This window comes from Calonectris borealis, chromosome 1 (assembly GCF_964195595.1).
Source record: "Calonectris borealis chromosome 1, bCalBor7.hap1.2, whole genome shotgun sequence".
Taxonomy (NCBI): domain Eukaryota; kingdom Metazoa; phylum Chordata; class Aves; order Procellariiformes; family Procellariidae; genus Calonectris; species Calonectris borealis.
This window is the reverse complement of record NC_134312.1, coordinates 109,317,206-109,461,384: the sequence shown is the minus strand read 5'-3', so window position 1 is coordinate 109,461,384 and position 144,179 is coordinate 109,317,206. Positions and strand designations below refer to the sequence as shown.

The following is a 144,179-nucleotide window of genomic DNA, read 5'->3' as shown; positions in this document are numbered from 1 at the left end:
ACTCTTGTAAATTGCTTTTGTTTTCAAAAAATTTCAGAAGTTAATTCACTGATCACTGAATCCTTCCACATCTGGAGCAGAGCACTGCTGTTAGACGATTTGTTGAAGGCAAAACACTGGCATGCTTGAAGTTCACGCTTGCATGTGTGAGACATGTTGTTGCTTTACATAGTGTGGCTAGACTATTCCAACATGAAACTGGAAGGAAAAGGAGAAACTAATGACAAGAGGTGGCATCAGGAGAAGCAGTATCCTCCTTTCTGAACATGGAGAATTTTATGTTCTACCTCCTCCTGTGTGAGATTAGTCATTTGGAGAACAGCTGTGCACCATGGACTGGGCAGCGTTCCAGCTGTGTGACATTATTGACATGCCCTGATCATCACCCATTTCTGCCTACACTTTCAGCCTACATGCTTGAAATGTTCGTTTCGTCAGCTTTGGGTCGACAGGAGCTTGGAGCCTGTGTGAGAGCGAGATGAGTGTACCTCTATAACAAACAGGACTTCTCATTTCATGCGTCCTTCTTGCAGTTTTCTTCTTTCAGGGGGATTTCAGTTGAGTTAGCAAAGCCAACGAGTGGCTCCCTCAACCTGGGGATCAAGTTGCAACATGGAGGGTTTTTTTATTTAGCAGTCCTGGGTTAAATAATCTTCAGCAGCTAAAATAAGACCCATATCTTTTTTCAAAAAGGTGGGTTTCTGAGTGCTTGAGTTCTGCTGAGTGACTGAAGGTGAGATTCCACAGATAATCTTAACATTTCTGTGTGGTCTCATGAAATTACATCTGTAACCCCTTCCCCCTCCAAAGGGTCAGTACATCATCACGTCTTAGTCAAAGGGTTTTTGGAAGGGTTACAAAAATAACTCCGTTACACTCACTGAAACGTGACTGACTCAGTTGGAAATAAAACCTATGCTAGGGAACCATCAGAAACAGATGAGTTATGGGTGTCCCAGATTTTGGATGTGCTTTTTGTTCTCTCTTTGCACTTCAAAAGCATTATGTAATTGTCAGAATGAATCAATGAGTTACGCATATATGGAGAAAGCTAAAACAGGAAGGTTAGTTGCTTGAGAGCAAAACCTAAAAAAGCAATAATCCTTTTCTTAGTCCCACAGTAGACGTATTTGACGGTGTTATGGCTTGTTCTCTTCCTTCTTGTTCCAAAGGAGGGGTTGTCTCTTGGTCCCTGGTGCTGCCCTCCCACAGTCTTGAGCTGGGGCTGGCTCTCCTTTGAGCAGGGGTGCTGTGGTCAGATCCTGAATGAGCCCCAGGGACCTTGAACCTGTGGTGCAGGAGGAGCAACTTAGGATCTTGCAGGGAAAAGTGGTGATAAATGTTCCACTCTAAGTTGTGCTTTCAGTGCTCCCTTGAAAAATAAGGATTAATAAAATAGCAGAAGCCTGGCATATTTAGGTTTTGGTTTATCTCGTTTTTAAGTATCTCAGTGGTTCAGTAGCTGCTTCTGAGGGCTCCAATATCACTTGGACAATCAGTGCTGAGAGAGAGGAGCTTTATGTTTCCTTCAGTATTAAAGGACAAGAGCTACCTGCCTAGCTGGTGAATGTGATTAATTGTCGCTTGTCTGTAGTAGAGGAGTTATGGCCTGCTGGCTTTTCAAACTGGCTTGTCTACCCTGCCTCTCCTACAAGGCTATGAAGACGAGAGGAGGGGAGGATATTGTAGAGTTTATCAGTATGATGCTGATATACAGTGAAATGCATGAGTATAAATATACCTCTCCTTTTTAAACTGATCTGCATCCACAAATAAGCAGATTACAATAAAGCATGGGCTAAATCTCTTAATTTTTTCACAGATAAGAGTAGTCATGAAAAGCAGATCAGTTTCCAAAACTACTGCTTTGCCAAATGCAACATTTCTATAAATACACCAGTGTGGATCCAGCACTGACATCCTAACCGCGAAGGAACAAAATCTTTGTCTTTTAAAGCCAGTTTTTATTCTTTGTTCCCTCAATAGCTGCTCAAGACATGAGGCATTCATCAGGTTTTGTTTAGAAGAATTATTTTCTATATTCTGCTGTCACATAGGCTAGGGGAAGAGTTTCTTAAAAACAGTAGAGCTGCCATGTTACTGAAAATCTTTTTTTTTTTTTTGACATTTCGTATAAAACTCATGTAAAATGATTATGTTAAATAAAAAAAGAAACTAGTCAGTTGTTATTATTTATTTGAAAATAAAGACCCTTCAAAAGATTCTTGTCCTCCTCATCATAGGCAATTCTTATTTTTGCTGCTTACTTAAGCACAGAAAATTATACTTGTTAGGTATCTGGATTATGCCCCAAGAAGTCTAGGACATAGTCCTAGCTGTGTTATAAGCCTATGTCCAGATAATGATGATGATGATGATGATCTTCTTATTTGGGGGGAGGGAGGGGAGGGAGATAGGACTGTAGTGAGGCATTTTAACACCAGAGCTGGCATCCCCATCAGGTCTTTCCCACTTCAAACTTTTCTCCCGCTCTTCATTTTTACATTATTATTATTTTCTTCTTCTGTGCGTCCTTCTTAGCCTGCTCTCCTGACAGCCCAGCTGGTACTATTCATAATTGGCAGGCCTTTCAGGGCTTAGGCAAAAATAGCTATAAATTAAAACACGACTGACTGACCACTCTCTCCCCTGCCTTGCACCTTCTGTAGATACTTCCATGTGTGGAAAATGAGTGGGGAATTATATCATTTTGATCTAGTAAGGTTTTATGCATGGTTTGCATGGACATAAAAGAGTACAGAACATATATGGCTGGTATTGTATAGACAGAGTATATACAGAGCCAATAGTTTGCTTTAAGGCTTGTGTGCTAGTTCTTCCTTTGGTTCATGCTTTCCACTTTTGGTATATTTCATTAATTTTAATTATTTATAATATTAATAATACATCAATCATCTTTCTATTCTGTCCCAGAGGGACCCTATCATGGAAGTTAAAAATTAGGTATGTTATTACTGTGTCTGCTAAGCATTAGGAGCCTGATTATTCTAGATAGTGATATCTGGAGAGTATACTGATAATTTTAGATAGTGATTCACCTAGGTAGTGAATTGGAATTGAAAGAGAGGTGGGGGTGTCAAGCTATTACAAGCTCTATAACAGCAGCTCTGGAAACCTCAATGGTGATTTAATAACGAAAAAGACTCTAAAAGCATTAAAAAAAAATAATCCAAAGCTTACAATGGTCCCTACCTGTAACAAGGCTGATTAATAAAATACTTTTGAAATGGTAATTATTAAGATGAAAGACTAATAATTGTTGGTGTAATTATCAACCAACTTTCAGAACTGACCTTACAGCCATTTTCTTGTTTTGGAAAGGATGATGGGCAGAGGCAGAAGGCTGCCATAGCGATCCACCCGTCCTTACTGCACAGGTACATACTGTATCTGTGTAAACCCCACAACTGGTACTGTAACTCAGAGAGAAGGAAAGTCTGACGGGTAAGTGTATTCATATTGAATGAAGAGAAGACATGCTTAGGTTTCACCTGATCTAAATCGTCTCCTCCTCTGAAAAATGGAAAGTTCTGGGAAATTTTTGGCATGATTTTGGCATCCGTTTCATTGACTCTGTGGTGTTTAGATCCCTGTACCTAGCTAAAGGGGTGATTCTTTTTCTAGCAGAAGGTTTACAAAGGATTCCGTGTCCAATGTTCTGGTCTAGCATCTGTAAATGGGGTTGAAGCTCTCCTAAGTCTATGTTTTGATAGTGCTTTTGCACTAATGGCTTTCCTTAGAGCAGGCATCCAACTTCTCTTAAATCCTTTTAGGTACAGTTGACCCAGGAGAAGGAATTCTTTGCAGGAATTTTCCGTTCCTCCTGCATCCAACCGCTGCGCAAACAAAGTGAAGAACTCATCCCCCGTGAGTAAATTACTGTGTTTGGTATAAATGTCTTTAGAGTTCAGCAACTGCAAGATGTGCAGCCAGACTTGTTTTAATTCTCCCCTCCCCTCTCCCAGGAACTGTTACTCAGAAAAGAGTTCCTGGGATGAGTTTTGACTAGCTGTTATCAGAGCTTTCTGTCTTTAAATATACTCCTTTTCATACGTGCTTGCTGGCATATTTGTTACATTCACTGGGTAATTGCTGTTCTGTACTGCACGGAGACCTTGATCTGCCACTGAAGCAACTGCAGTTCCTGTGTTGAAGGTAGAAGCTTCTTTTTGAAGACTGCCATAAAGCTCCTATTCTTGCAGAAGGCAACGGATTTCAAAGCCATAAGGAAAGCTGTCAGTGGGATCAGGCTGGATATTGCCCTAAGGCACATAGATATCTCCTTCTTTTCTTTCTTTCCTTTTTTCTTTTTTAATTAATTAATACAGACTAAAGCTTCTCAAGACTTGGAACGTTAGGAATATCCTCAAAGTGGATTTGCTGGCAAAGGCTGGTGTGAAGGATCAAAGGTGCGTAATAGATTCATTACCGTATGGACCAGCCTCAAAGAACTGAGAGTCATATCACGATGCAGAAGTTAATGACGATTTTTTGATTTGTTGTGTAATCTATTTTGAATGCCTGTCAGAGCTCTGCTGTGACTGGTTTTGTTGAGCAACGCTTAATGCATAGTTGACTAGCTTATTGTAAAGTTGAAGGTATATATTTTATGTTTGGATTATTTTGAATCGAAAGCCCACTTTAGCATGTAGTTAGCTTCACACCCTTTCTTTGTTGCAGAAGAGGATGGAAGTTTGAAAATGTGTGCTTTTTGGATGGAAAAAGAGGGTTCATTTGACATTTGGCATTTGACAAATTCTTTTTACTTGTTTGAAGAGTGTACTGAGTATGATAGTGTTATTGGACTGAAACAAAGGGTGAAGAAGGAATTAGGGTTTTGTGGTGCTCTGTTCTAAATTTGATGACTGGCTTGTTTTGGGACTTTGCTTCCTTTTGCTGTTTCTGATGTTGGGGAAGCAGGCTTAGGTTCTCCCTAGGTTTTGTGTTTGGTGTGCAAGCGTGTGGCAACATGTTGACAGGCAGCTGTAATCCAAGCACTTGGTAGGGTAAACCAGAATGGAGACTGTACAACCTGAAGAGCTGCCACAGAGGAACGGCGGGAGGGATGTGAGAAAATGGATGGGCTAGAGGAATTGGAGGGAAATTACTCGTATATATTCCTCATTACCACACTCTTCTGCCTTTTCTATATTTTTCATGGGTTCCTCTTGGTCCTGGTGGGCCTGCTGTCTTGGCTCCTATGCTTTTGCTTTTTCTGCATGCTAGGATGCTTGCTGAAACAATGTTAAGAGCATGAGAGAGGGGGAAAATATGTTCAGACTGTTCGGTAGTGGGTGAATATCTGAACTGACTCCAGGTGAACCACTTTCTAGACTCACCAGCCTGCTGCCACACCTGAACTAATTAGCCTCACAGAGATCGTTTCATTTACTGGGAGGAAGTCCCCCGAAATTGTACTGTCTGTGTAGGAAAAAGAGTTGAAATCATTCAAGTAACCCCTTTCTCATACCCATTTTCTGTTGGAATTATTGTCACCTTTATTCTCTGTGTAATACTGAGAGCAAACTGATGATTGTAGCTTTTGTAAACTGTTAGTATGATCACTTTTTCTAGGTTAAATGATTTATGAAGTTTTACCACAGTCTTATAAACAGGAAAAGCCAGCCTAAAGACAGAAGGGAGATACTAATTAGAGAATGATAGAAATACAAATTTAAAGCAGCCGCAGTAGGGCAGAGAATTTAAACAAAAGAGCGTCCCTTTTATTACAACCTAAGCCTTAATTATATATCCTAAGTCTTCTATTATATCCTAAGTTTAATTGCAGAAAATAGGGGATGGGAAAACTAAGCCTTCACAGCCGTGTTTGGCAGAAGCTCTGGAATGAGATTGCCATTAGAGGAGAAAGTAGGAAGTGAGCCCTCGTGAGGAATACCTGAGAGAGATCAGGACACTCTAACTTGGCCAAGGGGAGAACGAGGAGAACCTGGAGCTCCTGCCACCAAGGAACGGGACAGAAATGAATTGGTGAGTGCAGGCCAGAGCTGGATGCCCCCTGAAGTAGCTGAGAGAGAAGCTGACTGTTAAGCACGATGTGGTTTGCTGTTTTATCATGTTTTTTAAAATGTTTAACTCTGTGTTGGTGGTGTGTATGTGTAACAGGACGGCTTAACAGGCTCCCAAATTGTCTGTCAGCCACCGAGAACAGCGTTTTCTTGAGTGTATGTTCAAGGAAATGTTTTTTCAGGGGATTGGTAACATTGGATGCTGATCTTACAGAAGGAATGTTTTTAGTAGGTTCTGATAGGGTGCGGAATACAACTCGTCGTTACTTCTCAGCATTCTTAAATAATAGCAAGATTTCCTTACTGTGTGTGGGGACTCTCTCCTGCACTTGGCTTCCCCCTGCAAGCTCTCTTCTGCTGACAGCATCTTTTTGCTTGTTTTGTTTCTTCCCACCCTCCCCAAACTGGCCATTGAGGGACATGTCCTCCCTCAGCTAGTGTTCAGGGCTGTGATCAGTCCTCTTAGCTGGTCTTTCTTCCAGGGAATCTTGGCCTGCATCTGTTGTCCCAGTTTGTTTTTCTTTGTCTCCAAATCCACTGGATTGCCTAGCCAGTCTAAAATGAGTCTGTTCTTGTGAGTGTGTTTATTAAGTCTGAATAATGAAAGCATCCCTTTTCCCTCTCAGCTTAGTACGAACAATAAAAAGAAAAACATAGCCTAGATAACTATGAGGGCTTAAGCCCACAAATTTCATTAACTGAAAGTAGGTTCCTCAAACTTTCAAGAGTTAGTGTGGTTTTTCTGGGTTTGGGTTTTTTGTGTGTGTGGTTTCTGAGACAGAGTTGTGTTTTAATTAAAAAAAGGTGGATTTTTCCTCACAAAGAAAAAGGCACTTATCTAACCATCTTTCATTTCTATTTTGAATTCTTGCTTCAAATAATGGGAATCCTATAGAATTTCTGAATAAAATCATTAAGTATTTTGCATAACAATATTTTCTCATTCCATTCTTTAAAAGCCTTGGCTATTTTACCTGAAGTTAAACACACAAAAAGAAAATGGATGCTAGTGGACACTCTATATTAGATATTTAATGTGTCTCCATAATACCTTAATATTTCAGTGCTTAATATTATCTACCTATATTATCTCTATAGGTAGAAAATTGTCCTCTATTTTCCCTTTTCTACAGAAGAAGTGACACACAGAGACAATTAGACTTATCTCTTCAAACTTCTTTTAAAAAGCATCAGGGCCCAAGGTCATGCAAGAATGATATGGTGGCGTCAGGAGCTAAACTTCACTCTTAGGCTTGGACAGCGGACCACTCTCCTCTTCCCTCAGCTAAAGAGCCTTCAAAGGGGATTTGGAAACTTCACACCACAAGCAAAAAGATTCCTGTGGATGCTTTCCCTCTGCTGCTTCCAATGCAATTTTGGTAGAGGTTGTTTATGGTCTCCTTTAGTAGCTGCTTGTATGAAGAAGTCTGGAAGTTCTCAGGGAGAGAGCAGATAGTGAGAGACTCACAAAAACAGTGCGTGTGGAAATGGGAGAAGGTCTCTCCCTCCATTTTAAGTACTGTGGCTTGTCACGGGCTCCGTTCCCAGCTGACAGAGGCATGAGTCTCCATGCAGCTCCATTCCCAACTGAGCTAATGGGGCCGAAGGCTTGCTATCTTTATTCCCAGCTGCCGATCAAGAAAACAGTTTCTCACCATTGCTGCCATCTATTCAGGGGCATTCAGAGAGTACAGCTGGATTCTTTACCCATACAGCACTAAAGCTAGGACTTTGGTTTATTGTAGGTAAAGAAAATGACAAATTCTTTTGTGTTTATATTATACAATTTTCACATCTGCAGTATAAAATGTATCTGCAGCTGTGGCACTGCAAAACCTGGGCTATTGTCTTGTATTCAAAGGCTTCTGCTTTTTTTTGAATGCATTGTTTTGCCCTCAGAACGGGATCTCTTTGCCAAGAATACCGGGGTGAAGAGCCACCCAGCCCTCACCTTGTGAAAGAGGTTTAGAGCGAGCTGCTGCTATGTCCTCCTGGACTGGGGGACAGAAAGCAAAGGCTGGCTGACACCTTTGAGAAACAAGAGTGTGTTTCCACATCTCTGTCTCCTTTGCATAATCTGTGATATCTGAATTAAGTTTCATGACATATTAACACTTTGAAGCTGAGTTAATATACTGTGTTGTATAATACATTATGTATGACTTTGGCATCAATTGTGCTGGAGCATCAGCAGCCACAGACTTGAAAATGTCTCTTTCAGTGACAGAAATCCTAAATAATACTGAAACCAAATTCCGTTGACATAATTTTATTTTGTATTCCTTGTCCCATTACAACATCTCTTACTTGCAAAACTACTCATGTTCAAGCCACCTAGCTTCCTCTTCTCTCCTCCATGCACTTGTCACAAAGTCCCCATTCCACATCTTTCATATTACAAATATTCCCATGGTGCTGCATGGTAATTTTAGTTTGTAACATCAGAAGTGTTAGGATTATGTTAGCTTTGCTGAGCCTGGGCACTACGATGTGAAAAAGAACAATGATGAGCATTAACATTTATAATAACGATATGCTACAAAGAAAAGTAAGAAACAAAAGGAAAACAAACCCCGCTCTTTTTTCTTCTTGTATATTTATATTTCATGCTTCCAAATACAGCTAAGATATAGCTTGTTTTATCAGAAGTTGTCTTGTAAACTATACGTTGGTCTGACATTGGATACAGTGTATATATATAGGCAAATATGCAGTCAGAGGTTTATTGGTCTTAATCATATAACTCATCTTAAGCCTGATTACTTTGTTTCAAAATTAGACTCTTAGAACGTATTAATTATGGACATATCCCCAGACAACATGGCTGTCCATGGGGGATTTCTGCCTGTAACTCTGATTAGTGTTAATAGGAGCTATCCATGTAAACTCCTAGAGGACCAAAAAGAGAAATAATTTTCTGCTAGCTGTATTTTTGTTTTAGGGTATAGAACAATACTGAAGTGTTCTGGAGAGTGCCTGATAATGGTAGTCTGAAACCTTTCCCCTCTGTGGTGGATTCTGCATCTGATAAAAACACATTAAAATACTATACACAACATTGTATATTTTTATGTTTATATATAAAGTGATACTCCTTTTTGTTTGTTTGGGTTTTTTTGTTGTTGTTTTTGTTTTCTAACCTGAATTAGACATTAGGGAATATCTTCCCTCTCCCCCCCCCCTCCCCCCGCCTGGAAGCACCGGACTGAGGAATGCTAGTATTATATAAATAATGTCTACGTGACCTGGTGTTGCATGCACTAATTATCCACTTGTCATGGTTCTCCCACCTCGGATTACTCAGGAAAAAATCATCTAATTTGGAATTAGCAACAGGAACAATTTTCAGACAGAGGGGGTGGCTTGTGCTAGAAGCTAGATAAACTTAAAGATTATTGGGCCTGTGTTGACTGAGACTTCTGGGCTCTAGTGTGAGCTATGCATACGATAATTAAAATAGTTTCTTAGTGATGGAGAATTTACTGCATCTTTTGACAATTTGTCTCAGTAGCTAATTATACTTAAAACGTGCTTTTTATCTCCAGATTGAACTTGCAAATATTGGATTATGTTGTGTGTCTGCCCACTAATTTAGAGTCTTCTGAAATATCTTCTTCTTGTCTAGTCCCTTAAAGATTATAATCTTCTCTTTGAAGCAAAACACATTTAGTTCAACGTCTTATTGGAAGGAGTCTTTTTTTTTTCCAGACCTAAATCATTCTTGTTGCTCTTCTCTGCACTCTTTCCAAGTTTATTTATTTTTATTTATTTATTTTAATTAAAAATATTGTAGTTTCCCAGAGGCTTGTCTGCTTTCTTCACAGAGACGTTATAGTTTGCTTGGCTTCATTCACGTTCCCATCTGCGGCTGTCCCTAGGTAAGCAAATGGTACAGATCTTTGTGCCTGCCCTCACGGAGAGAGGTCTGACGCCCTTGATGAACTGATGGAAAGAGCAGGCAGGGGTTATCCAGAATCCAACCTAAAGGTTTTATTGTCCAACACCATTCAGAAACTGTACCCAGAAATAAAGTAGGATCTATTCCAAATGATCGTGTCTATTCTTAGCAACAGCTAAATCTCATGATCATCATGGTAGACCCGTGTGGCAGGAGGGCCGTGTTCCAGGGTGAGGTGCATGCCTTATCATGGGGGGGCACCTCAAGGAGGAGAAATCATGGCATTCTTGATATAGAAAGGAAAATAATAAGATGTAACATTCCTGTAGTTGTGCCAGCTGCTTTGCAGCCATTGGAGGGCTAGCAGTACTGCTACCCAGAATAGCAGTAACACAAGAAAAGTAATTCTGTCAAATTCTGTCAGTCTCCTCTCTGCAAAGAATGCAAATCCAACTCTAGGATTAGATGAATGATGGTGCTTTCAAAGCATTGCACTGAAGATGGTGGGTAGGCAAACAGATCTGAGTAAGAAAAGTCATGGGCTTTTCACAAGGCAGCTCAGGAGCTGACCAAGCTCACGTGATTGCTTCTGAGTCCTGCCAGCCCAGCTTCATGCAAGGGAGTGGCCTGAAATCTCTTGACTTTTCTCTCCTGTCTTTCTAGAGTAGTTGAAAATTTCCTTTTTTTATCATTTTGTTCACAAAAAGGAAGGAAAGCTGGGTGGGGTGGGAGGTTCTTCCCCATCATGTGGAAGAGGGGGAAAAAAGGGAACAACCAAATGGAAAGAAATTCATGTTGAAAAGATGGCAGTGATGGAAAATAGGAAAAGTGTAACTGTGATCCCTCTGTGGATAATTTCTTTCAAACAGGCTGCGACAAATACTTGCGGTACCTGGAGACAAAGACAATATACTTCAAGTATTTGTTTTATTCTAGTTGCATTTGAAGAATTGTTCAGGAAGCCTTTACTTTCTTAATCTTCTTTGCACTCCGTCCTCTTATGACAACACAGATACAATATGGATTTTCCAGTACCTTTCTGTTACTAGGATTTGTTACAATAAATGCATAAGTGCATCTTCAGCTTTTACTCTGGGTACAGAAATGATTTAAGCATTTTATCTGGCCCCTCTCTTGAAGTTTTCATTTGGTCCTTGTTTAGGTAGGTTTCTGTTCCTGATCAAAGTTTTATTTTAGTGAGGGCTAAAAAATGGATGGTTCACAAATGGATCTAGGCCATGAATATCTTCTCCACAAATTTGCTGTGCTGTGTGTGTTAGCGTACGTTATGGTGAAATACACAGAAGCCAGGCACTGACACTGCTCCAAAGCAGAAGCAATGGCAAGAAGGTGTACAACTTTAAAACATCCCGTGACGCTTTCTTAAAGTATGGCTTTTTAGTGTGAGTGGGCTGACCCTTTCTTACTATTTTATTTTTTTATCTGATTTGTTAAATAAGGTTGAATGTTGCTGCAGGCTGAATTACTGTATCATCTCAAGAAGTGATCTCTGCAAAGGCAGGCCCCGGAATATTGCCTGATTTCCATAATTAGCTCTGGCTATTACAACTGAGTCTCTCAAAAGAGAGCGCACAACAAATATCCACGGTATTCAGAAGGTGCATAAAGTCCAACTTTTTTTTTTTACTACTTTTTAATAGTTACTGTAATCCTATCAAGTTGGGTTGGTGCGTTCTATTTTTTTGGGGAGGGGGAGGTGGAAAACCCCCCACACCTTGCTTTAAAGCTTCATTAACAAAGAACTTTACTCAAGGAGGAGATGTTAATAAGTAATGGAACAAAGGCTCTGTTATAGAGATTAAATGTGCGTGTGTCTCCGTACAAAGTTCGTGTGCAAAGTGCAGCTGTTTCTCTGCTGGCAACCCTGCGGCAGCCCCAGAGCCCCGGGTTCAAAGTCTGCCCGCTTTCCTGTCGCAGAGCTGACCGGGGCAAGGTCTGGCCGAAGTTCAGAGTTCAGTGTCGGAAGGCTTGCTGGCACTGCCTGCCGTGCTATCTGACGCGCTCGGGATAAGCAATAGTTGGTTTAAGATTATAAGTACAAACAACAAAAACTTCCCGTTCTCTTTCTGATGTGTCAGATTTCATTAAAGAAGGAACGTTTTGGAAGGAGTCCCTGAACTGTTTGAAAATAATGTGCCGTATAATAGAGCGACCTAACCAAACCCCACTGAAGGAACAGACGAGTAAAATGATGCGTGCAGGAAACAGCGCTGGTTTATGTTTTCCTTCCTCATGAGATTTATTTAAATGAGGAAAAATGAAGTAAAAGAACTAATTCTCTATATACAAAGAGATGAAACTGAACTCTTTTTTTTTAAAAAAAAAAAAAAAGCGCTAGTCCATGTGTTTCCTTTGTGCCACAATAACAGTGTTCAACGCTGTGGGGGTGAAGAGAACTTAATACGTCTGGATATCCTGCTTTCAAATCCTCCTTTTTCTTTCCTTCAAAGGCTTTTTACGAAGTTAACCCCAGCTTTCTTATTCAGAAGGGCTGCAAACCCCACCTGTGCAGCTTTTTTTGATTAGCTGTGGTCATATCAAAGGCTGCTCTACCCAAGCATAGACCCTGAGTGAGAATGGAGACTGATGGCTGAGAGTAAAGGCTGGTACAAACACCCTTGGAGGAAATTATATTTCAGGCAATGCTGTAGCTGTCTTACAGACGGAGAAAAGTTTCCTATCTGTTGCCGCATCCTTTCTCAAGGAAAGGATGGTAAACCATGGGTGGTAAACCAAGTCGTCAGTGCTCAGTGCCCACAGCGTGCTGCGGGTCTGAGCAGACGGCTGCCATCTCACTTCACTGAAAGGAACATTGGATGTTCAGAAAACTTTCTCTGACAGCAGACGTCTGCCCCGTTTGTATCACAGCTTCTGTTTCTCTGGGTCCAGTAAATTTAATCATTGAGAGCCACAATCAAAAACAGGACACAAGGAAGCCAAAGACATGAGTTCTGGATCAATAGATTTGTGTGTTTAGATATGATGGATTTTTCCCTTCCTGCAAACATTCATGAGTCCATCAAACACCAGAGGAGCCTTCCTCCGACGAGTCAGTCCTATCCTTTGGTTATTACCCCAGTTCTAACCTTCCACTTCTGAGTAGTGTGCTTGAGAAGGTAACAGAGACCAAACAGGAGCCCACGAAGCTACAGTGAACACTCCAGACCAGGGGTTGTAAGGTTTCAGATAGGCAGGTGAGCTACTTAGTGCTCAAAAAAAAAAAAAAATCAGCCAAGGCCGAAAGATCCAAAATAATGTGTTACAATGGTGAGCCCTTCCTGGAAGGATGTGGGGAGGAGAAATTACAGGAACTGCACTCTGATATTCCATTCCTGTCCTAGACTGTGGAAACTTGGGAGTATTCAGTTTTTTTCCTATTCCTCCCTGCTGATTCCATGCAACCCCTGTAGTGAACAGATCAAGTCACTGAGACTAGTAGTGTATCAACATAATTAGTTAATTTGGTTCGCATTGATGCAAATCCCTGACATAGCAGCAACTGTGAGTAACAATTTCTGTTGCTCCCCCTGCTGAAGTTCCACCCGAGTCTGTTTGTCACGCCTCTGGCATCTCTTTGCTAGACTGATTATACCTGGCCTTGAAATCTTTGTTTCATAAGAAACTCCGACTACTGGCACCACTCTCCCTAGACTGTAGGCTACTGAAAAGATACAAAAAGTGAGGAGAAGATGATGAAATCAACAGATGTAACACACATACATTGCTGACTGCACCGATAGAAGTCCTTCAGATGGTATAGCTCTGCTAGGTGGTAGCTACAGATTTGAGCCTTGGCTTGCCTCATCCAAAAAGATGGCCCTGTCAGGCTATTACCTACTGTGGAGTGGGTTTCTTTCATCTTTTTCTCTTGGCATTGACCTCATTTTATTAATAATGTATTTGTAGGGGAAGGTATAATGGGAGGAAGGAGAAGAGTCCCTACAGCCCTGTAGTTAGTAAGGCTGCATGTGCTAAGGTGGTAGGCTGAAGTTTAGGTACGTAGTCCAAATCAAGCAAAGCAGGAACTCGGACCAGGTTTGCAAGGTAACAACTATTCTGGTTGTTGGCTCCGCTGAAGTAGATGGGTGAATGTTGTTATCTCTCCCTCTCTTGCCTTCCCCTTCCCCCATTTCCATGACAGTTTTCTGTGCCCGTGTCACCTGGCTTCAGTTAGAAATACAAGAACAAACACAAAAATTACTTGCAGCTCAATTGTTTGGGGCTTTTGGGGTTTTTTTAGTTGTTTTTTGTTTGGTTGGGTTTTTTTGTCTGGGTGTATCTGCTTTTGTTTAAAATTACTTATTTACTTTCTCAGTAGATAGATTGAGAATCATCCCACCTGCTGCCTAGCTGAACCAAGAACCAGGCCCTGGAGCAGGACCGTGCTGGTACTAGTTCTGGGATCCTCGTATGGAGAGAGACCTAACGGGTAAGTAAAAGTCAGAGTTTGTTCAAGGGGCTCAGGCCCTTAGAAGGGAGGAGTACTAGTGCTATCTGCCCCTCTCTGAACAAAAATCTCAGGAAAAGAGTGTGTGCATGTAGATATGACTTGCAGGGTTTTTTATCATGAAACGAATCTCTTTCCACTAAGAATCTGTGCCTATGAATCATTTTCTTCTCAGTTTACACACTCCACAGACCCTGTTTTCTTATCCCTACAGGTAAAGCTATCAGAAAAGCCCTCCTTCAGTCTAGCTTCCGTCTTCTTATTCAAATTCAGATGTCTTCAGAAAATACAGAGGAATTTCCTTTGGTAGGAATACTGGAGGAAAACAAACAAGCATAGTGCAAAATAGGATTGGCACAGCTGCCCTTGGGCTGGGGTTTTTTACTTGTTTCTGACTTTTTTCTTTTTGTTTTCCTCTCCACTTCAGAATTTTTCTTTTCTGCATGTCTTCTGCATTCAGTCTTGTCCACACTGGAGTGGCAGAGCAAAAGGGCTTGTCTGCAGCTGAAGTTTTACTGCTTTATTCTGCTGGCGTAGTTAAGGCAAATCCTCCACCACCTCTTGCTGCTTCCTAATGCAGACTGTGTTATATCAGTAAGAAGGTGCATGTACAGATACTTCTTATACTCTGTAAAGCAAATTGACATCTATTATTCGATGCCATATTTATCTAGCAAAACTGCGCACTAAGACTTTTAGTGATATAATTAATTTTAAAAATCATGTTTCAAATAAAACAAATGTATACTAGGTAAATGTTAAGAGCAGAAGAGATCTCTGGGTAGCTCACTGCTTTATAAGTTGGTAATAATGAAACCAATACACCTTCACTTTAAGTGGCGGACACACATTGTTACAAAATTAGGAGAAAAGAGTGAAGTAAAATGGAATTATTTTTGTAGGTATATATACATTTGCTATGTAAGGACTTTGATGAATTTCTTCAAAAGAGTTGTTCAAGCAGTAAGGTTTTTTCCTTCCACCCAGGTTAAATATTTCACTGGCAAGAACCTCAGGTCCTATAGCATGGCCTGCTCTATGTAAAATAATGTTTGAAATGTCTGCTTTTCTAAAAAAAAACCCCAAACCAAACCAAACAAAACCCCCCCGAAGTGAGTAAAATCATCAAATTTGCTTACAACCTGTTAATTATGGCATAATATTGGTGAAAGGTTCAAATCTTTTTTACAAAAGGACCTTGTTCCTTTTGGTCTTTCTGTCTGACATGAGATTTCCTATGAAAACACAGATTTGTATTGCCTCTGTGTTAAGTGGAAGGTTCTGCACGATCTCGTCTGTCTGGGTCTGGGCTCTGGTTTGCCATAGTTAAGGATGGAGCTCTGTGGTTTATTGTGGAGATGCTGGTTTTAAATTCAGAGTTCACATTGTGGTAGAAGCTTTTGGTTTACTGGGTTCTCCATTCTCAAAAAAATCTCAATAAACTGCGACCTAAGGTGGGAGTGATTTAAATATTGAATGATATTTTGATTGGAAGATGAACGGACGTAGAAGGATCTTCAAGAGTTAACACAGAATTTATTTCTCGCCAGTGTTTCTTTTAGCTTATTCTTCCTTTCTGTAAGTCACTCCCGCACTCCAGGATTGATCCTTTGTTCCTGCTTTTGTTCCCCAAAGTGCTCCCTGCTTGACTATCAGTACGGACATGTAGTTTTCATCTGTGGAGAATTTTCTAACTTTTTAGTCATCACTGAAAATTTATGTGCTAAGTTCAACTCAATGAATTACATGACAAATCTGCAGCAATGCAGACGCCATCAGGGAGACAGAGAGACTGGCTGTCTGTCTTGCCAAGTATCTCAGCAATCCTAGGACAGAATAAGCTTTCCAACGCGCGGCGTATGTGACAAGGAGATGTGCTGACTTTTTGATATATACGTGTACAAAGTTCCTATTAAAGCTTTTGCTTCCGAATGAGTGTTTGACACAGCTGGGTATATCCTGTGCTTTCATATCTGTCGGAGACAGGAGAGGGAAGGGAAAACATGAGGGCGTTTTAGTATGTTATCAGCCGTGCTGGTGGGCAGTGTGAAGATCAAAAAGAAGGAGCAAGTGTACTCCTCACAGCTTTTAAGGTGTGTGCCTGCGTGTGTAGGGTAGGTTCCATAATGCAACTCAAATGATCACTAATTAGCTTTTGTTTATTTTCATGAATTGAACTTAGATCTATATACTATTTCGATATATTTATTCATATTTCAAAACTTTCTGCTTTTTTTTTATGCTGAACGTATACCATCACCATGCTTTTATTTCCTGTCTTCACAAGCAAACTTGCTTCCTTGTAAGCAGATTAATTGTCTACTTTTCAGACAAAATAAGAACGTACCCTTTGGAAATAAGTTGTAGCTTGATCTGGTCTGGCTGAGAGACTGGTAGGTACACATTACACAAACAACGGGCGTTCAAATTTATTGCTAGGGCTAAAACATCATTTGCTGAAACATGTATATAAAAATCTCTGCGAATGCATGAAAGATTTAAAAATGTGTCTGGATTTTTCATCCCATTCAGATAGCTCATTTTTAAATAATAGTGAATTTGTTTTGGCTTATTTGGTTTCTGTTATTATTGGCTGAAGAAGTGGAGACAAGATACAATAATGGGTTATCTTCAGTTATGTGTTAAGATGTATTTTTTTCTTTTTCCAGAAAAAGATCCTTGAATTAAATATAAGCCAATTGATTTTTCATGGATTTCATCTGAGCCACAAGCTTTAGGTCAATGAGACTTTGATTACTTTTTCAAAATACCAAATCAATTTATGTGAAGGATAGAGCGTAGGTTTGAATTTTAGCCTCAGTTTTCTATCTTTAATATGTTTTCTGAATGGATTCTTGTAGTCTGAACTATTAGTGACGCAGGGCTTGCTTACTTTGACTAGTACCAGTAGTCAGTCACTGGTTGTGCATGACTGCCGCAGTGAAACGAAACTGGTGGGGGGAGGGCACGCCCGTGGAAGGGAGGAAAACGCTTGGAACAGCAACTTATCAAATTAGCCAGCCATCTTCCTTGTAATAAAATGATGCTGGCAAAAAGGCTTTTATTCCTATGTTCCTTCATGTCTCTATCTTCTGTGGAATTCAGCATGTGCCTCTGGGTACAGTCAGTGGGTCCAGCTTCTGTAATGGGGTGTTGATGTTTTCACAAAACTAAGCAGATACCAACCCCTGAAATGCTACCTGCGTGTAAAAGGATATGTGTATTTAGTTTCATTCCTTCCCTTTGCATGTAATAAAAGTAGTTTTCACAGAGAGGATAAAAACATTGTTGCAGTTTAAGCATCTTGTCTCTAATTGTCATTAGATTTTACTTTTCTGTGTTTATGTACCCCTTTTTTTCCCTTACATTGCCATTGAATTTTGTGGCAAGGAGCTAATGTGAAGAAGGTGGTTCTGAAAAACCCATCCTGTATTTCTTAAGCGTCAGCTCAGTGAATCTTCCTTTGAGCTGCAAAGCTCCAATAGTCAGGATTTTAGCCAAGGCAACAGGGCAAAACTCTTCTCTTGCGCAAAAAAAAAAAAAAAAAAAAAAGCCAAGGGACTTTTAATGATCAAGCAGAGATGATAGGACCTTGGCATATGAAAAACCCTGATGTAGTAAATCAAAGCAGGCTGTCTTGAGTATAGTAATATTTTTATGCTAATAAATTAGTGTCATAAGTGATTTGTCAATAAGATGTAGAATATGCTATGAAGGAAGTCAGACAATATTTTTCTTTCATGGAGAAAAATAGGGTGAGGTCATAGCAAAATCCTCAACAAGATTTTTTTCTAAGAAAGATGTTGGTGGTCTGACCCACTGCACAATATTTGCATATTTAAATTCTTATATGCCTAAGATATCTTATATACCTAAGCTAGATTTAACCATTTCGAAGAGTTTAATGAGAAGTGTTACGGTAAGGAGCCGCACTGCCGTAGTGGACAACACTCCAGTCCAGGGATGTGCAGCACTTCTGAAGCAGTGTCTCCAAAACTTGCTTGAAAACAGCTGCGCATCTGGGTGGGGAGAAGCTCATGGCCCATTCCACCATTCCACCTTTCTTCTCATAGAGGTGTACCTCACAGCTTTCAACACTTTCAACAACAACTGCGTGGCCGAGTAGTAGGGACAGTAACGTCTGTCCGTCACCATTCCCTCACACACGTACCAAACCATGCCTGTGTATCTCATCCACACAAACTCTGCAAACTCTCGTGCTAATGTAGTGCAGACAAGAACTCTTGGCACGCAGCCATGCACAAAACAAATGTGCTGTTTAAAGGGATGTGAGGCACCAGTCCTGAGGAACCAGGGCAGGAAGGAATTTGAACCTGGGCCTATGGTAGTGCACGAAAGGGTTCGGGCCAGTCCTCTATCACTCAACTGCTGGGCTGCTTGCTCCTGGCAGTGAGGGGCTACTGCACCCCTCAGCCCCATCTGTGCACCCAGGCAGGAGTCCTTCATGCTGGTCACTATGCCAGCCCTCAAAAAAGCTATCCTTCAGGCTATACAGTCACCTACACTCCTGCACACCAACCCTCCCAACTCCAGTCGCAGCTGGTTCCTTCTTTGCTTGCCTTAGATTTACTTTTTCATTCGTAGACAGTTCATTGCCATACTTCAACCGTCTGACTCTAGAAAACGCTATGCGCTGCCCGGGAACCGATGAAGCAGCTACTCTTTCCCCTGAGCCTGGTGCAGTCCAACACACCAGAGACCTGTTCTCTTTTCAAACCACTTTTGTATTCCCAATCCATTTTGTTCCACAAAGAATCTGCCGCTTTCCTTGAGAAAACCGCACTCGTGGGGACTCACGGGAGTTACCCTGCCCCTGAGTGTGCAGGGCCTTCATCTCTCCTAGTCCTTGCACAAACTGTGCAAGCTGCCCTCTCTTGTGTGCTAGTAGTCCAGCAGAGCAAAGCCCTCCGAATTGGCAGCATGAAGGTATCAGACCAAGGTAAAGAAAACTTTTTGTTGGGGAAATCCAAGGGGCCAGGATTTATTCTTTGTCTTTTGATCTGTATTTTTCACACCAGGTCCTATTGCATACAACCTTCCTCCACTGCTGCTTCACGCACACAAAATTACAGGTGGGAGTCCAGCCTGACCATTTGGCACCGCTCTCTGCAGTGATACTAAGAAAAAGCCTGAGGAAGGTCAAAGGCTTATCACAACTCTAAAGATTCATACTAGTGCAACATTGATCTGTTTGTTTTAATTCATTCCTGCTTTTAACAGATTCGGAAGTTGCATGTTAGTACCAATTTAAAAGTGGTATGTGGACGTAATGCCTCTGGAACTCGCTGGGTCAGCAGCAGCAGAAACGGTAGCCTTCTGTTAATCTACCTAGCGGGTATGATACTGAGAAAAGAGTTTCCACCTCTCTCAACACCCAGTCAGTTTGGAAGGGTAGAAAGCTGGCTTGTTTGCCGTATTTTTCATGGGAAAATTTTGTGCGGCTGCAATTATCTTGATGCAGCAAGATAGTCTTCAATTGGCACTTGTTTTACTACTCATTTGGATATTCTTGTAGATATGTGTAAGGTATATGTGAATATTAGTCTTTCTCATGCCAAGAGGTTTTTAAGCTTTACCCTCTCACTTTCAGGTCCTCGGTACCTCTTCTCAAAATGACAAGCGTCAAAGAGGAACTCATTTAACCCAGAATCTGTTGTAAGACTAATCGCAATTGTGATGCAGAGATGGAGATTTTTATGTGCACTCGCCCTTGGAAGAGTATGTCCACTATAGCTGGCTGTTGGGTTTGTGAGCAACTAGGGGGAACCCTCTCTGCTAGCTAACTGTGCCTGTCAGCCAGTGCAGACCGTGTACCTGCCAGCACCGGGCTGGTAGATGGCTGTCCCATTTGCACCATGATTAAGGCAAATACATACCGCATGTACCATTCACACAGATATACCGACTGCCTTATCTTCGCTTTATCCTCTGTATTGCTAATCTGGGATAAGACCTTCTTCTGTAGTAGTAAATCGGGTTCTCTGCAGTTTGGACCCGTTCTTAAGGGGTTAGCCGGAGCACGTCAGCCAGTGACTCAGAAGCAGGTCTCCAAGGCAGGACCCCAGCATCCTTTCGCACGCCGTACTGTACATTTTCAGAGCCACCTCTGCATTGTGCCCTGAGATTGTAATTTCTTCTTGTGGGTTTCTGATTTTAGCTTGCGATTCCTGGGCAGATGCTTATTCCTCTATCTGGCTGCTGACCCTTGTTTTGACTTTCTGGTTCCTGATTTTTGGCCATGAACATTCAGCTCCTTTCCCAGTTCTGGACACAGGCCCTAACCTTTGGGCTGAATAGCCCATGCTCTAGTCTGTAATCCTAGAAGGCCACCGGGTCATCTGTAGTAGACTGTACTCTAATTTATTGAATAACAAATGAAATCTAGCAGATTAGTTTTTTGGGTTTTGTTTTTTTGGTTTTTGTTCTTTTTTATGACAACTGCAGCTATTTATTTGTAACCTGGTCTCCTATTAGCATTTTGCTAGATTGCTAAATGTGAACTTCTCTTTTCCGTTAGTTATTATATTGTGCTTAATGGCCATTCTTTCTTTGGGAAGAATTTAATCATACCTCAGCCAGTGGAGTGGGTGAACAGAACTGTTAGCATCTATAAAAATTTCAAATTGGTGGCTGCAAGTTCAATAAATTACACCAGAAAAGGCAATAGTGTCAGATTATTATGAACTTGCATTTCATTTTTATATGAAATATTATAAACATTATTGATATACTGTACACATGGTCTGCTTTTTCTTCTGGGAGTTCATAATGTCATTCCATCACACATGACATAAGAGTGTAAACATACGCTCAAACGTAGTCACTCAGACCTGTTATAGTCTCGTGACTGAGAACTCGATGAAAATATGAGATACAAAGTTGACAAAGTATGAAGGAAAATTTCCAGATGAAAGAGGAAGAACTGAAGCTTATAATGTGTGTTAACGTTCAGGTGGAAAAAGGGTCAGGTTGCTTTGGCAGAAGAATTAATGGAGAATGAATACAAAGCTGAGTTGTAAAATGAACTTAAGTTAATACTTAATCAGCTACAGGAAATACGGAATAGGCAGTAATGTGACAATAAAGCTGCTTTTATATATACTACACGTTACTTTTTTATACACAAAGATTGTGTAACATAGACATTTATATACACATGCTCAACAGTAAATAAAAATCACAAGATCTGGGTGGATTTTATTTAATTTTGCTCATCAGCAATTCAGGGATAAAAAGCTCCATGATGCAATGTTTTTGCAATGTTTTTGCTTTGTAATATTTTGATGGAGTTAGGTATCTAAAATCAAAGTAATATGCATCCACCTGTCCTGCTTCTATGTCAAAATATGTGACAGTTGTCAATCTAGGAAAAGTGTACTTGTTATTTTGCTTTGGCAAATTATAGTCCGCTGTTCATCGCTGTTTCATAGAAATGTGAAGCTTTCTTAATTTTAGAGCTTAAATCAAGACCTATCAATAGGGAGACCCTTATATTACCTTTTTTATTAAATTATACAAACATGCTTTCTAAACCCATCTCCTTCTGCCCTTTGACAAGAGGAACTGCCCTTTACTAGAGCAATTTTCATGGAAATACATATTTATTATGAAGCAGGCTAGCTCAAATTGGGGATAGTGGGATGTTTGTGGAATTCAGCCAACAGTGACCCACTGAAACTCTCCTTCGCTTAGTGTAGGTGAAGAGGATGGTGGAAGAAGCAAGTTTGGTGTATTGCTTTGGTGTCTTTCTTCCAAATCAGTCATGTACATTAATATGATTTTACATACTTTTGTTAAACTACCAGTTCAGAGAAGAAATCTGGTGAAAACAAGTGACTTCTTCAATTGTTCAGTTAAAATTTGTTAGTATAAAAAGCTAGAGTGGAACAGTAGGGCATAGCTTTTATCTAAACTGAGAATTTTTACTTGATGTAAAGCTCTTTAATGGAAATGTCCGTGAACTCGGGTGACATTCACCATGTGTAATGACATCCGTTTTTTTTTTCAAATGAATTAAAAATGGAAAGTACTTCCAGTACTTCTTGGTAAGTGCGAAGAAGTCAGATCCCTTGGTACCACAGAGGTCCTCTCTTCATCAGAGGTAGGTAGTTTCCATTATTCATATTGGGTAGCATTTCATTTAAAGGCCCACCATCTACTTAAAAAGCAAGATATTAATGAGAGATGTTACTGAAGTGCTGTCTTTTAATTTGATATTGTTCGATCCAGCTGTTTTAAAACTTCAAAGAATAAAGCTTCTATTACCTTACATCAGAGAAGATTTTTATAGGCAAGAAGATCTAATTCTTGCCTAGTTTCCCTTGATAGCCAATTGCCTTTCTTAAATCTTCACCATTTACTTCTAGGTTAATCATCTTGCTTCACTTTAAATAATTTCTCTGATTCCCTGATATTCATACATTGCAGTTAGTTATATATAGATATTTTTCATACTACCCCCATCCACTTAGCTGGTGAGTAGCCAAGTAATACACACTTAGCACTTTTAATTTTACCTCATAAATCAATCATTGTAGCTCCAAAATCAGTTACATTTTTTTCTTAAACCATCATTCGATACAAAGAGTCCATTACGCATGTCTGTGAATAATATATTAATAGTGTGGTTTAAATTCATAAACAATGTTACACAATTAACTTCATAAAATTGCTCACTTTGAAAATTGTACAACTACAATTTCTATAATAGTAGCTACAAGATGACAGCATTAAACTGAGCACTGTCGCTTTGAATTGTCACCGGTAAAGCAGAGGCCTCTTAAATGTGCAATTACGATAGCGAGAAAGAGTATTCCTTGTTACAGATTTATTCCTTTAAGTACTTTTTCAAAGGTTTCACCTTGTTTTGCATTGCCATGCACTAATGGTGTAAGGCAAGATTACTTCAGTGAATGCCTTTATTATAAAGAAATACCACTAAAGATGTTTTAAAGCTAGATTTAAAAAAATTTTCTCTTTTTCACTGTGCTGTATTCTCTACCAGGTTGTTCAAAAAAAAAAAAAAATTACTTTCCTACTGATTTTGCTCTTTTGCTCTTGGCAAAAACTGTTCTTTTTCTATTGGGATGGAGATAGGGATGAAATGAATAGCAGGATCTACAAGAAAAGAGAATACAAATCAAAACCAAAAAGAAAAATGTTTATATGTTGATAATTATTTGTTTCAAGTTAGAAGACTAAACTGAGATCCAGATTCCATAGGCTAGCCAGAGTGCTACTGTCTGTAAGGAAGGTATTCTTGCTGTATGACAGTGTGCTTAAATAAGGCAGAGAAAGAGCTGACAAAGACATTACCCTACATTCAGATCTGGGATACCGAGGTTCAGAGAGATGAAGCAATTTGTCCGGTATTACAGAAGTCTGTGGGAGAATCAGGAGTGTAAGCTCCTGCCTCCCAGCTGAAGCTGATCTACAAGACAGTATTTATTCCATAATCTGTTTTTATGCTCTTATCTATTTAATCTTCCCCTCATACCAATTTTTATAAGGATGTCTCCACAGAGAACTCCAGCATAAGAAATGTTTCTGCAGATGAACCCTGAGGTTTTATAGTAACACTGTATAATCATTACGGGGGAGGTTCTCAGAGTTAAAATGGTGCAAATTGCCATTAGAAGTGAATCATTTCAGCACAGGGAAGTAAGGTTAGCTATCAGCTTATTGCCGCCTTTCCATCGTTCACCGTCAACAGCAGCGGCTCCTACAGCATTATGTAACGTTACATATGTTTAGCCAGATTGCCGCTTCTGCTGGGGGTGGGGGGATGCGACAAACACACCCCCTCGCCCCCCTTCTGCTGTGAGCGGGAGGAAAATCCTGAGGAGTCCCGCTTGGGATTTTCCTATATTGCTTTTCAGGCATGGGGAAACTTTGGCCCGGGCTCTGTGCCTCCGTGCGTGTCTGTCTGCGCCCGTGGGCAAAGCCCAGAGAGGGAGGAGATGCTGACACCCATCACCCGCCTCCCCTTCCCGCGGCTGGGCTCCTGCAGCCCCCCGGCACGGGGGAGCCCCTGGCCGTGCTCCCCTTTTTCTCAGTGATGCTGCTAAAGAAAGGCTCCTTCCTTCGCTTGCCTCCTGCCTCTCCTTTCCATTTTTCCCTGTTATTCCTCTCCGAATAAAGGGGATGGGTTAGCACTGCCCTCCTGCCACCTGGCAGGTGGGGACAGCCGCACACCAGTGTCCCACAGCCACCCTCAGCCTTTGCTCCATAAAAATAAACCAGGGGAAGTTATCCCATGGCTTATAGCTGCGGTATGGAAATACACTAAAATGAAAGCCCAGGCGTGGGATTAGTGGATTTGGTAGCCTACTACTCAAAGTAAAACACAGCCACGAACTGCTTTAGCGCAGGGTACCAGTTATTTCACAGGTTATTTGTTTGAACTGAAGATTCCACCTGCCTAACTGTACTGTATACGAAACTCCACGTCTGCTACAGTTCCAGATTTATAAAATAGCATTATATAGAATATAGGCCTATTAATTTTACAGTCTAATTTCTGATTAGATTTTACAGCGCCTCTGACGAACAGCATAGATTTTACCCATTAAAAATGATGACAATTCAGTTCTGTCATTTTAAGTGGAATTAAACCCAGTATTGCCAAGTATGATAATACCCTATGAAAAAATGAACCAACACTTATAAAAAAAAAATAATCCCAGCACCATGTTAATTCTGTATAGGAAAAGTTCCCTTGCCAAGACAGTGGGACTAACCGTTACCTGTTAGTGCAGTCAAGAGCCTGTGGGTCTGACAGCTGAAGTCAACAGAAATTCTCCATTCAGGCTGAGCAGGTTAAGTAAGGCTTTCTCGCACAGCTGTGTAATGTGTCTGCTGGCAACTAAAAGAGCCTGCTCGAGCTGGTTAAGGAAAAGTTTAAAGTAAACTGTTTTCTATCAGAAAATAGTTTCGTTAAAAATTAAAATCTCTAACAATGTCTCTGCCTTGTTTTAGAGGAAATGAAAAAAGTGAGGGTTTTTTTTAGAGAAAAAAATAATCAAACACTGAAACAGCCTGTTTTGACTTTTTTTTTTGAGACGCAAACTTAAGTAAACACCCCCAAAACCAAAAATGGAAATGTTGTAATATGAAAATAAAATTTCCATTTTCTTTACTGTCAGTTTTAAATTTGGGGAAGGGGCTTATTCTGATTTGAAACAAAGCCAGATTCTGAAAACAGACATAAAATGACATTCCCACTTGTGACATGACTTTCCATTTGTAGATGCAAGGTATATTTTTTAGCTCTTATTTGCTACACTAATCATCTTGACTTCACTTGAAAAGAATGGCACGTTTCCCACTAACTTTATTAGTGACAGGATTGGGCCTTGATGCAATACCTCATGTCACAGCAGCAAAACTTGTTGCCAGTAGCCTGTCTCAAGGGAGGAGATTTCCAGTAACTGCTCCCTGAGAACTATTCTAAAAATGCATCTTTTTCTGTCCAGCCATCGGGATAATGATATACTCCATCCCTAAAGAGAGGGGCACCGACTGAGCTGCATTGATGGCACCAGAGGTCCCTGCTGGCTTGTTCACTAAGCAGAACTGGCAACTGACTCTGAAGATAAAAGTTCTTGACGTTTTTCCAAGCTGGTGGAATGGAGCTGAGTGACACTTAGAAATAAATGGAGGAGGGAATAGTATGATCCTGAATGACAGAGGAGCTTTCATCAAAGACTTTCATGGGGGAGATGTGGGAGGTACTGTTCCAGCCTTGAGTCTAGGGGATTTGTTGACAGTTGGATAATGTGCCTGTTTGCTACCGCTAGTATGAAATGTAGAGGAAAACAAAGGGGAAAATTCCAAATGAATTCTTTATTCCCACTTAAACAGTTAAAGCCAAAATACAACGACATATCTTTTTCTTCCCTATAATTGACTCTCTACAAATTGCCAATCTCTTTGGAGATCTGTTAGAAGAACGTTCTCTCTCCTGACAAGGAAATGTACTTCATGCAAAACATGTCATTTGTCTGTTATTATAATTCATGAGCTTATCCTTCATTCTCTCGCTTGTTTAAGCAAACAGTAATAGTACTTTTAACCTGAGACTTCAAAGGTAAAAATATTGCGAAGAGGTCCCCGTTCTTTTTCTTCTCGTCTCTGATCTTAGCCAAAGCCTTTGAACATCAAAGCAGCTCAAAGTTTGGGGCAAGTTCTTAAGGATCAGGTTATTAGAAAGAAATTCACTGAATTTCTATGTTCATATTCACATGGACCAGAACAAATATTCATATTCAAGAATAGTTTAATCACAACAATTAAAACAAGTTGCTGCTTAATCTTTTTGCTCAGTACAATGAAGCTCACTCATTCCATTGTATTGCTGTGAAAAATCCTTGACTTCTGTTAGTCAGAAATTGCTTGAAAAAAATTCTAACCTAGGAACTACAAAGCAATTAGAAATTTAAAATAAATTCCCCAAACAAAGGATGTTGCCATTTTAATTACAGTATCACACTGTCACGTAAGAGGTTAACACTTAAAAAATGAATCTTGTACCCTCAATCTATTACCTCTAAGCAATTCTCATTTTCACATTAATTTTTGTAGGCTGTCATCTAAATTAAATACTTTTCAGCTCTGTCAGTTTATCTCTATGTGTATTCTCATTACAGCAGTCACTAGAGCCAAAGTATTTTAATCTTCAGTATAGTCCCTGTAGGACCATATTCTTAGCTACAATTTTAGGGGTTCTACAACTGGTCTTTTAAACAGCAGCACTCCTCCATACAGCAACTCTTGCCCTTGTAAGGACTTTCTATAAACAAGTAAGTTTTGCAGTCTGTTCTGAAATTACCTTCATTGTCAGTGGCTAGATAGTTATAAATCCTCCCTTTCCCCATTACTCACCTTCTCACTTCCGTGTTCTCGGGAAAGTTTCTAATAACATTATTCTGGTAGGTTTGATTTCTGGTCATTTAAAAACCAAGTCCTGGGGACAAAACTCTTAAAATTTTCATTTTTCTTTTTTAACCGATAGGAAAATACTGAACATAAAACTAAATAATAAAACATTAGTCCTAAAGCTAGATCCCTCCTCCGATCAGCGCAACCATACCCGAGCGCGCAAACCTGAATGACCACAAGAATCAGCAATCAACTCTCCAGCAGAAACGCATGCCATCAGGCAGGCCAGCAAGGTGGGCTAGTGACTCTGCCACGCGACTGCTGCTGACTTAGGTTATGGTATGTTTTGTTATGGAGGATTTTCACTGACTTCAGTAGCACCACCCAAGAAGTAAGGTACTTGTTTGAATAAGGTTGCCTGAAAAAACAGGCTACTGTTGTTTGTTTGCCAGGGCGGGCTTTTGGGGTTTTTCTTTATTTATTTATTAGTTAATAGTAAAGAGTGCTTAATCCAAATTCTTACAAATGACTACAAAGACCAAAATGAAATTAAACAGCTCCTTAATCCGTGGCAGCTGACAGACAAAACGCCTTCACAAGCCAGAACTCCTCAGAAATCAATGCAAACCTCGTGCAGCTTGTGGCATACTCAGACCATCGCCAGGCACAGCAGCCCAGGCTGCCTCTGTCAGTCCTAGTCCTCTGATCAACCTGACGGAAGGGCGATCGCACATGAGGGTTTGCTTCAGAAGAAAATCAGAGTTTGTAAAGAAATAGTGCGTATACCTAGGTTTCACGTCGATGTGTAGGATATAGCCATAGTGCACAAGCACCTGGATTGGGGAGCTGAAAAGTGCTTCTGAATAGGCCGGTTGGGATACACCAATTCTTTCTGAAAAATACACAGGATATGAGCAGAAAGCCGTCATCCAGTGTCCATGCAATAGCTTTAAGAACATGAGTAGAGGCTATGTGTTTTTTTTCTGAAGTCAGTGATAAAGCTTCCATTAACTTAACTTGGTAGGATCAGCCCCCTGACGAATCTCTCTTAGTAATAAGTCAAAGTTCATGAAAAACTTGGTAGGGCAAGAGCAGTAATAGCTTAAATAGATTTTGTGGTGTGTTAGTAGCCACCGTGAGAGAACAGTAAGTATGAAACATGCATTAGTCTGTACAATACATTGCCCTGGAAACAGAACTTGTAGACAAGATGAAATTTGATAATCGGTCTCATTGGCAGATCAACAAGCTGGGCATTGAAATAATCTCGTCTAGGGAACATAAAAGCATGAATGAGCAATAAGCAAAGCACATTTATTTCAACTAATAATAGGAAGCTTTATTCTTTTGACTGCAATACTGAAAGAAGAGCTTGCAATCAAAAATCACATAAGGTTTTTAACCATTGAACCTGGGTTGAATTTTAAAGATGGGTTAGAAGTTCAAGTGGGTTTGGGTTGATGGCAAGAGCCAGCCATGAACAGCTCAGATTTGTCTGATTTTAACCGAAGAAAATTGATGCTCCTAGAGGCTTTTATAGTCACCAGCTTGTCAATATGGTAATAGCATAGTTTGAAATTGCTGGTTTGGTTGACAAATAGATCTGTGTCTTGTCGGCATAGAAATGAAACCCAGCATCATGCCAATGAACAACCCTGCGCACGGGCAGCTTCAGATGGCTGAGTAAGAACGGGGCCAAAATGGAACCCTACAGAGCACGAGAAATAAATGCTCTAGGAGAAGGACACAAATTACCCTTGAAAATATAATGCAGGTAACTGTTGGATAAATATGATTTAAGCCAATTTAGAACTGTGCCAAACAGGAAGATAAAGTCCCTCAGGCATTCAAGAAGAACATTAAGATCTAGCAAAATGAGAGTAGCTGGGGAATGAGAACCTGTCTTTAGGAGAAGGTTACGTCTCATTGCTGTCTTGCTGAAAATTTTAAGTAGTAAAAAACCCACCCAAAATACAGAGTTTGTTTCCATACTCACTGAAGCCAATGGCAAACCTTTTATGTATTTTGGTGATGCTGGATTATGGGGATGTAAAATAAGATAGTAATTCACGGAGGGATTTTATGCTTTGTGTTGTGTATCAACATAGCTCCTTTTTCAATATAACAAACAGAATTTGTGCATAGTGTTGGATCTCTTGCTTTCTTTTGGATTCCAGCAACTAAATAATGCTTATTGTTACTATTTTTCATTTAATCCCAGAAGACAATTAATCATAATAATTGGGTGAAATGTTCTGCAAATCCGATTTTTATCAATTTTTAAGAATTTGAGAAAACATTCAACAGGTTACTTTTTATCTTCTGGTTTACAGATTTTCTTTCTACCAGAAACATTCTAGCAGGATTGGGAAATGTTGATGAAAATGTTCACTGATATTTCAACTCTCAGTGAAGAGGTAGGGGAAAGAAGGAATGAAAACTTTTAAAAGTAAGAGATCAGCTGTGCAATAGGAGGAATGGTTGAATATCCTCCTCCTTTGCATGGTCCAGACCATGCAATTTACTCCACAATTGAAAAAAAAAAAAGAATTTTTTTTTTGGATGTGAAGGTGGGAACTGGACAAAAGCTGATGAGTCATAGAAAACAGAATTACATGTCTTCATGTCATGATTTACACTGTGTTTTACTCATAAATCCAAGTGCAGGTTATTACTGGAATCGCAGTAGATCTCTGATACTGGGAAAGAGAATTTCAGTAGAGAATAGTGACAGTCATAACACAGTAAATTTTTTCTGCCTTTTCTCTTTCTTTATAGAAAGGAAATGAACAATATCTATTTACAATTGAAGGAATAACTCTGGAAAACACATGAAACTATTTGCTTTAAAAAGCCAAGAATTCATCTGAATTGTTGCTTCATTTATTAGCTTTCTTTAAGCATCCATATGAGCAACATCAATCAGATAGCATGAGTAGAAAATCGCAAATAACTAGTACATAAAGTGGCTTAGGAGAGGTGAAGAAATGTTTATGGGTTTAATTAATTTATATTGTGTTGACCTGGCAAATTTAACTGCTTATTAATTATTTGTTAAATAATTGTGAATAATGATCACCTTTTCAAGTGTTTAAATGTTCTAGACAAACCACACAGACACTTTTTTTTTCAAATACATTTTTTCAAGTAACCTTTTTTGTACGTTTCTGCTGGTAGACAATTCTCCCTGCCAGTAAAATATTTAAGAGTTATTAGGGATATAGAATGTAACATATTTTAGCAGATACCTGTATGGAGTTGTGTGAGTCCTTACCCTTCTATTAAGAAAGTTAGCAATAGTGTTAAAGAACTGATGTATCAAGAGCTTCAGTAAAATTGACATAAAGAAGGGATTTTAGGGAACGGAGTCATTTTAAATAGAGTTTCTCAGAAATACATGGATCCGTTTGTATTTTGTATGAGATGAGAGTATTCTGCATAAACAAAATAACAAAACAAAACAAAAAAGTAGGCACAACATCAGGTTAGACAAAATTCAACATGAAAAGATCTGAAATATTTCTTTTTCCTGCTGCTTGACCATCTGATTCCTCAGATGGGGGAGGAAGCAAGAAGCAGGAATCCCTAGGAGTATAAACTTCTCCCTCGGTAAGAGGGGCTTCCAAGTTCAGGCTTCTTGGAGTATTTTATCAAGACAGCAACGTTAAGGTCCTGGCTTCCCGAATGAATTGTACAGGGGGCAATAATTCTAATAATATTGGAGGGCTTAAAATGTTGCTTCTCGGTCCAAATAAATGTGAAACAAAACTTTCAAACTATTCACAAAACGTAATTATTTTTCTCCAGTCAAGCTTTTACTTTAAAAAAGTTGTTTTGGCCATTGCAATGCAGCAAAATGGATGTTGTTCAAATGAAGAACGTAACCCAGAGATTCTCTGTGCTAAGTCATCAAAACTCAGAATGAATTTTCTTCTCCACAGAAAAGACCTTCACATATCTTTTTTATTATATATCAGACTAGAAAAAAGAGCTGCAATTATTTCAAAATCAGAATTATATATAAAGAAACAGATTATAGTATCTGCTGTTTATATATGGAAGTATCCCCAGGTTCTTAGTCCTTGGTTTTCAAAGCAAGAGCAATCTTGGCTAGGCAGTTCTCTAAAATATATGCAAAAAGTGGCAAGAGAAATTTCCCAGCTCTACGAGGGGATGTAACTTATGTGAACATAACGGTTGCTATCTGGTTTATGGTGAGTTGAATCACTCCTATGCCTCTGCCAGCTTCATGTCACATGTAAAATACTGGTATGATGATCAACAGCATCAAAGCTGGATTTGTTATATATCTAACATTTAGCAAAGCTAATGTCTCCTAATAAAACCTAGATATTTGTATGATAATAAAAATATGCAAAGATATATAGTTGGATCAGTTATAAGCACAGCTAATATGATTCTGATAAACTAATCACATAAAATACACTCAAGCAGAAACTTACTTAAGCTTAGATGGCCCAGTGATTTGAATTCCTTAAGTTTTTTGATACACAATTTAAATGGATTTTCCCATTAGGCATCTGTAGGTAAACAGGAGTAATCACTTGTGACTAAATCTGTGATGTTAGGTAGGTAAGCGCCAATTTTTTTGAGAATATTTAATCCTCAGAACTGGGACCGTGTTTTCCAAACAGTCGCCTTTTAGGTACCTAGCCAAAGAAGCCAGATTCTTTCAGAATTTTTTACTTGTTACTTTTCTGAGGGCTTTCATGAGTGATGTTAGGAAATGTTGGGTAGTAGTCCATGTTCTTTCTCCTTCCATTACGTTTTTGTGCATTTGTGAAAATTGTTAAGTGTAGGTTATTCCAAAATAATATTTTTTTCTTTTCATTATAAAACAAGAAAATCATAAAGATCTTGAGTACTTTTGAATTCCAGTAATCTTCTGAGGCCAACCTCTTTCCTTTACCTCTCCGTCCAACTCTCACAATGAAAAAAAGAAAGAAAACAATCAGCAACTTAGAAAAAAACCATTATAGACAAATGGAAAAGATAAGATGCTACTTTGGCATTTAAAACACTGGTACTGTATTATTTCATCAATAAAACATCCGTTCTTCTGAGGTATGAGGTATGAGGACTGAGCTGGCTAAAGTAAGGTACCCTGTGCCATATTAGAAATCTGATATTTACTTTACACTCTGGTGTTACTGACATCAGATAAAATAAATCAGGACTTGCTTGTTTTCCTTTTATTTGTTGTTAAATAAAAGAAGCTATTATTTATTATTTTTCTTACAAAAGGAGAAAAAGAATAAAGACATGAAAACTTTGACTTAATGTAACTCAAGAAAATGTTCCAAGTTAGTGGATGGGTAGAACCATAGCTTAAGTGTATTGAAATAATTTGTATTTTATATTATTGGTTTTCCATCAAAGGTTCTCTTGTTCATAAGCTAATACGTAGGGAGGTAAATATATTTAATAAAAATACACGAGATGATACACAGTTTAGCTTAACACAGCAGTTTCATTTACTTGAGTCAGAGCACTTAAGATCATTTGTACTAAAGAATATTTTTACAATTTTAATATGTAATTAAAGTGTTCATATATTGTAAAACATTTGCCCAGTACCTGTATTATTTTGAAGGGCAAACACAGGACACTTCAGCTTCATTTTTTTAGCTGCTTCCTAATGGTCCTTTCCAGAACTTTATTCATTTGCAGTGTGGTACTGGCTGCCAGATCACCGTATGTATGATTTGTACGTACTGTTCATTTTATTTTAGAACATACTGTTTCAACAACATGGCTTGTGTCATCATGAGAACCATGACAAAGGGTTATCCAGATTTCACGATAGCCAGCCAGAAAAATGGGGCCGTGAAACAATATTGTTAGCGAGAGTAACTTCTAAATGCAGAGTGTGAGAGAGGGCACGATACTTCAGTCCTCACTCAATCTGTTATTGCTGACATGGGGAACATCTTTGTCAAAGAAAAGGGGAAAATACGAAGTCTGAAAGGAACAGGCATGTTCTGAACGGTTTTGGCTACATGCATATAACCTTCTCAAATGTTATCTTTGCATCGTCGTCGACCCACAAGTAGTAACAGTATTTTCATAGTGTTATACCTGCTCTACTGGTACTTTCTGGTGTCAGTTTGGAAGCAGGGACTCCAGGCTGGTTATTTTCTGGACATGCTCATGCTATCAGGAACGTGACTCATCAGAGCAAGGTTCTCAGAAGTATATTTTTCATGCTTGTTTGTGCGAGTAGGATGAAATTGCAGAAAATTCACAAGTACAGGATGTGTTCTTCTGGCTAAACCCACCAGTATTTTATTCTGGTAAAATATTAACAATTAATGTAAAGTAGTCATACCAACTTAGCATATGCCCTTTTAATTCTTCCATGAAAGGTGTCACAGGGGCTGAAAGCAGTGTTTATTTCCTGCCACCAAATATAAGACCCAAAGTGTTAGTTCCTGTGTATGGTCAAAAAATGCACACCCCTCCCCCCCCAAAAAAAACGCATATGGGAAAGCAAGCTTCACCCTAGCTCATGCCTCAGAACAGATACAGTGCGCTAGAGGCATGGCCAAAACTCACCAGATGCTGCAAGCATATGATTCCTCTATGAGAATTTATATGGTACAGCTGTCTTTAAATGTTTTTGTAATTGAAAAGATGCTAGCATCTGGTCCTTTGCTTATTACTCTTAGATGAAATAGTTACGATCTGAAGTCTACTTTTAAATAATGCAGAAAAAAAAAGAACTTGAAGCGCTAAGGGTACATTTCTCTCAGATGACCTGCTTCGAAGTACTTGTAAAAATATAAGTAAACTGTGTATTAAAAAAAAAAGCAGCAGAAAACAACTCCAGTAGGAAATGATATGAGTTACGTATGCGTACAAATACCTTTATCATTTTAGATGTAGGTAGATAAAGTAACAAGTGCTATGTACTCTTGGTATCTTTCAGTTATATGAGAGTATATTACTCTTCCCTTTACACGTTACTGTGTAATTCAACTCCACCTCCAACAGTTGCAGACTTGCTGCTGGCGTGAACAAAACAGGATGTGCGCAATGGTACACCCTGCAGGAACCCTCGCCCTGGACCAGTTCTTCCTCTGATGATAACACTCATTCCCATTGCTTTTGGTTAGTCCTAGATAGTACCCCTGAAGAAGGGCAGGCTTTTCTACCTTACTACTTCAGATTTGTGGATGAACACTGATACGTGATTATCATTTATTTAGGCAAACCTCCTCTGAAGTCAATTATTGAATAAATAAGAATGATAATGATTCTTTTTTTTTTTTAATTTATTTTGTGTGCCTACATAAGTTCTAGAATACTAGGTGATTTAATCCTCTGTGAAGGCACCTTCGAAACAGTGGGTAATCTGACATATTACATGAATTGAACTAGGCTGAGTCAAGGATGGAATTTCATTATTTGTCTGTGTAAGGCTGACAAACTATCTTAGAGGAAGATTTAGTCTGGAAATTAATTTCTGTAAAGCTAGCTACCTTCTTGACCACATCCTAAGCCTTTCATATCATGATTGGATGCCATAAAGCAAGGCCTTAATTATTTTGATTGAAAAAGGTAGTTTCAGAGCTGTTAGTTTTTTTGAGAGGCTGAGATAGCCTTAAAGGAAAATCAAAATAAGAGCAACTGTAGTTCTCCCAAGCTCTTCAAAGCACTGTATGTGATTTAAAAATAGGCTAGCATTAGTTTAAAAATGTTTGGGAATCATGTAATAGCATTTTCATTTTCTTTTTGCAAATAATACGCGTCTTGTTACCACATGGCACAGACCTATGTGTTTTACTTCAGCAAGACAAAGACAAAGTTTGTTACTGGAACTGTAGCTTTGTTCATCATTTTAAAATGCATTGTTGAAATCATCAAAGTGATCAAAGAAAAAGTTGGGGGTACATAAAAAATTTATTTAACCATTTTTGAAACGGTCACACAGATTAATTTTGTACTTCAAGCATGTCAGAATCACAATTATATTTGGATTTTGATAGAATTCCTACTAGGTCAAAACCATACCTTTCTGTCTCGAGATTTATGCTTAGCAATTGTAAAGGGGGGTGTGTGCGTGTGTGGATTATTACTTATTTTTATAAATATAAAAAGAAGTGGTTCACTGATATTACCAAAGTACGGTACCAACAGCTCTCCGCTAAGTGCTTGCAATTCTGCAAATGAGTTCTAATATAACCTCTATAAATGTGTTTTTCTCGTCCAAGACCGATCCAAAGGTAGTTTATGTTTTCCTGTCATAATTGGCCTTCCATTTACAGGCATCTTATAGTGATGAATTCCCCTTGAAGAAAAAAATTGAAGGTATAGACACCACTCACAGATGGTAGGTAGGTAGGTACATCGGTAGATACTCATCTTTTATGCTTGGAGAGTGAGTGTGTGTTTAGGTTTGGTTGAAGACTGCACAGGAAGAACCAACAAATACACGTCAGTACTTTCATACTTCTTGAGAGACTGATTTCACTGTGTGCTGGAGTTTTTCCTTTACTTGTACAGAGTATTTATTTTGTATATTGTTTGAATTCTCATAGTTTAAGCAAATATGAGCAAGTGGCACAATTCAGTGTGATATGAATATTAAGTGTTGGAACTTGCTAAATCCACACATTGTATTATTAATACAGTCTTGGTTGATTGTATCGTATCGAAACTTGTGTCCTCAGGCAACTATATGTTACCTAACAACAATGATTTTAACAAATATTCCTCATGCACATTTTTTCTGTTGCTTATCCAAGATTCCTCATTTTGTAGGTCTCTCGTCTACGCAATGCGTTCCCTAAGGTTAAGAATGAAAGAGGTCTCTACTACAGACATTCTTGATTGAAATAGCAGCTAAATTGCTGCAGTAATGAGAAAATTTCCTTTTCCCTAGATAATTCAGCTGCTTAGCATTGAAAATTTTTGCGATAAAGATTCTTCGTGAAATAAAAAAATTAAAGATCATTTCTTCACGATCAGAATTTGCTAATGAGCCTACTATGGAAATGAAGAGCAAAACTCATTGTTTTAATGGAAGTATGATCAGGCTATATTATGAGACTTATGTTCTCAAAAAAAGAGACTGTTGTATAGACACTGTGACATGCAGTAGCTTTAGAAAATACTGCTGCGTTTCTGGAAGAAAGTGGTTAAAAACACATGATGATGAAGTTAACCTAAATCTTTCATTGGCTTAAAAAAATAGGTCAAGTAATACATTACTAGCTCCGCTGTAAGCCTGAACACAAGCCGTACATTCCAAAGTGAAAGAGGTTTTGCTCAACATTCCTACATCTACTTCCATTCGTGGTATCTCTAGGTTAAAATACTTGGCTTTTCACGTGGTTCCCTTTTGCTTTCTTTGAAGTGGAAATTAATATGTTCTTTAATACTGTCTTTTACTAAAAAGATGCTTGAATATACCATTTATAATTATTTCACCTGAGTTTTACAACTAAAATGTTGTCAATGCAGATACTATCACACAATCTATAAGCGACTTGTAAACAAATCTGTTTCTCTTTTCTCAGTCTTTAACTTCTAGAAGAAGTAAACTATCATGAAGTGTTCTGTAAAGCATTTGGCAAACACCATGCAAAGCGTCGAGACATTTGTTAAACCCAGGCACATAGAAGATGTGATGAAGGTCACACACACTTCGTAGCTTCGCCCACACAGCCAGGTTCAGCGTGGAGCTCTGGATACTCTCTTCTTTGATGGCAATAAGAACAACTTGATGTATACTGCAATTTCTGACAGCAGAGGTTGTGGGGATGCCACCTACCAAAATGGAGGGCTGACCCTTCTTGGAAGCTCTGCCCGAGGCTGGTTTTTCTCCCAAATTGTGTTTATTGCCACGTGGGCAAACAGCATGGCTTTGATGAGCCGTCTTGTCCCCGCTTCTCGAACTGCTTCCGCGGGGGGGGACAGTTTGGGAGCCGGGGGTCTCCCCCGCTCCCCGCCCGCCGCACCGGGATCGCCGGGCGCCCTGGCTGAAGCCGGGAGGGATGCTTCCTCCCCTCCCCGCGGCGCGGTGGCCATCCCCGCACCGCCCGGCCCGGGAGGCAGAGGCCGAGGGATAGCGAGGGCAGGGCCGGCCGGGTCGGCAGGGCCGGGACAGGGAGGGACGGAGGCAGGGCCGGCACTCCCGGGAGCCGCCGCAGGTGCCGGGGCGCCCGCTGTCCTCCTCCGGCGGCGGCCGCCGTGCGCTGCCGGGAGCCTCTCGGCTCTTCGTTCGGGGGGAAAAAAAAGTTTCTAGAGCGTCTTTTTTCGGAGAAAGGGCTGAAAATAGAAGCTCTAAACCGACAACAAATGGTAACCGCTGGAAGCGCCCCCCCATTACTCTAAGTGAGCCGAAGAGAAGAAAAAAAAGAGGCGTTATTTTTAAGCCACCGCTGTTTTCATTAAATACGGGTCCTCCGGCGCTATCGCTCCCAAGTTTGTTTCCCGGGGGCTCTGCGCCTTCAGTTAGATTAATTAGAGAGGGCAGGAGGCGACGCGACTTGCCTACGTGCGACGCCTTTAGCGGCAACCGGCTCCGCAGCCGCCTTCCCCAAACAGCGCGGGGCAGGGGGGGGCGGGAGCGTCCCTTTTCTCTTCTCCCTCCCCTTCCCTCCTTGCTCTCCTTCTCTTATCCCTCCCCTCCCCTCCCTGCTCTCCCTCCCCTCCCCGCGCCGGGGGTTAGAAAAGGGTTAAGAAACTTGGCTGGAGAGATGAATGGCGCGGCGCGGGGAGGGGCCGGGCTGCGCCGCGGCGGGCGAGGTGGAAGGCGGGGAGGATCGCGGCTGCGGGTTAGGCTTTGAAAGTCAGCCTCACAGGCATTGCAGCAGAGCCCCGAGCCGCGGAGGGGCGCGGAGAGGAGCGGAGCTCGCCGTGTATGTGCGCGGGGACGGGCGGGGGGGACGGACGGACGGACGGGCGGGCGGACGCGGCGGGGGGGGTGGCGGCAGGAGGCGCGTCCTGCCCTGTCCTCCAGCCGGGGTACTCCGCCGCCCACCTCGGCTTTGGGAGCCGCCGCCGCTCCCCGGACCTCCGCGCCGGCCCTGGCAGCCGGAGCCCTCGCTTGCGCGGGGGCCGCCGCTGGAGCCTCTCCTGGAGGCGAGGCCGGCGGGCGGGCACCAGGCAGCCCGCCCGGGAGGAGCCGCCGCTGCTGCCGCCGCGGCGGTGGGGGGGTGCGCGGGCCCGCTGCGGGGTGAGTGCGGCGCTCTTCCGCCGGCAGCCGTGCTGGCTGGCGGGGGAAATGGCCGAGCGGGGCGGGCCGGGGCTGCGCTGCCGGGCGGCGGGCGGGGAGGTGGCGGCGGCGGGGAACAATGCCGGGGTGAGCCCGGCGCGGGGGCGGCCGCGGCGGCGGGGGGGTGTTTCCGGTGACGGCCGCCCCTCCGGCACCCCCCGGCCCCGGTGCGAGCTGAAAGTTTGCCTGGCCAGGGTGGGCCGGGGGGGGGGCTGGAGGGACCGAAAAGTTACTAGTCTTTACCCCCGAGACCCGCCAGTGCTTTCCTGAGCGCTGGCTGCAAGCCTTGGTCCCCGTTTCGGAGGGGCTCTCTCCTCTCCTCCTCCTCCTCCTCCTCCTCCTCCTTCTCCTGGTGTGTCTGTGAATTATTTAAAGAGCCGCAAGCTCGGTGCGCAGCGGCTGCGGCGGCCGGGGAGGCGCCGGCGGCGGCCCGGGGGTGCGGGGAGACCCGGCCGCGGCCTCGCTCGCCTCCCGCCGCCCGGCTGGTTTCGCAGCAGCTGCGGGCAAGGCCACGCTTCCCTCTTCTCGCCTCCCCCCCGAGTACGCGTTACTGCCCGCTGCACCCCTGTCTGCGGGCGGGCAGCCTGTGCCTTGGGTCCTTCTCCATTGCCTCTTGTTGGTGGCAGACGCTCGGCTCCCTGCCTCCCTCAAAGATGCCTTCTCATCGCTTCGGGCTCCTTGGGGACGTCGCTGTTTCCTTTCTAGACTAAAGGTTACTTTTCCAGACGTGTTTTTGTGTCCCTGAAGCCCTTTAAAGGTGATTCCCCCCCCCCCCGCCCCCTTCCCCCTGCCTTTCTCACTACGGAACGTGTTGTTTGAGGCTGTTCTTTGTAAGTGTCAGTTGGCAATTAAGTTGGAAGGTAGCGAAGCCTAAAGAAACGTAGTGTCGGGGCATAGGCAAAATAAGGGACAGCTTTGTAACGTGCAAACAAGCCTTGTGTCTGTGCTGCATCTCTCTTTTTCTTCTCCTGTATTGTGGATTCTGATGGTTTATTAGGTTTTTAATTTAAAGAAGAATTCAGCTAAACTGCTTGACACGTGTTGAAGATGTTGAAAAAATGGTGGGATTTCTGGCTTTGGGGTTATGTTGATGTTAGGAAAGCTGAAGTGGAAGTTCTCCCCTTCTGCCTCATCTCTCTGGAATCTGGAGAATATGTTATTCCTTGTTTTATTTTGAGGGGACCTGCCTGCAGTGTCTCACAGCTCACAGGCTGATTAGAATTTAACTGAGTCATGGCACTATAAATGTTCAGCGATACTGTAAAGCTTTATTTAACAAAGAGTGCGAATCCAGTCTGTGAAGACCGGTGGGGAGGAAGCAGTCACTTGTGGAAAGGGGGTGGTGTATCCCTGAGCGAGTGGTAGAGAACCTTTTTCTTTAATATTCAAAAGTGATTTACTGTTTCTGGGACTGACTGAACACACTAGAAAGTCACACATTAAGATGCCATACAACAAAAGCTTTCTGAGCTGAGGATATTTTGTGGTTAAAATCTGATTAATGGCATCTGAGTAATTGTTGCTGTATGGGCGGTAAGAATTGCCATCTCGGAGAGCAGAAGTTCTTGTCCAGAACAGTGTTCAGGCAGGTTTGGGGCTTCTGCTGTCAGGGGCAATTGTTTTCCCAAACTTGGGGTTGAGAAGTCTGCCTTGTTATTTTGTCAGCAGTCTCTTGAGATAGAGTTGACGTTGACTCCAAAGCAAGACAGCAAGTTTGTCATGAGTGAGATGCATAGGTAGGGGTGTGTGGTTTTGTTGGGTGGGATGGAAGAGGTAACAAGTAGTGACCGCACGTTGAAGGTAGGGGTGAAATCTGACCTCCTGTTAGGCTGGCCTACAGTTCTGAGTTATCTAATGAGCCAGAGCTGTCAGTGGTTTTCAGATTTTTGTAGACCCTGCATGCACAGAATACAAGATGCTGTCAAATGCCAAACTGTACTGGATGATTTTTTTTTTCTGTTAGTCTTGAGGTAGAAAATTACTAGATGAAAACGTGCTCTTCCTTCTCCTCCCTGTACTTGTTTCTTTTTCTAAAGTGAAAGGTGTGCTAATCAAAATTGGAGGAAAATAAAATAACCGAAGTTTATTATAGTCATAAAAATGGTGTTGATAAGTAAAAGTGAACTAGCGTTTTTATATTGCAAACTTAAATGGATTATTTAGACGCTGGCTGTTATCACCTGCAGTGTTTGGTAGCTGTGTTTTGGGTGAATCTGTTCTGTAAAAGGCATCAAGGAAAATTTTGATTTTTTTTTTTTTTAAGTGATTCAGTAAAGGTTATAGAACTCAAACATGAATTAACTTTATGGTGATCATATTTGCCTGTACGTTTGGTTTAATGTGGGATTGGTTTAAAAGAATTGACAAAGGCTTGCTTGCTTAAAGCTTATTTTTTCTTTTCAGAGCTAACTTTATTTTTCTGGGTTTGAACATTGGCAAAAGGTTTCTGTAATACCAGCTGTATTATTGTTAGCAGTGAGAGCGCTCTTAATTTCACTAGTGACAGTGCGGGACGTTACTATATTAAAAGATAAACTACGTTCTGCGTTGTGCCGAGCACATGTACAAACTTGCCCAAGGCAAAGCTAGGGAGTTGCATTTCCCACAGTCAGCTGTCTCGCTTAAGGGTTGTGCCTGACACCTCCTTGCAGGGCTATCAGAGGAGACAGGAAGACTATAAAATTTTGTTAATTTTAGAATGGCTCTTCAGAACTTGCCTGAACCTCAAAACCCAAATGGCTTGTGGTTTTTTTCCTGCATGTGAAGGTATAGGGAGCGGAGGGGGTCCAGAAGAGAGCCTGGGGAGAGCGTGGGGTTTCCAGCTGGGCGTGGGGGCACGAGTCCCTTTGCGAGTGGGGCTTCGGCGGCCGACCTCCCACGCGCGGGGCCTGCGGGCAGGAGAGGCTGGGCTCAGCCGGGCTGATCTCCCAGCTGCGATGGGCTGGACTACGAGCAATAGGCGGGACAAATAGGATGACTATCCTATGGATTAAAAAAGGATAAATACCCTTTTGGGACAAGAAGTGCAAATTTTGAAGTATAAATCATTACCGCTCAGCAGGGGTTTAATGACAGGCAAGTGGAAAGATAATGTAGGTAGGGAATGAAGACTGAACAGGAGGAAAAGGTGTGAAAGAATATGCGCAAATGTACAAAAAAATATAAAACCCATAAACTTGACAGTCTGTTTAAACAGTCTTAAACTAAAGACAAAAAGGTTAATGGTAACGGAGTTTGTGGTTTGCTCGCTCTTCCTGCCAACAGGCCAAAACGATAAGAACAATAACTATCTGAACTGCGCTGGCCTGCCTATGGCAAATAGGAGGAAAGTATTTAAAAGGCTTGTGGCATGGCTTTTGGATATTATGGTGTTAGGGTTTTGCTAGTTGCATTTGAAAATACCAAATTGGAAACCAGCATGCTATGGTTGGCAGGCAGTACTTCGGGTGGACATCTGTGTAAAAACTTTCTTGCGTTCCCCGATGGGAAGATCTGCCTCAGGAAAAGCAGACAGAGGGATTACTTTGGTAAAGATGAATGCCTGTGTTTCTGGATTATTTATTTCAAATACTTAGAAGTGTTAACGGACCTATTTAGCACTTGAAAGAATTAATTTGGTAATTTATTTGGCTGTCTGTTGCAGGTCACTTGGCTTGGTGGTTGAAGAAGGAGAATAGGAACTAAGACTCATGTAAATAAATATTCATGTGTAGAAAGGGGAGGAAGCAGTTGCGAGCCATCTTAGTTTGGGTCAAACCTCTCCTGGCATAGTCTTCTCATACTTAAATTGTTACTGGAGCTCTTTGCTCCAGTAACAGTAGCAATCCTCAACATTGCTCGAGAGAAACTCTTGAGAGAAACTCTGTTTTCATACCACTTATTTCTAACTACCATTGTCTTCAGCAGAGGAAAACCAATTTTGCTTGTAGACAAAATCAGATTAAAAGCTGAAGCTACAGATCTTCTGTTAGTCACCAGTTTCTAAGAGGTTGAGGTCAGTGTAGAAAAGAAGCTCAGTGTTGGGGAAGACTTCTGGTGGGCTGCTCTTCCTCCTCTCAAGAAAGTTGTGAGGGAGTCATCATGAGAGATGCGGCGCTGGAGGTAAAATGTGTTTCAGTCTTGACTGAAACTATTATTTGAAAACAAATGAGGGAGTATTTAATTTGCCTCAAAAAGCGCTTAATGAATTTCTGTGTTGAAATGTGTCTAAATAGTATGTTTTGCTCGCAGAAGAACAGTATTTGTGTACTTGCTGGTGCTAGGCTGATACTGCTGCTCGGATGCTGATTTTTTTTTCATAGCGAACTTTAAGATTCATGGCTACCGGCTTTCTACTTCTTCTCTGTGCCCCACCCCACTGTGAAAATGGAGTGGGAAAGGAAATTGAAAAGGCTTTTTTAGTGATGTAGAAAGCAGAGCTCACCTCAGAGGTAGAATGAAATGATCATTCTTGCCTCAGGAGATTGTCCTGTTGGCGTTGTTTGTGTCATCACCTATCCCACTTTCAGCGGTTTATAATACGAAACAAATCAACAGGGTGTGCAAAACAAGTGATCCAGATGTGAAGTTTTTGGGAATAAGGTATTCTAGAAGAGCTTTTTTTTTTTGGTGGTTGCTTTTTTTTTTCCCCTTTTTTAAAAAACTTCATTGAAGGAATATGGAATTTTCCCCAGAAATAACAAATTCTTTTGTTCTTTTTTCTCTGAACTCTTACAAACCTTTTGTAGTCGCTTGGAACAATGCAGAAAAGACTGTTTAATGCTGACCTAAAGAAAATCCTGTCTATACATTGAACCTTGATGGCAATACAGTGTGGGGTGTTTGTTGTGGTTTTTTTTTTTCTCCCCCTACTAAACAGAAATCTGTCTTCTCTTGGAAGTAGGAATACTTAAATAAATTCACTTGTCAGACATTTGTCTACATCTATAGTACAGAACAGAAATACTGGAATTAACTATTTTTCTCAAATTAAGGTGACTTGAAAAGGTGAATATATATTTTTTATAAGTGCTGCTTCCTTCTGCTCTTGTCCTGTTTTTCCTTTGGTCACAAAAGATTCCACATCCAGCTTATTTGCCCTTTTAGCGAAATGGGGTTGGGAAGGCTTTGAACTATGGTTAGTATCACCTTTGTCACTGTACCCCTCATTTCTCTCTTTATTTTGACTGCAATGGTAGCTTTATCTCCCCCCCCTCAATTGACTCAAAATGTTGAGGATTGCTACTGTTCTGTGGTGCAAATTGGCTTTTTATTTTGTGATGTATATAGGGGAAGGATTTGAAATAGTGTCTGCATGTAGTGTTTCAGGGTATTTACTTATTTTTCGGCTTAACTGGATCCATTTGCTTTTGTTGGGTCTTGATGCTGGCAGTAGGCCAGCATGTTTCTGTTGTCTTTCACGTACCTGAAAGCTTTGAATAGGTCTTTTTTGGATGCTGACCCATCTATCAACACCTGTATCTTTTTTTCCTGGGTAGCACATTGCAGCAGTCAGGGTTAGATGTTTTCTCTAAGCTGGCTTTAGCCCGAGTGGTTTTGCAGAAGGGGGAATGCTATGAGGTACCCCCAATGCACACGCCTCCCGCTCTGCCTCTCTCCACCCTGCACACCCGTAGCCAGGGTCCTCTGTGCTGGAGAAATTCCGTGTTTAAAAGGTTTTCGTACATGGTTTTTGTGAGAGCAGAAGCTAAAGGTGAGGCAAAGAGGAGAACAACTCTCCCTCTGCCAAGCAAGAGGAGGGGGAAGCTCAGCGAGACAGGGGAGAAAGTCTATTTTTCTTTTTTTGTTATATTTTATTGTGGTTAAATTTGATTCTTTATGCCTAGTAAACTTGCTGCTTGGGTGGTAACTTGGTGACAGAAGATGTAACGTAATCTTTAATAATGAGGCTCGTCATAAGAACAAGGCTGAAATAGTATAAATAACAATGATCTGGGCTAGCTGTAAGTTTGCATCTTTTAGCAAAAGTTCACTTAGCAATAATAGAGAAGCGCTGAGAAGAATTTTTAAGGTGGTGCTTGTGATGGATAACGTGTTCTAACTAGGTATTATATACTATTTAATTCTTAAATATCTCAAAAGCAAATATTAACAGTTCTACTGGTTTTGTTTTTTCTAACTAATGTTTAGCATTACATTCACCAGTTATACTATGCTCTTGTCTTTTCCTTATGTATATATTTAAATTAATAGGGGCTTTTTAAAAAAATATGATTTTGATGTTCATAGGTGCAAGTTTGAAGTGTGAAGCAGTAATCGCTACGTAGGAAGGAGGGTTTTCGTGTCACAGCTGTTTTTTGAAGGAAAGAAAGAAAAAGAGAACCGTGGCTTTGAATCACAGTTGAACGTTGATTTTGTTCTTGCAGAAATACTGCCTAGTTAGTTAAGACAGTACAAGTCTAGACTACGCAAGTTGTTTGTACTTGTTTTACTGATGGTTCCTTTTGTAAAATTTTGATTTCTGAAGTTTGGAGCTATGTTTTTCTCCTGAAATAGAAATGTTATTTGCAGTTCTTACTAACCAAAATAAAGCATTGCTTTCTGTTACACCAACAATAAGAAAGTAGATAGAGGTATGCTGGATAGGAAAAATTGGTATGCAGACTTTCATAGGGTGATTTCTGCTGTTCTTTTCAGATCAAGCATGGAATGTTGAGGAAGAAAATTAATGCATCCTTGGACTCCTGAAGGAAGAGCTTTCCTGATGGGACCACTTTCAAGGTAAATAATTTATTTGGGTTATTTACCTTATCTTTTTGGTTTGGGGTTTCTTCTTTCTTGCCAAATCTGTCATACAACTGTCTGCCACGTGTAAGTCTTTTGAGATTATAATATGTTTTAAAGTGATAAATTTTCAAATTAATAACTCTCTTTTAGTGTAAGACACTCAGTGTGTGCTGGTTAAAGAGAAATAAGCATTTTAGAAGCCTTTGAACTTTTTGTATGGAATTTGCTGGTAAGTCCTGAAGACTTAGCCTACTTGTTTAGGAGGTAGTTGCTAAGTAGGGAGGAACCTGATTTACATGTAATTTCAGAGTGAAAGAGAAGATTAAATAAAACTTACTGTGTTACAATCTTATTTTTTTGAATAAAACAGATCCAAATTGAGCCTCCGTGGCAAGGGACCGCCACAGTAAAATCATTATTAGATATTGCATTGCAATGGCTTGTAGACATTTAGCACCACTGTCATTTTGTTTGGATCTGCTCCCTTGGTTCCCATTTCCTAAATCCTATTTTTCTTTGATACTGGGGAATAATTCCCTGAGTGTTGTCCAGTGATTGCTTATGTATACGCAGTTTGGTTTGTGAGTAATTTTATCCACTTGAGTAGCCCCGCTGTACTCGGTGGGCCTACATGCATGCCTAAGAACTTGAGAATGCTGATGAGCATAAAGAATACAATTTGGGCATGTAATGGTTGACAAGCAGTTGTTGTTTTGTTTCTGGTCTCTCCTAGGACTCATTTGCATTGCCTCCAGTGGCAACTTTTGTGAGCATTAGTAGGGAAGGCCTAGAAGCTGGAGGCAGTCATACCAAATCCCAGCCTGCAAAACTTTTAGCATGTCTGTTGTAATGGCACAGATTGCAGATGCAAGGATACATTTTTCTTAATAAATCCATGTGTTGCTTGACTTCGTTTGAATACAGCATTGGTCTGTGTACTGCAGTTTGAGCATCGTCAGCACAATAGAATATAGCGAAGTGAAATCATTAGAAAAAATCTTTGCTTCTTAAATTGAGGAGATTTGGCTTTATCCAGAATCAGTGTTTTGGAAATAAAGAGAAATCAAGATGAGGGGTCCATTTTTTTCCCATGATGTTTCCTATTTGACTCCTCAAAAAAAGAACTCTAGTGTTGCTGTAGTGCTTCTTAGTTGTCTGAGCAATTGTGTTTACAGGAAAGTTAATTGTGTTACTTGCTGGTCTCAGAATCAGTAAGATAGGCACTTGGAATTAAAACACAATTAATCAATGAGCTATTTAAAACTTGAGAATTGTTGTGATCAGCAGCAGATGGTCACTTATACAGCCTTGACAGAACTTAGTAGACAGTGCCTTTTGTGGCAACAAGCTTTTTGAAATCTTTCACATCTTCAAAAATAGTTAAAGTAATTCAAAACTTTGTTTCAAGATTGTCACCTCTGTTTAAAAGCAATTCTATTTAGTCAGAGTTGCAGAAATGTAAACTGTAAATAAGGGTCTTGAATCAAGCGTTCAGCTCATCGGTCAGGTGGTTAAGCTAAAGATTTGAGAAAATGTGTTTGTCAGTGTGTACATGGCTAGTAATCCTGACAGAGTTTGCATTCTTTTTTTCACTTCTAACCAGCATTATAAAACAGTTATTGTTATATGTGCTGTGTTTCGGGTTGGCTTTGTTTTTTTGGGAAGGAGGGAAGAACAGTTCATTGGCTATAAGCCCTAATTGTAGAATACCTGTCTTGGTATACAAGCTTGTACGCAGTTTTAAATAGCTTTAATGTAGAGTGCAGTAGAGTTGTGTCTTTATCAGAGATTTGTTTCTGTCACTGGAATTGGATTTCTTGTTTTAAGTCAGAGTTCTGGACCATTAGGATGGTCTTTCTCCAGAAGAGTACTGCTTTGCAAATGTAACGGTTGATCTTGTTGATGCTGTGTAACCTTCATGAAGTAAGAGATACAAGAGGGGAAGGTAGTCATGCTGTCTAAACCTGAGCTTACATCAAAGAAAAGTCTGTAGCACTGAGCTAAAATTTATAAATTATGTCCTTATTTTAAGTTTATGCAAGTCTGAGAAACTTCAGAAGATGCAACTCATGAAAAGATACAGATGAGAATTAACGCCTAATAGTAATTGTAACTGTTGTCGAAAGAAGAAGGTGGTGACTCAGTATGAGCAGGGTAGGCAGAGGCAGCCTTTAATTGAGGAGGAATTGGTCACTGGAAACCAATTACATCTTATTTTTAATGATAGGTTTTAGAGAACAGCAAATGAGTGTAGTGTGATCTTGGCTGATAGCATGTGCTTTTCTTGTTGGATAAAAACCCAAAAGCCTGAGGATATGAGGTTGCAAGGAGAAGTTTCACTTTTTTTCCTTTCTCCTCTGAAGAGGAAAAAGTAGGCTATACAAGCGGAAGAAACTCCACTTTTTTGCTGTGCAACTATTAGTGTTTGGATATATTTTGTCTTTGGGAATCAACATAGTGCTTCCATTTTGTCAGCCTAGGAAGTTTGGTAGAGGGATTGGTAACTTGAAGGGTAGAGAAATGTCCCTTGCTCTTTCTGTATCTTGGCATTTAATATTTTGCAGCAAACTTAAGTTTAACATATTTGAACTTGTACTAGATAGGGTTAATAGGCTAGAACAAAAGGTCAAAGCATAAGGCATTAGGCTTAATTAAGGGAGAGCAGGAGTGGCGGGAGTATGTGACAGTTAAATGGGTTTCCCACAGACTAATGTCTGTTACAGTGCAACCATGCCTCAACTTAAGTGGGTTATTTTGTGCAAAGGGCAGCAGTGATTAGCAGTTTGACATGCCAGACGTTTCTGGCCAATCCCATCTGTTTTAGAGGTTAAAAAAGCACACCTTTATGAGCTGATAGATTGATTTGTGTGCCCGTCTGGTAAAGATTAGAAGTCCAAGGCCGGTGCTGTAAATGCCAGTTATAGAATATTGTACTTTCTTAGTTGCTCTTTGTTTAAACTGTCAACTGTGTTGTAATGGGGCTAACAGCTATAAAAGTGACCGTGCAATACGAAGACCGCGGCAGGGCTGCTGCGGCAAGTGTTTTGAACCAGAAGGGTCCGGGAGGAACATTTCCTCCTTCATCAGGTTTGTTTTGAATGTGGGCCTGTAGGCTTTGGTCGTCTTGCAATGCTTTGCTTGGAAGGGGAATTGAGCTTCACGCGCTCCTACGTAAGGCTCACACCTTTTCTTTGTAGCAGTCGCTGTTCAGGTGCTTGTCCGGAGGTTACCAGGACACAGCACGAGCAGTTTTCCAGCTCCGAGCGGGGTCAGCTGGAAGAGAATTTCAGTACTTAGAAGGTTTCAGTGTTTATCTTAACTTCATTATGCTCTCTGTACCCTTCCCATTCCATTGCTTAACTGGGATACGTGCATATTTTGTTGGGTTTCTTTCCTTTGTAGCTCTCTGGTTAGTTTTTCTGATTGTATCATGAGGTTGCCTTGTAAGCCTAAAATAAAACAGGTAGCATAATAAGTCTTGACTGTTTCTTGTCATCTTTATGACTTTGTAAAGTCAAAGTTACATTACTAGTAATATAAGACTATTAATAAATCGTTGATGCAATGAAACTGTTTTTGATAGTGTTCAAGGTTCATACATAGTTGAAGGTGATTATCCTATTTTAAAATCAGGCAGAGGTCAGACTGTATTGTAAGATAACTGACTGTGGCCCAAATGGTATGTGATAGCTTCAAGACCGATGACAGTTTTCCTCACTTTAAATACATACGTGGTTTTAAATTAAATCGTTAACTATAAATGTATTTTGTGGCAATATACTGATTAACTTCCTTTGTGTTTTGTGAAAAGCAGTGAGATATATGTGCTTACTTAAAATTAATACTTAAAGCTCTCATTTTTAAAAGACATTGTTTAAGTTTTCCCTATTCTCTCTCTCTTCTCCATTCAAGCAGTGACACTTGTGGCTAAATAGAACTGAGAAATAAAAGTGCATGAAATTAACATTTGGCACTTTGCATTTAACGTTCCTACTTTAACTTTAAAATTAGTCACCTGTCTAAGATTTCTTGTTTTCCTCCTTGCAGGTATGATTTTCTTTCCCTTGCTCCATTTAAAAAAAAAAAAAAAAAAAAGATAGTAATGACTTGATATTCATACTTCATATTCATATAAAGACTGCTCCACATACCTGAGCTGTAACAGCTGTGGCCTGTTCCTGAAGAGATTTACTAATTTGTGATTTATGAGCAACTTGTCTTCACCTTACCTAGCTTTGTAAGAGCTGCCTTAGTTTTTCTTTTGTTCTTGTGAAAGTCTCTTCCTCTTACTTCTGTTTGAAATACCTAGAAATATTTTCAGTGTCCTTTAGGATGAGCCAGGCAACATCATTATCTTGCAGTTTATTTAGTAACATGGAGCTGAAATGGGCATATGCAGCATCATGTTCTCTATGGAATAATATCTATTTAAATGATTTGGATCTAATACATATTTACATGAAAAAACGTCTTGCCCTTCTCTGTGGGGAGAGAAGGTGAACAAGCATAAATTTTATAATACTCATTGCTTCTCTTGCACTAAATCATACTTAAATTGCAGAAGGTTGTTGGCTTGAGAGTTGTGTAAAAAGTGCTTGGCTAGTAAAGTGAGGGTGCAGGGAGATTTATCTAATTTAATACTAAGAAAATGTTGTCAGCTGCAGTGCATTGATATGGGATTGCCTAAATCCAAAAGCTGTACTTTAGGTTTTTATATATGCATATTTGTAATATTTTCGTGGTTATAATACACAAACTATAATCCTGAAACAATCCATTAGTGCAGTGTGCACGTATGCTATATTTTGGCTAATTTGATTGCTATTGATCGTACCTGAGCCATTATCTAATATCTTGGGAATGGGATGGACGCTGTGTCTGCTTTTCTGCTGTTTCAGGGCAGAACACACTTTATCAAGTTTCTTGCAGAAGTCGTTGTTAAAATATTTATAATTGCTGCTTAAGTGTAATTAGCATTTCCTGCTCTAAGTGTAGCACAGATTGAATAATAAAGGTTTTCAGGCAGCATGATAAAGATTGTATTCAGGACTAAACACAGAATATTTTCTCCCCATATCTTAAGGATATAGTCTAGCTTTGTTCATGGAAAGTGGAAGTCTAGGCAGTGATTTTTATTAGGCTTGGGCTCTTCTCCGAGTCTGCATAGTTCATGGAATCAGTATGGTGGCTTCTCTTCTACTGTTCCACTTCTGTCATTGGATAAATCTCAGCAAAACTATTCAGTGTAGCATTACTGAATGTAACAGGGCACTATACCAAATATTCTGTTACAGTTAGTGATTCTGCTGTATTTTTTTTTTAATATCTCTTCTTTTGTATTGTGCCTTTCAATTAGACTATTATAAAATATTTGCATAAGACATTCATATGGCTTGATTGGCCATTAGGTGTTAAAAACAATTCTGAACTGTCCATTGTTTTCAACTTTGAACAGTCTTCAAAAAAAGAAAGGATGCACTCAGTCTTTGGTGTTTCAGAGGATTTGCTTTTTTCATGTAGTTGATGAAAAGGCGAGCACTTGGTTGGTGTCCCTGGCTCTTTACAAACTGGGTAGAAAGGATGCTGCACCATGCTTGTGTGAACTGGCCGACTATGGATTTCTCCTTATTTTAGATTTCCATACTCTTTGACCTTGTAGTCGTTGACTTTGGTCTGGAACGATTTCAAAGTCATGTAAATGAATGTAATTAAGGTATTGCTTATCATCTTGGAGAGTTCAGAGAGATGCTTATTGGCTAGAAAGGTTTGTTTACTTAATATGGAAGGTTAATATAAGGTTAAATTTTACTGTGTAGAATGGCTTCATAATGTTTTTATTTAGCAGCCGAAGAAAATAGTGTTTGAAAAGGCAAATAATAGTTTTACTTGACCTCCATGTGTTTCCTGTAGCTTGCATTATTGGGAAAATTTATCTTCATTGCATAGTCTTATTACAGTTTTCCTTTCTCCTCGTTCTGCAAAGGGAACCTCTTAGAACTATTCGTAGGCCTTTGTGTAGGAAAGGAGCTACATTAAGGAAGGAAGTGCAAAAATATTTGACAATAATTGCTATAAGTAGTCCATCCACTTCCACGTATGTCTCTTGTTCCCCCTCGCTCTTTTTGCCAGAATGGGATTCATGCTTTGTTCCTTAGTGCTTCTTCTGTTTTTATTCCCACTGCTGCCAAAATGAGGTGAAAAAGCAGTGTAAAACAGCAGGGAAGAACATCAAGGTACTGGTTTCTGCCGTCACTTCTCAGGCAGTAGAAAGAACAGGACCTAGGCCTTCATTTTCTTGTCTGTAGCCTTCAGCTTTGTTTCGATATAGTTGTTTTGCTTATCGTTTATGGAAAAAATTGCTTGCCTAAGTGTTGTTTTCTCTCCACTTGCTTTGGATTTTTTTGGAGTTATCAAAAAGGTGAGTACATAAGAAGCGTCATGTAAAAAAACAAAAAACAAAAAAAAAAAAAAAAACAAAAAAAAAAAAAGAAGGAAAACCTCTCTTCCCACATCTTCTTCATCTCCTGCTCATGGCCATTTTTCTAGAAACGCAGCTCCCGGCTGCAGAAGCGGACATCCCGGTGGTGTCCAGGCAAGCTGTGTTCTGCCAGTCCTGTACTGGGCCGAGTTTGATGGGGAAGGACAAAGCTACGTCAAACTTGGAAACAGCTTTTTCTGCACAGCTCTTTCTGGAACCATTTGGGCAATAAGGGCCAGCCATGTTGGCCTTATTTTGCAGAGTACTTGCTTTTGTCATTTCTTTCTCGTGTGACAAGAGTAGTACATGGACTCCTCGCTGTTGAGGTAGCTAACTTTCTTCTGCTTACTAGAACTTCATGTGCTAAATTAATTACGCTACAATGAGAATATGCTTCAAAGCTGATTAATTCAATGAATAGTCTTATCCGACTATTTCTAGCTTGTGGAGATACCCTATAACTCATACCCAAGAGCATCCTCCCCCTTCCATTTTTGTAAGAGCTTCTAGTCCGTGCTTCCTAAACGTGCGGCTAGGACAATAGCCTGATTTTTCTTGAATTCATAATAATAATCATAACTTGAAGTGATCTAAAGGTGCTTTCAGAAGAGAGATAAGCAAAATCTCTCTTGGGTGAGATGTGAGAAGGAGGAGAAGCAGCTGAAGTTCAAAACCAGAATATAATGATCTAAAAGGGGTGTGGGGTGGGGAGGAGGAACACCACAGATGAGTGTGAAATCCTTCGCCTTTGAAATTGGAAGGAATGGTGCTGTTGACTTCAGTAAGGGCACAGTTTCACCTGAATTCCAAGATCATATGTTAAAGTCCAAGAACTCCCTGAATAATGGAGAAGAGGTGTATGATTATGGGTGGAAAGGCAAAAGCAGCTGAAAAGTGTCCTTTATCTGTTACTTCAGGCCCTATTTATGGGAAATAAGGGAAGAATCTATGCATCTTTGCCATTCACTTTTGCTTAGCTAACATACTAAGTGCAAATCTGCTCTGAACGGCTCAACAGTGGCCAGGTAAGAGTGCAAAATTTTTTGAATAAATATTTTGCCTTGCTGCTGGAGGTCAAGATTTCTCAAGAATCAGTCCTGATCCTCTCAACTTACTGGTGTTTAATTCTCTGCTACCTTAAGTTTTATCCTGCTACAAAATAAATGCAAAAGGAACATTTAATAAACTGTGCTGATAGCATTTTCTGACCTCTTTGCACTCCTTCACATAGGTTTAACTGTCGAGATGAAAAGATAACAAGGTTGTGCAGGCTCACATTTACTGTTTACTGAACTCTGGTTTGTCTTTGGATTGCAATATCAAACGTGGAAGTTTGATAGCATCTTTTGCATATAGCTCTTCAACACAGCTGTCTTTGTGAGTCCTTGCTCACAAACTTTATTTTTGTGTGGGTTTTTTTTTTTAAGCTGGTTTGTCACGTGCCCAAGGCTATCTCAGCACGCATGTGACCGAACTGGTTTTTGATCTGAAATGCATAGAAGGTCACTTTCCCAAACTTTATCTTCTGGACCTCAAGTTTTATCATTAGTCATTTTCTACTGTGAATTCCCTTAATGGAAAAAGGGTCTGTTCAATGTGCTCTTCAGGCTTTCCAGGCGATTTCACTTTTGCATTATCCTGCTCTGGTTTTATTTTCAAAGTATTCTAATGTGCAGTAAGGAGAGATGAACAGTATTTGGACACTACTTTTTGGGTAATATTGGGTATTTTGGGTTACAATGCTGTATGGTTCCTTTAGCTCTGATGTCTTCAGAGTCTTGTCTAGGCAAATAGTAGCTGTATTTTGTCTTGACATAACTGAACTTAAGCATTAAAGCAGGTCTTAAAATATTCTCTTTGTGCTGATGATCACACTATTTCTGTGGCTCCTACCTATGACTCTTGTTATTTTTTGAGGAAAACTCTGCATGCTTCACAAGATACCAGGAGCACAGAAACAATCAAATTTCCTCTGTGCGGCCTTTTGGGGATGTTGTAGGCCATTGCTGTTCTGCTACTTAAGTAGATTTAGAGCTTCAGATATCAGTTACTCTTTGGATAATGGATTGTATGAATTTAACATATAAGCATGCTCGTCTCCTTTTCCTGTCCTCCCTAAAGGTCATTGTACAGGAGGGAAAGTTGAGTCATGGGCTATAAACACTTGTAGATCTGCTATCTGATCTAATTCTTGTTAGCTTATTGCTTGGTGCTGTGGCAGGTGGACTTTGTCAGGTTTATCCGTGGTGGTGCTACTGATCCTAGTGACCTGTTCCATTCCTCTGCAGAAGGTCCCGTCCCTGTAGCGGGATGGCCAAAGTCAGGGTGCGTTGTCTCCTCATCTGCTGCCCTTCCTCGCGGAGCAAAGAGTCGCTTGCGAGTGCAGCTGCTCCATGCGGAGCATACAGCTTATTTCTGTGGAAAACTTACTTTTTTTTTTTTAAAAAAAAAAAAAACTTGCCCATGATCATCTGCAGGATTCAGAGAACTCTAACAAGATGCCATGGATTGTAGAAGTAGCAGGTAGTTGTTTGAATAATTCAGAGAAGTAATGTAAAGTAACGAAATATTCCTGAATATTGCAGTTATTGTGCTTCAGTATCAAAACTGTAGGCAGGAGAAGGTCTATTGGAAGGGCACGTGACAAATGTGGTTTTGTGAGGGTTTTTTTTGTTGTTGATTGTTTTTTAATCGGAATTTAGATTCCATACTTAAAACCTCTTTTTAAGTGACCTCACACCTTCTCATTAGGAAGAATTAGGGCAGAGGGCCACCTTATGACATGTTTGAAATTGTAGTGATGAAGTTTACTTGTAGAAATTTTTGGAAAAAAACCCAAAAACCCACAAAAATGTAGTGATAGAAGTTCTGGGGGGATAAGTTGTGATTATTTTGTATGCTTTCATATCTTTCTGATGAGTGAGAGCCTTACTCTTTCTAGGTAAAACAGGTTTCACTCGGATGAAATGTGAAATTTCCAAATGTGTCACTTCTAAAAACTGTTTCTGCAAAAATGATGTTCGGAGGCTTCTTGTGATTTGAAGAGTACAAATAATGTAATATTCTTCAGATGTAATAAATAAAATGAGTTGGAGAAACAAACACGTGGTTACCTTTCAGCCTGCATAAATAGCCTTCCTAATTAAGGTGGGGCAGATATCCCTATGATTTTCTCTTTTGATTTAATCACTAGACTATATAAACAGATGTGTAAATATAAACATATTCATAAACTGACTTTTCTGAATTCTGACTCCCCATACACACACTAATGGTGTGTTCCAACACTGTATTCTTGTATTTGTTGTTTACAAGTGAGTCACTTAAGATATGTAGAAATAACTGGTAATTACTAAAATGAGATCACAGAGGAGAAGAAAAAGGTATAATATCTGCTGTATATTTTTATTAGCTCTCTTTGGTTACCTTGTGTGTGCTATTTAGTCTTTGCAGATTGCTTATGTGTAATGTGTGCATAAAACATTTTGTTCTGGAAATGCATAAGTGGTTTATGTTGGGTTGTTCAGTGACCATGGTACAACCAGGAGGTTTGTCTGCCATTGGATTTGACCAGCACTGAATCTTGTGATACTTTTTTGTGGTCTGTGGGCATTGCTTCCTCTCAGTTTACAAGTACTGTTTGCCACTCCTTGGGATTACATGCGTAAGTAATATAAGTCTGAACTATTCTCAGCTACGTTTTTGGAGTTACTTAAAGACCTCAGTTTAAGGTGAACATCTATTATTTAAGTACTTTTGTATTAGAGGCTCTAAATATACTGGAAAGCATTTTTTATTTAAAAAAGAAAAAATGTCTTTTTGTGCCTGAGTGATAATACCCACTAACATGCACGCCCCCCTCTCCCCCGCCCCATATGTATGAGATAAATGTGGTAATTTGTATTTTAATGTATTCCCTGGCAATCATTTGCAGGCATCATCTGTAGGCATACAGGTGGAGCAAACTGATTAGAAGCCAAGCTGTGAAGAGAAATTTGGCCTGCCTTAAGAGTATGTAGAGGAGAAAATACCTGAGCTGTCCTAGTCCAAAGGCAGAACCCAGTATTTTTCTCTGTGCCCTCTGAATGTAAAGGAGGGTGTGGATGGATAAGGGGGAGAATGAATGAGTTGGGTCTACCAGTTGGCATTCTTTGGAGATGTGTTTTAAAAAAAAAAAAAAGGAAGAAAAAAAAAAGCATCTTTAATTTCTGGGAAAGCCTCCTAATGTGGTACACATAGGAATGCGATAGAGGTGTTAAGACTTACTGGACCTAAGTAGTTGGAACTTGGAAGACATTGATACTTGTGTCACTGGAACTAGCGCTTGTTGGAGAGTTAAGGTGATTGCCACAATTTGGCACCTTAACTTCTATGTGACTTGCTTGATTCTCCGTCTCTGTGGGTGGGGGGGAAAAGTCTTCATGAAATAAATGTTAGTTAGCAGTGTGCGGATGATGGGAATTTTGAACAATCCGTTTGGGCTAGCTTGAGCATCCTCTAATTTTACAACTTGTTAAACACTTTAGAGGAAAGAGCAATGACATGGAGGGGAAGAGCAATAGCAGAGGGGAAGGTGCTGTGTGAAGCACGCTTTAGCAACAGGACCGTATGCAAGGCTGCCGGAGCAGCCGGAGGTTGTCTCGCGAGGAAGAAGAGGAGCTGGCAGGAGCACTGTGTGGCTTATGAACCCTGTCAGTGCCCTTCTGAACGAGGGGTTTGCTCTCGCTCCCGAGACTACAGACTGCTAGAGACCAGTGGGAGAACGTGCTGCTCTGTGGGCCTGAGAGTGCCACTGGGAGAAAGCTGTTTAAATCTGGTGTATGGTAAAAGGTAAAAAACTGGATGTTTTAGCTTGTTGTATGTGCTACCTTCATCACATAGGACTTGCAGAGTCTGTTCTGGACACACAAAAGCCATGCACCCCCTTTTTTTGTCCTTTTTTTAATATGATCATTGCATTAATAGCTTTAAAGCTTGTTTTTATAAAATACGTTATAAATATATATTGTGCTGGAACTGCTCTGAGCCTGGTAGCCACTCTAGGGCGTGAACTCTCACAAGTGGGAAACCAGCAAAATGTGATGTGTGTAACCGGAAATACGTAGTAGCTCTAGGCAGCAAAATGAAGGAACAAATCCATGCCCCGCCTCCCAGCTCTGCGGGGGAGCTTTAACAATCCATCAGTGGCTGCTTGAGTTTTGGTCCGCAGGTATTGCTTCTTGGTTAACTGATGTAAAATAGCTGGTTAAATTCCTTCCCCCACCCCCTTTTAAATCACCATTACAGTTTTTTTTTTTTTTCCCCGGCTGTTTGCAAGTGGAATGGAAAGAGCTGGCTTAGTCTAAAGCACTTTACTTCTTCCTTAAATAGTTCACACTGTCACCACTGGTTGTCTGAAGTCTTTCTTTCCTTTCAAAAGGTGTATGTTGTATGCAGGCTTTCAGGCATAAGACCCTTCTAAATAAAAGTATATAAACAGACTTTGGTTAAAACTGTCGCATTTGTGAGCTGTGTCAGGCATAGCTAAAGATATAGAAGTCGAATTATATCAAGTAAAGAGAGACTGCCAGAAGGTTTAGTTATGTATTTATACTGTAGTCTGTGGTGGGTTTAGTCTGTTACAGAGATACTGTCAAACCTAAGGCTGGGCGGCTACCTGTCGAATGAAGGCAGGTATGCTTACATATTCTGTTTTCTGTGAAGTTTGGGAAACAGTGCTGTGGTTTTCTTTTTTTTTTTCCTTCTTTTAAGCTTTGCAGCATTTAATTAGATGGCTTTATGTTAGCTGCTGTGACAGAAAGTACATATAAAAGCATGCATGCTGTAGGAAGTTATAGGTCTTGCCTCTAAGTGCTGTGCCCTGTTCCTGTATACAAGGGTGACTCTTTCCCCATTTTTGTTTGTTTGCTCTTAGTGGGAAGGGGTGGGATGCAAACCTGTGGCAGGCTGACTTCCATGTCCTTGCCTGTAGTGGAACAGTAGTGGAACAGACAGGCTCAACAGGGATATCTGGGCAGAGGGAGGGTAAAAAGTATCCAGACTCAAGTTTAAAAATTAATCTAGGAAGGACATTCTAAAAATAGATTAGAGCATGTGAACATATACCTGTGAGAAAGAGAATGTAAAAAATTTTGGTCCTAAAAGAGGCTTTTTAAAGGGATAGCTGTACGCATCTCTTTCAACATGCCAAACTGCACATTTTTGATGCTTAAAAATATTTATTCCTGTTATAAGGGAAACTTGTCTTTGTTTGCTTTCACTGCTTCCCACTCTTCTTGTAAGCTTCAATACTGAGTGTGAGAGAACATGAGACTAAAGTGGAATGCACCCAAATTTAGGGGAAATAGCTCTACTGCCTGCAGAAAGTGAGCTCTTTTGTAGAGGTAAAGGCTGAGTTTGTGACCAAACAGTTAATACTTCTTTAATATGCTAACTAACGCTTATTTTAGTTGTTCCTTTTAATAGCTATATTGCAGTAAATGTGCCTTTTCTGAGGAGGACGGACATTCCCTTAACCATACCATGCACTGATTCCAGGGAGAGCTCAGCATAAAAACGGGTGAGACTGTAGGGTCTCCTGTGAGTTGGTGGTTTGGTTATTGTAGTTTCCTTTTGCTGGAAGGAGTAGATTATATCCCAGGATTTTTTTCCCCCTCCAAGTCTAACTGTTGTTTTTGTTTCATATGCTAATTATTCTTTTGTAATACAGGAGCACAGAAATTGTAGCTGGAAATAGCACTCCACTGTGTTTTGGAGTGCATGTAAAACCACATGCACACGCTAAACCAGAGTAAGAATGGGACTGTTAAAATTTTACAGGTGTTGGACTAAAACATGGGGACCTAAGTTGGCCTCAGCATCCAGAAGGGAGGTCTGTGGCAAGGGTATACCCCATCCCAGAGCCCCGCAGGCTTATGCTAGCATTCCTGGGTGGATATTGAGTCTAGCACTGACAAAACACCGGGTTCTAGTTGCATGGAGGCATTATTTAACCATAGAATACAGTAGAATATAAGAAAAGATGCTGCCATAAAACTAGCAAGAACGGCAACATCTTCCTAGCGGTGCACTGTATTAGACCAGCCAGTGGATTAGTAAGGGACAAAACTAAGACCAGGTAAGACAACAGGTAGTCCTCTCACCAGACACAGTCTTCATTCAGAAACAAATAGAGTAAATATCCTTATTTTGGTTTTTATCTTTTTCTCTCTTCTTGCTAGACTTAGAGATTAGAAGGCAACAAGAACCTGACGTGTGCTTTAGTTTAGGGAATTGAAGTACTTCTCTTACTTGACCTCTTAATACAGAGGCAAATGCTCCCTTACCTGTGTATGTGGCTGATGCAGTTGGGATTCAAAGTTGTTATCAATGGGGGTTGTCTAACCTCTGCTAATCAATTTTAGTTTTAAACCAGTGTCAAATAATGTGAGATTTTGCTTGCGCAGAAGGGTGACATTGCGTATGTGAGGGAAAGCTTGGGAATATTCAATTAATTAGATATGGAAACAAAAGAGAGTAGCAAGAGTGAATCCTTTGGTCTATAAAGACCAAATACACAGATTGATATTACAGCTTGGTTTCACTGGGCAGGGAAGTCTTATTCCCGGCCCATCAGTCCTGCCACTTCACTGGTACAGGCACAGACAGTGGTATTACCCTGTTGGGAGCAGTTTAAGGAGGTGCAATTAGTTGTCCTATTAAAAATATAAATGTGTCTGCTATTTTCATTACCTGAGCCAGCTTACTGCAGGATCAGGAAAGAGAGTGCTGTTACTGATCAAAGGGTCGGGGGGGGGATGTGGTATCTAGGGAGAGGTTTGCGTGAGGCGTAAGCAGAGGCAAAATGGGCGACTGGAAGTAATGTGGTGTTTTTTGTTTGTTTTTTTTTTTAAATTTTGTTTTATCATTGCGCCCCCACCCCCCCATAGGTTCACCCGAGTCTATGGGCAGATGATCAAGAACAGCAGCAAGAGATAAATAAACAAAACACGAGTTATGTATGTTAGGTGATTCTCTGAACAAGAAGGGTGTTTTCTTCCAAGAGACTGTATCAGTGTTGGAAGCTTTCTGGTTTTCTTTCCCTCTTTATTTTGTCCTCCTTTTCAATTTTATTTATTTATTTTTAGCACTTCTCCAAAATAAAGTAAAAACACAATCATGTATTTAAGTGGAGGATGTTTTTGAGTCAGGGTTGTTAGATACTCTACTCTAGTTTTGCTAAAGGAAATTTTATTAAATGAGAAGTCTGACTCATACGTGTTGCATTCTTTCATTGCAAAATGCAATTCTGTACTATGGTTAGTAAGTGACTATTCTAGCCTAGTATTGTATGAAAAGGCACATTGTACCACAGTAACTTCTGAATGCATTGGATAACCCAAACTAATTTAAACAAAAAGAAAAAAAAACAAAAAAAACCAAACAAAAAATAAATTCAGTTTATGAAGACCACTCATTCCTGTAAGTTTTGTAATAACAGGCCTTAAATTATTTACAAGTTTGCCTACAGGATAAAAAAGTGGAACAAACTGGTGAAATTGCCATTCTAACAAACAAGCTATTCTGTCATCCAAAAGTACGCTACAGGCAGAAATAGTAGGTATACATGAAAATGTTAGTATAATTTGGATAAGAAAGCATCAATCACGAGAAGCAGATCTAATTTCATGAGCTCAGGTTCATGAGACTTTTCCAACTCAGGAACGTGAAAACATTCTTAGTTAATGGCCAAACTGAATTAACAGTAAGTAGACAAAATGGAAATATGCTCTTTAGTTTACCATTTTATAGGCTTTGTGTTTAAAAAAAGAAAGAAAAAGTAACTTTTTTCTAATATTAAAGTATATAAATTTATTTAATAGCTTAGAAAACATATACTGTTTTAACTAAAGTGATATTCTTAGGGAGGTATGGCAAAAGCAAGCCATGTCTGTTTTTCAAGTAAATAGTGTTCTATATAGGAGTTAATTCCATACTTGTTAAATTTGTCTAGAAAAGCTGATAGCACATTCATAGAAAAGTGCTTTGAAAGACTTAGCTTCTCTGCTGCTGTAAAAACAAGCATTTTGGTTTTTAACACCCTAACATATTATTAACAACTCATTGTAATGCTTCTCCTGAATCAAAATGAGACAAATATCCCTTAAACTCTCTCCTGTTTTCTGTGTGCATATGGTGTAGAAGCATCCCTTACAGCAGTAGGAGAGAGGTGGGGGTAGGGGGCTCTAGGAATGAGATTGCACTAAACTGATAAATCTGTGAGCAGAAATAGGCACTTCCAAAGAGGTGTGTCGCAAAGGGAGACGTGGAGTTGTGCATGCTGCCGTCTCAGTATCGCATTGCGTGTTCAGTGCGAATGTGCTGAATTGAAGAAGGCCTTTCTGCCTCTCTCCTTTTTGGCTATCTTAAGGGGCCCTGGATAGTCCTAGTGTTTGGGTTCTCTGCTTGATTGCAGAAAGGCAATTCCAGACTGTGCAAAAGCCAAATTAAACCTTGGCCTGTTCCCCTATAGATTGCTGAGATGTGGCTGGCTGCCGCACGTAAAGGGATTGAGCAAAGGGTATGGAGATCTGCAGTTCTGGGGGCATTTTTCCTTTAACGCGGAAGCTGGACTTGCTGGTTGGTATTCTTGGTTCCTGTCATCAATCTTTCATCTGTGCAGCTGTCTGCACTAGGAATTTGTGTACGTAATACCTGTTCAATATGCAGTGTTCCAGAGCTTTGCTCTGAAGACTACAGGAGACCTATCCTTACATGAATGAAAGAGCAGAAAAGGCATGATTGGGATTTCCAAGTCAAAAAAGCCTCTTGAAAAGTATTCATAGGTTATTAACATTTTGTTGACTGCAAATATGGGTATAGAATCATAGAATATCTCAAGTTGAGGGGGACCCACAAGGCTCATCGAGTCCAACTCCCTGCTCCTCACAGGACTACCTGACACTAACGATACGACTAAGAGCGTCATCCAGATGCTCCTTCAACTCTGACAGGCCTGGTGCTGTGACCACTTCCCTGGGGAGCCTGTGCCAGTGACCGACCACCCTCTCGGTGAAGAACCGTTTCCTAATGTCCAAATGGGTGAGGGAAAGGGCTGCTCTAGTTCGTGATCACTGGGAGATTCACCAGGCTTTCTCCCAGTAATACAGGCACGCTGTGGCGATTCCCGTTGGCTTATGTTGAGAAATGCTGTGTACTTCTTATTACAAGTATTTTTAGGGTTAATTTTGACATATTTGAACAGCATAAAATGTTCCATACTGAGTCTGGAACAGTATGCACCATAGAGAACAGAGAAAAAAAAAAATATTTTAAGGCATTGTTTTAAGTTGGGTTTTTTTGTTTGTTTGTTGTTGGTTTGTTTTGTTGTTTTGGGTTTTTTTTTTTAAATGGCACTGGCTAGATTTTTAGAAGGTGATCCTTGACACAATTTTGCATTTGGCCCAAAATTGTTTGTAAGTTATTCAGAAAATTTGGACAAAGTGTTGGATATCTTTACTGGCTAAAGAGCTTGTATTTTGTGTGCGTGTGTCTTTTTGTGTTGTCAATGGTCCATGGTGCTGCACATGCTGTAGTTGCCAAATAGTTGGCTTGACTGATAAATTACTTCTTCCAAATATTGTTCCTGCTTTGAAAAGTATATTTTGACACCTGTAGTCTTAAACTTTTGAATAAAATAATACAAATGTTGTTGGACTTGCTGTAGACTTTTGGTTTTCCAGCTGTGTTTGGGTCTACATGTAGCTATTGGGTTGTATGCTAAATATTAGCTCAGGGTCTGTTGCTTGAGCTATTGTATTACAGCACTGCAAAGAAGTTTTCTAACAATACAAATGGGCACTTAACCCATATTGGGTTTGCAAGGAACTTCAAAAACTACAGTCAGACTCTAATACAGTTATCTATAATAAAATTACTTTTTCTGGCACTTCGACATTTAAAAAGCATCAAGATTCAGCAGTGCTTAAATGCAAAGGAAAATATTGATTACAATTTGGAAACCTGCTATAAGTTATGAAGTACAACTATATATTTTCATCTTTTACTCTTTAAAAATTTATCTGTTCCTTTTATCTCTGTTGTATAAAAGGCTGTGTTGTTCAAGCTGTGTGGATAAATAAGATGAGCCCCTGCTTGTTTTCTGTTCCAGCTGTGGCTTTGGAAAATACATTAATTGCAAGGGCTTGTGGAGTTGCCTCTTCTTTACATGAACTCATTATATACCTTAAAATTTTCTTCATCTACTGTAAGTAATATTTTGGAAATAAGTGGAAGAATGTCTGGAAGGAGAGACCCTTCAACATGAGCCGTGATTCCAGAATCTGACCTTCTTGGCATTGGCTGTGATGATAACTCTGGCATTGAAAATGTGGATTTGAATTCCTCTTTCTTGTTTGTATCAGTAAGGTGCATTCTCAAAATTACTACTGTTCCTCATCAATCATCTTCCCTTAAAAAAAAAAAAAAAAAAAGAAAAAAAAATCATCTGCGGTCTTTGGTATCAGATTAATGTTTCAGGTTTTTAAATCCTTTGTTCTGGTCTTTGCCTCATCAACAGTGATAGCTTTGACTGCTTTGTTACTATGTGGTGTGTGTCTGTCTATCCCCCACCCCCCAAAAAAAACCCTAGTGTACGTTTCTTTGAGTCTTCTTGCAGTGCTGATGAGTCTTGCTACTGCTTTCTCTTTCTCCAGATTTCATCAGCCCTGTTACCTACTGCCTTCAAAAAAAATCACCCTGCAGTTGTTTTTATTTCATTTAATGGTCCAACAGAATTGTATTTTCTGTTTAAAAAACAGAGAAGTTTAAAAAAAAAAAAGCAATCCTTTTCTTTAGGAGTGTGGTGGGTTTTTTTTATTTTATTTTTTATTCTGTTTTCAGCCAACACACTTGTGCACGGTGTTCTGAAGCACTCGTTGACTTCTCTGGGTAACTGAGAGTCACCCAGTCTTGTGCTCTTGTGAATAAAAAGATGACTTGCTTTTCCAGGTCATCTTTCCTTTCCAATTGGACATTGCACGGGCTTTGCCTTCAGAGTGTGTGGAGAAAACAGTAGCAGCAAACAGACGTAAAACACTAAGGGCAAGTAGTACTAGTTTACTAGAAACCGGAGTGTTTCATCTGTCCTTTCATATAAGCGTTTCGTAATTTGCTGTTTTTCGGAGGTATTTACAGCCAGCAGTCTCCCAGCCTTCTGCATCAGGAGACAGGAAAGTGCACTTAAGGGGCTTCCATGTCACGGTGGCAGTCTCCGACTCTGCGACCCCGGCGTGAGGCTGCAGGCTAGCCTGTTCTTGAGGCTGCGCTTGACCAGCGCTACGAAGCTTCAGTTTGAGAAGTAGGCAGCTGCCTGTCTGCGGAGAGGGCATGGGTGGCAAGAACACGCTTGGGCAGTTCTTCAACAGCCGTGTTGGCTTCCTTTTGGCTTCTGGGTGCAATTCAAAGTTTTGGCCTTGATTGCTTTTCAGCCTAATGTGACTTGTGCTCCGGCTGAGAGGCTGCCTGCTTTTTTGATCCAACGTAGCAATTAATGTCAACCGGGATACTTGACCTAGATCATCCTAGTTTTTAATGTCAAGTAGCCATTGGCAGGAAGTTCTTCGAGAAGGACTTTTGACTGTGGAATGTGCTCCCAACCTGGTCTGGTGGGGTCAGCTTGCTGAGTGGGCTCAGCGCCAGGCCTATCTTATTTCTTTACCTATGGAGATGAGGAATTGTTCAGTGCTTCTGCCCTTAAGAAAGGCAGGTTAATGTGGGTTTATAATCACTACAGTAAGATTTTCCACTTGAGCCATGTGGGAAGACAAGTGAAATATATTTTAAAGAAAAAAATAGCATACATGCCTTTATACATAAAAGGGCTTTTTTCCTGAGAGAATTTAATTGAACGTTTTGCATGAAATGAAAGCAAAAGACGTTTCTTCACACAGACCAGTTTGAAAGTATGGCAAGTTAAATTTAGATAAGTGCTGTTTTCTTTCAGCTTTGTGGAAGACTCTACAGTTCAGTGCCAGGCACAGAAAGCGTCCTTCCTGCTGCGAAAGGAGATTTGTCAAACCTTTAAAACCATTGCCAAGTTCTTTAAGCTGAAAGTACCCTCCCCAAGCCTCACAGCTGAATAGACTATAATAGGGCCGCTTTACCCCACAAGAAGGTGTTTGATGCTTTTTTCCTGGCCGTGCCATTTCTGATGCGGTTGGCCAGTTCAGCGAAGAAAAGTGTTCAGGAGCAAAAGTAGTTTTGAGAAGGAGGGGTCTTTTCTGGAGTGCTGCATGACAACTGCACACCAAAGCTGGAGTCAACTGAGAATATAAATACGGTCATAACTTTGGCTGGAAAAACTGTTCTTTTACGCCTACTGTGAGATGTCTGAACACTTATTGGCAAATGCCCGACAGCCAACCAAGATGACTATGGTTATAGAAGGATACGCGGGAGGAAGAGGGGAGAGAAATTTCATCTAAAGCCCAAAACTTTAGTTCAGGGAGCTGGGACCAATTTCTAACAGTACAGCTACATCGTGCCTCTTTCTGCTCAGGTGAGAGGCTGCCTGGTGCTACAGGCCGGGAGAGTTCAGCTTGCATGTCTGCTTTGGACAGGGTAGAAAAAGTCTAACCACCTGCCTTTCCTGAACACGTTTTAACCCTTTTCCAGTCAGTCTGGCTTCTGGAAAGCTTCAGCAACACTGTTTAGGAGAAGAAAGGAGAGGAATTAAAGAGATTAGAACTAAGGAAAAAAGTTGCTTGTTTCTGGAAAACCTTAGGAAATAAAACAGAAGTAGAACTAGAGAACTTGAGAATATTCATAATTTTAGTTCTTGACTATCCAATAAAAATGAGGACTCTATAAGGAAAAATAAGAGGTAACAGAGATGACAAACCTGATCAGGTGTTTGATTCAAAGTCAACTGAAGATTCACTGGTTTCAGCAGATGTTGGATAATATTTTTCTTTTGTTCTACACTTTTTTTTTAAAAAAAAAGGCTTAAGAAATGGAAAACTTAAAGGAAATAAGGAAAATACATAGGTTACACCTAAAGGGAAAGATCTTTTGGTAAGTCTTTTGAAAACTAGTAACAAAGAGGAAGTTTCTTTGCTAATGAGAAGAGTTACTACCTGGAGTGAGGCAATTCTAGTGACATCTGAGGGGAAAAGTACCAAAGGAATAAGTGCAAGCTGCTGAATATGTTGAAATAAACACGCTAATTGGTGTCATGTAACTAAAAGCAGTTATGTGAAAGACTGGTGTTACCCACTAGCAGGCATCCACTGTACTGAGTGGGAAACTGAGAACTTACATGACTGGTATTTAGCTACTGATTCTTAAATGGTGGGGATTAAGATGGTGCTAGGACATAGCGTGGGATTTCTCACCTGTGTTTTATCATATCCACCTCTTGAGTGGAAGGTGGAGGGAAGACCCTATATATATTCAGCAAAGAGAAACAGGAACCCTGTAGAACTCTTACCAGGCAGGGAACAAATAGGCACTTTTAGGGTGTGATTCATTTGACCTCCTTCAGACCTGTGCTGTAGGATGACTTCAGTAGAAGAGCCTAGTTCTTCCCATGGGCTGCAAAGGGAGACAAACATGACCTGTTCAGATACAGACACCTACACTGTAAACATCTTTATTTGGTTGAGTGAATTCTGGCTTGGCATCCACATCTAAGAATGGTAAGACAAGAGTGCTGTGTTATTATGGCTTGTGGTTAAGTGTCAGATGCCCTCTATCCTAGTTGACTAAAGACTCAACACCTTTTCAAAATGGAAGCTGGCATTCCAGGGCCTCCAGAGATCTGTTCCGAATGGAGCGAGAGAGAGATGCACTTTACTTGTAAGAGAGAAGCAGCAGTATGTTTATTGATGTAAGACAGTGAGTTGGCAAAGTTCAGTGGTAAAAGTGACAGTGGTTCAACAAGATTTGATGGCAAGGTACACTTGATTATTTACCGCATGGAGGACAGGGTTAGACAAAACTATCAGGGAGACCCTCCTGTTGAGTCATGAGGTTCAGAAAGGACCCCCTTGCTCTCTAAACTCCTTCTAGAGGGGAGTCTAGGTGCAGCTGGATCCAATCCTACTCCCAGACTTAGTCAACGGTTTACGTCTAAAGGATTATATATGCGCAGTCAATCCTTTATATCACTTAGCTAAGATTTCCAAGTTTAGCATGCTATTAGTCACTTATCAAAGATCTGTTGCGGCAAGGAATCTCTCAACCTCGAGGAGTAACCCTGAGAGGCATCCCTCCTCAAGGGGAGATCCTGGCGTGCAGCCCGCTGACGTGCAGGAGAGCTCAAAGGGCTCTTGGGCTGCCCACTATTTATGGGGCTAAGATGATTGACTCATAGTTGTATTTACATACCAACTGCAGATATTAGTTTCTTCCAAATTTGGCTTGAGTCAGACATTGACCAGCACTGCGGTTAGGTGGATGCATTGCCTATTGTGTTGTTACCTGTCTCCCCCGAATCCACTTTGAGCTGGATGCATCCATCATGACCAGACACATCCATCACGGTTGCCACAGGTGGTTATCGCCTGAGCAGGGTTATGGGAAAGGTCAGGTCGGGGGCAGGGGGAGCACACCCTCACAAGATCTGCCCAGGCAGGGCTAACAATTTATGCTGAAGTGTTGCAAGGACATCACCTCTCTGCCATGTCTTCGCACCCCCCCACACCCCCGGGAAAGCACAGCAGGGGCAGCAGAAGCAAACCCGTTGTGACTCCTTGCTCCTCTTGTGTCGGTGTACATGGACACCAGCGGTGGATTGAGCTACGAGGCTGGGTCCTGCAGCATCCCTGGCAAGAAGCGAGCGCATGTGTGGTTCACCCAGCTCTGGAGCAGGGAGCGCCTTCAGAGAGCTGGAAGTAGCAGCCCGTTGAATTGCCCCCATCTAGCAGTGATTGATTTACAGGTGAGCGTGCGTCGACGCGACAAGCGGTCAGACGGTGAGCTCCGCAGGGACACTGCTGCTGGAGAGCAGGGCGTACGTTCTGGTGACAGGCTTGGTGCTTACCTGTAAATCACCTAGCACACAGTTGGTGGGCCATGAAAAGTACGTGATTTATTGAAACTGGTTCCTGGGTGAAACCGGAGTGTTGTGCTGTATCATTAAATAGGGCCATATAAAACACAAGAAGTCATGTTCTGTTATTAATAAAAGTCAGTAATTTTAATCTTTTGTTTGGACTATAAGTAATATGCAGATGTTACCATTCTCTCACTTGTTTCTATCATATCCATACAAATCTGCTTTTATTACTTCAGGGCTTTGAGTTTTTTGTTTATGCTGCAGAACTCATAAATAAATAAATACACGTAACTTTATTTTACTTGCAAACTCCATTTAATTTTTTTCCCCTCAATTTTTCCTGCGGTTTATTTGGAATACGAGCATATTAAATGGAGGCTACAGTATCATTTCTCTGGGTATGTAGTATAACAGATGTCTCTGGAACTGATTTTTTTGAAAAACAAAACAAAAAAGCTTTAATATTCTGTTATTGTGAAATGTGTTCAAGTTAAATTTTTCAGGAAGTTTTTGATAGGGGAGTTAATAAAACAACCTGTTTTGATTTTAAGTTGTATTAAAATTCAAGGCACTGGACTAATCCTTTTTTAAGAAAGGAAGGGTGTCAGATTTAGTGTTATGACTACTATGAATTATTTTATTAAAGTACGTTTTAAAAGGTAGTCTTGTTGAGACTGTCTTCATTTTTATTGCAAAAAAACCATAAACAGATCATTCTCATTATTATACCTATTTTCTTAAAGTGCTCATTGTCTCTGTGCAGGCTCATTTTATAATGTATGCATCTGGTAATGAAAATAATAATTAAATTCTTTCACAATGAAACAGTGATTGGGGGGAGGGCGGGGGTGGAGAAAGCTCAAGTAATACTAGCAGCTGGATTCATACCCAGTAAAGCTAGCTAATTGACTAGTAAGGCTGATTCTTCACCTAATGTATTTTAAAGCCTAAAGTTGTATTTTAAAGTGGTGGTTCTCTTTTTCTAATTGGCACTTCATATTTGGAAACACCACTCCCCCCCCCCCCTTATTCTTCCCTTAATTTTTTTTCCTCTGTCTTGCCCCCTCCCCCCATCCTCACGTATGCGTTCTGACCTTCAGCCATTGGATTGCTTTTGTGCTGAGGCTGTGAGTGACCTAGGCACTGACTTGGAAGTGTTTGAAGAAGATGCTGCTGAGGAGGTTGGAGAGGTCTGAGAGAAGGTGGTTCTGTTCATCCAAAAAAAGTGCACAGGGTGACGAGCCATCCTGTATGAGCAAACCCTTGTAAAGTCTCTCAATCCTGGGAAAGACAGGACTGTAATCTAGAGCTGAGTAGCAAAACCAAACTGATGTGGATTAAGATACAGCTATTTGGATGAGTGCGTGCTGATTGAAATGTAGGAAATAATGCAACAGTTGTGTTGCATGGCTGACTAAAAGTTCTGGATTAAATCTGATTTACTTTTTTAGTTCTTAATCTCCCTGCTTTTCATTTTGTTATTGCTTATTTTATTTGGTTTTTTTTTTTTTTTGAATCCTTGCCTTTTCTTTTAAATGTTTCCTTCTTTTTTTTTTTTTTTTTTTCTTTTGCCTCCATTTATACTACTTGGTCCAACAGTATCCCTAAGCACTGTTTACTTTCCTGTGTATCTTCTGCATCTCTTTCAAGGCATATTCAAACAGGTCTACTCTTGAGTTAGGTCTTGAAAATAAGAGGAGCAGCATCAAATGTTTTGAGAGCTTAGGACAAACTTCTGACAGTGCCCAAGCTCAGCATAGCCCCGGAGGTCTGTATTCAGGTCGTCTTGCAGGCACAGATTAAAGCTGAAATAGTCCCACAGCCTTGGACTGCGTAATGATTCCCCTTGTGTAACCCAGGGGAGGAAAATGAGGTGGGAAAGACGTCAGACCTGCCTGGGTATGCGAGTGTCAGCTTGGGGCAGCTGCAGTACCAGAGAGCATCCTTTTTAGGATGCCTTTCGGTTGTATCTAAGGCCTGGGGTGGCCTAAGTCCATATAAAATGTGATTTTTGGGAACGCTGGTTCGATCCATGCATGAGTGCTGCACGTTTGGTATGATGTCAGTTTTTCCTTTTTGAGATTAATCATTGTAATGTTTTAATAAAATGGATGTACAACCTACTTTTTTACTAAAGGCCAATGGTGTACAATATTAAAGACCTAAAAGATGCACTAAAATGATGGCATGTAATATTAAGACTTACTTTGCATGAACAAAAAGCAAAGTGACTTTTTGAAGCTGCTGCTCCATTGTTAGCTTGGAAATGAATTTTGGGCTTTCTTGAAACTCTTTTAAACTTTCTGCTTCAGTCACCACCTGTAGTAGTTTATTCCATTACCCTTAGCATTAAATAATCATAGAATCATAGAATCATTGAGGTTGGAAAAGACCTCTAAGATCATCCAGTCCAACCGTCAACCCAACACCACCATGCCCACTAAACCATGTCCCTAAGCGCCTCATCTACACGTCTTTTAAATACTTCCAGGGATGGTGACTCCACCACTTCCCTGGGCAGCCTGGTCCAAGGCCTGACCACTCTTTCAGTAAAGAAATTTCTCTTAATGTCCAGTCTCTAAACCTCCCTTGGTGCAACTTGAGGCCATTTCCTCTCGTCCTATCGCTAGTTACTTGGGAGAAGAGACCAACCCCCACCTTGCTACAGCCTCCTTTCAGGTAGTTGTAGAGCTCGATAAGGTCTCCCCTCAGCCTTCTCTTCTCCAGGCTAAACAGTCCCAGCTCCCTCAGCCACTCCTCATAAGACTTGTGCTCCAGGCCCTTCACCAGCTTTGTTGCCCTTCTCTGGACACGCTCCAACACCTCCATGTCCTTCTTGTAGTGAGGGGCCCAAAACTGAACACAGGATTCGAGGTGCGGCCTCACCAGTGCCGAGTACAGGGGCACGATCACCTCCCTACTCCTGCTGGCCACACTATTCCTGATACAGGCCAGGATGCCATTGGCCTTCTTGGCCACCTGGGCACACTGCTGGCTCATGTTCAGCCGGCTGTCAGCCAGCACCCCCAGGTCCTTTTCCTCTGGGCAGCTTTCCAGCCACTCTTCCCCAAGCCTGTAGCGTTGCATGGGGTTGTTGTGACCCAAGTGCAGGACCCGGCACTTGGCCTTGTTGAACCTCATACAGTTGGCCTCGGCCCATCGATCCAGCCTGTCCAGGTCCCTCTGCAGAGCCTTCCTACCCTCCAGCAGATCAACGCTCCTGCCCAACTTGGTGTCATCTGCAAACTTACTGAGGGAGCACTCGATCCCCTCGTCCAGATCATTGATAAAGATATTGAACAGGACCGGCCCCAAAACTGAGCCCTGGGGAACACCGCTCGTGACCGGCTGCCAACCGGATTTAACTCTGTTGACCACAACTCTCTGGGCTTGGCCGTCCAGCCGGTTTTTTACCCAGCGAAGAGTGTACCTGTCTTAAGCTGTGAGCCGCCAGCTTCTCTAGGAGAATGCCATGGGAGGCAGTGTCAAAGTGAAGTCCAGGTAGACCACATCCACAGCCTTTCCCTCATCCAGTAAGCGGGTCACCTGGTCATAGAAGGAGATCAGGTTGGTCAAGCAGGACCTGACTTCCATGAACCCGTGCTGGCTGGGCCTGATCCCCTGGTTGTCCCGGACGTGGCTCGTGAGCGCCCTCAAAACGAACTGCAGGACCTATCTCTTCTGCAGGACCTATCTATTTACTTGTAATCTTAATCAGTTGCTTTATGTAACTTTTAAAAACATCTAAGTCATCTCAGGATATCTGCTTTCCAGATGAAAAATCAACCTGGATCCTTTAACCTCTTCATGACAAATGTGTGAGGTGATATATGACTTTTTTTTTGTCTTTTGTTGGCATCTATATCCTTCTTCGGATCGAAAATGAGAACCAAGAATTTTTCTTTTGTTTGCCTGCAACACCTCTATCTTTCAGATTTTTTTAGTGCGGATTATTTAAAACATAGTCCTACTCTTATCTTCCCTCAGAGTATGTTTTTTCCAGAAATGTATAAAAAAAGAAAAATTTGGTGATGAAAACCAAGTTTGGCATGGCAAAATTTGAGTTTCATTGGAGGATTTGCAACTATGTATGCCTGTTGCAAAAGGTTTGTAACGTGAGACAGAACTTGATGGAAAACTGTAACTCTGCAGTTTGGTTTCCGAGTTTCTCTTTGGCTGTTACAAGAGAAGAGTAACCCAGGTGCTCAGCTGTGCTGGTGGCTGCTCTGGAGGGGTGGACCAGCAGAGATCAGGTCTCGCCTCTTACCTGCCAGCTTCCGCGGGAAGCAGCTTCATCGTCCGGCATAGCTTCCCTCTCCAGGGAACAACTCCCTCCCTTCTCAGGAGAACGGCAGCGTTCAGCCTCTTACGCTCCCCGGCTCTGTCACAGACATCACACAGGAGAACAGGAGCGTTCTGGCCAAAGAGCATCCCTGTTAGAAATAACTAAAATCTTCTGCATCTTTCTCCATATAAAGCCATCATACATACGGCAGGCTGTGCACTGCCAAGAACTTTTTTTCTGAAATGAGTTGTATTTTGAGAGTATGCAGTAGAAGACTGCTTATTCAATGCTTTTCTTTACATCCACAGAACTAGAGTTATGGTGTGTTGTATCTGACTAAAAGAGAAAAAACCTTTACTGGGACGTTATCAAGTTCAGCAGGTTGTAAGCCTTATGAGTTAGAAGTTTTTAATTGTTTTAAAAAGAACGTGGAAGTGTTTTGTCCAATCTACTTTTTTTTGGCAACAAATTAGGGGGAGATGACAGGAACAGAGAACAAGGTAGGAGAGAGTAAATGCCACGTGTGGCTCGCCCACTTCCACCATATAGTTATAGACTCAGAAACCAGAGTTCAAATCCATGTCCAGGTTTGTACTGTGCCCTTAGTGAACCCATACAGACTACTACTTAGAAACTGAGACCCTAACTACTCTGGTGGGGGAGCTCAACTGTGTAAGTACAGAAAAAAACTAGTGAGAGGTTTTGGCTCTTTCCTGCCATTTTTCTCATGGGAGTTGGTAGTGTGGTGTATATAATGCATGTAACACTTCACCAGTGTTTCTCTGTTGGTGAATGACATTGTGTGACATTTATGTGTCATGTTAGTGATTGTAAGAAAGAATGACTTTAGAAGTTGCTTACATTTGAAGTGAAACAGGAAATAAATCTAATAAAGCAAACAACTGAGAAGGGGAAAGTTGGTTTCTTGATGGGTGGATTAAAGAATTTTCAACATGTTCTTTACCATTATGAAAGACTAGTAAATCCTGTTCCCATGTGGGTTGGTAGATTTTTATGAGTTATTGGTCAAGTTACTTTAAGTATACTTCCCCCCCTCCCCCCCCCGGGATACTCAGGTTTCTAGAATGAATTACATTCTTGCAGGACATCTGATACGGTTCATCCTCCAAAAAAAAAAATACTGGGAGGGGGTTGTTTTATTTTTTTTAAATAACAGAATACAATCCAGTAGCTTTGTTCCAAAAGCACATATCAATGAGCCTTCACTGTTCTTGTGGCATTGTGGTGGGGTGGGGTGGGAAGCAGAAAAGGCCTTGGCTCTGTGTAAGCACTGCTCAGCAATAAGGAAAACATCCTTGTGTTATCAACACTGTTTCCAGCAGAAATTCAAAACATAGCCCCATCCTAGCTACTATGAAGAAAATTCACTCTACCCCAGCCAAAACCAGCACATCTTGAAATGATGGTTTTTCTCATCTGCATTCCTTGATTTCACTGTCTACCTGAGGAATGGGAGGATCTTCGTATTTCAGATGATGGTTGGTTGGTGTCTGTGAGATTTTCTTTTTTTTTTTTTTCCTCCTCCTCGTCAATCATGATCATTAATCTGCTTTTGAATTTATGGACTCGATTTTGCAAGTTTTGTGTTTGTCCCATCATCTGTCGTGTGTCAACCCCTTGTGTGTCATCTGTCATCCATCCGTCTGTCTGTTGTGTCGTTGTCACGTTGTGTCTGTGTTCCCCCCCTCACCCCCGACTAACTAGTGTGATAAGATTTCTTCTGCTCAGGTTCGGTCACTGTTGTCTTTGGTACTTACTGATCCATATGCTTGTAAGGTTCAGTAAAATAGAGAGGACGATTCCATAGGCAAAATTCTTTTTCTGTATTTTTAATTTTGAAACCTCTTGCTGATAAATGGAAAAACTGTGGTTAGAAGCTTACCTGATTGTTATTAGAAATTCTAGCCCTTATATTTCAGAGAAGTTTGTTAATAAGGTAAAAACTAACTTAGTGCTGTTACTTGTATCTGATGACAAAGAAACATCTGCTGGAAGAGCTTACTGTGACCCAGTTTAAATAGTCTGAACTGTGCTAAAACCAACTCTGCAGTATCACAGTGGTTTTTTTTTTCCTTCTTCCTCGTTTTGAAAGAATCAAAGATAAATGACTTGCACATTAAGGAGATGAGCTATAATAAAACATATATGGATAATATGGCAGCAGGCCAAGAGCATTAGTATGCATGCCCTGATCGAGTTGTGGTGGCAGCTAGCAGTCACTCTCAACTTACAGCGAAATGTTACTCAGCGAGCAATGGAAAGCCTTCCTTCAAAACCTGTATCTGTTTTGAAAGGAGGAAACTCACCCCAATTTAAGGCATTTGTTGCCTGGATTGGTGTGAAACCTGTTGATTTGGAGAAACTAGTGCCCAACGTCTCTAGGGAGCACAATTTGTTATGGAATGTCTGGACCACAGATGACAATGTCTGTAGCCGTGTGGGTAACCGCATTAGGATGGAGCATGTATGTATTGTAACAGAAACATACGGCTAATATACAGTCATGCTGACATAGTGCTGGTCATGCTAACAGATATGCCTGTTAACGTATGTGAATTTTGCTCCATGTGACAGTTATGTGAACACCATTGCTACTGCATGATAATCTGTCCCCAGTTTTTTGATAGAGGGGAGGTTACAGGTTCTTATGAAACACAGCGGTGGGAAATCAGATGTGAGGGTAATTCCTCTAGCTCTTGCCTGCTTCCTTCCCATATCTAATTAGCCATTGGGGAGGACAGCAAGGAGTGGGCGGCTGGCCAGATAAATTGTTACAGTGGATTGGATCTGGCCAGCGAGCTGCAGCTTGGGCATTCTGGTTTGGATTACAAAAAAACCAAATGAAAACAAAACAAAAAAACACACACACACACACACCCCCATTTTATATTAATTTCTGATCCAGCTTGCCTTGAAGGACACATACGTTAGAAGTTGATGGTTGTTATGTTTAAAGACCAGGTTCTTTTTCTGTTATTAAGTAGAAGGCTTTTGGAAGATCTTAGTAGTTTCTTTTCCGTGATTATCTGTTTATTCCTTTTGCTTAGGGCAGGAGTAATCTTTACTGCTTCTCTGCATTATTACACGCTTCTTGCAAGTGTTCAGGCTTTTACTTTATTATCCTTTGGAGACTCTTTCACAGAGAAATGAACCTTGATGTCAGGTGGTAGTGAGCATGAATATTCCAGAGCCAAATTGCTCCTGCTGTGGAAAACCTTATACATAAGAAGAGAATTAAGGGAAGGAAATTTTCCATGAGGTTCTTCCCACAGACATTTCTCATCTGTTCTTTATATTCCGATGGTGAATGCGACAGATCAGAGGAGAAGGCTGCTTCATGAGCATGGGAGATCCTTTGGGTAATGTTGGGATCCACGAAGTAGAGCCATCTGTGTAGGTGAACTCTGTGTTCAGTTGTTTGATTTGTTGGTTGTCTTATGCTTTTGGGGGGTACTATAATGTTAATTTTGCTCTTGTGAGCAAATAAATTGGGTCCTTTTATTTTTTCAATGGTCAATACTTTGTTGATTGGTGATGCTTTGTTTGTTGCTTGTTAATACTAATGCCCGAAACATTGCAAGGGGGAAAGGTTAGGGTTTTGTGTCGGTTCTCTCCCTATATGGCTGATCCATTAACCACTGAAAGTTGAAACAATCTGTAGGATGACATCTCATATTTATGTATACAACTATTTTATGAAGGATGTAAGTTATATTTAGAGTGGTAACCAAAGCATTCCACCTCCTTCATCTTTTTGAAATTAGTACTCAGTTTGCTTTTTCCCAGTATTGCACGTTCTCCGTATCTGTGGTTTCTCAATAGCAGTTCCCTTGTACAGCAGGAAAGATGAAATAATAGAATAATGTTGTTTTTCATGATTATGGACATCATGTACATTTCTAATAGCTCAAACCATTTTTGTGATGTTAATGAAAGTTTGGAAAGCTGAAAAAATTATTTTTAAGTTACTTTTTGGTTTTGTTTGAGGAAAATAATTGTTCTCACAGTATTTTAATTCAGCAAATCTGTGTTTTTATGTAGATTCATGCTTCTTGAAGAATGCGTTTTATGTCTGTGTTTGGCACACAGACGTATTGTTAGTCATCCATAAATGAAAATAATTTAAAAGTGACAAAGGTCTTGTAAATGTTTTGAAATCTTTGGGTGCATTTTAAAAATTTGTGAAAGCTTAATATTTCTGATTCTTTAAATCAATCAGCCTGGGGGTGGTGGTGGGGACGGTTGTGCTACTGGCAAAATATTAAGAAATAGACAAACTTGAATGGACTGTTCTACACTTTGAGAAACTGGAGTTATGTTTTGTGGTGTATACTAAATACAAACTTAATGTGTCTTCTGAAAAAGCAGAACAATTTTAGTGCACTCCATATTTTCCTAAGCCAGTAGTTTGGCAAGATCTGCTGCAGTTTAAAAAATTGTTACGAGGATGGAGCTGTTGTGCATTCATTTTATTGAGTTAAAGTGTTTGGTCTGAGGGTTTATGTTTACTACAAGACAAATGAGAGGCTTTGTTTCTAAAAGGGTCTATCCAGTGTTTCTCAGAAAGGGAGAATAGTTCAGGGTAATTGCCTAAGACTTCCTTTCCTTTCCCTTTTTATTATTTTTATTATTAGTTTTTATTTAAAAACATTACTGGTTCTGATGACTTGGTCCATACTGAAGCTTACGGCCCTGGCTTTGACTAGGAACAGGATAAATCTCACTTGCTCCTATTAAAGTGTCTGTTGACTTTAATGTGCAATTTAATACCACTTCTGAGTTATACGGTAGGAAATAGTCGAGAGGTCTAAAACTTACAAAGGTATTAGAGATTCATAAACATTTGAATTTCTAAGGTTGGGGGAAAGAAAAAAAAGGGGAGCCTAATATGTTACAAATTTAGATGTATGCAGTAAAGTGGGAATCGCTGGCTTGAGTATAAGGCAAAGCACCTGCAATCCTAAATTAAGAATGTTGTAAAGTGAAATAACAAAACAGTAAGAAAATATTTGTAGTAGATGGATTTCTGATACTTGCTAGCTGGAAAAGAGAAGAGGTTTGAGTCACTGCATGACCTAAGAATTAGTATTGTTGAAGATAAAACAAAGCATGTTTGGGAAAAGGAAATGCAGTTGGCAACTGAGTACCCAAATACACTCGATAATCAGAAATCACTGCTGACTACTGTTGGCTTCAGCTATTTTGCTGGACACATGGCAACAGTATTACAGTGTGATCCTTGCTGGAACTGTACAAGTGTAATTAATTCTTCTGTTGGGCTCATCTGGTTGTCAGCTTCTTCCTCTCTTCTCAAAATGGCCTGGGGTACCAGGATGAAGTATGCATGTCTAACGTAGATGCACACGTGGAAATAAAGTGCATTTTTACAAAAGATGGTTGCCTGCCAGACACTTCCAGTTTTTCACTTTTCATAACTAGCTGTATTTTCTGTAATCGGTATGCTGCTTCTTGCTTTGTAATGATATCTGAGATTTCCAAAGACAATAGAAGAGTATTTAAACAACAGTATTTGAAGGTGACTATTGGCAATGTAATGTTTCAGTGATGATACAGAGACGGATGTATTTGTTTAAAAAACCAAAACACAATGTTTTTTTTTTTCCCCAGGCTTGTGATATTTCTTTAGCAATCAGGTGCTGACAAAATATTAATAATAGTTAATACAGCACAATCAAAAGTGTAATATAAGTGCTTAATTTTCCCCCCTCAATCCCACATCCTTAATTATTAGAAGGAAGAAGTGATACAGAAGCCTAAGGAGGTTGGTTGGAGTGATGAAAGAGGAGGACTGGGGAATAGGGAATCTTCTTTACCTTTATAAAACATAATATAAACAAACTTGTGGAATTTTTTTTTTATATTGCAAATTATTGTTAAATGTAGGTAGCTCCCCTCTCCCCTTTTAAGTGCAAATGTAGAAAAGGTTGTGTCTGGCAGAGCAGGGGAGGGAGCTCAAGGACCTGATTCTAAACTGGATACCTTCAAAGGCTAAGAGTGGGAGGTGTAGCCTAGACTTCAAGATTGCAGGAATTGAAACTGATTTTTACATCGTGTTTATACCTTCCAGATATGGGTGGCTGCAGAGATTGAAGGCTAAATTAGAGCCTATGGTAATAAAGGTAGCCAAGTAGAATTATTAACAGACGACTGATTAAGGCAACTTTAAAGGATGTTTTTCACCATTTAAAGATGTTTCCAGGCATCACTTTGCTGTGAAATGCACTTTAAAAAAATTCTCTGCTCTGCAGACAGCCAAAAAGCTGTGCTTGTGAATGTTAACAATGACCTTGAGCAGAAGAACTCAAAGGTTGTTGGTGGCTTTGTACCGAATAAAATAAACTGGCACAGCAATGAGAAAAACCTGCATTAAGGTTCAGGGCCCTGATTCAGCAAAACACATTTAATCTTAAACATGGATACAGTCCTTATTCTTCTGCAAATGCTAATGTAGTTCCTGACCAGGACAGAAGTTAAATACTAGCATAAAACATATTCATGAGTGTGTGTAATATGAATATAAGTGTTGATAATGCTCTTAGATGGGTATCTGAGGTGTCTGAAGCAGGAAATGAACCCCCCAAAATGAGCAGTGCCATCTGTGCAAGTAGTCAGCCTTGCTTTTTTGAGATGCACCTTGTGGAGAGGTGTCCCCAGGTTTGGAAGTTACTGCTTTTGGCAAAACATCTGCAGAAGATTGTTGCTGTGAGTATTTGAGAGTTGTTGGGAGACCTAAATTAAACGTCTGGTTTTACTACCAAGGTGCAGAAGATGCCTGGGTATTAATTGAGATCTCAGTAGAATCAGTTTATTTCCTTTGTAACCGTATAAAATCTAATAATCTATTAAGACTTTTCTTTTCCCTCTGTGGATGTGGGAAGAATCACTGTATTGATCACTTTAATCTACATTGTTCAGTACTTCTTACCCTTAACTGTTACTCTTAAGTAGTAGTTATAATATTAATTTCTTGTATACTACTATAACTAGTATATGGCATACTAGTATAAAAATGCTAGCTATATTAAGTATACTGGAAATTAATACGCTAATAAGGCTTCTCTACCTTTGCTTCTTTACATCTAATTTCTGTGACTTTAGTTAAGATGGGTAGAATTCATATAGACAATTAAGTAGACATACCGAACACTTCATAATAGTAGTCATCTTCATTTTTCAGCTATGTTTTTTTTCTTCTTTATAACCATTCTAAGATTCATCTGTGCTAAAGTTTTATCTGTTATTTCAGTACTTAGTTTGTATCTGGCGATACATTTAATGAAAGCATACTTATTTTTACTGTATTAGTGCTACTAATATATTAGTATATTTGCCCTATAAAGAACAATTTATCAAATTTTCCGTTTAGTCAAGTAAGTAGCCCCCCTTACCTAATTTGTACTTAAAGAAAATAATTTTCATTGCTTTACACTATAGCTATCTCATAAACAGCATAGCAGAATGTATAATAATGAGAATCATAATTTACAACCCTTGTCTCTAGAAAATTCTCATGTGCAGTGCTAGACCAAGGGCTGCTTTGGATGCTGCTGGGAAGTTAGGTCAGCAACGTTGGGTGATATGGTCTCAGGGCAATTTTTCAACTGTTCCTTGTTAATACCGGTACCGATGGGAGTATCTGCGTTTGCTCCCAAGAGAATGTTTTTGTCAATAGCATCTTTGCTTTAGCAGATATGGTTTCATTTAGTAATGGGGTCCAGGTGGGAAGAGAATACATTATATTGAATTCTGCCATCTTTACCCCTTTATTTGCTGCTCAGAGGTACACTCTGTACGAAATAACTGCCTTATGCTTAAAGAATATTAACATTGCATAGTCAGAATCAGCAGTTAGAAAATGGCAGAATTAAGGTTGCGTGGACAACCTGTACTTTGATGGGTTGTAAAATGCTCATCCCATCCAGTACAGGGCTTGCATGTGTGAGCACGCCTGTGTAGGGGGTCAAGTAGATAGGGAACAACCTGCCTCTCTGCTCTTGCTGTCCATGAGAAACTGCAGCTGCAAAGACCATTTTAATCAAATGGTTAGAAATGAATGACTGTCCGACTTCACAGATATTACGGTGTCATGATGGCTGCGTTTTGGGTGTGCGGACGCACAGGTTGCTGCTGTAGCTTTTGAGTCGTGGCTGGGTGCTGCGTAACCGCACTGGCTGCTTCTGTCTGACGTTCTTAGGACAGCCTAATTTGGAAAGCTTTCACTGGACTGTTGTGGCCCTGGAAGAAAGCTGCTAATTTGTATTTTTGGGTTTTGGCTTCTACTTTTGGCAGGGCCACACAATGTGTCCCATACTTGGCAGCAGTAACTACCTGGCTTGAAAGCTCTTCGTTGCGTCTTTAAATCACCCTGCTCAGCTGGAACATTGCAACATGAGTTCTTTGTTTTTGTTTTGGGGGTTTGCACAACACTTGATGTTTGGAAAACCCATAACATATTTGTGTCTTGTTACATGTTGGAGAAACTTAAGAAACTGTGGATGTTGCATGGTCAGCTGTGCATACCGTGAGTATACTTCTTAGTATTTTCTGCTAGGCTAACATGTAACATGTGAACTACTTAAACTGGTCTCTCCTAATCCCTTTTTCTGGTAACTCGGGGGTAAACTGGAAAGTTTTCTAGGAAACATGGTGTGGGACCGGTACTGCAATAATTGTGTAATAGGCTAAGTGACCAAACTTTTGTTTTGTAAAACCACAGTTGGCTGCCTGTATGGCGCCCTGTCATTCAGAGGCCACAAAAAGGACACATTTGTGCAGAAAGATCAATGAACCACATGCGTGGATCTGCTCAATCTCTATTTGTCAGAGGCCCCGAGGTGGTGGTGAAGGCACGCGTGGTTGCCTGCCACCTCTAGCCTCCCACTGCCCTACGGCTGTGGGGCAGAGGTGGGCTGGGTCCATAGGGCAGAGCAAGCCTGGAGACTGCTCTGAGTAATCCCGGGGGTTGTTCTGACATCCAGGCGCTGCGGGAACGCCGTGGCCCTCTGTCCAAGCATAACAAATGCCTTGGAAACCTTGGTAGGTCTGTGGAAAAGCCTCTGTATGGTGCGAGTTCCGCCTCTGCTGATACAAAAGGCACCGTCACTGATATTACTGGAAACTAACCCTTAAAATTGTTAAAGCCTTCTAACAAGGAGGGTATTTTGTGAGAAGAGCCGCAGTTCTTGGGAGTGAGGGAGTGAATCTATTTTAGTGGGAGGTGGAGGGCAGCGTTACAACAGTTGTGACATAACTGCCAAAGCTGTGTCCTTCTTCAGTAAACTTAAAATGTGTTTTGTTCCTGTCGAATAGACTATAGTACTTAAAAAATGACTGTACAAAACCAGACTAACTGAAGCCCTCAGTGCTCAACCAGCGAAGAATCACAACACCCTCTGCTGGTATGAGTGCCTCCTTCTTCCCCTTCTCCTCAAGGACTTGCCTGGTGGATATCCTAGAAATAGTAAAAGACAGTTCTGAAGCGCAATGCTGGCTCCTCTCGATTAAGCTGAGGTTATTTTAACCCATTTGTATTTATTTTTTCCTGCAGAAATTTGATAGTTTAATCCGACCAATAACACCACCACTAAAACAGATGAGGAGAAGGTAGTGATGGCTTTTCTCCGCTTTCAGATGTGGGAATCCACATTACTTTCTAACTAAGAGTACAGAAGGTTGCTCCTAGTTGGGAGACTCTTTCTTGCTGAAGTTGAAATTGGAGGTTTTGTGTGCAAATACGTTTCTGAAGCAAGTGTCCATCCCTTTGACGTGTTGGTAGTTGCATTCGAGTAACGCTGCCAAACCCATTGGGTAAACTTGTGGTTTCATAGAGTAACCATGTGTTCCTAGGGCCTTTCCTAGAGGTTATCTCTGCGCGCTTGCTCAAGTTTTTAGAAAGCCTCTGTGTCACTTGTCAGTTGATGAGCAGTCAAGAGCAGGCAGGCTGGGCAATTAATTTATTTAGTTTTGTTTCCCCAGTGCGTACAGTCACGCTCCCAAACTCTTGGTAGGCCTGTCGCATATTAGTGTCCTCTCCCCTACTTCCTCTTTGGCTCAGGATGACTGAGAAGGAAATAAGAGGTTAAGATGGGGAGTGGACACTTTTTAATTTCTTCTCATAAAACATGTCTGATGCCTGCCAAAGCAATCCTCTGCGCGTTCCTGACCCACCTCCTTGTACCTGCCTCGCCTAAATACACAACGTACCGTGCTAGGCGCTGCCACTTTCACTCTGAAAAAAACCCTCTTCACCCGCAGTGTTTATGTCGGGGCTGGGACGGTGAGGCGCCGAGCACCCCGCTCTCCCGCCCGCCGCCGGAGGAGCGAGCCTGCGGAGCGCCGGGGTATGTCACTGCGGTGCGCTGACACCACGCGTGACGCCAGTCAGAAAAACGGCCGTTTAAGTTTGGGGGGAGGAGTGGGATGGGGACGGCTGTGTGGAGAGCCGGCTGACTGTTCGGAGTTAATAACGGCACCCTTCCTCGGAAACGGCGGCTTACATAATTTCGTTATGAAAGAACGCCGCTGGTGGAACCGAGCTCCTCTCTCTGGCTGATGGCAGTGTCCCTTCGGCAGCGCGCCGGTGAGGCGCTGCCTCCTGCACCAGAAGGGTTAAGAGGAGACAACATCCTGTCAAAGACCTTGTTTTTAATTTTGCCTCACACACTGGCACAGATCCGGCTAAGAGCAGCCCAGATTAGTTCGGAAAACCTTTGAAGAGATTTAAGATGTCCTTCAGCCAGTTTGAAGGTTTTTGTCTTGCAAATCCAGTACAAGGGCGCCTGCAGGCATCTCGACCCTTGCTGTGCTGCTGATGCAGCTCAAGGTCACACTAACCTGCCCTGTGACATTCAACAGCGCACACACACAAAATTATGCGGTGAAACTGCTTCAGCATTCAGCCAACCAACAACTTCCTCAGTTCCTCACTAAAGGAAGGAGTGTATTTTTTTTTTTCTTTTTGTCGTCTTTTTTTTTTTTTTTTTTTGGCTTCGTAGATTTTTGCTGCAGGAAATAATCCAGGATTTCTGGTGTGTGTGATGACAAGGTCATTTCTTAATTAGAACACATGTAAAGAACAAAGCTAAATGGCTTCAAAACAGCTTTGTAGTTGATGGAGAGGATTTAAATTATTTAAAGAGATAGTCACCCAAGTATGATGGAAACTGAATTCTAAACACATTAACTCTTTCAGTGCTCTACGGTTCCCATATGCTACTCAAAAGAAAATGTCAAACTTAATGAGCATTACTGCAACCGCTCTTAAATGAACATTTTTACGTCTGTTTATAGTTAGGGTTGTATTATGCTTTTATCAGAGTTATGAAAGCAAGTTTTTTGGTTTTTGTTTTTTTTTTTAACAGTGAAATATTCTGCGCTGGCTAGAGATCAAGAGATAGCCATTGGAAATTGCTTCTTGGAGATCAGTGACTTAATTTCTACCACATTCCATATTTTGGTGAATATTAGCACAAACGTGTGTGTGTGTGCGCGTACCTGTATGAATTACAGTGCCAGCATATGGGTATTATTTCAGAACTGCTGCTGGGAGAAGTCTGGACTGCTGTCCTCAGTGCTCAACGTGGTTGCAAAGCATAAGAAAGAATATAAAGAAGGTGGGTTTGAGAGTAGGGGAATGAGAGGGGAGAACTGACAAGATAAATGGCAACTTCGCTTAGTTTGAAATGACTGTGAGCTGGCTGGGACGAGGAGGTGGCGTTCTGGAATTTGAATTTTGTTCCTCAGATTTGTTTGTTTCTTTGTCTCAAAGCACCTAAAGATAAAGGCATTGGTACGGCCGTCTTAACCATAGTTTGAGGTGGTTGTATGTTAATTATCCATCCTTTTAATCTTATCCTCCTATTCTTTTTTTTCTTGTTCTGTTTTCTGGACCTCTTGTTCTGTAAATGCCTGGGGGCTGGTGAGGTGACGGCCGGCCTGCGGCTGGGGTGGGCTGCAGGCCCGGGGGGCCGGGCTCAGGCCTGTAGCTGGGCCGCTCCTGCCCCAGGGGCTGACCCCCGCCCCCCGCCCCGCGGGAGAAGCCGGGTTCGCAGGGCTCTGTAGGGCCTGCCTTGTGGTACCAGCGCACAGGAACTTTCCAGGCTGGCTGCTTAAGAAAATAGTGAAGGGGGGGATATTTGGAAATTGTTCACCGAGGGAACAAAAGGCAAAGAAAGCGTTGAGTAGAAACTCTGCTGGCAAACTCAGGGCTGTGCGTATGCTCAGAGATGCCACTGCCCGATGTGTCAGAGAACTGAAACGTGGAGAAGTAAGTCTTCCCCTGTAGTCAAACGCCTAGCGCTTAATTCAGATTTAAGTGTTCCAAGTGTAAATGACATAAAATTTACTGAGAGTTTACCACTTGTTGTTGTCGGGTGTTTTTTTATGTTTGCTTGTTTGTTTGTTTTTTCCCCTGGGGTAAATCTTGTTCAGCTGGAACATGAGGCACAGCAAATGTCAAATGTCGGGCTGAAATGGAGTATGCTTAGTAGGGAGAGATTGTGCTGGCTCTGAGGACCTCCTTGTGAGAAATGAGGAAACTGCATTTGCCAGGATGAAGAGGGAGGATCAGGCGCTGCAACTTCTTTCCTCTTTGGGTTGCTTTTTTTCCTTTCCCTGCGCTATCTGGCTCGGACAAGGCTGGTGAGAAGAAAACGATGGAGGAAAACAGGCTCCGCGCAAGAAAGATGGATAGGACAAAACTGATGTGCTCTGTGAAATCCGTACGTTCCTGCCCTTGCCTGGGGTGTGCCGTGCCCTTAATATTATGGGAGACCTAAGCTCACCTGCTAGTAATTTCTAATTTACTGTCCTAATTCATCGATTTGTTATCACTAATTGTACTTCATTTACTTCTGTGTAGTTTCCAGTACCTAAAGGGTTGAAAGGTTGCTGTAATTGGCACCCGCAGCTGCTCTTTCTTTTGACAGGGGATAATTTTGCAGCCTATGCTTTGTGTGACAGCTGCCTAATTGGGCATTCTCCCCTTGTAGCAAGCCTGCCTCCTCCAGCCTCCCCGCTGACAAATGGTGCTGGATTATAGATGAGGACACGCTGACCCGTTCGACCTTGCTGAGACAGCGGGGAGGGGCCTCCTGCTACTTGAGGGAAGCTTTGGGTCATTTAAAGGACAAGGTCATGAGCCAGGTGGGGAAATGACATGATATCACATGACAATAGCCCGATGACACGGTCAGTATGTCAAGGACAAACTCATCAGTATTGATTAATGCTGCTTTTTCCTGGTGTCTCTGCGAAGCCACTGATATTTCAAAAATATTTTGCTAATTTATTCTAGGTAAAGTGCCAAACGTTGTTTTTGGGGTTATTCTTGGGAGTATTTGTGCAGTGTTTTCTTCCCAATACAGATCACATGCAAAAGCAGTGTTGCTGAACCCCCGCCAATGATTTACAGGGTTCATCTCGATGTTTTTGGTAAAATGTACATCTGCATGTACTGTAAGGAAAATGCCAGGAAGGATGCATGACAGGGCAGAACTTAAGGAGGGGGAAAAATCCCTGCTTTTAAATTTCAGCATTTCACTTTTCACTCTTACTCGAAATGCACGTGTATGAACCTTTTTGAAAATGCCTGTATCCACATATGTAGGGCTGACTGGAATGTGGGAGAAGTGTCTAAATAAGAAGAACTAAAGAGAAAAGTTAAATATAAATTGAACGTTAAAAGAGAAAGTCTTACCTTAGCTCAAGGGCGATACAGTTAAGATAATGCCTTGCCTATTTTAAGAACTAATACAGTAGCCAGCTATGCCAGGCAATAAAAACCTGCTAAGTGGGTTTTCGAAAATGTTGTGAATACAAGTGACAATATTTTGAGAGCATCTTCATGTTGCATTTCTATGCTAATAAACTTCAAGGTAAATGAACAGCTTGTTTGACATTTGCTATGTTAGACAATAATAAAATGCTTTCTTCTGGAGTAATTAGGCTTGATAGATTGATTATGTTACGAGGTAAAGATAAATACAATCAAAAAGAAAACTCTCTCAAAGGGAGTTATTGCCTGTTTTTGAACTTTAACAGTATCGTTCTGTTTTAGCCAATGCCTAATGGTGTGTGTCACACACGTGCGTGTGTGCACACGCATGCACACGCACACACGCGTGCACAATCGCCTGCACGCACGTACAGACACGCGCGGCATGCACCGAGTTTCTGAAACAGCCTGTTAAGCCGGGAGAGAAGCGTTCACCTAGGAGCACGCTTCCCATTTCTGAGAGATCTGATTTGTTGTTGGAAGCTGTTGTGTCTGAACCTCGTCAGTTTGCCAGGATGTAATTTTACTCCCCTGAGGTAAAAAGCGTCAGTGGTAAAGTGTGATAAATTAGTTCACTCAAGTAGATGCGCGTGCGTGCGTGTGCGTGTATGTGTTTAATTCTGACCTTGCAATGCATGTGTTTAGCTGCTCTCGGTGCCCGAGTCAAGCCTGGTGGAGGTTTAATCCTGTGCCCTTGTACACGTATACTTGATTAGTAGTTGTGGTTATCTCAGCAGAAGACATTCCGCCCTCCTCCTTGTATTGGTCGGGACCCGGGCATTGGGGAGTCAAGTCGAAGGAGAAAGAAAAGAGATTTTGCATTAGTATTCTATGAAAGCCTTACTGTCTGCAGAACAAATTGATTGCTACAGTGTACCTGTGCTTGGCACCACTGCTGTGAAAGAAAGGTATGGTTGTAATCTGTTTTATTGTATTACATATTGTGACACTCCAGGAATGTTTAAGATTCGGCTCTTCTGTGGCACATGCTAGAAGTGTAAGTAAAGAAAAATATGTGAATGAATGAAAAGTATGCAGGCTGTCGTTATCGGCAGCTTTGTTTACTACAACGAACTAAGTAGCCCCTGCTAATGAGACAAATTTATTGTATGTGCCAATGGCAACGTAAGGAGATGGATAACTGAATTCTCTGTATTATATTCAGTTACTCACATCTGTGTCAGTAGTTGCTACATATCTACACAGATAAAATTCTAATTAACCTTTTAAGGGGATTTTGGTTTAGCTTTTAAATGTGATATATACTTGAACGTGGATGTGTTTGCCTCTTTAAATGAAAATGTGGGTTTTTTTCCTAGTTTTTAGTCTGCACTGGTCCTACATGGGCGTGGGGGGATATGTGAGGGGAGGTATAAAAATATGAGTCTTAGATGTGCTGCTATGATAAACAGAACAAGAACAAAGCTGAGGAAAAGTCTTACAGGATTTGAGCCTTCATCTCTCCCTCCCTTCCCCCCACTCCCAATAATGTGTCAATATGCACACCTATTTTAATGAGAAAGCTAGTCCTCTTCATTTCCTTAACTCAGTTGCAGACTTTACACAGTTGATTCTCTGGTTTTATAGATGCTCAGCTGATGTCAGTTGTGTGTTTGATGGGAAGTATGAAGCACTCCATTAATAAAATTCAGGCTGTTTCACAGAGAGCTGTGCTTAGTGCTTCGTTCTTGGCATCAATGAAGTTGTGTTGGTGATTATGTGGATGTTTGCTTGTGGTCACTCCAAAACATCTGAAGTATCTGCTCTTGTCATGCAGACATTCCCGGCTAATTAAGTTTAGGACAGGTGGCAGACTCATCCTGGGCATTTAAATCTGCACGTAAACCTTATCTAATAACTTGATGAGAAAATGAAAATCCCTCTTTCCTGGTATGTTATCACCATGCACAAGCCACAGAGGTATTTGCGAAATCCTCTCTCTACTCTTTGTCCTGGCAGGTGACAAGTAAATGAGTTGCTTTAAGGAAATGAGGGACTTGGAGAACGCTGCATGCTGAAGAGCAGTCATGCACTGTAATAGTTACTTCCGTCATATGGCCTTGCCGACTTACGGTTAACACTTTATAGATGTGCAGTATATTTAGATGAGCGTACCCTTGAGCTTACATTGCACACCTTGCAAAGAGCGTGACTACAGCCTTATGCATGCAAGTCGTTGATCTTCGAGATCCTTTGACAGCTAAGAAAATTTCGAAGAACCCCGGATAGGGAGGCTCTGTGATGTGATTGTTTGTATTCAAATAATGATGACTTTAATTACAACTAATTAGTCAAAACTTACTTATTCAAAGCAACTATTTTGTGAGTGAGCTATTCTTACCCCTGTATTTTTTTGGAAATATAAACACATGTTGTAATGATAAAAAAAAGTCAGTAAAAAACAGTTGCACAATTTACACAGCAGATTGCAAGATTGAGGGACTTGACTGTATTTAACAAGATTTTGGGAGTTAATTGTAGTAATACTGCAGAAATGGTTAAATCCTATCTTAAATTCTGTATTGGCTTTTTGTCAAGTTTAACCCGTTGGTGGCAGGTGGTTGAGTTCTGAAGAAGGTGTGAGATAAATACAGGGCAATACTGTATTTCAATGCAATTAACTTTTGTTCATAAATAATTCAACCTATGACTTTAAATAAATGATTAGAGGAAAAGAAAATGACATGTGATTAAATCCAAGTCCTTGAAAACATTTTACCAGTCAAGATTTCTGTGACTGCTTTGAGACTTCTTATAATTCCTCTTTTGAGTAGAGCCAGTTCTGGGAGTTGTGGGGGTTTTGTTTTTGTTTTGGAGGGGTTTTTTGTCTATTTTTAGCATATCAATAGAGGTATGAGGTATATTCTTTAGATCACAGTTAAAAGAGGACTGATGAGTGTGTGTTTCTGATATCTCAATTTTCCTAGTGCCATGGAATATATCAGCTTGGGTAGCATGTGATTTTCCTGGTTTTCTTTTTTTGAAATGGAAAGTACAAGGATGTTTTCAGAATTAAAACTTTCACTGCCAACTTTACTGAGTGAGCATGCCTGATAACACTAAAATCTTGATGAGAATTTTGGAATAAACTTAGCCTGGAGTGGACTGCTGTATTTGGAGGGGAAAAAACCAACCAAACAAAAATACAAACAAGGACCCAAATAAAACTAATCAGATTTTAAAACCATTCTTACTTCACATTGGAGGCATGCAGTTGATTCCAGCATTGGTTAACTGTGTAACACCGCCTTTCCTCTGGAAATATTTAATCAAGTTTAAGTAAGAGTTGGCGCTTGAGTGTTATCATCAAGTTGGGCAGATTTTAGAGGCAAATGCCAGTTTAGGTACGTTTTTGAAAGGTAGCAGTGCATTGCCTGAGATTGTGAAATGCCTGTTCCCCATCTCCACCCCCTTTCCTTCTGTTTTCGTGCTTTGCCATAGTAAAGAAAAGAGGAAGTTGAGGTGTTGCATAACTTCTCTAAGTAAATAGATTTTCTGTGCAGATACTGAAGGCAGCCTTAACTCAACCAGTGCTGTAGCTACCAGATTCCTGCTAATGCTAAAGGCAGCTGTGTAATTAATGGCCTTGTGTACTGAACTGAGACTGCTGCGAAACCTCTGGAGGGAATTATTTTGTCTATTGTGTTGGTTAACTTTCCCTGAAAATTAAAAGTGTTGCTGGTACTCCGTTGGGGTGCTGGGGGAGGATTTTACAAGGCCTGATGAAATAAGCTCTGGCTTCTTTTTCCTGGCCACTGGATGAAGCATCCACAGCAGCAGACTCGAGCTGAATGATTGAAATGGAGCTGTTAAGAAAAACGTGATCAGTCTTACTTGAGGGGGTGAGTGTGGTAAGATAAGAAAGTGGAAAGCTGCACTTAGAAATTTTTTTGTGGTTTTAAAATGTTCTTGTCATAAAATTGTAGAAAGAATTGGGACCTGGTTTTGGTACGGGCGTGATTGCCTGTTGCAATCGTGGTAAATGATCTAGGGTAGACAAGATTATTAATCTTCTTTCTCTAATCTATTCTTCTGAAGCCATTTGAAAAACCTGAGGCTTGTTAAAAGTTCCAAACACCTTTTTAAATTTTGCTTGGAACTTTGCTTCTGGAACATCAACCATAGGTGGCACTTGACTATTAGCAGTTACAAGGTTTGGGATACTTCCCCTCCTCCCGCACTCACATGTTTTGTAAAGCCGATGGCAGCCACTTAATCTATTTTCTCACTCTGGCAAAGAGTACATGTGGCAGGTATCTGCAAGTTCGACAAATGAGTAAGTATAGGAACTAATTTAGTGAGTTTGGTCAATTTGGAAACTTTCAGCTTCTGAAGCTGGCATTTGAATTTGTGAGAACTCATCAAGAAAAATGTTAATATTGATTATTAAGGGATGAATATTCTTCCTGTGTTTTTTGGCTCTTTAAATGGGAGGCAAACTCATTCCTGCAGGCTTAGTTCTAGTTACTGGTGCGACTTGCAGAGGGTGCTCAGTCAGGCTAGGTGTAATTCAGGGTTCCAGAGCCTGAGCACCACAGAGCAGTTCAGCACATGCAGAGAAGCCGCCTGTCTGGATTCACTTGCTATTGCAGCTTCAGTCACCTTTCTTTCATAGCTCTGCTTCTAGCATGGACTGCTGGAGTTTTGTTTATACACTGGTGTGCCTATGGATGAACGCACACCCTGTTTTCTAGTCTATCCGAGCAATCCAATGCTGTGAATGTATTGCAGCTGAATTAGACTGGTAAAAAGCAGGTTTTGACAGCTTTCTAAAGCAAGGAAATAAAAATGGACCTGTTTGGGGAGGAGGTGCTTAGATACATGTATACACGTTTATGCGTACTTCACTGTGAAAGATCCTTGCTTCAGGATGAAAAGGACTTAACTGTCCTTGGTTAGGACAGAGACAGAAAATGGGCAGTGGATCAGAAGAGCCACGGCTGCAAAACTCTATCTGCTGCTGCTCTGCAGTGGTCCTTCCAGCCCCAATCAACTCAATAGTGCTTTCCCAGCTCATTGGGACTGTTTCAGCCTGCCAGATCTCTGAGAAATAGGAAAAGTTGGTGGAATTACGTTTTTGATCCTAACGCCATCATTCATCTTTTCAGTTCAGTACTGACACAGTTGTTGTCTTGGGGAGAACGTCATTTCAGCAGGTATAGTGGAAAAACTGTGTTGACTGGACTTGACTGACACACATCTCCCCCTAAAGGTGATGCTAGTGCTGGTGATTTTTCTTATTTTGGAAGATAAAGGCAATTATTGTGGTGTGCAAGTCCTATTCCTTTAGTGTAGTCCCTGTTGTTTCCTCAAGTTTAGTGTACTCAATTGTTGTTTTGTTTCACCAGTAGGGGGGAAAAAAAACCACCCACAAACTGTGGAGACAGAATATCTTGTAATTAAAGGGCTAAACTGAGTTTTGGAAAATCTTTCTTCCTTTGCTATGGATATGGTCTTTATGTGGCTGTGGGCAAGTTGCTTAATCTTCCCCTGTGCTCACTGTTCTTCATATTTAAAGTGGGAATACTCTAAAGGACTGCTGTATTCATTGATGTCTGTAGTGTTCTGTTTTGTTCAAAGACAGAGTAACTTTTTTCTTGCAATTTTGACAGGGCCCAGTAGCCTCCAACGTGGTTTAGACCGGCACAGTGCACGTAATAAGAGGTCCTGGTGAACAACAAAGGAGTGAAATTACTATGATCAGTCCATAAAGAGCAGCAGCCATCTAACATCAGATACTTAGATGTCAGATTGAAATACGTCTTTGGTAACTGAAATGCCTCTTACTTGTCACTAGTTTGTTTGTGGGTGCGTTTTTTTATGACCTCACTTTATGTATAAGTAATAAGGAATTGAATTCTGTAGCTCACTCAAGTCTGACAGTTTGGGATTTTCTTTTCCAGATTCATGTAGTGGATGGATAGTCTGTGAAAGTCCCTTCTATAGTTAGGAACGTTGCTTACTGTCTGCAGCTTGGTGGTGGAGTACATCAAGAGGTTTTTTAATCATGGAGTTTTTAAATGATGGTTGTATATTGCATCGAAGAAAAACAGGATGCTCGGTCAACTTCAGATGCTTTCTTCTCAGCTTTTCTACCTGTGACTATCATTTTAACAAAGAAAATAATTTCATGGAAGGGTAGCTCAGATGCATGTTTTGTGTAATTTGCAAGTGTGGACTCTTGCACATAGTTACAGCTGACAGAGTACAGTCAACAGAGGAAAAAGTCTTTTATCAATAGTTCCCTGCTCCTAAGAGTATTTCTTCTGTTTTCCACGATTTATGAGGTTGCTATGTCAAAGGTTTTTGTAGCATTCAGCTAGTCATGATGGAGTGCAAACCAATTTGAAATAAAAAATGGCTGGATGAGCTTTACTATGCAAAAATTAAACTCGTAATCAAATTTGCCAATCGAACAAAGAGAAATGTTTAACAAGAGAGGTTTTAGTGGCAGTACCTAGAGCGGCAAAGATTTTGCTTACATATCCTTATCAAATAGTCTGGGTTTTTGGATGTGCAGTAGGAAAACTGTCATAAATACTGTTACCTTTTTTGTGATTGATATCTGTGAGGAACATGGATCATGCTTGCTCTTGGAAAATACCCATTTGCTTCAAAGTAAGGTAATTAAAGGTGAATACAAGAATTCATGGAAAACTCAAGAAAGGTGCTTTCAGTAATATCTTATGTTCAGATGTGTTAGCAAAAAGGAGACTGTTGTTATTCCATGTTCTTTAGAGTCATTCGTGTCTTATAAGGCAGCTGAGAAAAATAATATACATTCAGTGCACACTTTGCTTCTCCTATGTGGAAGTGAATTACAGGAATAGTTTAGTCTGTTAGTTTTCATTTTGGAATCTTAATTTTCATTTGGAATCCTGCCCTCCCCTCTCCCCCCCCCCCCAATATAAGTGGAGCTTTTGGTCTGAATGGTGATGGATAGGTTGTAACCTACTGATTTTGCTCCTTCCTTCCCTCCTGCACCTTTCTCAACAACAGATTATAAAGTCAAGATGTTTTAGATCTTCCAGTCCTCCCTCTTGTTCCATTGGTCAAGATCACAATAAAAATAGTGTAAACCCCTGAAGATTTTGACTTCCCATCCATATGCATTATAACATGATGTTTATTGCAGTGGAAATACTTCCTACAATGGTGGAGAAATATAGCTGATGTTTTAGGAACCATGCTACCTAGAATTTCACTTCTGGCTTTATATTTTAATGAAGCAGGGTTGCTTGTATCCTTTTACAGTGTGCAGTATCCAGCATAACCTTGTTTCTGCTCTTCTTTTTCTTACTCTTCAGGACTTCATGCTTGTGAGACAGTGTCCCAGGCAGCTTGGATAGCCTCACTGTCTTCACCATTGCTGCTTTTCTTCCTGAAACCTGCTTTTTCTCTACAACACTTCCTTTCTGCTTAGTTATCCCTGTATCTTGTCTTAGTTTGTCAGCACTTTGGGGTTGTAGTCTAAATTTACGGGAATATAAAATGTTTTACAGTAGTAATTATGCCATGCATGTTTCCCAGCAAATGTCAAGCACAGACAGACTTGCTCTCATAAACCTGGCAGAATATAAAGAAGGCAAGTGGAATTTGCATCCCAGTAAGTTATTCTTGGTAAGCCAAACTGTTCACCTTCAGAAGTGCTGCAAGCAAGCTCTGGGTTACATGATTTAGTAGAGAGATACCAAAGGGACTTCGGAAGGAAGTCGGGTTAAGTTTTATTTGCAATAAAACTGAAGTCGGAGGTAGACCCAGTAAATCCAATCCCTCCTCATTTGAGGAGTGGGAGGAGAAATTACGTTCAGAAAAGTGGAGAACTCGCAGAATTAAGTCTGCTGTTTGGGCTTAGAAGGTTATTTTCATTAAGGCAGCTGAGATGTAGAAAGCGTCCTTTGTTTCATTGGAAAAGGTCTGGGTTTATGTTTAACTGCTCCCTGGGACAGGTGTTTTCTCTGCCTTCACCTTCCTCCTCAAAAGTTTCCTTGTCCATGTCATCTTTGGCACCATTTGCTGTCATGATTAAAAATAAAGAAAGAAATGTTGTCACTCTGAAAATAATTTTCCTAGGCGCAGTGTTTCCTTTCCTTCACTGGTCTTTCTGGTCTTTCATCCATCTGCACTGTCTGAAGTGAAAACAGATTGCAATGGGGTAGGGATATTGTCATTCTACCAGCCAGGGAAGGGAAAGAGCTTTCACTAGATTTTTAATAGCAGCAGCTCAAGAGAAGGGGAGCCCTTTGATGTTATATTTTAGCCCTTCTACGTTCTATTTTAGCATTTCTGTACCCTTTCCTCCGTATCATTAATTTTTGTGTTCTGTTGATCTTTCAGCATGTATCACACTTTCCTTCCTCTCCAATCATATGTAGTCAAAAAAGTATCAGGTGAAAACTGTATTATTACAGCAACATGAGGTGTTGTCCTGCAAAAACAATAAATGCATTTTTTCTTTTGTGAGAGGAAGGGAAAACATACTTGTTCTGGAGGCCAGTGTTTGCTCTAGGGCTTCATTTAATTGTTGTTCAGCTGAACTAGTATTATGTATGTACTCAGCATCTCACAGGTGCAGATGTATTTATTTTAAACTTCATATAGACTGTGATGAGCGAAAGGGAACAAATAGTGCAGTGTGAATCTGTGAGGAAAGGCAAGCAACATACATCATTTGTGTTTTGGCTTGTGGTTTTGCAGGAGGTATTTTGGCGGATTTGGATTAATTTTTGCTATGGTGATTTACTGTTGGAGGAGAGGAAGAAATAGCCTCCAGAGTGTAGATGATCTTCGCCTGGGGAGCAGTGCAGAAGCATAATGGAATTTCCTGTGTGAGAGGTGCCGGAGTATTACAGTAAAAACGAGTGTTTGTGGAAACAAAAGGGTAAGGAAGAAGGACACAATAAGTGGTTAGGCTATGTGGGTAGAAATGAAAGTGTTATTAATGTCTGTAGAACTCAGATGAGAAATTTTAAACTTAATCTAGAGCAAGAGAAAAACAATTGAAAACTTGAAGTAAAGGGTTATATGGTCAGAGTGTCTTGAGGGGAAGGATTACAATAACAGCTGTGTTTTGTGTAGTGTGGAAGGGTCGTTGGATGTCAGTAATGTTACAGAAGTGTGGGTTGTAGAAGTAGGGAGCTGAGAAAAGACTATATGAGAGTAACTTAGGGATAATAGTGGGAGAAGATGAGTAAGGTTGTAGAAAAGCAGAATGCAATGTCAAGGGTGTGTTGTGTGGTGTTGGTTTGTTGGTTTTTTTTTTGTTTTTGTTTGGGTGGGGTTTTTTTAAGTCATCATGGGTGAATGGATAGCGGGAGTGTCAAAATAAAGATAATCTCTGGATGACAGCTTTTTTTGACAAAGTGGATAGTATTAACCAGGCAAGGAGACCTATCCCCTCTCTCCTGGCACGTTACATTTACCAGTTTGCTCAGCTCAGTTTCACTGATCAAGCTCTGATACTGTCACGAACTGACCGCAAATATAATGAACTTCAGGGGAAAACTATTTTAGTCTGTTGATACCTTGTTAAGAAGTAAGGCTCCCTTTCATGAGCTAATACTGAATTGACAGAACGACTTTCCTGCTATAGTAGAAATAAAATTGTTTTCCACCATAAGTTTCTGCATCCTGATTATAATGTATTTATTTTTGGCAGGGTGGAGTGAAAAGCAGATTCACAAAGATCCAGCATTGACACTTGAAAGGTATGAATTTCTGCCCCTGAACTTGGGAAGAAGTTTATTAACCTGTTTTTTTTCGCACCCCAGGCATGGAGTGGTAACTTTTACCTAATTCACATTAGCTTTGGTCCTTAAGCCTCTTAAGAATTGTTTGTTTCACATCCCCAGATAGTCTTTGATTTCTTTCTCCTGAGATTGCTAACTAGGGTGCCAAGCTAACAATCTGCTAAAAGTTTCCTGGGAAGCTGGAGACATGATCACCTGCCCACCAGAACTTCTGGCCTTTTCTCAACAAATCGATTTTAAATTGTATGCTTTTAGAGCATAAAGTCCCTTGGAGAAGAGTGGGGTTTGGTTTTGGGGTTTTTTTGTTTGTTTGTTTTCCTCTGGTCTTCCTTTGTTGGCCTGTTTTGCTTGTACCTCCCTGTCCAGTGTGATTCACTTCTGTATTAATTTGGTATCTGTGACGCGTCTTGTGGTTCTGTAAGATTCTGCAGGTACGTATGAGCCTGAACTGCTGTTGAATGAAGTCACATTAATGTAGTCTTCAGTGAAGTTGTTTTGGTATTGTTCACTGATGAAATTTAGCAACAGGGGTTGAATGAAAACCACCGTCTTTAGCTTTATGACAGGATTCTTATAAAGACTCTAAAAAACAGAAGAAACAACAAAAAAGTATAGTTTAGTAAGAATACAGGCAGTCAATGAAACTTATCTTCAGGTCATTGACAATGCCTTACTATATATTGATTCAGAAAACACTGGAGTGAGTTACTGATGGTATATTGAGCTGGGAAATGACTCTTACAGATATCTCAAGGAAAGATGGCGTTATATAACACAAAGGACATGGGTTGTGACCTGTCAGCCATGCTCAGATCCCTATCATGGCAGATTAAGCTGGAAATAATACCTAGCCTGATCAGCTGAATCAATAAGAGTTGTGGTTATGGATAATAACTATTAGATAATGGCTTTATACTATGTGATACATAGGTTAAGCTACTTTGGTGGCGTTTCACGTGTTTCTTTGCTAGATTCATGACTTTTAGGTCTTTTTTGACAATTTCCCTCTCTCTCCATACTTTATCAGTAGACATTAAGTGAACAGATTAAAACTGTTAATTACAACTTTGAGATATTTCTGTGGGTTTTTTTACCCCCAAAGCTGAGACAAGATTTACAGAGGGAAATTTACCACCTACCTCCCACTGCCTTTCATTGTTGCCGCCAGGCAATTTAGTTAGATGATGCATCGGTATCAGACTTCCAGCATGTAGGAAACCGGATCACCTGCTACGGTTGGTGCGTGTTGAACAACTTGAGGAATGGGAAAGCTGGAATAACTGATCTTGCACATCTTGCTTGGAAAAGGAAATCCTATGCTGTGTCCTGAATTATAGCTAATTATATTGGGAAGAATATTCACATTTTGAATGTGACCTAGTTTGCTTTTAATAGTCACGATGCTTAAACTGGTGATATATCAGTACTGTTTTTCAGTATGGTAGGTGTCCATCTATCATGTGCCTAATTCTGCAAACTTAATCTGTGTTGCATCAATTAGATGCCTCTCTCATGCACAAATCTGCATGTGTGCATAATCTTGCCCTTATTTTGTTATCCTGTTAAAATCTGTAGATCTACTTATGTTAGTAAAAATAAGTAAAAAAAAAAGGACCGTTAAAGGTCTTACTATTAAACTATTCATCAATATGATATTTAACATCCTTAAAAACTTGATTTGACATTTCATACATGTAAATGTAACCACAGACAACAATTTTTTTTCCTTTCTTTTAAAAAAAAAAAAAAATAGTACGTTTACAGAATTGGGCATTGGCAGCCATCCAGCGCTTCAAGATAATCCATTGTTGTGGACTACTTGACACTACTAAATTGACCAGAAGAACTCTCTTTTGTGCTAGCTGTCATATTCATTTTTGTTGCTATATTGACTAGTCATTTATTGAAGTTTGTCATTACCCCCCTTTAAAAGACACTTGAAATGGGTTATGTTAGGCGCTCTATGCGGAAAGCTTTGGCTCTGCCTCTTCGAGCTCTCCAAAGAGGAATGGAATAGAATTGGGTTTCAGCCATTTTCTCCATGGTGTCACAGTAAGAGACCAAAACTGCCACTGCCTGCTGATAGCAGCCTACCACATCCCTGCCGCTTGAAAAGCAGGGGATTCGATCCAAAATTCAGAACTAACAGAAACCCCCTGCTTCTGCAGGTTATGTATGTAAAGGGTGTGCACTTGTATTTAACAGAAAAAAACCCCAACTGCTGCTGACTTGTTTTATTAAAGGTTTGGTTATGATGATTGAACTTTTGTAGTGTAAGTGTGAGAAGACCTAATGTGACACTGAATGAACAGTTAATAACTGTAATATAGCTCAATTAAAGTAAAAGCTTTTTCACGCATTCGAATTTTCATGCGTTAAACTTAAATAAGCTATATGACTCCAAATATACTTGCTTTAGAGTTTGAAGTGTTGGGTAGCTATACAGCTAATAAACTAATGTGTTTCCTAGAATGTTTTTGATTGTGAAATGTCTTATATATACATTTTCATGTGTGTTTGGTTCTCAGAGTAAGTTGCTGATTTGTTTGCGGATGTTGTATGAACCTTTTGTTTTTTTTTTTAATCTTGAATCATAAACATTGCCTGATTATTTATTTATTTATTTATTTTCCTTCCTAACACTTCAATGCAGTGAGAAGCTTTATCAGCCTTTCACAAAGTAGGAAGGATAGAAATTCCACTTGGGGAAAAAAAAAAAAGCCAAACTTTCCCTTTTCTTCCATTTTGCTGCAAGGGTTTAGAAAAGGAGGGACTAAGGAAGAGCAGAATTGTATTGCCCTGAGGTCTACAACTTAACTCAATTTGATCTTAAACCAGTGACTGCTTTAAGATCTGATGAATCACTATCAGGACTAAAAACACTTACACCGTTGCGCTGAGAAGCTTGCATCCCAGGCTTCAGGAATGATTTGTATTTGGCTCTAGTGGCTCAGGCAATACTATAGCTTAAAAAGGTGACAATCTAATTCTTGTGACGGATGTTTTCAAGAAGGAGACAACTTTTTAAAACTTGCCTTATCTTTTTTTTGTCTTTTTTATTTAAGGCCTCTTCATTAGTAGCTGAGCCAACCCAATCACACAGGTAGAGTGCTGCAAATATAATACCTATTCAAAAATTAAATGGAGAAAAATCAGTAAACTAATGTTGAAGCACAGTTGAAACAAGATGCAGGAGGGTGTGTGATGGCATAAAGGTTTTACTGGCAATGTCTGAGGTGCCCACATACAAGTGAGTTACACAGGTCACCCCAAATGAGTTCCAAAAAAAGCTTTATTCCAACATGAATAGTCCTATTTATAGACAGAGCTCTCTGTCTAAATATAAACTGCTCCCAGTCTGTCTAGACTAACATCAGAGCTGTGCTGGTGTTGAAAGTGGGGCTTTGGAAGTAAGAGTACCTCTAAGCCACACTACTGTTTAGATTACTACTTATTACAATAAGCATCTAAACTTTGTGGCAGTGGTACACCTTTGAATGTCATACGGTGTTGTGTCACTCAAGACACCTTTTTTTTCCTCTTGTTTAAACGTCAGAAGGTACGTCTGGTGGACGTGACCTGTAAGCTAAATATTCTTCAGCATGTGTTTAAAGCTTTGAGAATGTGTTGGTGGGTGGATGAATGGATGGATAGATCAGTAAATGACTTTCATTGCTAACTATTTTCAGCAGCTGAGTTTTAATGAGTCTTTCAACTGTTGCTACTGTGTTTAATCTGCTGACTTACTCAGTGTTCAGCATTAAAGCAGCTTTCTAGGAGGTAAATGCTGTCCTGATTACAGAAGAGGTTAGTTTGATTGTGTTCTGCACAGACCTTGTGCTAAGAGTTCTTTTTTTTTTTTTAATTGAGTAATACATGCTGTGCACACAGATAATTAGGATAGATAAGCGAGTGTTGTTTTTGGAAATGCACATCCACATATACAATTGCTATATTAAGATAAGTAACTCAGACTTCATGAAGTTGTAAACTGAGGTCCTGATTCTCTAGCAGTAGACTTACTGTCATGTCCTATATTTGTGAGTGGGTTCTTCTTTTGGATTTATGATTTAATATGTATCAGCACATAGTTGAGTAGAGTGGAAAGGATGGCAAAAAGTATCTTCCACTTCCTTTTCATTTAAGGTAAGAGTTCTTCCTTAGTTTACTTGATACACTGCCTAACATCTCTTGTCAAAATAAATAAGCACAGGGCAGCTGCTCTTAAAGGTAGGGAATACTTAAAACATGTAATGTACCAATGTGAAGAAAATGTAGTGGTATTTCTGGTAAGTGTACTAAAAAAAAAATATATTCAGGAGCTTTGATCAAATGCCAGCTCTTACATCAGTCCTCTTTGTAATCTTTCTTGCTGATCTGTGACCTTGACCTTGTGTTTGTGTTTGTATGTCAAATCTATTTTAGGTATGGACGAACTAAGTTCAGTTGAATAGGATTTATACTCCAGCTTCACAGGATGCCTCAGGAAAATATAAAAATTAAAATATTTGAATCAATTATTCTATTTCCAGTCATCTTTTCAGATTTCAGAGGGCTTGAATACATTGACCTTTTTTTTTTTCTTTTTTTTTTCCTTCTTTTTTTTTAAATTCTGTTTAGGAGATGCTTCTTAAAAAGGCATCTTTATCTCACCGATGAACTCTTCCAAATTCAGCACAGACGTTCTGCCTGGAGGTGGGGTTTCCTCTTGGAGAATCTCACCGGTGGCAATGCTTTCATTTGGCATAAGTGCAGTTGGGCACTGAAAGGAGTAGTCCCTGCTCTTTATCCTTCCTCATGCCACTCTCGTAGTCACGCGTTCCCACATGGAGAACTGTGAAACAGCCACTTGGCAGTATCTTTGGGGTTTCTTTTGACGGTGATGAGGTCCTTAGTCTGACTTGCCTTGTGGGAGCTTTCTATAGGAATGCTTGTGTTAATGTCGGGAAGGTAGCAGGCGCAAGCGGCTGCAGAACCGTAGACGAAGACAGGGCTACACATTTTGGCAGCAGCTTCACACTTAGATCAGACAAAAATTCTTGTGGAACCATATTTTTGTATACATTTAAATGTGCAGCTTCTGAACTAGTTTATTTTATTTATTACTAGCGTTGTTCTTCATGGCGACTGAGATGGCCTTTTTTCCTAGAGATGGAGATGGAGCTCATTAGCAGCCAGTTAGGCTCTGATGGGGTGGTGCCACTTGCGTTCAGTAGGGCTCTTGAGCACAGGCTTAATTTTAGACATATGCTAACATGGCAGTGAAGTTGGTCAGTGTAACTGACACTTCAGGCATATGGCTGTATAAAGACTTAGTGAGGTTGTTGGTTTGACAGGCACTGTGAAAGATGGTCCCAAATTAGCTAATAATTACATGCAAGTATGGAGTAATAGATTTATTTTTAATAGGTCTTTTATTTTGGGGGTAATGCTGTTATATGTAGAAAATCACACTCTTTCTTCAGAAATCAATCACATCTGTGTTGTTTTGCTTTATACAGTTTTTAAATAGGTATGAGCACCTGTTTCAACTTTCTTGACATTAATGGGAAAAGCACTAACAATAAATAGTCTTCTCTTGCTATTTTGCAATTATTTCCTTCATGCAGCACTCATGAAAGACAGATATAAAACATATTAGTAAGAATTCTCTTTTCCACAACTTTGCGACAACATATTATCTTTCTTCTTAAAATGCTTGTTATTTTTTATCAACATAAAATTTGAGAAATTACTTGAAAATGTATGCCCCTATATTGAGGGGTAGCTAAACACTTCCCCTTGCCAGCCACCCACTGTTCCTACCATGGCTTTGTGGCAGTGAATACAGTTTTCATTGGTTTTGAGCTAAGTCAGTATTTTAATTGTTCTGATTTGACTCATGGCTAAGGTTGAGTTGCAGCCCAATTCCTAATGTTTGAAGGTATTATTAACTAACTGATCATCTCTCTATACATCTATATGATTTAAAAGGCTTTTAGTATTTTACTTAGAGATTTATGTTATGAATGTTTTCAGATTAACTCTGGCATAGTGGTAAGATGAGGACTTTCTGTGACATTCTTCACAGGATGTTAGCCTCTTCTCCCCAGGTTTCGCTGAAGTTGGTTCTTATGTTGTATCTTTAATTCCGCTTGGTTTTATTGCTGCTTTGGAGAGGAAAAAAAATCAATTTTTTATTGTAATTGAACCTAGTACAGACCTTCTTGCTAATGCAGATTTTTCCTTTCCCACTTAACTGAAATTATATGCGTCTTTTCTGTGTCCATAGCTTTTAGAAACATCATCTACAATAAGTTGAAATCTCCCATTACCATAGAACCTATATTGTCCTTCCACTCACTTAAAAGAAAAAAAAAACAAAAAATAAACCAAACCAAATCATTTGGGTCTTTAACGTGGATTTATGGGGCTTTACATTTGAATGCTATTTGAATACAATTGAATACTATGTGATCGACTATGATCCTATACTTCACCTTGCTATGGAATTACTGTGTGTTTGTGTTCGGTTAGCTGAAACCTGTTCTGTTGAAAAGTCTGGAAAGTGGCTCTCATTCATAACTAACCATGACACGCTTGGTCCCAAGTGGAACACAATTATTACTGTCAATAAAAGCTGTGCATTACTTTTTAGTGCTTTGTTGCAGTTTGGCCTCTGTGAAACCAATTCTTAGTTAAAGTAACATAAAGTGACTTATCATATGACAAGTCACCTAACATGTACAGTTATTCCAACAAATCCAAGAAATACACAATTTTATTGTAGTGCTGTCAATAAATGCCTGTATCTTTAGATCCCTCTGACAAGCAGAAGGTCAGAGTTGTGTGGAAATGCATTATCTGCATGCATTGATCGTAACTCAGAAGCATGATTGTCCAGAAGAGGACATTGATTTCTTCACTGTATATTAATCAAGTTTCATTCTTGGGGAGTTGATGTAGAGTTAGATGCATAATCAGTGATTTGTTTTTGTAGGTGTTGGAGGGAATGGGAATCTGGTTGTTAGTTTTAATTGCTTATTTATAGGCAAGTGGTTAACAGAGATTGGAAAGGTGCATCCACTGTCCATTCTGTTGTACTTACCAGTATATTATCCACCCCTCTATCCTGAAAACAGGTCTTGGTATATATTTTTGTGCCTGTTTGCTCTTGGTCTCTTGAATAAGACGACTCAATTTACCAAAAGCCTTTCTGCTCATTGTACTTCTGAGCTTTGATCAACACACTACCCAAGTTAGTTGAGATTTAGTGATATGTGCTATTTCTGGATTCCTGTCCTTGCTGGGGATGGGGTGAGGAGTAACTTTTCTGCCTTATCATTTAGTTTCTGCCCTTTCTCTCTGCAGTAGCAGAAGATCATTGAGCAGTGACTCATGGGGCAGTTTTAGATGTCAAATACTCAGTTCCTTCACAGGTGGCGTTTGTAGGTTGAACATCTATTCCTCTTCATACTACAACTAGCAAAGAGTTGGCAGAGAGTGTATTTCTAAGGTCATGCCTGAGTGTTAGCAGATCCTGATCAAGAAATGAACTCCAAGATGCCCTTTACAGTACTGTTACAGAACAAAATAGTAATGTTCCTCCACTAGTATTTGTACGAACAAATACATGTGCATGGGTTTGTGCCAAGGAATTGACTGAAATTTCTGTGAACTACTCAGTTACAGGGGTAAATCTTAAGTTATATGAACAGGGTGGGGTTTTTCACATCCCAGAGCGATTATTTCTGTGATGCTCAAATTCTTGTTAGAATAAGAAATACTAATTCAAGGTAGGCTGACATTACCTATTGTTTGAAGAATGCCAAAAGCATGAAAAATGGCCACACGTGTGATTCGTCTCTGAACTTAGCAGAACTTCTTAGCAGGAAGTTTTGACGTGCGGGCCAGATTTGGATGAAGCTGTGTACAGTGCTTGAGTGTACTTGTAAACCTTGAGAGCTGCTACTAAGGCTTTCACAAACTCAGCTTTTATGGCAGTTGTGTCTGTCCCCCGTTTCGCCCTGCCCATATACTTACTTCATCTGTTTTGGGGGTTTGCTTGGTTTTGGGGTGTTGTTGCGTGAGGGGGTTTTTTGTTGTTTGGCTGGGTTTTTTTCTCTTTTTTCTCCCTCCTCCTCCCCCCTCCCCCAGTAGGTTTGTGAAATAAGCTTCAAAAACATGAGTCACCTGTAGCTTAAGCAGAAATGTCTGCCTGCGGCCTTGTGTAAGCTGTGCGCTGCTTTCTGGAAGAGGTGGCAGAGGTGGGTTGAGTGCCAACATCGGACGAGTCACGGCAGACCAGCGCTGTGTTGAAATACCCCGCTTCTCGGGGCAGGCTAACCTCCGCGGGGTCCCTTGCTGCCGGGCTAGGCTTACTCTGGCACCTGAGCTGTCTTGGCTCTCTCCTGTACGCGTCAGTCTGCAGTGCAGACATAGCTTTTTTGCCGGGCACCGCTGCTCTCGGGTTGCTGTCGTTCATGCTTGTACTATCCCCTCTCGGGGGAGAGCCGTGCGTCAGAGCCAGAAGGGGCGTTTCTTTGCTACATGCTTCCCCAGGGTTGGGTAAAAACTGCGATGTAGCCCGCACTGCTTAGACTTTTCGGTCTTTCACGTGAAAAAGCTTTGCCGACGAGTTTGAGGCGTTCTGACTTCTGCGGCTCTCCTCGCATGGATGCAAACGTGCGCAGCCTGCCTTGCCGCCTCCCCGAAAGGCTCTCTGCATAAACATGAAAATCTCTCTGACATTTCCACACCTCATTTAAGCAGACAGTGGAAATATTATATTCCCCCTTGATATATATTACATATCATCCCAAAGCTCCTCGTTGCCGTGAGGTGGTATTGCATGGCCTGGGTGAGTCACAGATTCCCGGACTGTGGAGAATCCCATGTGAAACCTGAGGAGCGGAGGGACATTGGGATGAGGTGTCTGAATCCCCCTTTCCACACTCCAAAGGGAATATGTAGGAACAGCCTCCCCTTCCTTATGTGCCTCTGGGGCCATGATTAACAACGACAGTAATTAGCGTTTACATTTTAGCAGTCTCTTAAAAGCCAAAGTAAATCTAAATAGTCTCTACTGCCAGAACAGTTGGGGTTTTTTCTTCCCCACTCAGTTTTTAGTTCGCCAACGTTTCAGTCCAGTGGTCTGTCAAATCTTATTCTCACAGGAAAAACTGTTTCTTGTGTCTGCTGTGCTGTTGGTTCTGTGTTCCTGTCGATTTTACGTGACTTAGGACTTCTCAGTGTTTGCGGACTTACGTGACTTACGACTTTTCAGTGTTTGTGTGCTTTCATAAAACGGTAGATTTTGCGCCTCTTTGAGCTCTTGCGTCAACTGTTACGGAATCGGTTTTCTGCGGTGTTTTTCAAAATCCTAGCATTTAAGCTGCTAAAATCATTGGAAAGTTTTGATTGGGCTTGTTTGGGTCTGTTCCCTTCTACTCACCCCCTTTCCCCCCTCCTAATACTGAAAAAAACAACTCCCCTTTCTGTTGTCTAAAATTTCTCTTAAGGAAAGAAAGAAAGGACTGTTTGGCAGTACACGGCTTAATAAAACAATAGGGAAAAGGCTTTTCCATTTCGTATACTTGTGCAGGATGTAGCGGTGAAGCCATGGCTGTTGCTAACCCTGCCAGTACCCAAAGGGGGTGTTTTATAGAGCGAGCAATGCTGCCGTGTGCGGCAGGAGGGGCAGCAGGACCGGGCCAGCCTGGAGGGAACACCCCTGCCCGGGATGGGGGACGCCGGCTCGGTGCCTCGGGAGCCCCTCCAAAAATCCTGGCAGCAGCGGGGGCTCCTGCTGGTGCTGCAACATGATTCCCCGTGTGCCCTCTCCTGACCGAGCTGTTTAAAAGTGATAGGCTATCCTTTCCATGTTTAAAATGTCTTTTGGAGTCAGTCAGTAGGCCTAACGGAGGAGTGAATAACATGCCAAGGTCCTGGGAAGAAGCCTATTTTTGCTTTCTCAAAGCGATATCCTACGACTGTAGGAGAGGAGCTTGATTTTTTTTTTTTGTAAATGAATTTATTGTAAAAAAGGCTTGTTGATTCCCAAGTTCTTTAGAGTGCCACCACAGACTAATTCACCCGTGAATTTTGCTCCACCATCTGATCACTTTGGCTTTTTTTGTCTTCTTCTAAATTACATTTGCAAAGGGAACCTTCAAAATGTCTTGACAGCCTGAATCAAAACTGTGAAGAGGTCTCAGCTGCTCCATTCATCTCAATAGATTTCTGACATAAAGCGGGGGTTTAGCAAAGCACTTAAATACTTGATTCTCTTAAAGCGCATGCTTAAGTGCCGTTGAAGTACCTGCACATTTGTGCAGCTCTGTGGATTTGGTACCGTGGGTTGTTCAATCAGGCCTGTTTCACTGCTTATAACCTTAGCAAAAAGAGTCAACTGAAGTGTTTATACCACCACTCTGAATACATCCTTCCTGCCTGCTAAAATCAGAAGTACAAATTGAGCTTAATAACAAAATAATTCTGGGACAGCTAGTCTCATTTTTCACACTCATCTTTAATTCACTGCAAAATTCTGCTGCAATTTCCAGTGCATCTAGGAATTTTTCTGGAGACCTTAATTTCATTGTGCTCTGCAGCATTTCACTGCAGGCAGCTGTAAGAATGTGGAATCATTTAAAATCCTATGTTTGAGGTACTTAGTGCTATTCCTGGAGCTGTGGAGCGACACACAGCCTTTAAGATATTTATCCTCAGTTATCTTTCTGAAGTTTGCATCTATTATTACTCCATCTGGGAAAACAGGGTACAGAAAAGTAAAACCAGAAGTCAGACAGCCTGTCTGCAGCACAGCGAGTAATTGGACCCCAGGATCCCAAGCTGCCACTGTAATCACTGTACTGCATTCCTCGAATCTGTAATAATTAAAATGACTGTCTGAGCCACTGGTTGATGTGGTGGACTGTAGCCTTTACATTTGGGAATATGAGAACAGGAAGGCAGTGAGCTAGTGAGAAACTTTTTCTGGCTCTTCCAGTAGTTTCTAATCATTAGAACACTGACTTTATTAAATAACTGAAGATATTAACTTCACAGACCAGTTTGATTGCAGCTCTATGAATTCATGTTTTGACTCATCTCAACTCAAAAATGAAACATAAAATTTAATAGTCATTAGAGAAGTCTGAAATACAGTTAATAGAAATGTTTTATCTGTGTATATATACACACATCTCAACTTCCATTAATCATTTTAACAATGTGCATGAGTTTGGATAATCTCTCTTTTAGTAAGTGTTCATGTGGGCTATCTACTAGCCACTGCCGATTTCCTTTTTTCATAAGATCTTGAATTAAGACTACAGAAGAAGACACCTTGATAATATCAAGTTTTATCAGTTATATCCAGTAAATTGCGTAGCCCTCCTACTTGAATACTAGTCTAGTGTTGTTAATTTATTGTGGCTCTCTGTTCCATTTAGCAAAGGGATTTAATTAGAAATACTAGTCTGGGATATTGGAAAAATGTCTTATGGATGTCATTTTGCTAGTTTAAATTGTGAACTGTTCTTAATTTCTTAAATGGCAGCAGTTGAGTACCTATTGGGTTAACTAGGAGACTACTGTTTGTTTAGAGTCTCCAATTAGGTTTTACGGTTGAGGTATTCGTTAATTCAAAGAATTCTCTCAAAATAAGTAAATAAATACATATTCAGGAGTAAAAAGCCATTGGCTCAGATGTTGTTGTGGTTTAACCTATTAGAAGATGTGTTCTTAAATCTCATTATCTTTTGCAGCAGTAATATGTATGGTAAACAAAGGATCTTAAAGTTTATTATTATCATTCTTTTAAAATCTTTGTGACGGCTAAGTATATCTGTAGTTTGCAAACAAAGAAAAACTCCAACAACTGCAAAAGTAGAATTAATATTCTGGACACACACAGTTCCTGTAGTTCAGTCTACATTTTAATATTCTCTTATCTTCCCTATTCTGCCCACAGTTTCTCCCTAGGCACGTTTTAAAAGGCTGTAGCAGGGATTTCCCATGGTTTGTTCCACTTGGGGAGTGTCTCCTCAGGTTTGTGCTGCGAATCGTGCTGCTGCTTTAGTTCTGTCTAGGTAAACATGGCTTAATGAGCTATGATCGGGGTGTGTTCATGGAAGTTCTGAAAATAGTCTCTGCAAAACAAGTGTTTTACCTATTTGTTAAGATACAGAGGTCTGGGAGAAGATAGTTGAACCAACCAAAACCAGTGCATATACAGTAGTCAAGAAAGCATGTCAACTTTATTTTATCAATTAATTTTGTCACAATAGTTAAATATAATTTTTAGGTCTAGAGTTTCATAAATATTAGAGGTTAATGTTAGAGGCTCATTGCAGTAAGGTTTACTTCAGCCCTTGCTGGGAGATATGAGATGTATTGCTGTAGGGCTTCTCCTTTGTCTTCCTTTTGCCTTATTTCTTTACGTTCTTTTTTTCTTTCCTCGGTTCTGGTAATTCCTGGAATAATATTTAATAGCAAGAAAAATTATTAACATTTCAGTGGGTCCAGGGTAATTCTCTGGTATGGTCTATATGTTTTTAAAAGGTTGCTGAATGCTTACCTTAGTGTCCAGCTAAACATTAATTTCCAAAGCTGGTTCAGTTTCCACATGACCACACTTCAGATAGTGGAAGAAAAGCATGCTCGGTTCAAAACTCGCTGGAAATGCTTAGTTACGAGATTGCCTTCAAACCCTGAAATTTACTACTTGGATTTCCATCACAAATAAGGTGTAGGGTTAGAGACGTTTTTTAAAAATGTAATTTCAGTTCTTGACAGATCACTTCATCACATTTGTGTAATTAGGTCATGTAAGGTTTTTATAACGCTGTAATACCTGTTGCAGCACTAGATCAGAACAGGCTCTTTAGAAGGATCGCTGATGTCCCGTTGCTTATGTGTTAAGTGCTTTACAGATTTCTTTCTCTTTAATGAAGGCTCTTTTGCATCAACCCGATTTCTGTAAAATTACCAATATTTCCTTAGCACTGAGTAATTAAAAAAAAAAAAAAGGTGCAAAACAATTCTTAGAGTAGTTTTTGTATGTAAACTGTACTGGCTAGAAGTGTCATCTCCTGCAACAGGCTTTTTGAGTACCCGAGGGATTTGCATAAATGCATTGCCTTTTTTAATTACCCAGAGCTGTAATGAGTAAAGTTTTACTGAATATTGGCTTAATGGTGCATTTGTTTGCTACTTTATCTTAAAGGTGACCTGCAAGGCTTGCTTTTATCAGATAGTAAGAAATCTTGAAAAAATTTCAATTTTATTCTCTTAAACACAAAACACAGGGTATCAAGTGCTACTCACTGCTTTTTAAGAACACCATGCTGTCAGCTTAATTCCCTTTTGAAATATGAAAATGTGGCTGCAGGTAAACAGTTTATTTTTGGAAGTTGGAAAACTGTGTTTTCCAGATAAAGTGTATTCCCAAATATTTGAGGAAATAAGTCTAGCTGTATTGATGTTGCAGTTGCTGGTTACTTGATGTATTCATTGGAAACCTTGATTTTTTCCAAGGATTTGTTATTTCTGATTTTAATATATTTTGGGTTGAAACTCTGCAAAAGCCCAACCAGAGGGGCACAGGTTTTTGAAGGAACAGTAAGGTGATCAGTAATTTTTGATTAGATGAATCCACGTTTAAATTGTAGTTATATATTTGAATGAACACTGTGTCTTCTACAGGTAATTATGTAAGTGCTGGTTAATATAGACATGTATTTCTGAGAGAAGTACTGAGACCCCAGCAACAGCTACCAACTTTTCATTTGATATTTAGACACGTGGGTATATACATTTACACTATAATGCATCGCTGGTATCTTAATTCTGCTTTTTGAGATAGCTCAGTTTTTAGAGTTTCTCTAAATTACTTAAAATCTAGTAAGGGAGTATTTGCACAGGGGGATATATGGGCTGTTAACATTACGGCTATTTAGTTGTTCTTCTGATTCCTTACTTTTTTCAGACCTGATATTTTCCTGACTTGTAGTTGCCTGTAGCTTTTGCATCAAAAAATAGCCTCTGGGAAATCAATCATAAAATATTCATTCACTTTAAGGAGGCAAGGATTTCATCCATGTACATCCTTTTTAAACTTGTAAATACAAGTTTTCAATGGGCTTTTAGTCTGTGAAAGCGAATTGCAGAGTTAGATATGTGGAAAGACACTTAGCTTTGCTCATGTTGAATATTTATGCCAGTTTAGAAAGGAATGAGTGAAGGAGTAGGTGTGTGATGTAATGACCTCAATATTGGACTGTGTTGACTGTTTGAACTGTTCATGCTATCATTGACCAGTAATATACTAAACCTGAAGAGATGCATCTAGCATAAGCGCCACTGTTGTGCTTTTTAAAATGGCTTTTTATATCATACTGCCTCATCCAAGGAAGTATTAAGTAGAGATGTTCTACACTTTTTGAAAATTACAAGACTTCAAGGAAGACCTGTGTGGGTTTTTTTTTTACCATTATATGTTTAACACATGGAAAGAATAGAGGTAAAAATCCTCCAGCAAAGGGAGGATTTTTAGATCAGGATTTATATTATATCAGGAACATACTGATAGAATATTTTCACCATTCCTATCACATGACTCTTCTAATGACTTGTGGTAGTTGGGCGTTGCAAGAACAACAGGTTTCCTCCCTGTTGTGCTATCATACTGGATTTTGCATTACTAGATAGTCCTGGACAGCAGTGGCAACTTGGTTTCTATTTTTAGCGGCATCATCTACCTGCCAAACAAAAATGTACTCATATATGATGCTACTTATTCTGTTATTTGAAGACAGATTCAACATGAACCTAAACATTGACTTTAGGCGTGCCTTTTCCCATTAATTCTCTTTTAGAGTGATAGTCTGCATGTCCTGTATATTTACATAAGAAGAAGACAGGTTGATGCAACTGTGAAGTAAAATCAAATGTAATTTTTTTAAAACTATATTTAGAGTGCTTTAAGATTTTCCTTTCATGGTTGCTATTCCTTATTTTGAGCTGTAGGATAGAAAAATTCAATGAGCACTTGCAGTAGCTAAGCTTATGATAGTTAAGCTTAATTTTTGTATAAAATTTTCTGTCTCGGAATTGTTTTCACAAAGTTCTTAAATTAGTTACCGTACTTTGTCCGTTACTTGACTTTTAATTTCTTCTGGAATGTGGTTATTGCTTATATATCCTGAATCTCTGTCTAAGACAATGTGTTTTGAAAACAAAAGAAAAAGAAAAAAAGTCATATTAGATCTTATCCTAAATATTTTCTTTCTTGACCACTTGTTTTTTTGTTTTGTTTTTTTGTTTTGTTTTTTTCACTTAGGAATTTTATGTGCTTGGTGGAGATGGAAAAAGATGAAAAACAAGCTGGCTTCCTGGAGAAAGAAGGCGGCAAATACTTAATGGAACTTTATGGCTGCGGAACCATGTTTTGAGTGCTCCTCCTAGACACCTTTCATAAATATTCTAGATATCAGCAGATTGATATGATTGGAAACCTGGCTCATCAAGCAGTATACACTGGAAGAAGCCTGCTTGGAATATGACATTTTGTATTGTTTCTGAAAGTCTGTGCGAAAACGCTATAGACATCTACCTGTTATTTCTTAACTCTGCATCTCGATTCAGCTACAGCAAAACTAGTCTTTGAAGTGAACAGAACCAGAGCCCTTTTGGAAACTTGTATTGAACATGACTCATGGAGAAGAGCTTGGCTCTGAGATGCACCAGGATTCTGTTGTTCTAACTTACCTAGAGGGATTACTAATGCATCAAGCAGCAGGAGGCTCAGGTACTGCAGTTGACAAAAAGTCTACTGGGCATAGTGGAGAGGATCAAAACCTTAAGATTTCTGGAAATATATTTCCCAGCTGTCAAAGTAATGGTCCAGTTCTTAACACAAATACTTATCAGGGATCTGGCATGCTGCACCTCAAAAAAGCAAGACTGTTGCAGTCTTCTGAAGACTGGAATGCAGCAAAGAGAAGGCGGTTGTCCGATTCCATTGTGGATTTAGATGGAAAAAAGGAAGCCTTGTTAGCTGGCATGGTTGAAAATGTGCCTAAAGGCAAACAGGATAGCACATTACTTGCCTCTTTGCTTCAGTCATTCAGCTCTAGGCTGCAGAGTGTTGCTCTGTCACAGCAGATTAGGCAGAGCCTTAAGGAGCAAGGATATTCCCTTAGCCATGATTCTTTACAAGTGGAGAAAGATTTAAGGTGCTATGGTGTAGCATCCAGTCACCTGAAGACTCTACTGAAGAAGAGCAAAGCAAAAGATCAGAAGCTGGACAACAGCCTGCCTGATATAACAAAGAACCTGCCCAAAGAGAGATTTATAGAATCTCCTCATGCAGTGCAGAGCGGACCTAAAGTGATAAATGAGCCACTGTCATGTGCTGCAAGATTACAAGCTGTTGCAAGCATGGTAGAGAAACGATCTAGTCCTGCTGCTTCACCGAAGCCCAGCGTAGCATGCAGCCAGCTAGCTTTACTCCTTTCAAGTGAAGCGCACTTGCAGCAGTACTCCAGGGAACATGCTTTAAAAGCACAAAATGCAAATCAAATAGCAAGTGAGAGACTTGCAGCTATGGCCAGATTACAAGAAAGCACTCAGAAAGATATTGGCCAATTCGGTTTAGCAAAAGGAATGACAAGCCATCTCAATGGTCAAACAGGATCATCAACCAAAACAGTATCTAGCAAAAGCAATATGGCACCATTTCAGAGTTCAGTGGGAATCATGCATTCGCCTCCCAAAAATGTGGGATACAAAAGTACTTTGGAAAGGAGTAACCTGAAAACCTCTCCCAGCAACAGTCTGCTCTTGCATCTACTGAAAAGCCAGAATACCACCAAACATGTAAAAGGGCATGAACAGAGCGAGAGAGCCAGCATTTTTGAAGACAGCAGCACACCAACAACTATTGATGAGTATTCAGACAACAACCCTAGTTTTACAGAAGATGACAGCAGTGATGATGAAAGCTCCCATTCTAACTGTCTTCCTATAGACCTATCCTTTAAACAGAGGACAGATAAACCAGATGCAGGTCCACCTGCATCACTGGATAACCTGACTCAGTCGTTGCTTCATAACTGGGATCCAAAAGTTTCCTGTCCAGAGAACAAGGAAGACAAAGACACTCCGAAAGCTTCTAAGCTGAATCCCCATCAGAAAGTAACACTACTTCAGCTGTTACTTGGGCATAAGAGTGAAGAAAAGGTAGACAAGAGCAATGACCCTCAGGGACCACACAGTGTAGCTGATGTGGCAAAATTCACTGTACAGACTGGTAAAAGGACTCCTGTTACTGACAGTCCCAGTGCAAATCGAATGACTCCGTTAAGCACTCCACCTTTGCTGGCTTCTGCAAAAGCAGACTCTCCTATAAATCTCTCGCACCAATCGTTAGCCATCAAGCGTAGCTCGCCACCGTATGCCTGCAGCATCCAGCCAGACAGGCTGGTGAATCCTGCATCTAAACATTTGATAGACCTTTCTAAAAGCAAAGAAATTCAAGGAGCCAAGCTGAGCAGGAACGATAGTCCCCAGAACTCTTCAGCTTTCAGTGCCAGCAAGCTGTTGCAGAACCTCGCTCAGTGCGGCATGCAGACTTCCATGTCAAGTGAAGAACAAAGAGCTAGCAAACAGCTGCTAGCGGGGAACACAGAAAAACCTGTTGGCTTGATTGATAGATTGAACAGCCCTCTGCTTACGAATAAATTGAGTACGCATGAAGAAAATAACAAAATATTCAGTTGTCAGCCTGCACCCGCTGAACAAGGACTTCCAGGTTCGGAAATAGAAAATCTTCTTGAAAGGCGCACTGTCCTTCAGCTGCTTCTGGGAACTCCTAATAAAGGTAAAAGTGAAAAGAAAGAGAGGATGCTTTTAAGAGATGAAAGTTCTCAAGAACAGACAGATAAGGCTTTGAATGAGCAAATATTGACGGTGAAAATAAAAACTGAACCATCTGAAGAATCAAATGTTCCTTATAATTCAAATGCACAACAAGTAAGAGAGTGCAAGGGTAACAGATTTCAAGGATTTGTTCATTCACTGCAGAGAAACACAGCTGCTTCTCCAGCATCTGAGGAGTTGAAATCTGAGCCTCTTTCACCTCAAGATTTCTCTTTTTCCAAAAACGGCCTGCTAAGTAGGTTACTGAGACAGAATCAAGACAGTTACCCTGCAGATGAGCTGGACAGAAGTCACCGAAACAATGAGCTGACACACCTTGAATCAAAGAGTCTTTGCACAGTCCCGAAGAAGAGGAAGCTTCATGCTGAGCCTTTGGAAAGTCCATTAAAAAAGATGAAAAGTAATGTGTGTGATGCTGCAAACAATCACGCTTCTCCTACCGAGGCGCTGTACGGGCCTTTGCTTAACCAGCAAGAACTGAAATTCAGCAGAAGTGATGCTGAATTTAAATATGCTCTAAGTCATGGTTCAAATAATGAAAGTGAAAATAGGAGTTGGTCTAGAGATAGTAAAGGCTTTAATGTGTTGAAACAGCTGCTTCTCTCAGAAAACTGTGAGAGAGATCTGTCACAACACAGGAGTAACATACTAGTGGAGGGCAAGAAAAAAGGAAACAAAACCAGTGCAACAGTGAATAAGCCTGAATTCAGCATTTCTTCAGTAAATGCATTAATGGGAAGCCCTGTGCAACAGAACAATTGTGTAGATCACAGAACATTTCAGTATCCTGTAGCAGTAAAAAGTCCTGCCAGTTCCCCCTTCCCTGAACATTTGGGGAGTACAGTATCTAGACTCGAATCCGACCAGTTTAGCGTGTGTCCCATGCCCAGTGAAAAAGGGCCCATCAGATGGGTGATCACAGGTATGGACAAGAATGATTATGAAAAAGACTCCCCGAGACTGACCAAAACCAATCCAATATTGTACTACATGTTACAGAAAGGCGGCAACTCTGTTAGTAGCCAAGAAGCACATAACAAAGAAATCTGGAATGAACCTTCATTTACTGATAGTTCAACTCATGTTACAATCAAAGAGGAGTTGACATCTGATGCAGAGCTTAAAACTCCTTTTAGTAACTTAAGAAGCCCTTACAACAGCCATATGGGGAGTAAGACCTCTCATCAACATGGTGTGAATGGAGAAGTGCATGGACTTCTGGAAAAAGTGCTAACAATCAAAAAAGAGCCAGAATAAACTACAGCCTCCTCAATGAGTTTACAATCAGTGGTTTTGAATCTTTGTTTAAAAAAAAAAGAAAAAGAAAAAATAAAAATGAGTACGAACTTGACTACTGTATAAATTGAGCATGATTTTAGAAAAGCATGGTCTAATTGAAACATGTTTTCATTTGATAAACTTTTTATTTTTTCTGGTGATGTTATTTAAAATACATGTAGATAAAATTTGCTTTACAATAGATTGTCACAAGGAAACTAGAAAGGTTGTAATTTGTACAAGACATTTCTGTATGCATCAGATTAAGTTATGAGTACTCTTTGATCAGAGTCTTATTTGGATCTGCAAGTTTTTCGTATAACATAAAGTGTAAGCGTACAGCCTAGGTGGTGGTAATGCTGCGTTTCCTCCCTCCCTGTAAAATAATCCTTATTTTTTGGAAGCCTGAGCATAGAGACAGTGTACTTTTTTTTTTTGAACGTTTAATACGTTTTGTGACATTTTAAGAATAACTTAAGAAATGGAGCAGTCCGTCCAAGGTATTAGCTCATCATATTGGAAAACCTGTCAGTGTTAATAATTGAAATGCACTGAAATGTATTTTTTAGTGCTTCCAAAATTTTTATTGTTATTTTTAAATCTTGTTTGTGGTCCTGCCAGAATAGTGGTGTCAAATCTATTTTTCTTCCTTGTCCTGCTCTTGACAAATGCCTTCCTCAGAGTCCTTAGCCATAGTTATAAGTTAGTAGTTACGAAAAGGGTTTTTTCTGGGTTTTTATACAAAAGGCAGATTTTCATAGGCCATGCAGGTACTGCATGAGTCTTCTTCTCGGCGCATTCCTGTCATTTAAAAGGGAAAAGCCAAAATGCCTCTTGGAATAGTGCGATTAAGAAAGCTTAGTACATATATTTGGTGAGGAAAATGGTGGAAAGTTTGTGAAGCAGATGAGCAGAATTGTCTGTTTCGCACCATCCTGCTTCCTCTGCAGAAGAATATCAACTGCGCTAAAGCAGCACATCAGACTTCCACTCAAAGATGGTATAGGATTTTAATGAAAAATGTGTTGGCCTCTTCCTACAACCAGGGAAAGGAATCCATATTCTGCCAATATTTATTACTCTTTGAACAGCTGATGCATGGTTTAATGCACTACCCTTTCACTGCAGAAAATCTGGTTTTAGAATAATTTTTCAGGTTGCACTGAGGATAAAATTGTGGTTTTGTCATGTTCTGTAATGGATAGTGGGACATGTCTGAGAAATCCTCCTCTGCCCTTTTCCTCAATCCCCACCTGTGCTGTGATTTGTAACATCTGGCAGTATCAGCCTGAGATGGGAGTAACTGAAAATTGCGGTCAAAGCTGAGACACCTTAAAAGAATTGCTGGCTGGGGAAGAGCTGCGCAGCTCTGCTTTCCTGTTAACGCTGTCAGTGTTAACTCCATTTGCAGCCCTTATTTCTCATGGGGGAGGAGGAGGACAAAATTCAGTTCCTCTAAATTATATGCATTATTGGCAACCATACGTTTTGCTGAACTTTCTACTCCCCTGAAAAAAAATGTTCTCTGTAGCTTCTAATTTCACTGATAATCCCCTGTGCTATCAGCAAACAGCTAAGTAGTTGGCTTGCACAGATAATGAAAGCTACATTCTGTTTTAATTTTGACCGTTTTCACTGTTCAGAGCCGATGACATGACAAAACTGCTCTTTCTGTCCATCTCACTTTTGCATAGCGGAGATGAGTGATGGGGCATTTTGCTCTTTTCCTTTCTGATTTGGTTTCGGACATCCTTTTCCCAGACTGCTGGCTTGCCGAGACAGAGCGAGCTGTTGCCCCCCTCTCGTCCTCCACCCCCTGCCTGGGATCAGTTTCCCTTCTTTCCAGTGCGGTCTCTACTGAAAGGGACTGCTCCTGTCTGCCAGCTGGAAGACGCACCGCTATTCTGTTTTACCCCCCTGGGGGATACCTTCTTTTAGGGAACACAAATATTTGGCAGTGTCCGATTATAAAACATTCCCCCTGGTTTATATGAGAAATAATAGAGCGATTTAAAGATATATTTTTATGTTATTTGGGTGAAGCGTAATATATTAATGGGCTGTACAAAGAAGATTTATATTTTAAAACCTTCACACAAATCTAATATCATTTTAAATGTCATTGTCTGAAGTATAATATAAAAATAAAATTTTGTTTGTCTTTAATACTGCATTTATAAGTGGCCCAATGACAATTCAGATGTCTCATAGAATAATCATTAACGAGATAAAGTATATTTTGGATTGACAGTGGAACTGAATTCTTTTTATATGAGTCAACCCAGCAGAAATATTAAAAAGATGGTATTTGATCCATCCATTAAATGTCTCTTAAAGTCTTAATTGATTATTTTTCTTGAAACAACATGTATATAGCTAGGAAATATATACAATATAGAATAATAGATGGTCCCCGGAGTAAATACAGGGCTATAATTTACTCGAAGGGCTCCACAGAAAACTGCAGCTTGAACAGATGTGAAATAATCTGGTTGGAAAAACTTCATCAAAACAAAGTTGAGATGAAAAGTAGGGAGGAGAGTCCAACCCTAACAAAAAGTAATATTGGAGTCTAGGAGTGTGCTTACCTATGTATTTATTCTATGGTAGTCTATTGCTATAATATATACTTTTGAATATTTAGTTTTTAAAGTTTTATAAAACATTTAAGTTAAAATGTTAACAGTTTCACCAGTTAATGATTTAGCTTTCTTTTTAGGTGATGGTAATGAAAGGGTATTACCATTCTCACAGACGTCAGTAAACTATAATACGCAAGAATCTAAGTTTAGGACATGCTGTTCATGGAAGAATCTTACTTCTTGTAGATGTTGCAATCTCAAGCAGCACGTAACAAACGATGAGGCCCTTGCGAAGAGGGTAGGCATGCCCGCTGAATGCTTTTCAGACAGCTGCTAAGAGGGCAACAGTCTTCTATGTGAAATTCTCCAGTATCACTGATGTTACCCCTCCCTAGGGAAGGGAGGTCGTCTTTAAAATCTACCCCATCCACATTTACAGCCTTGAAAGCTGAGGGTGTAAGGCTTTTTCCTCATTTATCTCATAGCATGGGTGAATAAAAAGAAGTCGCCATCATTCTCCTTGGGGACTTTTCCCTCTCAGTTGTTCCGTCAGAAAAGGGGGGTGCAGGAGCTGGGTTTGCTGCACCAGCAGAAGGACTGGTAGAGCTGGCCACATTTTCCCAAGCACCTCAAAGATCCTTGATTTCCACCAGTCCCTGTAGATGAATGACAAACCAAGGTCATCTGTTAAGTAACGCTTGATATTCTCAGCAGCTCCTGTCTCCTTGGTTCAGTAGATGTTTACTACTAGGATACGCGTTTCAGCTGTCCCCACTATGCTTCCTCAGTCTGTGGGAGTGGAAGCTTCAAAGACAGCTCTGCAAACTCAGGAGGCTGAAGTTTCAGCTAGGCCTTTCGGCTGTAGACTTGAAGAAAAACGGGGCCTTGTCAGGTATGGGCAGCAGTAGCTGTGTAGGCAAGGAGGTGCAGGACTGACGGGTGCCGTTGTGTGATCTCCCCGCCAAGGGAGCAGGGCGGGAGGGGAGGAGATCACATCCCAGTTGTAGCTGGGTGAGACTGCTGGGGGAAAGCTGCCTCCACCTCATGGAGTAGTGAAGAAGTGAGTTAGGGATGTGGCTATACCACACTTGAAGTTGTAATTGCAGCCCCTCGGGACTTACACCTGCGTTAACTTTAACCTCACTTAACTCAGAGCAGTTGCAGCAGCAGCAGTCGGGTTGTGAAGCGCCCGATGCCTTGCTCGAGGGGACATCTGCGGGCTCGTGCCGCTTCACCCGCTGTGGTGGTGTAGCTCAAGCTGGCTAGATTTGGGGATTGACTTGTAATTGCCACGCAGATACGCCTTTTCTTGCCGGAGGAAAGCATTACGGGACTGAGATAACCAGATTTCTAGTGTCTCCTCTGCCAAAGTTTGAGGAAAAGATGGGGGGTAGCGCATGACCACAGAAGCAAAGCTGTTTTGCTGGAGGGCTTCTCTACTGAAACCACGTAACCACGCGGCTCGGTTTGAGAAGCTTATAAACATTACGAGATCAAAAGGGAATTCAGCCATAACTTTCACTTTTCTTAGCCATTTACTCTTAGTAATGTTTTTAAATCTTTAATTTACGAATTTTTTTTCAAGAAAGAAATGAATGGTTTAAATTTTCCCTGTTAAATGTTGGTGAAAGTATTACAGCTCTCATTGACGTCAGTGACATGATATTACCAGTTTGTTCTCTGCCACATCTTACAGAGGAGTAAACTGGTAAGTATATATTATATATATTTATATATAATGTAAATATATTGACTTGTTACACCTATAATATGTTGAAATTGGTTTTTAAAAGGTGATGTAAATAGTGGTTTCCTCAATGAAAAATACATATTTTGTATTGTTCTAATGCAAAGGAAAAAAAACCCTTTTAATCTTTTTTGTTATGTATATTCCATGTATAAGTGTAAATATGATCACATAGGTTTAAAAACTTTTGCATGTATGTATACAGTTGCAAGTCTGGAAGAATGTATAGAAAAATACTTTTATTTAAAGTTGTGATTACCTGCTGCATGAAAAGTGCATGGGGGACCCTGTGCATCTGTGCGTTGGCAAAAAAAAAAATGTCTTAACAAGTCAGGTCAGTTCAAAACACAACAGTATTCCACTTCTGGACATGACTTCTGCTGTGGTATTTTAGCTTTGTGAAAGAATGTGCTTCAAATCAAAAGGGTCTGGGGAAAAAAACGCAAAACTACTTTTAAAACATGAAGTACTCATACAACTATAATCAGTCATGTAAGTTCAGGACTCCATTTTGCGTAACTGAAATATTGTACCAGGACTATTCCATCCCTGTAAAACAAAGGAATATTGATTTTCATTGCCATACATAAGAATTCGGGATTTTACCACAACCAATTTTATTGTGATGTGTCTTCAGTAATTTATCTAACTGGTCTCATTTTTTTATTAGAAATTAATTTCCTCATGTGATGTCACAAAACTGTACATACTGCAGTGTGAAGTTTTTTTAAATCTTTCAGTGTTTACTTCCTGCAGAAGATTTGAATAAATGAGAAAAATGCATTGTCTTGATGGTTTTTAAATCTGCTTTATTTTATGTGTACTTTCCATTATCGGAGTGCTAGCGGGCTTTCGCATCAGTGCTATTGATATAAATTTCTGACAACAACAATATCTCGAGGAACTTAGGGACACATAGCCTTCAACAAGGCTACTGACTGGAAACGGAGAGTCGTGGAGCTGGAAATGAAACAGTCTAAATCAGATTAGCAGCTTTACAAAGCCCTGTATTATGTTTTATTTAAATAGCCTTCTGCTTATTAACTTGAAATCAGTGACCATAAACTGGAAACCTTTAAATGGGAATTTTCACATGAAAACCATTTTAAAAAAATGTTGAAACCTTTTTCAGGTCCTCTGTGCAGGGCAGGAAAGGTGTGTTTTCCCATTAAAATCTACTTTGGCCCCCATCACAGAGAGGACTTTTCAGTTCTGTTCAACTTAAGTTCTTAACCAAAAGTATGGAAAAATGAATGCAATTTGCCAGTGAAGACTATACAAAGATCTAACAGTGCGCTTGCATCATATCCAAGCAGCTTGTAAGTTAGGTTATGACATTAGTGCAAATGGTGGATTGCAACATCAGTGCAAGCGCTGTTTCTCCAGAGAATTTTTGTTCCAAGGTGTACAGGCACACTGGGTCTGGAGCGGTGCAGTTGCAAGCAAGCATTTGGGTCGTGACCGTCTTGGGTAACAGTAACAGCTATTTTCATGAATCATCCTATGTTTTCTGATCTCTTAGCAGTAAATACACATGCATGAGGTTCTTTGGAAGCTTTCTGGAGGGCATAAATTATAATTCATAAAGTTAACTTAAAATCAGTAATTCCAACTCCATAGATCTCAGCCAGGGCTTCATAAAGTATATAGCTGAGCATTTTGATTGATTGGTATCCTAAATGGAATAGGATCCGGATACTGTCTGTCTTTGGATACCTCTTTGGATATGTCATCTTAAAGTAGTATATAATGCCACCGGTGATACTCAGCTGTGCTTCAGAGCGAAAAGACCCGTGAGCCAGCTTCTGCATAGACTCTTCTCTCTGTAAGTAGGCTTGCCCCTGATTTGAGGGATGAATGGCTAAGCCAAAATGCAGCCACACGAAAAAGCAGTATACCTAAGGAGCCAATCTAGTCTTCTAATGGCAGTGCAGCTTGGAAATAATTTCTGAAATGCTTGCTTCCTCATTAATACGATTCCTTTGGTTTTGATTCTACCAAGCAAGCAAAACCAATGGTAGGCCTTTATTCTATACCGGCGTCTAGGAAGAAAATTAACTCTATCCCAGCTGAAACCAGGACAATTTCTCACATGATGATGCCCTAGGACAGTTCCTTGGGGCACCTGAATATCACTGAGTTTTGTTTTATTACTCGGGGAGTTCAGGCTCTTGTAACTTCACTCTATTTATTCAATTTATTGTGCTGTAACACCAAGTAAAACTTGCTTTCTGTCTACCAGAACAAACAAGGCTGTGGAGCTGAGCGTATGGTATGCTAAGCAGCCTGTGGAGTGATGAGGATATTGAACGGGTGTAAATATTCTGAGAGACATTTCACTCTGAGTGAACATTAACAACATTTGCGTAGTGATTCGTAATAAACTCGCTCAAAAATGCCTCAAACCGCCAGTGAACTCTTTACAGACAGACCCATGGTCATGCAGAATCTTCTTGATCGTCAGTTTGTTCCTCACAAAATGAAAGATGCATGTGATGTTGATGATTTTTCACAAAACAGCTGCTGGATAAAGAAATGAAAGTTTTTGCTTCAGAGATTTCAAAACATGGGGAAAAAAATAGCAATTGTATTCACAGGACTTAGCAGGCCAGTCTTAGGCTCCTCAATGAAACTAATTCTAGCATTTTGGGCATCAGGAACAGACGTGGACTCTGATGGAGCATTTGCAGGCCTAGGCATTGTGGAAGACTTTATCAGAGTAGAAGAACTTGCTGCAGTAATACAAACACATCTACACATAAGAAAAGTAAAGCAAATTATTCTTTATTGACTGTAAACTTTGTCAAGAAAAATGTGATTTTGAAACTGAAGAATACAATGACGGCATTTTTCTGTATGACACAGCTTGGCGCATTAGAGATGTGTGATGCACCCATGGGAATGTCTGTAGGGACTTGATATGAGCCTCAAGCAGTGGCTAGGACACACAGGTAATAATTGCTGATAATACTTTTATTTCCTTTTGATTGTCAGAGTGACTCAAAGGGAGCATGGCACAAACTCAGGGCATGAAAATCTCTGCTGGTAAATATCAATGCTGCTAATGAAAGAGCATATGCTGATCTGAGCTCACAGCAGCCCACTTTGATTTGGCTTTTTAAGGACTGCTTGCTCTTAATGAATAAAGAGATTTGTCACTATTTCCAGATTACTTTTCTGATTGAACTACTCCGAATTTAACTGAATGCAAAACGAACATTACTGACCTGTGACTGTGCCAGTTAGATAAGCTTGATGCCTGCCTCGCAATTAAACTCGGCATGTGCCTTCAGTGCATCTTGATGTGTTGGGGAGAGATGGAGAAATAACTGTGTCCCCCTTCACAGTATTAGATGATCTTGATTCTCTTTGCCCAGTCTAGTTTGGTGAGGCGGGGATACTTCCTGGCTAAATGGGAGGCAAACTGGGCTATTCTGGAAGTTAGTGGGGGCTCTCTGGCCCCAGTCTTCACTGAGCTGATGTTGACTTTTAAAGTCACACCCTTTTGCATGCTCAGAAATTCTTTTGAAAATTTCAATACAGACCTCAAAGGTGACTTCTGCAAATGAGCTGTGGGTAGCCACTGGGACATAGATACATCCCATCTGTTGCTGTTACCTCTTAATATTTGCCTGTCTGCACCTTTGTAACTCCAGCAAAATGTCATCATTTTCCAAGTTCTGCCTGACTAGAAGCCGTGCCCAAATCTTATCACTGGTACCAAGAGAGAGAGTGAGAGGTGAAATTCAAGCACGTTTTGGAATTAGATGCCCTGACACTCAGTCTCTTGTATGCTGTGACTTGGGAAAAGCTTTACTAGGGGTTCTGTGGAAGATGGAAGGAAGTTCCTCTAATAAATACCTCTGTTAGCCGTTAGAATTGTACAGTTTTTTCCCAAATGTGTTCTTCCCATTTGACTCTGAAGGAAATCCTTGGTTTTTTTAAAGAAACCTAAGTGACTCTCACATGCCTTACAAATGGCTCAGCATGTGATTCGCCTTTGGTCATGCAGGCAGTCTGTGTTCCTTCACTTGCTACACGCTACCCCCGTGCTTGTACGTATCTGCGTGCCTGTCCTTTGTGTTTGCAGTGGCGAACCAGCAACTTGGGGGTGTTACTCACCTCTTGGGCCACAATTAATTTAAGGGGGGGAGGAAGAAAGAGAGGGAAGGAGAATCTTAGGGTAGAAGGCTACAAAGATTTTATTCTCAAGTGCCTTTTACTTCCTACTCCCACCTCACTTTCCTCTATTCAACATGGTCACAGGGAGAAAGTCTTCATTAGCATCTGCAGCAAGAATTAGAGACATCCAGGAAACAAAAACCTCATGCAGCTGTTCACGTCATAGATAACATACTAACTATAGTTCGGTATCACTGCTTACATCTCAGAGTATTACTGATGCAAGTTTACTTACTTCCTAGTCCAAAATGAAAAGAAGCCTTACATTTCATTATGCAGAAGTACCAGTAGCAGGTTGGTTGGCCTGTAAATATGCTTGAAAATCTGAAAGGAAGGAATTAGTTTAGCTAATCCTTGCATGTAGCAATGCGTCCATCTCTCATGCGAGCAACTGTTAACTCTCATGCCATTTTCCCCCTTCCTCTTCCCTATTATTTTAAGTCCTTTCATCTAATTTTTAAACTACACCGGTGCCCAGTCATCACCCATGAAGGGCAGAGGAGTCAAAAAAATAAAAGTGTGTATTTTAAGACCAAAAACTGCTTTGAGATAAGTATTTGCCTAAGGTACTACATTGTGCATTGACTGTATTGAATGCTGTATCTCCGTCTCTCCTACTGAAAGCATTCACCCAAGGCATTGCCTAGTGCCTGCATACTGAGAAGAGAGGTGATGACGTCTAACAGCACCTACCCCCAGTATCTCTTTCCTTCATTTTAGGATGGTACTTACTATGGCAGAAGGAAGCAAAGCGTATGTCACAAAGCCTTCTTTCCCCCAAAAAATTGCTATTTAAGAGTTTTTGAAAGTGACACAGAATAGGAGGTGCAAGTCCAAGGACAGAGTAAGAGAAGGAAAATGAGAGAGAGGGATTATTTTTTTTTTAAGTGTCCTCAGCGTGGTCCAGCTGGCAGCCTGTTGCCTGCTCCCATTCTGTCCCACCACCTGTTTCCCAGAGGGAATGCACCACGGCCGTGCAGGCAGTGGTTGCTTCTCAGGGGGCCAAATGCTGCCATTTGCATGAGATCTGACGCAGAGAGCTGGGAGCTGGTGGCGGCTGCTCTCACCACTAACAAAACAGTGGCAGCTGCTGATAGAGGAAGAGGAGGCACTGAAATCCCCTGCTGAAAATGTTAACAGCCAAAGAATCATCCTGTATTTTTGCGTGGCATAGATTTGCAGTTATTAGTTTAGAAGCGGAAGGAATAATTGGCTAGAAACAGACAGCAGTTATTGTACTGAATACATCCCACTCTTTAAAACTTGCATAGAAGGTCTAAGGATATAGCTAGTTACATTAAAAAATGGCCTTTTTTATATCCAGTGGCTTCAACAGATTTTTTCATTGCCTTCCCACATCTGCTTAGTACTTGAAAACTTGGTTCACTTTAGTAAGAAAGGTGCTATTCCAGTTTTCCTGTCATCTTTGTCTCTCTTTTTACATAAACATTTATGTGGTGCTTATATTAGAACAATATGGCTTGCTATCCCGTGTTTGATTTCAAACGATGTCTGTAACACAGTACAATTCTGCCTGCAAAACGTCTCCTGACGTACCAGGAACCTCCTGCATGGAACAGAAGTCTCCTCTGACCCAGGCTAACTGTCGTGCCTCACTGCTAGGATGCCTGGAGCGGTAAGTGGTAACGTTACTGGTATGAGGCACTGACCACTGTATAAATTTCTGCCTAGTTCAGTTTTTGTATCTCCCCGTTTGGATCAAGGGGATACGGAAATTTTTGGTAGTACATAGAGCATGGGCTGCAGAAGTAGCAGCCGGTTTCCAGGCATCTACTATATTCATGTTACCCTGCATTAATGGCGCAGCTATGCCAGTGTCACCCTTGAAGCACATGCCCAGAAAGCAAACATGATCACGCAGGAGCTGAGATGGTGCTGTCCGTTTTGATGTGGAACGTGGCTGCCTGTGGCACGGAGCCCCGTGCTTTGCAGGAAAGTAGAGGGTTCAGCATATGATGTCAAACTCTTGACAACTGTAGAAACATCCGTAGGGCAGGGTAGAGCTCCTTTTTTTAGGGGGAGCCATGCTGGATGCTTGGAATTTGCTTTCCTTCTCTGCTTGATGCACTGTTTTGCATGTATTTTTCTGGAGTGGGAATCAGGAAGGGAAGAATCGGATGAATGAGAACAGCACTTACGGGGCTAAATCCAGTCCCTGGAGTGAGAAACCAGATCAGAAGGTGGTGAAGCAGAGAGACCTCTGTCCAGAAAGGTATCAAGGCCACGAGAGAGTTACAGTAGTAGATTGGTCAAAGAAGGAGTGCTTAGAAAGATGCTCTACGTCTTTTCTATCTAGTATGCAAATTCCTGGTGTTACCTCAAGACCGGGCAGGGATAAAAGGAGGTACCAAAAAGGGGCAATGTAACGCAGCCCTGCTGGCCACCGCTGCTACTGCTGCTCAGTGGGGTGGGGGATACACAGTGGCCAGCTGCGTAGATGGCAGCATCCCGAGCCTGGAAGCAATGATGACTGGGTTGGGCTTGCTGAAAGAGTCCAAGATAAGAGGGAGATGCAGAAAAAGGACCTCAGGAGGAGTATTGTGGTGCCAGGATGCTTTGCTTTAGCATCTGAGCAAACAAGGTTGGGTAACAGAGCCAAAATTTGCTCTGTTTTCTTTTTCCATAGCAGAAGTCACAGCTGCGATATCATCACTGTTACTCAAGTTCAGCAGCAATCACTGCAGTCTTCCTGCCATGAGCAAGGGTTGCTCTTGCCACAGCATCTATATACAGCATAGATGAGATCTGTATTGCTATCAGGTGGTGCCTGCAGCCTGTCATGACTGGTTGTGTTTCCCACCACCATCCTCCCCAGGAGAAGAGGGATGGTCCCCAAATTATGATTGAGAAACCCCGCCTTTGCATTGTGTTTGACTGTGGGGTTTCATGAGCTTTCAGGTGGGGCATATGGCCATACTGCATGTCAGAATTTCTCTGTTAAATAGACCAAAAAAGACTTCTCCTTGTTTTAGGGAGACTTCAATGCTAGTGAAATATCAACTGCACATGTATCTGAGATTCACAAGAGAGTATAATTTCTCCTATACCAAGTTTTGGTGTGTTAAGATGCATGGCATGTGGTTTGGCCTTCCTATCTAGAGTACCTAAATGTGAAGATTCCCATCAGATGGGAACATCCCTGGAGATGATGGAACTGCTATGATCTGGTAACCTGTCTGTCAGAAATGTCGTCGCGAGTGACAGATCACAAAGCAGAAGGTAAACTCCACAACTCCGGTCTCTTTTGCTTCCTGTCTGCATCGGTTGTTTAAATCACACTCTGTAACCCTGCCCCTGCTTTGGTCATCTCACCTGGGACCTTTGAGTAAAACTAGGTTAAAATGTACTTGCAAGAGAAACATTTTGGAAATATAACTCGCTTGCAGTGCATTAAATAAGCAAGTTTAAAAGCCAATGAGAATGAAGAAAATGAAAGAAAGGTTTCTGAGCCAGTAACCGAAGCGGAAGCAGGGCACTAGCTATGATTTGTACCTGAAACCTGTGAAAGCTGACCCCAGGCTTGCGGTCGTACAGCAGGTCTAACCCCTAATAGGCTTGGACAAGTAAGGAAGACCTCGCAGCAGTGAAGGTGCCTTATTGCGACTATGCTTGTGGGAGCCTGATGACAGTGTTTTTTCTCAGCCGGGCCACACCTCACTGTCTTTTCCTCAACATAAAGCTCTTTCACTTAGGCTGAGTTCCAGTGTTCAAGATTTCAGTGTATTTTTAGCATGTTGTTTGTTTATCATCTGCCATATATTTCTTATATCAACAGCAGGGCAAGTTAAACATGGGGTCTCATGTCTAAAATAGCTTTTCTTGAAGAACACAAACACAAACAGTGCTTTTATACTCTCTGATTAGGTTTTGGGGAGGGAAGGGGAACTTCTGTAGGAACAATAAAAAAATGGAAAATCTTTAAAGCTGACTGTATCTCCAGCAATCCAAAATGTTTGGATTTATGTGCAAAATAAGGAATTTTGGTGCAGGGGATTATTTTAGCATGTCTTTCTGTGGAGAGAAATGTGAATGAGCATGTATGTGTACCTAAACACATGCAGAAGATGGGTACAATGACTCATGCAGACGAGAAAAATTAAGCAAGCTGACAATGCAAGGGCTGACATTTAAAACAGTAGGGGTGTATAGTGAGCATTCTTGTAGAGTAGCCATTATTTATTAAGTAGAGACAGAGTGAGTGGAGCTGTACAAAAACATAATGAGACATGCTTCAAGGAATTTGCAGCCTATTACAAACTCAGAAAAAAACACTGCAGGCACATGAAGTACATTAAGTGCCGGTACAAGTTAGCAGTAGTGAAGGAATCTGGCTGAGGTCACTGTTGAAAAGTATTGTGAAAGGAGTAAGTCTGGAGGAGGAGGAGGGGGAGAAGTCATCTGAGGTGAAATTCTTTGGAAGACTTAAGTGGACCTGGCACCGGCTCCTCTGCGTGGGGTGGATTTTATCCTTGGTTCTGGGGAAAGATGACTTCCCATTTGAAGAGGCTGTCGGGGGGAGGAGGAGAAAAGTGCAGCAGGTTGAACTGGAGGGAAAGGTTTTACAGTGGGATTTGAAGGCAATTTTTGAAGGCAATGAACGGAAGATGAGAGCAGGAAGGGAAAGAGGGAAGAATTTGGATGTATGGATCTACAAAATAGCAACTGAGCTTGATTTGGAGCTAGTCAAGAAACAGTGGCTACAGATGGTACTGAGCTGATTTTCAGAAGTTCAGTCAAGCCAGAGCATTCAATATCTTATGAAATTTAGAAAAATGGTAAATAAAACAAGAGTAGAGGAGGAGAAAGATTTATTTAATTAATAAATTCCCTACCTAGGCATAGGTATTCCTTATTTCGGGAGGGAGCGTGTTGTTTCTTAACTTGAAACAGGAATGATTATCTATGGCCCCTGTGTCATGGAGGTGATCAGAAAAGGAAGGGGCCGGTTGCTGTGGGGTTCCCCAGTGATCCCTTAAAAAAAATTCCATGAGCCCAAGAATAAGTATGAGGGAAAAAAAGGAAGATCAAAAGTGGGGTGAGAAAGAAGTTACTTATTAAATTGCCCAGAGAGAAAAAAAAGTGCAAAAACTTTGTTTAATATATTGGTGAATGGAGTTAAATCCAATTGGCGACCGGTCACGAGCGGTGTTCCCCAGGGCTCAGTTTTAGGGCCGGTCCTGTTCAACATCTTTATCAATGATCTGGACGAGGGGATCGAGTGCTCCCTCAGTAAGTTTGCAGACGACACCAGGTTGGGCGGGAGTGTTGATCTGCTGGAGGGTAGGAAGGCTCTGCAGAGGGACCTGGACAGGCTGGATCGATGGGCCGAGGCCAACTGTATGAGGTTCAACAAGGCCAAGTGCCGGGTCCTGCACTTCGGCCACAACAACCCCAGGCAACGCTACAGGCTTGGGGAAGAGTGGCTGGAAAGCTGCCCAGAGGAAAAGGACCTGGGGGTGCTGGTTGACAGCCGGCTGAACATGAGCCGGCAGCGTGCCCAGGTGGCCAAGAAGGCCAATGGTATCCTGGTCTGTATCAGAAATAGCGTGGCCAGCAGGAGCAGGGAGGTGATCGTGCCCCTGCACTCGGCACTGGTGAGGCCACACCTCGAATCCTGTGTTCAGTTTTGGGCCCCTCACTACAAGAAGGACATGGAGGTGCTGGAGCGTGTCCGGAGAAGGGCAACGAAGCTGGTGAAGGGCCTGGAGCACAAGCCTTATGAGGAGTGGCTGAGGGAACTGGGACTGTTTAGCCTGGAGAAGAGGAGGCTGAGGGGAGACCTCATCGCGCTCTACAACTACCTGAAAGGAGGTTGTAGCGAGGTGGGTGTTGGTCTCTTCTGCCAAGTAACTAGCGATAGGACGAGAGGAAATGGCCTCAAGTTGCACCAAGGGAGGTTTAAATTGGACATTAGGAGAAATTTCTTTACTGAAAGAGTGGTCAGGCCTTGGAACAGGCTGCCCAGGGAAGTGGTTGAGTCACCATCCCTGGAGGTATTTAAAAGACGTGTAGGTGAGGCGCTTAGGACATGGTTTAGTGGGCATGGTGTTGGGTTGACGGTTGGACTGGATGATCTTAGAGGTCTTTTCCAACCTTAATGATTCTATGATTAAGAAATCTGAAATATGCACTGAGGTGTTTGGCTAAAAGCTCTGATGTTCTTGGAAATCCTGCAGGTGCCCATGCCAACACATTTACAGCTAGTGTGGGTATGTCTGCACAGCCACAGCGGCAGAGCAGTACTGGACTATGCAGACACGCTCTCAGGGCTTTGCACGAGACTGGCCTTGAGATTTTAGCAGAGAAGTGAAGTGTCATCTGGATCTGAAAAATGAGCAGTAGTGTGGTAAAACAGGAAAGGCTATGTGGCAAGAGCTGACTCCAAGTCCCTGGGTGCTCCCTCTGTTTATACTTAGTTGCTTTTAACTAGCCTGAAGTATAGTCTGGTGTGTGGGTGGTCCCTGCGCTGCAACCCAAGGCTAGTCTTTGCTTAGTTAAAGGTTGGTGCTGACAATACCATCTTATCACTGCAAGCTGAAAAAAATGTAATGGGACTTCCTAGTAGTGAGTTTTAGGGAATTTTCCTGATTTCTGGTTGCAAGGGACAAGAACATAACAAATTATGGTTGGTATAGCATAGCTATTGGGAGGGTTTCAAACCAGCCATGGTTTTATACAGAGTTTGATGAAGTAGATGACCTTACCTGCTCTATAAATTGCAAAAGAACCTACCCACACCTTCTCTTGTTCCATAACATTACTGTGTGCTCACTGGGGCTGCACACATACAGTGGAGCCAAGCAGCTACCGGTAGCAGATGAGCCTGGTTGTTCTCTAAAGCAAACTATGGAGAGAAGGGGCAGATGGTCTTTCTTTCAAGTCTTCAGATCATAAATTTCAGGAAGGAATTTTTTGTTCTTTTTTAAAATGACCCAAGCACATCTTCTGGCCTTGGATCTGTTAAGCTATGAATACCTAGCCTGTGCTTTTCCACTGTGAAAACAAAGCAGGCTTGTTTCTTTTGGGTGTGATCTTTGGCTCTCCTTTGATGTACTTAATGAGTGTCGGTAACACCTCACCTCTGCAGACCGACCTTGCTTACCTTTTTTATGGAGAACATTGAGACTTAGACTAAACAACAGTGCATTTAGATATAAATTTAGGTAAACTGCGTGTTGTTCCCCAGTTATCTGACTATGTATTTGGGGGGATTTGCCATTATCTTCCCTTTCTGCATTCCTCGACTCCTCACTTCGGAGCAGGGGTTCTGGAATTTATGGCCTCCTGCATTTATTTCCTAACAGTGCAGACACTTTTAAGTCAATGAATTCAACCATTCTGACAAAAAATTTGCTTTTTCCAACTGTCTTTTCCAGGGATGCTCAGAGTCCCTGTGGCCCTAGTAAAAAAATGTCTGCTGTTGAAAGACAGTCTCTAAAGATTATTCATGTACCACGAGTGAAAGATGCAGGAATACTTGATGAAATGAAAGAAATATTTTGAAACAATTTAGATTTAATTGTATAGCAGATGACTTTTCACCTATTTAACATGTTAGTTAGTATGAATATACCTTCTGCGTGTCTCTGCAGCAAAATCTGTTTGGAACAATCCGCACAGATCTGGAAGCAGAAACTTGCACATTGGGAAAAAAAATGCATCTGTGGACTGCTGCCCCTGCCAGATTACAGGAGTTTATTACTCTTAGGGGAAAGCTTAATAGTCTGTTAATTGAGAAGACAGAAGATCTTTTACACTTGGCTGCACACTATTATTAGGAGCATAGCAATAAAGGGAGCAAACCTTAGCCTACATATTCAAGTAAAATTTTGCAAAATAAGTTTAACAAGACAGTGATGGATTATCCATGCTACAATATGTGTGGTTCTCTGCAGAGCACAAAAGGACTAATAGTAATAAAAGCATTGATTACAGACAGGGATTCTGCTGATTTTTATTATTGCCATGGACAAGGTGCAGTTGCCTAAGCAAGCCACATGTTTCTTCAACATTGTGTGAGGACCAACACTGTGAGAAGAGCTGGGGTGTTTCTGGTGCTTCTGACTTAATCCACAGGTTGCAGAGTTGCAACTCCGTAATATCACGGCAGTATGGAGTCAGGCCTAGCTTGCAGAAAATTACCGATTTTTCCAAAATCTTACCACTTTTTAAACTTTGGATCCAGACTACTAGATCAGAGTGAACATTGAGTTCCTTGAAGGTACGGAACAGCTTGTTCCAAGGTTTTACTCGCTTTATATGCAGGCAAAACTGCTGCTTTTCAGAGTGTGATCTGATGGTACGGTGATTCACACATAGTAGCACTGGTACCATGACAACTCCAAACTCAGCCGTGCTTGTGAATTTCAATCTCGACTCCCAGTGCCAGCCCCATCTTTTATAATTCCCATGTTCTGTTTTTTTTTTTCAAATGGTACAGTGTCACTCTGAATTGCTTCTAAGATTTTAATGCAAGTTGTTACTGCCCCAACTTAAACAGAGAAAAGCACACTTAACATTAAACTTGCAAACACTTCTGGGTCTTATATTTTTATACCTAAGTGAATTATGGCTCTGTAAACAAGAAATGATTTGATAAACTCTACTGTGATTGATTCTTATCGACTTAAATGAAGTCAGGCATGCAACCGTGCTGCCAGTATGAAGTCTATGAAATTTAGATCTCGGGCATGCTTGTGAGTAGCTCCTGGCACTTGCATGTGGCTTTGCCTGGGCAGCTGCCTGAGCCCACGTCTCCATTCCAGGGAGGCACAGAGGTCTCTTGCAAAAGAAACTGTGGGCTTTTGAATCTGCATATCTAAATCCAGTACGTTTCCAATGGATCTGCGTCATATACCATTTGGGAGAAGATTATTTTAAAGCAGTGTTTGGAGCGTCCGCACTGGGGAACGTAGAGAGCGTGCAAGCGTTGCAAAGCCGGGGTAATATTTCTTTTTATGTTTGTACGTTCCTTGTCACTGTGATCTAGAGATGCTACCACAGGTTTTTAAAAAGTTTTTTTTTCACCCAGGGGGTGTAAGTTAATTTCAGTACAAATGTTCTTGTCCTGTCTTTTGGGTATCTGCTATGGGAGAGGAACTCACCCTCTAGGGGTACTTAACACACAGGACATACACCAGTCCGTCCTCAAAATTTGAACACCACTTGTGTTTTAATCAGACCATCATCTGTTTTTATAGACAAGCGATTGGTTCCAGTGCAGACGGCAAAGCGCCGGCGGAAGGCACAGCAATGGGGTCTGTCTCCTTGTGGGGAGAGCCCGCAGCCGGCCCCCCATGCGGCCCTGTTGGGAAACCAGGTGTCTGAGGGAGCAGTGGGCCAGCATTCATAACGTGCGTATTTTTAAAACTTTGCAGTTTGCTGAAGAAGCTTCTGTTTATGCTCCTATTTTTAGAAAAAATCAGGGCTGCTGTGCAGGAAGGGTTTGCATCTGGCGTGATGTGACAGCTATGGCGTAAGGAGGTTTCGGTGGCTGACGCCGCAGGTGACAAGGGTTTTACCAGGAGGGCGATTTTAAGTAAAGAAAACTTACTAACTCCTACTTCGGCAAGCACACGGGTGTAGCTTGAAGCACAGGAGCCAGCTCTGTTGCTGTACCATATTTGTCTCGACCCTCAGGTTACGCACCTGGTTGAGTCCTTGCTGATGTTAAATTTCCAGTATTTTCCTCTGTTGTTTAAAAATACATATAATTGGGGCCGTTGGTGTGGATGACCGCTTCCCAGGAGGCAGGCGCAGCACCCACGAGGGCAGGGCCCTGCCAGCCCCGCCACACTGTCCCTGTCGGGTCGGGCAGCAGGTGCTGGCACCACTGCGGGCCTGTCACTGTCCCTGCCTCCCTCATGGCAGGGCCGGTCCGGCCCCATGGGGGCTGGGGCTGCCTCCGGGCCAGCCCTGCTCCCTGCAGAGGCAGGGGGACGGGCCTGGCCGGTGAGGCCCTGCCGGAGTGGGTGGCCCAGGCCGTGTCCCCAGCATCCCTGTGCCATGGCAGGAGTGGGCAAAAATAACGTCTGTCAAGCTCTTAGATGAGGCACTTTTCCTTGTTCAGGCTGAGCAGAGGGCAGGGGCCCAGGCAGTGCCTTTGATGGTGGTATCTGAGAGTGCTGGAAGATATACGGAATTTGCTTGCAAGGTGTGCACCATCCACTGACGTATTTTTGTAAATCCCAAAAGGGGGGGGAGGGGGAAACCCCACAAAAAAAACCCTCAACCCCAAAATGAAGAAAAGAAACTTTTCAAACCTTTCTTTCAAACGCATTTTTAAAAAATGCAGCAGATCTATTGTGTCTCGTGATGAGTACTGACTAGCCTGAAGTCTCCTGATACAAATTCTGTCAGCTCTGCCAAAAGCTGAGATTATTTTGGGCTTGTCCGCATCATGTAAAACCCGTTCGCACCCTCTTATCCTGGCACCAAATGTACCGATGTACTGCCCTGGCTGGGCCGTGCTGCTGCTCTGACCAGGTCAGGTATGATGCAGACATGAAAACCAAACAGATGCCCGGCGTGGGAACATGCTGCAGCCGGCGTTTCCTCCCCGGTCCTCCCGTCCTGGGAGCAAGAGAGAGTTTTACTGTGCCACCCCACTGTGGCATCAGATAGATACATGCACAGCCTTGTATCATAGCAGGGCAGCCCTACCATATCTCTCTCTCCATCACACCTCTCTCCCCTGTCTCTCTCCATTGCCTCTCTTATATCTTCCTTACGGCAACGATCACATGTCTGCTCACAATTCCCTTCACCTGTTTCTGCTCTTGAATCAGCTGGTACTCATTAGGCCTCCTCTTAATTCTTTTCCACATCTCCCCCTTTTTTGTTTATGATTTTGTAGCATTGCCAAAGTCCTATCGGAAACTCCCGATTCCAGAATTATTCTCCACACCCCACAGGAGAGGGCTTCTGGGGGCCAGAGCTTGCAGGGGCCCTTGGGGATTGCTCAGAAAGGAGGAGACGGGGCTTGAGGAGAGCGATTCTGCTGATGGCAACTCTCCTCCACCAATGACTCAATAAAACCTTGCAGCCAGCTGAATCACCAGCGATACTGTGTCTTTAGGTCTTGCCAGGACAAAGTCGAATACTGCGGATAGTATGGCATCTCCACCATGCCCAGATCTACGAGCTACTTAACAGAGTCAAGGTAGTCTAAGGAAACGTGATGACTGCTAGAGCTGCCACGGAGAAATTTGAAGTAAGACACTAGCGAAATACAGGAGACAGTGCACAAGCCAATACTGGCTTCATGACCAAGGGTTTCACAGCCCTTTCTCTCGGACAGCAAGATCTGCTGGGTGTAGAGAAATAGCGATACAGCCAGCCATCGGTGTCACCAGCTAGGGAGGAATCTCAGCCACTCCACAAACCAAGCAAGTGACGGGGACTGAAATGCGCCCAACGAAGGGAGGGGAAGTTTCTGTGTCTGAAATTGCTGTTCTTTTTCCACATTGGTGAAACTCAAGTCTGCTCAACTACGTCTGCAGAGAAGCATGAAAATTCCTCGCAAGAAAAACTTGTGAAAACAGTTGGCGTCCTTCGCAGACCAGAGACGCTGACAGACGGCTCTCAGGAAGTGAATGGGAGCACCGCACGAGAATATTAACATCGGCCCACCAGGAACGAAGCTCTGGGGCTACGTTTTCCAACAACTGAAACGAACTGACAGAGTTTGGGCAGCTGCCTTTGAATGCAGAGTGTTCAAAGATTTGCATCTCTCCTCTGCAATTTGACAGCCCAATCATGTGTAATACTCCTGGTGGCTAATTTTCCCCATACGCTTGGTTTCCATTGCTCAGACTGACTGGGTGCTCTGATAGCCTGCCAACTGTTGGGATTTTAAGGCCACAAACAAACACTTTGCAATTATTCTTTTTTGCATGTGCTTGTTTTTAATATGTTCAGATGTGGAAGTACTTAACTGCATAATGCCCCAGATGTCTAAAGGCCTCTCGGGGATGAGAGCATGCATTGGTGATATTGTGGCCTGGGACAGTGCTTTTTGTGTGCATTAGGAATGACTACAATTAGTAATGGAAATTTAGGACAGGAAACCACCTACCTAGAGAAGAGATTGACTACAGACGGATCCATGCACAGTAATTCTGAAAACCAAGCAATATTTAACGTTCAGATAAAATGAAGATAAGTCTGAAACTCAGCCACTCAAAAAGCAAGTTAAAGTAGGTCAGTGAGTTTAGACCCAGCACTGCAGTTTGAACAACTCACAGAAAGTATCTGCATATTTTTCAAAACATAGGCACTGCCTAAAGCCATTGCTTTGCAGCAGATCCAAAAGTCGACTGAACACCCAAAAGTCTGATCCAAGACCTTCCAATGCTGCAATAACATAAAAAATGAGACTAAATCATCATCCTTTTTTAAGAAGTGTTCAGTCAGGGAAAAAAATTTAAAAGGGTTAAGCTTCAGCTGACACGCGCCCTACTTCTCATATGAGCTTACTAGGAACAGCGGTAGGAATGCATCTCGTGGCCTTTGAGTCATACTGTCATGCCCCACTAGAGGTTTGTGCGGTGCCACAGTACTTCCCTCTGGCTCAGTCCTGCCCACCACCGGCTGCTTCATGCAAGGGCAGAGCCTACCTACAGCCAGGGCTACCAAAAACCTCCCTGCACGTGACAGGGTTGATTCAGTGTTGAAGCGTGGAGAAGAAAAGGTAGCAAATATTCAGCTTCCCCTGGGCAATGCAGGTTAGTACCATGGAGGTAATGCTCCTCTGAGATCCCAGCAGGGCACCCAGAAATGCAGCAGTCCTATCAGAAACAACTGTACTGGTCGCCATTAGGAAAGCGTGCAGCAGGATCACTGTTTCCTCACACGGGTCCAATGCTAGTAATAAAAACAGAGTTAATGTTAGCTGGTGACTGGGGAGGAGCAGCAGCATTGGCCAATTACTGGGGCTGGCAGGTGACTTCTTCCTTTTTGTGTTGGTATTTCTTCTCTCCTGAAAACACAGAAACTTCTGGTTCTGGCATGCTGTTTTTCTGCAGGTTTTCAGCCCAAAACAAGAAAGTTGGTTTAAAAAAAGTAAAAAAAAGAAGAAAAATAAAAATTAAAAAAAAAAAAAGAAAAACCCCAACCCAGAATAACGTGACACCACGTAGCTGGCTAGAATCTCTTGATAGCACAGGAAAGCTTGTACAGACTTTCACAGTGAATGACTCAGGTTGGTATTTAAATTTATTTGAGAAGAAATCAACCTAAAAATATAAGTGAAGACTGATGCAGTTTTCTAGGTTAGGTCTGCCTTATTTAGTGAGCCTCATTACATGTTCAATGACATAAAACCAGGTGGCAGTTGACACACTAAACCAGTCTAAACAGGTCACAGTCTGCTCCAATGTCAATCACTTGCCCGGGGTCAGGAAGTAAAAGTAGGCCATGACTTCAATTCTAAAAACATCAGATTCGGTTTTGTTCCTTGTTAGTTTGTTCAACTCTCATGTTGAAATACAGCGCTCACATGCATCCCATGTAAGTAGCTGAACCTCTGAGAATATCTTCAGTCGGCAGCCACTGCACAGGTTTGCTCCTGCGCCTCACCGTGCGGTGTCCACCCCTTCCTTTTATGGCTGCTGAAAGGGTGGTTGTTTATTATCCCTCCTGCCTCGAGCAAAAATCATTTCAAATTTCACAGAACAGCTCTCTTAAACAGCTCGCTCTATGTATACCAAAGGTATACACAGTCACGAAACATCCTTACTGGGATAAAAGTCTCAGCTAATAGACCGGCATCACGATCTTTCCTTTGGTGCAGCTCTGCTGATTTACATCAGCTGATTGATACCTCTGGTGCCTCTCTTTTCAGTTAGCAGGGTAATTGCAATAATATACTTCTTTGCTAAAATAGAGTTTTCTGAAAATATACCGTACACAGCAGCCAACCAAAAGCTGACGCTGTGTGAAAAGAGAGCTTTTGTAAAACTGCATTTTCTGTGAAACAAAGGCATAGATTTATTTCAATGGGCAGCACTTAATTGCACAATCTTACTAGGTTCATTCCTTGGTTTCCTATCTCCAAGTAGTTATTCCGTAGGAAAAAAATTAATATTCCTTGAAGTATCAAAACCCCAAATACAGCATTTTAATTTCTTTTCACCTCCAATCCAGCTGTAAGGCCAGGAATTACAGAGCAGGGTTCTCCTTTTCAGTCCCATGTTGAAGTGCAGTGAAAGCAGTGGTAGGTCAGCAGAGAATTGGCCTGAGATTTTTCCACTGGGGACATAGCCGATCTGGGTTTCTTTTAGTATGCAGCACCACTTTCGCTGTGTGATACTTCATCATGTCAGTGATGCTTTCACCAGGTATTTGGGAGGCTTTAGTAATAAAAACACAGGCAACTGCTGAATCAAGTGAAAATTCATCACAATCCTTTTAGATAAGATGCTGAAGAACCTTTGACACAAGTCTTTCAGTGATAAATTTCTATTGTGTATTAAATAAAATTACTTAGAATCATATTCCAGTTTTTAATTCCAGGCAGCTATGTGGATCATCAACATTCCTAAAGGATCTGAGGTAAATTCAATTACTGAGAAATGTTTCACCTGATATAGAAAAGTTGAGTGGTGTGCATTATATTAATAGATGTTTGTTTATTGATTTCTGAGGAGTTATCCTATTACAGTTTTTTAATCCTTCTAAAGACTGCGTCAGGGTTTTGAAAAACACTTTGGGTCGGAACAGTCATATTGAAGGAGCCACTTATTTAGTCTTAGTGTGAGGAAAAAAATTAGCATTTTTAAATCTGTCACCAATTGGAAACTCAGATTTAAATTTGACAAGGGTCAAACCTGGATTAAGTATTTTAAATGTGCTTCTCAATAGAAAAGAGTGAACAAGCAAAAAAATTCTGAGAGTTCATAGATGGAAAAAAATATTGCTGTGCAAATGTTGAGAGAAATTTGCTGGAAACTGAGATGGAAGCTTTCCAAACTCTGATGCATACTGTAGCATAAACTGGATTTTAATGGTGTCTTCCATTAACTGTTGTCTGCATCACAGCTCTGTGTGAATCAGTAAATTCAGTGTAATATAGTACAAGTTCAGCATACATATAGCTGCTGCATTGGGGAAGTAGTTTCGTTAATGATTATAGAGTGATTTGAGAGCTCCCAACGGAAATGCCACATACTCTTGCTGTTATTAGGCAGGCACGCCTGGGTTGACTTCAGTAGATCTGCAGCTTCTATTGGATATGGAGATACTAACTTCCTTCCCAAAATTACCGCTGTTGAGAGATGCGTGAGCTGTATCATGTGTCTCCTGTCAGGACCCAGCTAGAGGCAGCTGCTTGCTGGGGTGGGCAGCAGGAGCGAATCTTCAGATTGTAGGCTTCAACTACGGCTGCCAGAAAGTGGCTGAGTGAGGCCTTTGAGTTATGACCATGAGTCTGGAGGAGACGAGTCCTGTGCTGCTTAGTCCTGATGCAGTTTTCATCCAAAATCACTGTGCATGGGCTTTCCACAGAGGATATGAGTTATTGCCAGACCTCTTTTAAATACTTGCTTGTCACCTGCTGCAGAATGGGATACAACAGTGCCATGTCCTCTTCTTCCCTGTTTCCAGCAAAAGAAACTCCCGGTCCAACCCAGTACCACTTCTTTTAGCCACCCATGTGTTCTCTTTTCTTGTGGCTGGTTCAAAGTACACCTTTACACACTAGACACCAAACAAAAATGAATTCTCCAATTCCATATGTCTGAACACAAACTTCAGACTGAGCCATAAGCACTTAAAAACAAAACCCAAATCCTGGGACCAAGGAAAGAGACTTGTGCTTCACAGTTCTATAAATACATTCTGATTTTGCAAAGCAACATAGTGCTAGTGCTTGTCATTACCTGGTAAAATAAATATATGTAATCTATCTAAAAAAAAAAAAAAAGTACTTTTTAGACTTATATGTGAATCTCCAAAACATGCTAAAGCTGGTTGTGGGAATATTTGGTGGGGACTGCAAACTAAAGTGAGATCATTTTCCCACTGGAATTGTTGATTACTCATTTTTCTTGTTTTCCTTTATAGGAACTCTCTCCAAGGTTATATATTTTAGGATCGTAAGTGTAATTGTATCCTCAGAGCATATCAATTCAGTTTATGTAGAGAGCATCATGGCACGTGTCATATGAATTCACTGGTCAAATGCTATCTAATTCTGGTCTGCTTTAGTTCAGATTATCAGTAGTTTGTAAATGTAAGACCATGATCTTTGTTGTCAATCAGTAGATATCTAAAACAGAGATCATCAAACCTTTTTCTCAGAGTTATCCCGCTGTTGACAACGTAGGCTCCTTAGTGATAGGAACAAAAAGTGCTCTATTTTGTTGAGTTTGTGGAAGGTCTGCAGGTAGTGCTCTGTTTTAAGTTTCAGAATAATTGGAAAATAACCAGTCATCTTCTATTTACAGGAGCACATTTTCTAGAATAAAATTGAGAACTCTGCCTTGTAACCCCAGCTTAGCATCCACCATTGAGAAATCAGTGTAAGTTTTAATAAGATCTTTAATGAAATTGAAAGTTTGTGTTAACACAATGTCACAGCTTCTCAAAGTATCACAGCTGTATATGTTTTCAATGTAAAGTATTAGTGGCTAGAATATAATGAAAGCATAAGGAGGAAAGATGTTCTACTGAAAAATCTATTTCTGACTTCAAAGAAGCTTAAAAAGAAGAGGTAGAAAACATGAGTTCACTGATCGCTTTCTCCAGAGCCCTTAGAAGTCAATGGGAATTGCTGGATTGGATGCAATCAACCGCAGCGAATGTGAAAGGTTGGTATGAAAATACCCTCATAAGCACAAAGAAATTATGTCTGATGGTTGTGGATGCCAGAAAATTACTTTCCATGGGGATTCTTAAAACATTACTTTTTCAACAAATAGATGTAAAAAATATTTCATACTATGTTTTATACCTATTTTCCAGGGTCCATGCTTTTAATTGCAGCCCACTGATTCAGCTAAGAGTGAGGAATTCTAACGTGTTCACGCATTTGTCTCAAAATTGTTAAAGTCTTTACATAACTGAGATAGTTATTAAATTTAAGTTACTTTTATGTATTTAGATAATCTCCTTAAACTCATTATGATTGTGGGCAAGTTACTGTAACTGCTATTGAACCAGGTTGCTGTTTCTTTCAGTTCAGGTTGTGTTAGACTTTCATTTCTAGTACTGCTTCAAATCTACATATTTTGATATAACCAGTAGTGAATTCTCTAATTAAGCAAAGGGGCTGAAATAACCGAGATTTACATTGATAGAGGAATGTAGGAAAGTTTCCTTCTTGTAATACTTGGCTTGTAAAACATTTTATTTCTCTGTTGTACCCAGGTGATATTGGTTATCCACTGCACAAAATAAATTAAACAGCAGCTGGTTGGCTCCCACATTATTCTGTAGATGTCTTCAGTATAGGTATTTCAAAATTCAGCCTGGTATATCACTTTTACATGTTTCACACTGAATTCTTTGGAAAGGAATGTCTGCCTTAGCATAGATACTTCCAGTCACACCTTCCTGGTATGGAAAGTCCTGGTTCATACTTTAATCACAAAAGTACTTTTTCTTGATCTCCACAAGCATGGGCATTTGCTGTTCTTCTTCTAGCTTCTTCTAGCCATTTGTTCACTGGCATTATCAATATGGGTGAAAATAAAAAAATCTTTAGAGAAAAAAAAAAAGATTTGCCCTATTTGAAAGATTCTGTCAGAAGCAAGGTCATAGCAAAAGACCTCAAGTGAGCCTGATGGTAGCAGCATAAAATATCCAGCAAGTATTATGTATACCAGGGAAAAGTGCAATCTCATTTTTCTTAAAAAAAAAAAAAGAGATTTTCGTTGTTTACAGGTTATTGTTGCCCTGATTAGCCATAGATCTTACTAGACTCGTTGGAGGCACCCAGTAAGATCTTGTATATCAGGATTGCAGGTGAAAGCTTAGAAAATGGAGGATTATAATAAGGTCAGCACCAAAAGGCCAGAAGTACCTTCATGCTTCCCAGGCAATGGGGCAGTGAGCCGTGCTTTGCAGGTGGTAGGGGCAAATGCTTATTTCCCATTTGCTGTACAGTGTCAACACACCGATATGTGCTGCTAAACCTACAGGTTAAAGTTTTCAGCAGAATATGTAGTATGGCTGTGGCTGATATTTTCTCATGCTGTCTCATTTTATTGTGCTTTGAAGACTAAGTCAGCCTAAGAGAGAAAGCAAATTATGAACCTTTCCCTGTAAGGGTGTTTCTTTTTTCAGGGTTACCTGTACTAAAAGGCATATTAGGGTGAAGAGGCAGTGGAGCCATAGCAATGGCACAATGGTGAGTGAAGACTTTGATTGTTTCTTGTCTGTCTGACAGACCTACGTACAGCGCCTTCATGACTGAGCAGCCTTCTTTAGGGATCTCACCGCTATCTATGTTGGGGAATAGAAAAATCCATAACACACAGTGCATATTTTACCTCATATGTATGGGAATCCAAAGCTGTAGTCGCACTCATGAAAATGAGTGCGAACCTGCTATTCCAGCCTTTCTTGAAGAAAGCCCGAGGGCACCAAGAGGCCTTAAGCATCCTCACATGGGACCTCACCCTCTCCCCATGGGTCTGGGAGCCCCATTCCACCTCTGGGCACCTGTACCGGTTTCCAGTCTTGTCCCCAGTCCAGTCTCCTTTTTCTCCTGGCAAGATCCCCCAGCTGGGCCCTGGCCCCAATCCAGCCCCTCACCACCTCTGGGGTTGCCAATCAGTCCTGCTGCTGCCCCTGGTTCTGCCCACTGCATTCAGGGGCTGGAGGTGGGGGCTAATGGCATCCTGGGCGGCATTAGGAGGAGTGTTGCCAGCAGGTCAAGGGAGGTGATCCTTCCCCTCTACTCAGCACCGGTAAGGCCACACCTGAATTGCTGGGTCCAGTTCTGGGCTCCCCAGTACAAGAGAGAGATGGATATACTGAAGAGAGTCCGGCAAAGGGCCATTAAGAGGATTTCGGGACTGGAGCATCTCTCCTATACGGATAGACTGTTCAGCTTAGAGAAGAGAAGGCTCAGGGGAATCTTATCAATGTATTTAATTGTCTGAAGAAAAAGTGGAAAGAAGACAGAGACTCTTTTCAGGTGCCCAATATCAGGACAAGAGGCAGTGGGCAGGTACTGAAACACAGGAGGTTCCACCTGAACATAAGGAGAAGCTTTTTTACTGTGAGCGTGATATAGCACTGGCACAGGTTGCCCATAGAAGTTGTGGAATCTCCATTCCTGGAGATACTAAAATGTCTTCTGGACATGGTCCTGGGCAGTCGGCTCCAGATGGCCTTATGGGAGAGGGGGGTTGGACCAGATGACCTGCAGAGGTCCCTCCCAGCCTCAACCATTCTGTGTAATTCTGTGTGGCAGGGCCCTGGCTGTGCCCAGGTCATCTTGGCTCCTTGCCACCGGGGGGAAGCCCCCATGCCTGCCTGACATTGGACACAGTTTCTATTCCATCTCAAGCAGCACAGCTCCAAGGGCAGCAGTGTAGAAAAAACAGCCAGCACATCTTAAAGATGCCTCACTTGCCTTATCCAAAACACCAATCGGCTATATTAAAAGCAGACATCAAGATGGACCGATTAAAATCATGAAGAGATCAAACAGACTGTCTAGCACAGCTCACATGTTAAACTTCACAAGAAGCAGGAACATTATAAATCCTGTAACATGACACCTTTGGGAAATGGAAGATGCGTAGTAGAAAGGCAACACTGAGGACATGCAGTCCTGTACTAATACATACAACACCAAATATAAGATCTCTACATGGGGTCCCACCATTATAGCTTTAACTCCTTTGACAGAACTTGGAGTAGCATTTTTCATCTGAAAAATAAGTTGATCTTGGCAGTTGAATAAGGTCTTTTGCCAGCCATCTCTCATCTCCTTCATGCAATGATTAATGTGATCAAATGGAAATCTTATATATAATAATGCTACAAGAAGATATGTCCCCAAGGATGGTGGGATAGCTGCTAGCATACTTATGTGTGGAAGCAGAAGGCTGTTGTGTGTTGCCCTTTCACCATTCACCCAAATATGTGGAAAAGGAGAAGTGGTGGAAGACTTTAAGGATGCTTTAATTGATAGCATGGAAAAAAAGAAATGTGATTGTCCATTATGTTAGAGTTATCTGGCATCTTCCTCCAAGTTATACTCTGGAAATTATTAGTTCAGGTTGTTCTTAACATGAGTTCATCCTTCTGATAGTGACGCCTCATGACCAGGCAGTTTCTGGACTGTGTGTGGTGACACTGAGATAATTGTGCTTGGACAGGCAAACCTAGGAAAAGCAGCGAGATTAGGAAGAATTCTGTACTAGATAAGATAAAAGATTCATCTCAGTCCAGTATTTTGGCTTGGGGTGTCTATTAGTGCATGTTTAAGGGTGACTATAAGAGAGAAAGCATACATTAGTACTTCTCCCAGTGTGTCCTCTCAGCTTCTAGCAATCAGCATCTTAATATTTCTTGGAATCAGAATTCGTACTCAAGTGTTACTAATTGGACTAAACTATTCAATTTTCATGTTCAAGACTCAGCAGTCTACAAGTCCTCAGCAATCCAGGCTGTTCTGATAGACTCTATAACCTCATCTGCTCCTTTCATGATGATATAGAAGCCCATAATTCTCCATTTTAGAGTAGTTTCTTGCTCCCGGTAGAGTCAAATAAGGCGCTGTACTTGCACGTAGCCTACTCGTTTTTCTGTCTTTGGTAATGCTTCCCAGAGCATGACAAAGGA

The 144,179-nt window shown here is 40.9% G+C and overlaps 1 protein-coding gene across 6 annotated transcripts; it reads left to right on the top strand.

The window, feature by feature from the left end:
- The first annotated feature begins 38,014 nt into the window (after window positions 1-38,014).
- NRIP1 (nuclear receptor interacting protein 1) lies at window positions 38,015-119,965 on the top strand. Of its 6 annotated transcripts, XM_075170434.1 has the most exons (5): window positions 39,095-39,312; window positions 45,192-45,275; window positions 61,690-61,839; window positions 95,555-95,603; window positions 110,971-119,965. In XM_075170434.1, the coding sequence occupies exon 5, from the start codon at window positions 111,339-111,341 to the stop codon at window positions 114,825-114,827; it is 3,489 nt and encodes a 1,162-aa protein (XP_075026535.1). In that variant the 5' UTR covers window positions 39,095-39,312; window positions 45,192-45,275; window positions 61,690-61,839; window positions 95,555-95,603; window positions 110,971-111,338; the 3' UTR covers window positions 114,828-119,965. The 6 variants fall into 6 exon arrangements, with proteins under 6 accessions (XP_075026527.1, XP_075026535.1, XP_075026518.1 ...); XM_075170426.1 differs by lacking the exons at window positions 39,095-39,312; window positions 61,690-61,839 and adding an exon at window positions 38,015-38,199; XM_075170417.1 differs by lacking the exon at window positions 61,690-61,839.
- The last annotated feature ends 24,214 nt before the right edge of the window (window positions 119,966-144,179 follow it).

Excerpts from the sequence above, each read along its gene's own strand:
- NRIP1 (XM_075170426.1), top strand. The coding sequence starts at position 111,339 with ATGACTCATGGAGAAGAGCTTGGCTCTGAGATGCACCAGGATTCTGTT.